General features: G+C 45.5%; 1 protein-coding gene across 1 annotated transcript; it reads right to left on the minus strand.

Moving 5' to 3' along the window:
• Positions 1-382: 382 nt before the first annotated feature.
• On the minus strand, positions 383-68,705 carry LOC144799890 (SLAM family member 8-like). Its single transcript, XM_078671497.1, has 5 exons — positions 68,599-68,705; positions 48,279-48,605; positions 46,674-46,994; positions 30,275-30,388; positions 383-2,840 (listed from the first exon to the last, which is right to left on the minus strand). The coding sequence occupies exons 1-5, from the start codon at positions 68,636-68,638 to the stop codon at positions 2,782-2,784; spliced, it is 861 nt and encodes a 286-aa protein (XP_078527623.1). The 5' UTR covers positions 68,639-68,705; the 3' UTR covers positions 383-2,781.
• Between the last annotated feature and the right edge of the window lie 75,474 nt (positions 68,706-144,179).

Raw genomic sequence — 144,179 nt, forward strand, 5'->3', positions numbered from 1 at the left:
CTCAACATTTTGTTACTTTCATTGGGATGGCGGATCGAGCGGACAGGGCTTGCATGAAAAATCGCAGTGGCCAGGGTTGACTTTGACTGGATGGGTTTGAACAATGACTTCATTTGATACGGGATTTGTAACCTATACTAGCGCGGGAGTTGGGTGGTTCTTACAAGCTCCCCCCCCCGTCTGATTTTAATCGTTGCATTGTATTATTCTGGATATGTGTATGGGTGGGTTGCTACTGGCGGGGGGTAAGGGAGACCGGGGGCCTGTTTGATATTTCCTCCTCCACACTGCTAGTGGGGATGGACAGTAGCCATTGCAGGGGTGCAGGGTGGGGGGATTGGGGAGGGGTTTATTATTTTGCCTTAGTTTAGTTCTATGGCCCTTTTTTTCTTTCCTTTTTTTTTTACGAGAGACGGGTAGTTTATCCTATATTGATTTTCTTATGTATCGGGGTGTCCGATTTGGTTTTCATTATCCTAACTATGGGTGGGTGAGCCATGCTGGCTGCTACTTTGCTGGATTGTTGATCGTACTTCTCCTTATTGATGTACCGAACTAGGTTGACATTGCATACTCCCTTGGATTGAATCTTCCACATTGACTTATTTGCTCACCTATCGCAATATTGTATTCTATGTATGACATCCGATATATGTAACTTTCTCTTGTTTTCTTCAATAAAACCCTTAAAAAAAAAAACCCCAAAAAAAACATAGACACCTCAGCTCCAGATTGGCACCTCACCTCAAAATCCCACAAGACAAGAAAAAAACATAGGTGACAAATCTTTCTCTGCTCAAGCAGACACCCTATGGAATTCATTACCCACAAACATAAGATCCACAGATAACTATCTTATCTTCAGAAGACTTCTCAAGAGTTTGCTCTTTCCTACATACCCACCATACTCAAACACAAATGTGCAGCATATCCCTGTGTATATACACATTGAATTTGTTTATGTGTGTATCTAGATATATACATTTCTTGATATAAATATGCATAATAGTATGTACCTATTTATCTATATATTAATTACTTTGCTCCTACTGTAAAACAAAAATATTGACCCTCTCCAATGCACTACCCTATATGTCACCTGATACCTCTAGCAATATATACTCTACCTCTATTCTCTTACTCATCCATAACCTCATTCTACTACTATGATCTTCAAGTTAACCCTTTCTAGGTTCTTCCCTCCTCTATCCCTCCTAGGATCACCCCAAACCTAATTTTAATACTATTATCTCCCAAACAACCCTTCTAACTTCGCCCCTCACCTATCCCTCCTTTGACTCATCCCAAAACTCATTTTACTACCATGATCTCTCTAATCCATTTCTAGAGATTCTTTCCTCCTCTATCTCTCCTTATACTCATCCCAAACCTCATCTTACTACTATGATCTCCCAATAAACACTTTCTAAACTCTTCGCTCTTCCATCCTCCCATTATCCTTTTCAATCTAACTAACAGACTCACATGTTCACCATTCAAATTAACTCAAATTTCACTATACTAAACCACCACTAATCCTTTTTGGGTTCTGGAATAGTGTGCTGCTCGGCAAAAAGCACTTCAAAGCATCATCAGGGGTAGTAAGTGCTATATAAATACAATTACAATTACCTCAACCTATGTTAGTGAATGGGTGGCCATCTTAGAATGTTTTATCACCAAGTTAACAAAAGCGATTACTAAATGGCCAATGCACATCTGCATTAATGCACATGCATGAGCGGCTCTCCTTTAATCCTTTTTGTTATAGATTAGCGTTACTTTACCATACCAATTTGCCCATAATGTTGTAAAGCACTATTTTAGTATAGCACAGGAAACACGCATTAGTTAAGCCAATAGGTCTGCAGCCAAATGGCTTACTGGTTTTAGCAAAGTTTTTCTTGTATATTATTATGACTTTAAAGCTCTGCAATAATGTTTTTTACTTTGACTACATAATGTGCAGCCTAATTCTACGTTTGTCACAACTTCTTAAAACAATTACAGAAATTCGTCCAGCATTACCAATGTCAGGTCCAGCTAAAATGCCCTGGCTTGTTGCAGCCTAATGCCCTGGGGTTCACTGTTTGAACAGTGTGCTGGCCCCAGAATGGATTGGTCAATCCACACAACATCCGATGGCCCATTCACAAATGGTACCTGTGGTGAAAGCACACAGACCATGGGCGTCAGAGAGCGGATATTGCATGCAGCGTACAATGCACATGATTGTGGTAGGCTGGTTTTCCTTCACAGTTTCTAGTAATGAATTCAATAACTGAGTTTCACTAGCAGTAATAGCTTTGATAAAAGGCTGACAGTCGTTACTGTGGGCATTGAGATGCCTTCATTTGCTTTGACTAATTCAACCTTGTATCTCTGATAAGGTCACTTGATAATTAAGAAACAAATATAATAGAGCTTCTAGATTTTTTCACAACATTTTTCTGAAGATTAACACAATGGCAGACCTTATATCCATGCTTCTTTGGAGTCATATTTCTAATGGACAAATTTGTTTCCAGTGCAAGTATCGAAGGATGCTTCAGTCTTAGCCGAATAAACTCAGCCACAGTATTTATGTCCTTGTGTCTTCTTCTCTTGTATCAGGACAGAGATACCCTTTGTTCTACAGCATTATCTGCATAGTCTCTTCTACTAGGTTTCACCAAAGGGTTTGGCTGAGCCACCACTCCATGAAGTTATCCAGCATTCTGCTTCATGTACAGCAAATTCGGTGCTGATAACGCAGTCTATAATTGCATCATGCTTTGGTTCTTATACAGCCAGCTCTTCAGCTTCTCCACCAGCGTCATCTCCTTTCTTTTTCTTTTTACCTGTCAATCAAACAAGAGCACCCGTTGTCAATCACACACAGTGATTTTCACTTTTCAGATACACATACACGGAAAAGTCACAGTTGGAGAGTCAACTACTGAATTTTAAATAGCATTGCAGATCTCCAAGATGCACCAGAAGCCCTATGCAAATGTAATTGTAAATGGTCTCCCAAAGTATGCCCAGTTGCCCATCAAGACCATCTGAATTGAGCAGCCAGGCTTACAGCGGGAGGCAAGACATCACATACATTCTCAAATAGTAACTATGGCATCACATGTTCAAAGTCATATGCACAGAACATCAAGTATGTCTTTATAATACCCTTTTTTGCTGTGGGTAATCTCTCCCGACCTTTTCTCCCAAGTCTTGGATGGTACTGGAATATTATTGTTTCTGGGGAGCATTAGCTGTGCCTAATGGTTATGCCTACTTGCTTCCATATGCATTGAGTCCAATGAACATTGGCAAATGGATCCATTATGTGTGAACATATTTTAATAAATATAGTTCATTATGAACATTCAAGAATAGTTTGGCAAAATGTATCAATATGAACACAAAAACACTTGTGGATGAAAGATTGATCATGATTACCTTCTGCATATGTTCCTGATTCCATTGACATTGAACACTGAGACAAGTGATTCACTGATTGCCATTTATATTAGAGATAAAGTACATGCAGCACAAAATAATAATATTGCAAGTTCCTGACAAGTTCCATAACCATATAGAGGAACGAGGCTGAACACAGAGTTCCTTTATACGGTTATGGAACTCCGAGGAGACTTGAAATATTCTTATCATGTATACCAGAGGGTACTTTATCCCATATAATACATGGTCACACCATCACCTCTCCCACAAACCATGAAAAACCTAGGTGCATAGCTCTTTCATATGAAATAACAAGCATGTTTGCAAACATGAAGCATTAAAATAAAATCTCTAGTGCAAAATTAAACATATCAAGAACCTGTTAGATATTTGTTATAAACAGTTATTAGAAACAGTTCAATACAAGCCAATTTTTAAAAACATCAAAAGCTTCAGTAGCTCCGAACGTGTAGAAACATGCAGAAAGATTCTAGTTTTTCTCTAAGGAGTGCAAAAAATAAAAATATAATCTCTTAGCTTGTCATTGTAAGCTATTATAATAGAGCAGAAGAAAGAAAAGCATCTGTTCTGTTTGTTGCTTTAAACAGTTGCGTTTATTAGGCTCTGTGATCTGACCTGTTGTTTACCTTGGCTGCTGGCTGTAGCAGAAGGCATTGTGACTTCAGAACCTAATTGTAATAACCTTATTATAGTTAAGCTCAGATGATTTTTCTGTATAATTAGCGACTTGGTGTTTCAGAAGTTGCCGATTATAAAGAAGTTATTGACTGCAGTCTAAGGAGGGATTACAGTATCCACCTATTGTATGAGTATTATCCTAATACTTGAAAAGCCAATCGTCAGCAGTAGCTCAAAGATCAAATAGTTACAGGACCATAATTAAGTATGGTGCCAGGAAGACCCTTTGGCGCAGTAAGTGAACAATTGTTTTCTGTATTTCTGGAATGGAACACACATATATGAGTAGAGAATAATGAGGGAATACCAATGTCTTTCTAATTCAAGTGTATGACAAGGGGGTATTCCTGCCTACCTAGAAGGCCAGTCTTGAACCGTTCACATGTATGTACTCCACTTGGGGTATATGATTAAGTTACTATGAAATCCATAACATATATAACCCAGAGTGATTGTGAAAAAATATCCACTTGACTCTAGCTTTGTAGTCACTACATATCCTGAGGGATTGACACCATAAATGAAATGTGTCAATTAATGAAAAAATGAGGCATTGTGTATTCAGCATGTTATGAGTTTAATTTCACATTACATGGGGACTGGAGTGCAAGAATAAGGACAAAACATATGGATGGCAGAACATTTTATTCACTTTTTCAGATTGAAGCTACATTTTTAATAATAACTTTGGCACATATTTTAGTGAAAGTGTGCCAGCGAACATTAAAATGGTATTTCTTGAATGTGAAAAATATGCATTTGTTATTCCAGTATCCACAGACTTGTATTTAGGAGCTGAAAAATACCAGTTTGGAGTCGTTAGTACATGCATGGACTGAATGCATGTTAATATGTGTGGCTTTTGTTTAGTTTTATAGTATGCCTTATTGAAAAATTAATCAGGAAATATAACCATATGAACAAGAACTAAGACACAGTACTTGAAAATGTAATGCAGGAAAAGTAGATACATTGTTATGAACAATCACAAAGTGATTATGATACTTATCAATTGAATATATTTGGTAATACAATGGATTGATAAAGCATAACTATGTAAAAGAATAATAAAGGCGGGATTAGAAAGGGAAAAAATGATATAACGTCTACTGATTTATGAGTTATTAATGCATAACACAATGTAAGCATTAAAGATTAGCAATATAACATCAGATTACCTTGCACGATGGTAAAAGTACAAAAAATAGAAACATTGGAGGAGGTTTTGAAACTTCTTCAGCAATATAAGTTGGTTTTTTACTTTGAGAGTTAGAGGTATTGAGAAAAGATGTTAAAGGTGACCTTAAACGTTCTCTTTAAAAAACTAGAGCAATAGGCTTAACATCCAATTGATGATTAAAACATATTGCATACCACCCTGCTTTGTTGAAAGCCTTAGTATTATCTTTTCAATTTGAGTCAATTCGATGAAATGCAACGCAATGAAAAGATCTAGTATTGTATACAGGAATGGTAAGTTATCCCAGTCAAAGGAGATACTGCTCAGAAAGATATTCGGTATAGAGAAGGAACCAGTAGCCTTGAAAATAATATCGATTTGTTTCAAGTGACAAGAAAATGTGAATGTGAGGACAAATAAAAAAGATATGCTTCAAATCAAGTCAAAGAATCTTTATTCGGCCAACATAGGCCAATGAAGCCCATAAACAACAGTAAATACTAAAACCACCATCAGTGCGTTATGGTTAAATAGAACAAACCAGCATTCCCTATATAAGTTCCAGATTAAGAATATGTTAAACAGTCTAAAACCTTCGGTAAAAGTGATTAAACGGCATTAATTATAATGCACCAAGAATGCAAATGCTGAGTTATAAAAGAAACATGTAAAGCGCAAGTAGTTATGTGCAGAGCCATTAAATACAAATATCTATGACCCATGATTAAACCATATATAGTTCCTCTCAGCATAAAACAGAAGGGGGCAAATTAATCTCTAAAACAGCTTCTTCCTCTGTCTAAGTGCTCCAGTAAAGGTGATGGCAACTCCAAATCAGTTCAAGGGTGAAGTCAGCATTTGCAGGTATATTAGGATGGGCCTCACTTGTGCAAAATTGCAATTCTTTAGCAGTTGGAGAATATATATTTTTTTGCAAATAACAGTAAAAATCACAGAAGAAAATAAAATGTAGAATGTTTTGTTTTGAAAATATGATCACAGGGGCAGGGCTGTAGGGCACCTGGCTTTGCAAAAACTTGGGGACCGCTAAGCACCAATGAATAAATTTAAATCTAAATCTAGTTAGGAGGAAACAATGGTGGGTATTATTAACATAAGACCAATAGGGTTGCCCTTAGGGCCCTGCACTTAATATTATATATTGTCTAAGCATGGGCGTAAAATCCGTTCCGCTCGTGGATTTTTCGGCTTATTCGCAATCCGCAAACTCTCGCGAATTTGCCGGAAATTCGCAAATCCACACGAGGCTGATTTTTTGCTTGGTCGCACTTGCCAAATAGAATACTATACAATTTTGCGGCGCGCAGCGTTCACTTACCGTCATTCAGCGTTTGAAGAGTTGTTTTTCTCCATGTTTGCGTGTACTGCGCCATTTTGGATCTTGCTGCAGGATCCCGCGGGAGTTTGTCGACCACTATTACGTCATCGCGGCTTGCCACCTTGCACAGCGAGAGTTTGGCAACGCGAGTACGTCATAAAGGCCCGTGATCACGCATCGCGGGAGTAAACACTTGCGAACACGTAGATGCGGCGGGCAGCGACAATCTCGCAATTGCGAAATTGCAAAATTTGCAATTTCGCACAAGAAATCCACCAGCAGTCAGCATAAACCTTCTGAAAAAGATTTTTTATCAGAATAACTCCCCAGGTTGACATTTGCCTGCACTTTTTTTTGCAAGGAGTCCATTTTGGGGGGGGGGGGTGTGGTGGGAGGAAGGAAGTGCCCCACAGTCTCCAACTTCCTGTTCCTGTCCAGCAGGCTCCTCCCAGTGCTTTGTTCATGTCCTGGTCACTTTGATTTGGATCTTGACCTGGAAGGATTACTTTTTGTGGATGCTGCTGGATATTTGGATTTGAGGCCTTTTTGACTTTCTTTGGATCACTTTTGGATTAGAAATTTCACAAGTAAGTTTGTTTGGGGCATTACAGTTGCTGCAACTACAATTTTGGAACTTTTTCAGAACATTAAATAAAATATATTGTGCAGAAAAACGATTTTTGCAAAACTGAAAGCACTCAGCAGGTGAAAACGTTCAATCTTATCATTAGTAACCATTCCCTGTAGTGCTTCCTGAGGGGCCCCTCCACAGTTCAGTTGCCTACTTGCAACTATTCTATGACCCTGCTCTGACCCTCACAGCAGGCTCAGAGAATAGCTACAAGTATGCCACAAAGGTCCTGTAAAAAAAAATTACACTGCAACAGAAAGCAATTACAGATAAGCAAGCAGGTGCCAGACTGGAAGTTCAAATTCAGTGACACATTAATCAGCCCCTAATTCATTCATGTCAGTTGAGGCAGGGCAGGTGTGCTTTTCCACCCATAATCTACAGTGATGAACCAGAGGGTGGCATGGCAGAGCCAGAGGGTGGCATGGGTGAGCCAGAGGATGGCAGTGGTGAAACAGAGGGTGGCAGTGGTGAAACAGAGGGTGCTGTGATGAACCAGACGTAGAAACAACATGGTCGCGACCGTTGCTACCCGACAAGTAAGTTCGCATACTGGTAAAAAACCCTTGCGAAATGGCAGAAACACTTGCGAACACAAAAAAAAAAAGAATCCGCAAAATTCGCGAGAGTTCACGGATTGCGAATCCGTAAATACGCAATTTCGCGGATTGCCAATTCGCAAAATCCGCCCATGCTTAATATTGTCTTATTGTAGGCTTGGTAAATTCCTTATCTTACCTTGCTCCCACCCTCTTGCTTCCAATCACATTGAGGTGCATCCCATGACCAACATTGGGCTTGCAACGTAATGCTCCATTTCAGTAGTGATATAGGAGTTATAATCCATTATGGATAAGGTAAAGTATTTGTGCAGTATTGGCGGCCCTAGAAGCCTTATGAATTTTCATCCAAATCTTATCCCAACATTGAGTTGACCAATTAACGTGTAAATCATTTTCCCATTGAAGTTCAATGTTGGACTTTGTCGTTCAACTCAGTATGCACAATTTGAATATATATCAATGAGGCTCTAGAATGTAACTGTAACATAGAAATTAGTTTGTTTTCTTGGGGACAGGAAGTAGATTCATTTTGCAAGTGGAGCATATGTTCTTGAATTTTCTGGGTATAGTATATTTATGTGAACATTTGTGTGGAATATGGTAAATTGATAGGGTATTGGGGAAAGGAATAATTGCATTGTTAATGAAAAAGTGGCTTACCAAGGAGATGCCTTTTTGTTTCCAAGATTTCAAGCATAAGATTCTGTTATTTATGTTTAGATGTTTATAATACCATAGAGAATAATTGAGAAAATGTGTTTTATGTAGAGTATTACAGGAAAATAAGTTTTTAAAAGTGACTGAGGGTGTGCAATCGAAGGTATTAAACCTGTCATCCTAAGGGTGTCTTCCCCAAACCTTTTGCCTGCTTACCTCCAATTTTTGCTATATAATTTTGTTAGCCTTAGGACGCTGAGCACTTTACCACTGCTGATCATTGATAAAGTGCATGTGCTTCTCCCCAAAACATGGTGGCATTGGCGTATACCCAAATGGCATATGTAGCTTGCCCATACGTCCCTTGTAAAGTGGTATACCATATACCCAGGGCCTGTAATCGGAATGCTGCTAGTGGGCCTGCAGCACTGGTTGTTCCACCCACTCAAGAAGCCTTTCCAACCTGTCTCAGGCCTGCAATTGTAAGGCCTGAGTGTGCAGTTTACTGCCACTTCAAACTGGAATATAAAATCCCTTGCCAAGCCTAAAACTCCACTTTTATCAGACATACGTCACCCCTAAAGTAGGCCCTAGGTAGCCGTAAGGGCAGGGTGCAGTGTAACTTGAAGGTGGACATGTACTTTTAAGTTTTACATCTCCTGGTAGTGACAAATAGCTACATTTGTTTTTCACTACTGTGAGGCCTACTTCTCTTATAGACCAGCATTGGGAATTCCTTAAAACAATTTAAAGCTATAACACTTTATTAGAAAGGAGTAGCTGCATCATGTGTCATATCTGTGGGATGGTTATGATAAATACTCTTTACAGGTGAAGTCGGATTTAACATTACTGTTTTATAAATTCCACTTTAAGAAAATGGACATTCCTCTGCTCATACTGCTCTGTGTGGCTTGCAGCCTGTCTCCAATGCACCTCTGAGATAGGTGATAGCTACACTTTGTGCATTCCCTCTAGACAGTCACAAATACAGGAAGGGTGGGTGTGACAAAGAACTAATCTGCATTAATCTACATTCTGATAGCTGTTCTTGGGCAGGAAGAGGGAGGGGGAGCTGTCACTTATACCTAAATAAGAAGTGCCCTGTGTCCCACAAAAAGGGCTGATTCCCCCCACAGATATTCTGGGAGACAGGGCTGAGATGAAAGGGGACCTGTGCAATTTAAGAGCCTGATTTGAAGTCTCTCCCACATCAAAGGCACATTTGGGTATATGTATTTGGGCACTGACCCTACCAAGACAGTACACTACTGGACCTTTGAAGAACTCTACCAGGAGTAAAGACTGCTGTGCTAAAAGGATTGCCATGTTGCCTGACTGCTGCTCTGAAGGAACTGATTTCTGCTTATCTCTGCCCTGCTGAGGACAAGGACTGGACCCATCTCACTTGAGCCCAGAATTACTCCAAGTGACCACTTGGGGGGTTCAACAGGGTTGCATTCTTGCTCCTTTACTATTTCTTTTATACATAAATGGGATTTCCAAACACCCTGCTGAAGTAGGAAAGGATACCCCTGAATAGGTATGCAACCAATTTTTATTGTATTATATGCCGTGCTAATTGCCTACACTGCAAATGGTCAACAAATCCTACTAGATCATTTTCCCTCATGTATGGAGAACCTGGATCTCAGGGTTAATTATTCTAAGGGCCTTATTACGACTTTCCCGGGCCTCCAGCGGTGGCAGCACCGCACCGTCCGCTGGAGGACCGCCAAAGCCGTAGTGGGCCTGTCTGCCAGATTAGGAGTTTAATCTTGGTCGGGCAGGCGGTGCTGTGGCGGACTCACAGAGGTGAGCTGTTAGGCTCATAGGGGAGCCTAACATGTAGCCCGCCACCGTGACCGCGCCAGCAGTACATTCCTGCATGGTGTGGCATGCATGAGGCACTGTGCAGGAACAGGGGTGCAAATCCTGGGGGGGCAACATGTGGCCCCCAGCATGCACCCCCAGGACCAGCAGCGGCACAGGAACCCTGTGAGGGCCCCCTTTGTTGCCTCTCCACCACCCTTTTCATGGCAGGCTCGTCACAATGAAAGGGGGAACGGACAGGTAACTCATAATTTGCTCATCGGTGCCCCAGCACCACCACCAGCATATTGCAGCTCCAGTACCACTGAACAACCGCCTCAAGATCCTGGATTCCCGAAAGACACAGCTGTCCTGTGGCAGTTTGATAGCCCCATTTGTAATACTGTGAGTAGGCTCACAGTGTGGCGGTGGTCAGACCGCCACCACAAGTACAGCTGTGCTATGGACCCTTGTACTCGTAATAAGGCCCTAAGTCTTTTATTATGACACGCAGGCCTCATAGCACAAAATCAAAAGCCTTCTTCATGGGTAAATTAGCCTTGGAGAAAGTGAATGATGTTAACTATTTAGGGATACTCTTCAGCTCCTCCTTTTAATGGAACTCAATTTTAACAGCCAGATTACAATAATTTAAGAGAAATATTGTATTGTATTGTATATGACACTTATGAAGCGCGGCTATCACCCTACGGGTATCTTGGCGCTATACTACGTGAAACATCAGTCCGTGGAAGAGGCCAAAGGGGTTCCCAGGGAAGGCCCTCCTAGCGATCAGATTCCTGGGAACAGCCATGTTTTGATCCTTTTCCTGGACTGTAGAAGATCTTGGAACTGCCTGATATCCAAAGGAAGGCTGTTCCAAAGTTTGGCAGCGGCAGAGCTGAACGCCCTGCTTCCTGATTTGGCTTTGCGGATTTTCGGTGCTCTCGCCAGGCAGGCCGTGGAGGAGCGAAGGCACCTTGATGGAATATAGCACCCAAATTCTCCTGAAGAGGTTTAGGTCCAGCCCCATGCAGAGGCTTGAAAACCAAGCAGAGGGCTTTAAACTGGATCCTCTGCCTTATTGGTAACCAATGAATCTCAGCAAGAGTTAAGGAACCTGATGCACCCCGCGGTTTCGCCAGTGCTAATTTGGCCACGAAGGTTTGGACTCTTTGGAGATGATCTACCAAAACTTTTGGAGCCTCCAATAGTAGGGCATTACAATAGTCCACCCTGCTGAGAATGAGACTTTCAACAATCAACGCTCTTGCTGTCTTAAGCACCAGCGGAAGAATTTTCCTCAGAGCTCTAATCAAGGAAAAACAGTTCCCCACCGCCTGATTTACATGTGTTTCCAAGGTCAAATTAGCATCAAGCATAACTCCTGAATTCCGTACTACTTTGGCTGGGAGCAAAATCGGAGCAGCAGAAGAAGGCCAAAAATTATCAGGAAAAGGGGGAGGAACATTCCCCACTGTACAGTATAAGACCTCGGTCTTGTCTGAATTGAATTGAAGCGAGTTGACTCTTAGCCACTGAGCAGTATCACGCATACAATCATGAAACGTCTCTAGGGAAATAGACTGATTCCCCTCTAAGGAGAAGAAGAGCTGAGTGTTGTCAGCATAGTTCACCAGATTCACACCATGTGCCTTGCCTTTATGATTTCAATCAAGGGTCTCATATAAATATTAAAAAGAATAGGGCTGATAGCCGATCCCTGAGGAACACCATGGCGGACATTGGAGAATTTTGACTGAAACGGCAGAAGAGAAACCGATTGACCCCTATCAGAGAGATACGAGCGGAACCATTCCAATGCCGTCCCTGACACCCCTACCTCTTCTAGTCTGGTCAGCAAGATGTCATGGTTGACCGTGTCAAAAGCGGCAGACAGGTTGAGCAGAATAAGAATGCCAGGTTGTCCCGTCTGCCCACAATCAAAGGTTGTCTAAAACGGTCACCAAAGCAGTTTCCGTTCCGTGACCAGGACGAAAACCGAACTGGACATCATCCAACCTAGATTTAGATTCCAAAAACTGAGACAGGGTTCTGCTGACTAGACGTTTGATTATTTTAATCGGATATGGTAAGAGCGAAATTGGTCTATAGTTACCAGCACAGGTCAGGTCAAGTGTCACTTTTTTTAGGAGCGGAGTAACCACCGCCCGTTTCCAACATGCTGGTACTGATCCAGAAGTTAGAGAACTGTTACAAATCTGGCGCAGAATGGGAAAGAGCTCAGGACCCAGATCCTTCAAAATTTTGTGTGGAAGAGTGTCTAACGGTGTACCTGATGACACACCCAAAGCAGTTCTGTTAAAAATCTCCTCTGAGAAAGGCTCAAAATGGTTCAGAGAGGTCAGAGAATTTAACTCGATCTCCTTTATCATATATAGAGGCAATTTTTAGATACTGCCTGGGGATGGGCCAGAAAACCATTAAAGAAATGATTAATTTATACAAAAGTAAATGTATCTCTGCAGGGTCATACAGAGCAGGTTTATGGGGGTATGCACACATGACAATTCTTCAGCAGGCAGAAAATCGCTTTCTACCAAGATTACTCATGGTTCCCCTGGCACCGCTACTTTGATCTGCCATGAAGAACTAGGTCTTGTTTATCTGGAAGACAAGCGGAGTCTTGCATCGTTTTTTATTGTGGATCAAGACCTTTCTCTTTTTAGACTCTGTATGATACATTTTAAGGTTGCTTTTCCCCTACAATGTGCATGGTCACATGATTTACCCCCATGTCCGTGCGACCGGGTAATAAAACAAAGCACTTGTCACTTTACATTGTTCTGTCCATTATATGCAGATCATAGACGTATTTTTCTGAAGCCTGTCCTACGGAAATCCAAATTGAGAACTGACAGGGAAGGCCTGACGTTCCTACAGAATCTCCATACCATAGAAATATGTTATGCTGTACTCAACTTTATCAGAAGGGCATTAGCGATTAGAAGAAGATGAGATTATTCCCTTGTGATTAAAGGATCTGACCTTGTTCCGCACTAGCAATTCCTACGGTCCTTCTATGTCTTCTAGTTGTTTATATAGATAAGGTATTCTTTAACTGATTGAAGTGTGGACTTTGTTGCCACGTCATTTTCACACTATAAAAACCTTCTACGAGTTGATGCAATGATATGTTAACAATTCTTTAATACCCTGTAGAAAAAGTATTACATATTATTTACCTTTGAATTTTATTTGCTTTTTCTATTGATATAATGATATTTTAACAATTTTATATTTTACTTGTGTAGTTTAGTTTGTTGTATTATATTATATTTTTATTGTCTTATATGGCTTATGATTTTCTTTCTATCTTGGCAAGGGCTTTCTGGCTTCCCCCCTGTTCTGAAGTCTCAGGACTATCAAAGATTTCCTACAACCATTCAACAGCACTGGGACTCTGCCATCTGTTAGTCCTGCCCTGCCAGTTGGAGCCACTCCAGTCCTAAGCCCTTGAAAGATGATCTCTGCTGTCCAGAACCATCAAATCAACGCAGTGCTGACTTTGCAGAGTTTTTTTTTTAATGTATTCATTTATTATACTTCACACAAAAAAGACTGAAATTTATCCAGGCACTGCAAAATATATGATTGTGAGTGCACCACTGTAATAGAAGCAAGGAAAATTACCAGAAAAATATAGACTTTTAATGCTTTTTGAAAGGACAAAAATTGTTTCCTTCCGGATGTGCAGTTGAAGTGCATTACAGAGTTGAAGCCCAATCACAGTGGACCTCCACTCTTACGAGACTTACACTTATTCTGAAGGCAGTTAAGAGCAAGCAGCCATCTCATAGTATGAATTTGGCAGTAGCCTGTTTTTGCTTTACAAGGAGCTATATCTTGGATACATTTATGAACCAGAGTCATGATCATAAATGTTGACCTTGTTTTTGTTTTTTGTTTTTTTAAAGACCTTTATTAAACGTAATTACAGAGGAAATAGATACATACCAGGGCCTACAACCCATCGGGCCGGCCACCTCAGACTTATTCAACATCCAAACTGTTCACTAGTACACAGCCGTAAGGACTTTGCACAGTTTGAAATCAACGTATTATCCTTCGACGCAGACTCAGGATCCTATGGACATTGCCTCGATAGACTGCAGGGCTCGACGATGACAGACAGCGCTGCTCAACGACAATGCAGTGTCTGTATCGTAAAGGGGTTCATAGACGAAGCCTTCATCGACTGCGCAGATTGGTACCGAAAATTCGCCTCCATCCAGAGGATCGATGATGACGCAGTGCCTCCTTGACTCCCCCCAACGAGTATTTAATGTCAACGCTAACTCCATCCAAGGTACTCTGTCTGTGGCACCTGCGTGAGTCCTGTAGAAGGCCTGCCCTCCATCGTAGTCGGCCTGAACTTTGGATTTACCCTGGTCTAGCGCAGCCTCAAGTAACCCCTCAGCGTTACTGACATCTAAGCTACTTATGGTTTATTCTTTACATATTCATAAATCCGGTTCTACTTGTTTAGAATGGTTGCTGTCTAGCTTTTGTTTTACTTGTATATTAAAATTGTTTTCTATTGTCCTAAACCTGTGTGGAATCTTTTTGTTGTGTTTTCATTGTGTTACTGTGTGTGTTGCACAAATACTTTCCACTTTGCCTCTTTAGATAAGACTGACTGCCCTGTGCCAAGCTACCAGAGAGTGAACACAAGTTATATTTTAGTGTGTATCTAGCTTACCCTGACTAGAGTTGTAGTTCCTGCTTGGATAGGGTACATACCTCTGCCAACCAGAAACCTCAGTTCTAACAGAAGGATAGGTAATAAAAGCCATTTTGGTTGAGAACAACAGTAATTCCTCAAAGAAAAGGGTGAAATAAAGGCTTTTTCAATGAAGAGGCATACCAGATGAGGGGTGTCACTATCAATGTTGTCTAGGAGAAACGGCTGCATAACATTTTTGAAAATTAGGGACATGAACCCCACCATACTGTTTTAGTCTTTAAAGAGCCAATTTGAGGGTTTTATCATGCCATAGAAAATGGGTAATAATAGAATACATTTTGTTTAAAAGGTGAAATGGAATAAGCACTGGAATCAAAGAATTGAGGTACATCACTTGAGGAGACATCATCATTTTAATGGTATTCAACCTACCCCACCACAACAAGAATAGAGGATTCCATTTTAAACTGAAGGTTTCCAATTTCTGGATGATAGTGTCAAAATTGCCTTTAATAGTTGCGGAGATAGAATTGGTAAACCACAAGCCCAAATATTTCATCCTGGAATGACTCCAAGCAAAACCTTAAAGGCAGCGTTATTGCTAAATTTATTAGGCAAAGTTTCTCTGATTTATCTAAAGTCACTGTATAACCAGAAACAATTGCAAACTCCTGAATTCTGTTTGAAGAGCAGGGATTGATGAATCTAAATTGGAAAGATATAAAAGAATATCATCAGCACGTGCCAATAATTTTAATTGAGAATTCCTATATGGAAAACCATAAAGGTCTTTATTTTATCTTATAAAGTAAGAATAGATAAAAGCGTGGAAAGAGGAGCCCTAACCCACTTCCTCTATGCAACACAACCTAATCACAGGTTTTTCCATTTGCAAAAATAGTCACTTTGAAGGAGGAATAGAAAAGAGAAATATGATTTAATATATTTGGTCTCAAGCAAAACCATTTCAAGGATTCAAACATAAATTGCCAACCAACACGATCAAAAGCCTTTTCTGCATTTCGTGCAATAAAAACTAATTCATGAGATAATTATGAGGCTTTACTATTAACGTTAACAAAACATCTAGTATTATCTGTGGAAAATCTACCTTTTATAAATCCAACCTGTTCTGACTAAATAGATGAGGTAAAAGGGGTTCTAGACGGAGTACCCAGATTTTGGAAAATGGTATAATCCACATTAACCAGAGAAATATATTATGTGTGGTTTTGACCAACAAATGTTGAATAGGTCAAAGTAAAATAGCCAGACTAGTGGCCCTGACTAAGGATTTTGTCAGTCTTGTCAAAAGCTAAGTGACTCATAGGGCTCAAAAGGGCAGCTGAAAGATGTAGACTTGATTGGATGGTTGACAACTAATCGACTCTATGAACCTCCACTTTTGTTTTTAACTTGCCATTGGTCCCCTTATGATAAAGTGATTAGAAAGGGATTTGCCTTCAGGCAATTTTAACTTATAAGAGGATCTTATACAAATAACATCACAATGCTCCCACCAAGAGTGGGGTTGAGCCCACCTGCTGTGTTAGACTCACAGTGTGTTGGCTTTATGATGAAGCATGCCACATGGCTCAGTGTGGGTCAGAGTACTTTTTAGAAACCAATATCACCGATCTGCTTTTTAAATGGACATAGGGATATGTGGTACTGTACATACACTCAACATTAATTTCACATCCTTTGCGATAGAGCTACCAATCTACACATTGAGTCAAGAAGGCTCAGGATGTCAAATTTCTATAAAGGCCTAATACACATTGTTCATTTAAATGGAAAGTACCTGCAATCTTACAGTGACTGAAAGGATCAGGAACCAGCAAAACACTGATTGCAGTGAGAAGATGTGGAGGCCTTCATTTTGGGGCCTGAAACTGAGCAACGTCACTGGTGAAGGTTTTGAAGAACACCAGGGTCAAAATTAATTCTGATATTTCAATGACGTCTTGTAGCACAGCAGTGAGCCCCTCTAGTCAAGTCAAAATGTAATAGCATTTTGTAAACTGGGGACGCCACAAAAACGCTATCACTGACCTGGGTGCTGTGCTGGAGGAGGACCCACGGAGAAGCCTGCCCTCCAACCTTCGGGATACCGCTGTTTACCGCTGCAGCTCGCCACACCCGCTTTGCGGGTGCCGCTTCGCGGTTGACAGAAAGGGGCGCTGATGTTTGGGCGCTTTGAGTTCCAGGGAGCAGGACTTGACGACTACAAAGGGCGTGTGCTAGCAGGGACTCGAAAGACCAGGAGTCCCTGCGCTGCTCAGGTGTGCACGGCCGCGCCCCCAGCGAGACACGCCCCCCCGCCTGGCCAAGACCAAAAGGCGTGTGTTTGCTGTTTTCTTTGGGACGCCACAAAAACGCTATCACTGACCTGGGTGCTGTGCTGGAGGAGGACCCACGGAGAAGCCTGCCCTCCAACCCTCGGGATACCGCTGTTTACCGCTGCAGCTCGCCGCTTCGCGGTTGACAGAGAGGGGTGCTGCTGCTTTGGCGCTCTGAGTTCCAGGGAGCAGGACTTGACAACTACATAGGGCGTGTGCTAGCAGGGACTCGAAAGACCAGGAGTCCCTGCGCTGCTCAGGTGTGCACGGCCGCACCCCCAGCGAGACACGCCCCCCGCCTGGCCAAGATCAAAAGGCGTGTGTTTGCTGTTTTCTTTGGGACGCCACAAAAACGCTATCACTGACCTGGGTGCTGTGCTGGAGGAGGACCCACGGAGAAGCCTGCCCTCCAACCCTCGGGATACCGCTGTTTGCCGCTTCACGGTTGACAGAGAGGGGCGCTGCTGCTTGGGCGCTCTGAGTTCCAGGGAGCAGGACTTGACAACTACAAAGGGCGTGTGCTAGCAGGGACTCGAAAGACCAGGAGTCCCTGCGCTGCTCAGGTGTGCACGGCCGCGCCCCCAGCGAGACACGCCCCACCGCCTGCAACGCCCTCTACTTTACAGCTCGCCTAACGCTTAGCGGGACGCGAGCGGGACGCCGAGCGAAGCCCGGGCAAAGGGCGGGCAGTCTGTGGCAGTCAGGGGCTGTCAAAGGCTGGGCTGGGCCACCCCCCTGTCATCTGCTACCTTTTTGAGCTAAGTTAGTTGTCTTCTGGTTGGGGGTTTAGCTGCCTTAATGTCTACCCGTTCAGGGAAAGCGCTGAGGGGCGGGGGTGAGGGGGTTACAGGGTGCACTACGATAGGCACGATGGATAAATTCATCACTAGAGTAGCTGCTGTGATAGAAAAAGAGATTGTGATGACGGAGCGCCGCCTCTCACAAGATTTCTTTCCATCAAGACGCTCCTCGCTAGGAGCGGCTGCACAGGCACTGTCTCCTACTTTCACCCATCCTACCCCCCCTCTCCCTGTGATCATGTCTGAGCAGCCACGGCTTGCTGCAATAGGGGAAAGTATTGACAGGTTGGAAAGTCTGGTAGTGCAACCACCGCCCCCTAGTCCCTGCCCTGTAGTCCCGGGACTATGTTCTTTTGTGCTGCCAAGCCCCTCCATCAGCCAGGTCTGCCAGCTACCCACCCAAGCCCTGCCCCCGGCCTTGAACCGGGCGTGCTAGGCTCATGACTCCTTGGTTCGCATTAAAAGGAAGAGGGCTGCGATTACACGGAAGGCCAGTTTTACACCGCTTCATAAGCGCCCAAGGAAGCATGCGCCGAATGGTCCCGGTTCTACAAATAGCTGTGGTTCTGCCATGCAGACCTCTGTTTTGGTGGGAGGTAATGACCCTTTGGGAGCGGGGGTTGAAGCTGAGCAGTCCCACCCCACCGCTAGTGGCTTATCAGTAGTATCACAGGAGCTGCCTCCCCTAAAGCTTTTCGAGAACCTGGTTAAGTCCCTTTTGGTCCCGCTCGTTGAGCAAGTTAGGGGTTTGGGGGAAAGGCTAGATAGGTTTGAGCAGACCACCCTAGACAACTTTTTCTCCACAAAAACCCTTATCAAACTCCAGTCTAGAGCTAGAGAAGACAGTTTGGTTGGGAATGATGGAAAGGGAGCTATAGAGGGCTCAACCCAGGCAAAACCCCCGGCAACGACTTTACCCATTGTAGCAGTAGGCAAGGCCACGACTACTGTTCTCGCAGGTCCTGCAATCGTCCAACCGGGAACTATTATTCACACTGCCCAGGTGCATGCTAGTGCCACCCAGCCACCAAAGAACTCAAAAATTAAACCAGGCCAAATGAGGTTGCCAGTAGGAGGGAACCAACCCAAGCCAAAACAACCATCTCAGTCCCCGACTGATGCTAGGGGAGCCGGCCCAGTTGCAAAGGTAAGAACAGCAACGAGCCACTTAAAAGCTCCTCCCTCAGCGGTCCCAGCTCAGAAGACGGCCCCAAAATGTCTGCCAGTAAATCTTCCCCCAGAGTGCCACCCCTACGTTGCTGTCCTCGTTAATGTCCCCATCTTGAAGGATGCCCAGTCGGAAACCCACCAGGCCCTCAAGAATAAAACCATGCACTGGCTAAAAGCCAATAAACCCCTATCCAGCGGTGTGGATGGCCTAATTCTTGGAGTGGACAGGGTAAAAAATTACGTGAAGGCGATTGCGTGGTTGTTAACTTTCAAGATACCAGAGTTGCCCGTGCAATCTGCAATTCCAACCAGGCTGTGGGCGGTCCTGGTATTGATGTGGTGGACTTGACTTATTTCTACCCGCGGCCAGTTACGAACCACCAGGGCCTATCTGATGTGGTTACCCACCAAAACAACTTTGATGGCCAATGGTACCCTGGGACGCCCCAGTTCCAGCCGCATGCAGTCTGGCCAAGGTTGAGTTGGGGTCCTATGGGGTACTGACTTGCTGATTCCCTCGGGGAGACTAGGGGGGGTCTCACATCTGACGGGGCTCCCTCTTCCTCTCGAACACTGCTTAGCCCCTCTACCACCACAGGAAAGCATGCAGTCCCTGTGGTGAGACGGGAAACAAGTAACTGGCAGGACAATAGTGGAGATGATAGTGGCCCCCCCATCCGGATCGTGGTAGACATGGGCGGTGATGTCGCGTCCAGTAGTGTTACAGCTGTGACGGACCCATTCTTTAGGGTTCTCAGTTGGAACGTGGCTGGATTAGACAGGAAGTTGGCCTTGCCCGACTGGAACAGCCTTGTGGAGGACTACTCCATCTGTGTGTTCCAGGAGACTTGGAGCAGGGAGCCCACCCATAAGGCGGGTTATTCATCCCACTCAATTCCTGCTGTTTACCCGGAATCAGGTAGGGGACGCCCCTCGGGAGGCCTCCTCATTTGGGTGGCCTCGTCCCTTAATTGTAGGGTAGAGGAGCACCAAACTAACTGTCCGGATCTCCTAAATATTACTCTAAAAAACTCCAGGGGGTGTGTTATTTTAAAATTTTTTAACATTTATGCTCGGGGCACAAAGGGAGGTAGGCAATCGCCCACTATAGCTCTCTTAGAGAGCCTACTTAGGTCGTCCCCCCATAAATCATGTACCCTGGTCGCGGGCGACTTCAACTGTACGTTGGAGCCTCTTGGCTCGGACGTCACCCTTGAACAGGAGGAGGAAGATCAGAGGAGGGGGATACCGGCCCTAAAGCTAACCCCTATTAAGAGATGGACGGAAGTTGCCCTTCAGATCAACTCTCTCACTATGGAGTTCGACCTGAGGTCCCTTAACGGCAGGACTAGATCTGATAGAGTGGGCGCCCATACGTTTAATAGGCCTAACCATACGTCAAGAATCGACTACATTCTGCTAGACGTTCACTTATGGAGCGCGGTGGAAGATATGGAAATTATATCGTCCATCGAGAGTGATCACAATCTCCTCTCCCTTGCCTTGACTCCTTGGTGGTTAGTGGGCACAGGGGGCTCCTCTCTACGCACCATCGCTCCCGGGGAAACAGTTGTTTCCAACTGTGGCAGACGGCTGAAATGGGCCAAGCTCACACTTTCGGAAGAGAAGGTGACCATCATAACGCAGCTTTTAGCCGCAGTCGTCGACCTTTTGGATCCCCTTGAGGGAGGGCCGGCGGAGGTGTCAGGTGTATTTTGTGACCTGACACTGGCCATTAGCAATCTATTTATTGTCAAATCTAGATACACGGGGGCAAAGAAACAACTAAGGAAAAGACAGGGATGGTACAATCATAAATGTAGGGATACAAAGGCAGTCCTTATTGATGCTGTGAAATCCAAGTCCCAAATAAGGACTAGAGAGGCCAGGAGGCTCTACTCCCATTGCATAAAAACCACAAAAAAAGAGTGGGAGGATAATTTTTGGCGGGATCTCCTGGTCGCTAGTCGAGGGAAGGATTTTGGAACCTGGTGGGCTCTAGGAACCGTCCCGATGACACACTGAGGACATGTACGATTCCAGCCCAGACGTGGTTTAACCACTTTAGGGCCCTATATTCAGCAGTAGAAGGGCCTCTTAATGAGCCATTTTCCCTTCCCCCATTCTCACTGGATGGTGCCACAGACCTCTTTACTGAACGAGAGGTCATGAATGTTATTAAATCCTTAGTACCCCTGAAAGCAGCTGGCCCTGATGGGCTCCCAGGGGACCTTCTCCGAGCTTACCCGAGCGAATGGGGTAAATTGGTTTCTGTGCTTTTAAACGCCATCCTGGAGGGAGGCCCTGTCCCTGAGTCTTGGAAAGGGGCAGAGGTTGTCCCAATTTTTAAAAAGGGTTGTAGGGATTACCCAGGGAACTACAGGCCGATAAGCCTGATAGACTCAACTCAGAAGGTGGCGGGTAAAGCGATCCTGGGGAGGATTCTTCACTGGGTGGACGAGAACCACATATTGTCTGACTACCAGGCAGGCTTTTGTTCTGGCACGGGAACTATTGAGCAAGTGTTCAGATTGATGCTCCTACATTGGAAGGTGGTGGAGCTAGGCAAAGGTAGTCTTTATTTGGCTTTTATCGACTTAAAGACTGCCTTTGACCTGGTTCCTAGGGAGGAACTATGGAGGGTTCTGCAGGGTCTTGGGCTGCCCCCCTACATTCTGTCGCTTCTTATCAAACTACATACTGACAACTATGCACAGGTACGGTGGGGCCAGAGTGGGGAAAAGACCGATAGGATCCGGGTCCTTAGGGGCGTCCGACAGGGATGTGTTTTAGCTCCCACACTATTTTCCTTGTACGTAAATGGTGTGGTAGAGCACCTGCTCGACGAACCGGCAGATGCACCCTCCCTGGGGGGTGTGCGGATTCCTACCCTGTTGTTTGCGGACGACACTCTCCTCATCTCTAAAACTCCCCAAGGCCTGCAGAAACTCTTGAACCGCTTCCAGGATTTTTGCTCAAAAAGAGGGCTGGTCATAAATGTGGATAAAATGAAATATCTGATCATGCACCCTCCACGGAAACTTGGTCGTCCCCCAGTCCTGAACTCTGTCCCCCTTGAGAGAGTTTCCGAATTCGATTATTTGGGAATTCGCATGAGTGATACTATGAGCTGGTCACCCCACATTAACAAAATGATCCTTAGTCACAAAAGGGTGGGGGGAGCATTGCTAAGGGAGTATCGTAACTCATCAAAACAATGTGTTGCCCCCGCAATTGACATTTACAAAGCCAGAGCTGTCACGGCATCATTATACGGGGCGGAGTTATGGGGCCTAGGAAATTTGGAGGTTCTATCTAAGGCAGAGAACAAATTTCTGAAATATATTCTGGCCATTCCCCTCAGTACTCCAACAGTCCCGGTGCTACTGGATGTGGGATGTAAATCTATCATGGACCAGGCTCGCCGTCGGCCCCTTCTTCTATGGGCACGCCTGTGGAGGGTCCCAGAACTGAAAACCTATGCGGATGGACTGTCAGAGGTAATGGGAATGGATGGTTGGCACAAAATCAAGTGGTTAAGGGACACTAAAAAACTTTTGGGGGAATTGGGTTTGGGGTCTTGTTGGAATACAAAATCTGCTCCGCCAAAGGTAACCCTAAAAAAATTATACTGGGAGTGGGTCACTGCCCAGCTGATCAGCAATCCACGTCACTGCAATTCCACCGCAGCCTATCTAAGAATTAGGGACGTGGTTGCCTTCGAGCCCTATTTGGATTTGATCGCAATTCCTGCAGATCGGGCACTTTACATCAAATTTAGAGTGGGTACTTTACCCCTAGGAGACCTACTCTCAAGATGGAACATGCCTGCGCAGGCTTCACCCTATTGCACCCTCTGCTCCACTAGGCGTGAAACGGTGGCACATTTCCTTTTTGAGTGCCCTGATTATTCCCGCCCAAGAAATCGTTGGCTTAAACCTCTTTGCAGACAACTGGGAACTCGCCAGCACATGGTGGCGCTACGCATTTTATTATCAGACACTTCTTCCCCAATAGTTTGTGGCGTTGCGAAATTTTTAAAATGGGCTTGGCTGATTCGCTTGAAGAGACTTTCCATTTCAATTTAATTCTTCTTTTAACTAATTTATTTTTTGTACTATTGGTACTTCTTTTTTAAATTGTTCTTAACTTGAATTAGTCTTTTTGTATTTACGATGTGCTGTTTTATACCCATGTGTAATGCTTTTATGATATCTGCATATCGAAATAAAGATATCAACCAAACCAAGCTATACCATAATTATGATATAACAATAAAACCGAGTGCATTGAACAATACATACTTTTTTACAGGGAGTGGATAGTTAACGAAGAGTTCTTATCGCAGCAAGTAAAATTAATAATTGTACAACCAATGAATTATGTTCCTAAGATGCGCTGAAGTACTACTTAGTCAGCTTTGGCCCCATCCCATGTAGGAAAGTCCTCCTTTTTGCCCTGATCACCCCCATTGTGTGTCTGATGCTCGTGGTTACAGCCTCTGAAAGTGCCCTGCGCTCTGCTAACCAGGTCCAGGGACACTGTTCTGTCCACTAAAGGTATGTGCCCATTGGTATAATTCTAATTGGCCAAGGCACCTGCCTATAGGTCCATAGTCAATGGTATGGAGTTTAGGTTTAGAGACCCTGGTGGACTTGATGCACTTAAGTGTGCACTGATGTGGTGTGTGGAGTTGTTTTAAAGTTAATCCTCCCTTACATGCTGGTTTTAAACTTATAATCTTTGGAATTAAAAGTTCTTCCAAAGTCAAAAATGACCTTTTTATTACGGGAAACAACCGTTACAATGCATGCATTACCCAGCATGCTTTTACCCCGCTTGCCATTAAACAATGAAACTGGCTTGCTGTATGGGGTATAGACTGGAGTTGGAATAGTAAATTATACTATTCGAAACTCCAGTGCATCCCTGACAGCAGGTCAGGGTAAAAAATTGTGTTGTAACGACATGCAGGGAAAAGCATGCGTTGTAAGGTCATACAACCTTTTATTACATATGCCTCACCCTAAGGACTGCTCTAAGTGACCCAAAGGTAGGGTGCATTGTTATAAAAAAAAAAGCAGGGACAATATAAAAGATGTTTTATATGCCCTGGTGGGGAAAAACAGCCAAAGTGATTTTTCCCTATTGTAGTGCTGCTAGACCCATAGGTTAACTTGGGAATGCTTTATTAAACTTACTAAAGTATAATTTTAGATTGAGGTTAGCTAGCAATAGGATTCAAAGTATCAAAATAATGGTTACAATACATCCAACAACTTGCCAAGATTATATTTATTATAATTATTGAAGGAAAGTAGTTTTAGAACTTACTATCCTCAAGTTAACTAAACAGCCCTGTAACAGACTCTTGTCATTGGCCAATGTGTGACAGCCTGAGCCAAGCTACTACCTGAGTGTGAGAAGTTAGCCTGGCATATGATGTCCACTAGTTCTAGCGGGCACCTTGCACCAGTCTAATCGACCCTTATTGATGGTGGTTGTAAAGTCAACCTTATAGAAAGCTATCCTAGTGGTAACATGGACCAGCAGTCATCAGGCTAAGACTTAAGAGAGCGCATTAAGCAAGTTGTTTTACCAATTATAATCCCTTGAGTACCAAATGAAAGTACACCACACAAGGTATATATCAAATATATATGTATTTATTCTAAACACAACCCCTCTGCACTCTTTATGAGGTCAGAGGTAAAAGTACAATACAAGGATCTCAATTAGCATACGATAAGTTGCACGTATACGTTTTGCCCTAGGAGCCTCACAAACCATATACTAAAATAGTGGTATAAGAACTACGTCTGAGATAGAAAGCAGGCCTAGGGCCTTGGGAATCGCTGGGGCTTCTAGGAACAACCAAGGGTTAGGAAGTAGGAGGCTCACGGGAGATGCGTGCAGTGTCTAAACACAGCCGCAGGTCCTGTAACCCCTTAAACACCTTAGGTTTCCAAACCTCATAGCTCTTTATGTCGGACTGCAGATCCGACAGCCCAAGTGTACATTAAAATCCCCACATAAAATTAGAGGGGTGGACCATGATGCCAGTTCCAGATTGAGCCCCTCTAGTACTGACACGTCATCAAAATTAGACCTATACACAGTGCATAAAGAAAAACATACCCCATAATGCATTCCATAGTGACCCATCACCCTTGATTGCTGACCAGCATTTGGCCTGATCCCTGTATTCCATGCTTGGCTAGCACCGCTACCCCTCGGTTCATTGTGGACTGTTGTGTACATGATAATACTGAATAACCTAACTCGGCTAAAATCTTCAGTTTGCCCCACAGAATATGCATTTCCTGTAGGCAAACCAAGTCGGGAGGTATCACATGTAACTCTGCAGCCACGCGTTGTCATTTACCATTATTATTTATCCCACATACATTGAAAGAGCAGATAGGAAATCCAGAATTAATCATCCTATCTCCCATCAAATGTGGCTGCCTCCCTCCACTCATTAGTTCTGTTGTATAGCCACATGTACCCGCGTTTTTCTGTCCTCAATATGTTATGGATTGATTTTACCTTCCCCCCTTCACCCACCCCCACTCCCCCACCAACCCCATGCGTCCCCCCCCACACCCAACCTTCTACCCCGTCCCGGGGATTCCACCGAGACCCCATCCCCACCCTCCCCCATCCATCTAGTAAGGCAATGGGATCAATGGTACCTGAGATGACAAGCTCTCGCTACCCGGAATATCCCTTCTGCCTGATCTCCTAAGTGTATTATAACAGAGCAAACCCCATCACCTACGCAGCACATTTCAAAAGAAAGAAGACCACCGTAGAGGGAAAAAAGGGAACAGGAAGAGACAGGAAAAAACAACACAGCATAAGATTCGCCACCCATTAGAATATCTGGAGCCTATCCCTACCTAGACACATTGTAGATATACTTTGGCCTGCACCCCTGAGGTGAAGAACCGAGTACCGAGTATGTTCATTATATATAACTTTTAGTTTGGCCGGTTTAAGCAAGAAGGCTTGTGCGCCTTTGCCTTGAAATGGGGCGATGAGCTGGCATAACTGCCACCGTTTATTCAACGTCTGGTGGCAGATGCCTAGTCTGACAAAAAATTCTACCCCTTTACCAGCCCTCTTTTTGCCTGGATTTGCAAGTTCATATACAGCATGGTGAGCCAGAAAGATATTGATTGATATTAATATTGATCTAGATCTAGGAGCAGCTTGTCCTGGTCTTGTACGTAGCGTAAACAGGAATCGATGCCCTCTTTGGATCTCCGACTGCCAGTCCCATTGCGAGAGTTCAGGTAAAGCCTCGGAGAACAAATGGATAATAAATTTGCGAGGATCCTGTTTTTCCATGCCCTCTGGGATCTCCAGAACTCTCAAGTTGTTTCTCCGAAGGCGGTTTTCCATGTCTGTCAATTTCCATTGCGTATCCTTGTTTAATGAGCGCATTGATTCAGTTGCCGCCTTCTGGGCTGCCAACTCATCTTCCAGGCAAAACATACAGGCTTCTGCTTTGTTAAATTGGTCTGTGAACTCAGAACAAGATTTCGCGATGCGACAAACAGAGTTCTGGTGTTTGCGAAAGCCACCTTGGGTCCGTTGGCTCTTCATGCACGTCTCCACCCTATGGGTCATTATACTCTGATAGATCAAAGCCAATGAGATATCTTCCAGTTTCTCTGCCACATTTTCCCTATTGTGCTCAGGTATGTGATTGCTGTCTGCCCCTAGTTCAGCTGAGAAAGAATAGTCCCATAACAGGGCATCATTGCCCAACACCCGCATGACACCCTCTCCCAAATTATGTCTCTTGCGTACTGCCCGGGGGCTGGTTTCTGAGGTGTCAGTGCCAATGTCTTCGGGGGGGGCAGCCACTTATCTCACTGTGCCCACTATCTGGGGAACCCCCCACACACACCTCCCCCCCACCAGAGCAAGATTTTGAAATTGGCTTGCCTCATTTTCAGATGAATCCAAGGGGTCTGATAGGGTAAAAAAATTATCCTTCAAATTGGTTTCTTTATTCATGATTTGGGCGGCATTATTGATTCTTGCACCTGAGTTTTCCAAATTCAGGAAGATGTCCCTCTGATCATCCCATGCAATGGTTTATGCCCGTGCACCTTTGTCACCATCCTTGGGTCCTGCATTCATTCTAAAGGGGTTGCATATGGCAGTTAAAGTTGTGCTATGAGCTTCACCTCCCCCCCCGCCCCGTCACTGACAGACTTTCACCTCCTATTGCTCTCAGGGTACAGTGTTTATCAGTTAAACCCATAGCTTGATGTGCAAGGTCCCCCTCAGTAGTTCCCTTGTTTGCAGAGATTTAAAGATTTACCAATCTCTGCTGCCTGTCCAGTAATATCGTACTAAGGTGGGGTGTGTTGAGGATTATGCGGTTGGTACCGTTTTGTTTTATTTTCCCGAAGTAAACAAAGAGGGAATAATGTGCTTACCAACACTTTCTCTTTGCGAATCCTTGCTTTTCTCCCTTACGTGTCTCCAATGCTTCTGTTCTTGCTGCCTTTGTTCACAGTTGAGAAGCTCCTTACGGCTCCAGCCGTATCCATCAGGATACGAGATTTCCCTCTCCCAGTCTTTGGAGGCATTGCCAGGTTTGCTGCGCCCCCCTCTCCTCATTAAACGCCAATACCACGGTGGTCTCCATGCGAGCCCCAGTGACTGCAGCAGCCTGACCCGTGAAGTCACCGAGATGCTCCTGTTCATACCGGACCAGGAGAGAGAGATGAGTACAGTTTCGGGAGCAGCAGCTTATGCGTCCTGCAGCATGGACACCATCTTGCCCCCTCCCCCTTTTTGAATGTTCTTAAGTAATATTCTTAGTGAATGAGGTATATTGTGCTAATTGCTCAGTACTTAAAGTTGTATTTGTATTAGTGGGCAGTATCAGCACTTATTTACGTGGACTAGGATTCCTTAGCTGCTGTCGAAAGCACAGTCCGATCCCGGAATAGAAAATTCTGCTGGGTAAGTGGCAGCCTGTCCATTGAGTTCACATGGGTTTCGCCACCCACTAGTCTCACCTGATTTGGTAAGGTATCATTTGATGACAGGTAATGCAAGGTTCCTCCTCTTACATTAGGGTCCCCGGTTACCTGCAGCAGTCATCTTTGGCAGCGATAGAGACTGGCACTATGTGCTTGGTCATGTACTCCATAGCATAGGTTAACTGTGGCTCCTGCTTAAAATGCTGACCTACTGGTGCCTATGGCTTTATTCTCTACTCCTCAGATGCCTGGGGCCTCCTCATGCAGCTGACTGGCCATCCAAAAGGCCACTCCTGGTTTCCTACAGGGAAAATCTCAGAGATCCTCGGCTCAGGGTGTCTTTGGATCATTATGTGTTGCTGAATCAGTTTGCAATCAGGTTCTCTGTAACACATTCATGTACCAGGGCAAGAGTGCATGTGCAAATGCTTTTGTGTCTGATGCAGACCTGGGAACACACAAGGGGTGGTTCTGTCTTGTTATCTAACATACTATCTGGGTCCACATATGTGTAGTTTGGGATATGAGATGTATTAGATCTGTAACTAGAGCACATGATTTTAATTACACTCATTAACTTCAATCCACATCTATCAGTACATACACTTTTTCAGTTGAAATGTCAAAGCACTCACATGTTTTTCTCCTTTTCAAATCTAGTGTGAACACAAGTGACTTAAAGAGGTTTGCAGTCATACAGTTTTTACTTCTGTGCTAAACATCCATGGACTTTGAGGGTTTGTTTGGAGGCACCCTCTTTTCAGTAAAGGGCTGGGAGAAAACCCCCTCTTTTCTTATATGTGATCTGGATGTGTGTATGGCTGTTAAAGCAATGTTGTTTTGTATTGATTGGATGACCTACTATCACTGCAAGATGGTTTTTCCAAAGAGAGTGTATAGATTGAGGCTAATGCAGTCGATTCGAAGTCCACAGGGTATTCTTGCTCCTTCCTATAATGGTTTTTTTGAGGTTTCAAAAACCCTAGGATAAATAGAGAGATCCTAGAATATGCTGCCCAAGCACAATACACTGCTACTGATGCTTCTGGAAATGTATGTGTTTCCTGGGACGCATCAATCATAGGGGTTTGCCATAGGGAGTTTGCATGCTGATCCAATTAATCATTGTGTGTTATGTGCATTATACAATAGTCTGTCCATATCAAGTTCATGGAGGCTAGTTAATCTGAGATATGCTCTTTTGTATTGGTCACATTTGTTGCTAGTGCTTGAATCATGGGGGCGAACATGACAGCCTCAATACTAACTCGCCAAATGTTAGGAACACATTTGCAAAAGCAAACCCTGATGTGGCAATGCTATGGGGGTAAAAAATGCAGTCTCTTGTTAGATCTAGCTGTACTTAAATGAAAAACTCCACTCAAGAAAATAGTAGTTTCAGAACACGTTGAGAAGAGATAGTGGTGGGGGGGGGGAGGCACACAGCCTTGATTTTATTGGGACAGTCAATCAGCCATCACATCAATAGTGTCTGCTTAAATGAACCCTTATCTAATAAGCCAAGGTGCATTGGTTAACCCTTAAATATTTTAGCAATGTCCTGTGACACCTGGGAATCTGAAGGCAACAGCCGTATTAGGCATCCAGATTGTAGCACAGCATGGTGGTGGAAGGCATTTGAGTAATCAAATGCGACAGGTCTACCTAAATGCTAGGCAGAAGATATACATTTTAGGTACTTTCTGAATTTAAGGTGGATAAGGGAACAGCCCTGATGGAATTATCCACCAAGTGACACATTTATGCAATGACCTTGAATGCTAAGCTAGAGTGTTCAGAAAAGATAGAGAAAATGGAAAAAGACACTCTTTGGCAATTTCCCATGATAAAATAAAAAAATCAGATACTAAAAACAACATAATGAGTAGCTATAAGCTGTACCCATTCAATTTATTGCTCCTACCTGTGCACTTTAGAAAGCGAGTAGTCCAGAACATGATAGCAGATACCAATACAATAAGAAGGGGAAGGACGATACACAGAAAATACTTGTTTTCATGGATAGAACCTTCAGCACCTGAAAGAAAATGTAGAGATGATGAGAACATTCATGAAGGTAAATAATGAGGTGTGATTTGGCAGCCAACTTGTCCTGACAAAATAGTGCATGTTCCATTACCAAGTAGTCTGTAGGCCAACGTATAATTCAGCTCAACACAGTGCTGGAATTAGAAAAACGTTACCCAAGGAACCCATAAATATGGGGGGTAAAAATGTGGCAACAAAAAGTGGACGGACTCAGAAGAGGGGGATTCATGAAAATGCATCTAGCATTCATGTATACATTTATGTTTATTTTAAACCCTGCCACAAAGAAACTGACAGCAAGGAGAAACGTCAAAGCAAATCTGTTCTAGCTTCATTGGTTGTAAAGGCTACATTTTAATATATCATACAGAATGAAGGCACCTGGTGATGAGAGATTTGTGCACCCAGTTAATCTCAGGAAATATTTATAATGGGAAGATAACCACTACTGGTTAACACACTTGCTGGAGAAAGCTGTGTGTGTCTACTCAAGTTTTGACTCATCAAGCAGCATAAAGGGTTAATGTGTCTCCTGCAAAACACATTGGGGCAGATTTACTACTTCTGGCGCATCTCTGCTAATCAGCAGGGATGTGCCAGAAGAGTTGCGACGCATCTGCCCACCGGTGCGCCACCACTGATGCCCACTGTGGTGCACGGATGGGCAGATGCATGTTGCATCTCCGGGGGGGAAAGGCGGCGCATTGCTGGAGTTGCGACGCAAGCACGACGCAGCTCCAGCAAGGCTCGGGGTGCCCCTATGGCTAACATGCTGCGTCAATCCTGCGTCACGCCTGCTTCCAGCAGGTGCAGGGTTTTGACGCAGCATGGCCACTTTTGCAAGGTGTTCCTGCGCCGGCTCGGCTGGCATGCCCACATGTGGCGCAGGGCTTTACAACGTGACGCATCTCTCTAGATGCGTCACGTTGTAAATATCCCACAGCATGACGCTGCCTTTGCGCTGCGTCACAAAAGTGATGCAACGGTGGGGCAAATGTGGCGTAAGGGGCTTGTAAATTTGCCCCATTGTGTTACAATTCAGATGACAGATTTTTTATATTATATAGAAAGGTAAGTGGGTTACTGCTTTTGACAGAGAGATCCTTTTATTATGTACAGTTCATAAATTGCAATCCTTTTACTATAGCACTGTGAGCTATGATTTGGCATCAAAGACCTACATGAAAATTGCAAGACATGGGTTTGGAACCTTGTTGTTTTCTCAATCTGTGCTTATTACAAGGCTGCTGAATAGGGCTTCACTGTGTAGTATTAAAGTTTTATGAGTACAGAAAACGCCAAAAATTGCATTACAATTTAATTCCTGACTTTGCATTTCTCCTGGCCATTCACTCTTTGCACGTATAAGGAAAATGTATTAAGAATTTAAGCAACGAAGTGTAGCAGAGCAAGCTGCTGTGCTTTGTTGCCTAACTGGAGAGAGATGAAAAGCGCCATTTCAACTGAGATACAACGCTCTTCAGCTCTCTCCCTGTGATGGTGCACTTGAGGCTACCTAGCAGCAATGCTGGGGCAAATTTATTATAAATTCATGCAATGCAGTGCAGCAAGGCACTGCACTGAGTTGAGTGAACTTGAGAGCCAGAAATGCGGCATATCTACTAAGAAATGACACCCTTCAGCTCTCTCCCTGTGCTGGCACACTTGAGGCCGCCTAGAAAGAACGCAGGCACAATAGTGCAAGGGTACCTGTGCTATGGCCAGGATTGTTTTTGAGCAGGAAGCGATACCTTTCTGTATAAAACAATCCTTAAAGTCATTTTCCGCTTTTTATGCATGCTACAGAATCAGCATGCATAGTTAAAGGAAGTAACAAGGAGAAATAAACATATTGCTCCTTATTACTTCTTGTTATGAGAGGCGTGGCATTTTGACGCATTTCCAGGTTTATTTGCTTTAGTAAATCGGGAATGCTCCAAAATCCATGAGTGGGTATATGGGAATGCCCAGGCTCCACCGATGGAAAACCTCCCTAACGCAAACTAATGCAAGGCAGTGCTTGTTACGCCAAGAGCTGTGGTTTGGCCCGCGACGCTTTCATCTGTTCCACCTTCTTCCACCTCTCCGGCATGCTGCGGTCACATGTGGTGGCCCACATTTCTTTTTGCAGCTTCTCGGATGCGCCGCAGTTCCAGTTTAGGGACCATAGCTCCCTGTAAGACACTCTGCTTGGGCCATAAAACCCTTACCCGGCTCCTGAGGGCGCAGGGATACTAGTCTCTCCAGCAGCCATTCTCCTACCTGGGGGCCATTTTCCTGCATGTTTTCTTCCCATGATTCCGCAGCCTTGTTCCCAGAATGCCTAGGGAGTGGTTTTCTTCCACCATTCTAAGATAGTGACATTTTCATCTCTTTTTCTCAATCCAAGATGATAATTGCTCAATTCCTGTCACATCACTTACTGTCTATGGGTATATAGGGGCTGAATCTTCCATTTCTAGTGTTGCAACAGTTCTCGCTACTTCTGGTGAATCGTCGCACCTGTTGGTGTATCTTCATTCGTGTTGGCTCATCTAGTTCCTACCTTGGAATTCCATTGGGTCTTCATTCCTGTTGACCTCTTCTCTGTTTACTGGTTTGATGTCTCCTTGCTGGTTATGTATCCTCTTCCTGGTCCTGTGCCCTGGGTATCTGTTGTCTTATTTCCATTCCTGGAGTCCCCACTTCAACCAGAGGTATTTTCAGCTTGGGGTTTTTCCTCTTGGGGACTTCTTCTGAAGGCACTGTCTACCCTGACTTTTTATTGTCAGCAGCACCCTGACTACCCGAAAGGGTCGCCTCTACCTCGACAGACCAGAAACTTGAAGACCTGAAACCGGGAAACATCTCTTTGCACTGGAGTCAGAAAAATAAGTTCCTATAAGTGCGAACCTGACGGCGCTATGCACTGCCTTGTGTTACTTTTTGGGAAAAATCCCACACAAATCTCATTTGCGTGGCTTTGTATATCACAAATAACATTTTGCAATGTGGCTGCGCTAAAAAGGAGGCGTGCACATGACAGAAAATGTTAGAAAATCTGCTTCATAAACTCAACCAGGAAAGACTATGGGCCTGATTTACGAAGGTAAACTTACACTTTTGTGAACGTTTATAATTGTCTGATATTCAAATAGGGATTTATGAGTTGTATCCTTACGAGTGCAGAGTCTCCGCACATAAAAATACCTATCTTTTTATGTGCGGAAACTGCATTCGAAATGATGCTACTCGTAAATTCCTTTGTGAATAGCAAACCGTTGTAAACTTACATGAAAGTGTATATTTACCTTTGGGAATCAGGCCCTACGAGTGACTCCTATACCTTTAAACCTTCACTGTCCGATACACCATCCAGTACATTTAAACACTTGCGTAATTTCTTGACACCAAATATTTTGAAAATTATTCGTACTATTGTAGAATTTAAATAAACAAAAAGTGAGTAAGTGCTATATAAATTGTTTTTGTGGAAATACTAATATAGATCCAAAAATGTGACATTCTTATAGGGCATGCTTTTTTAATGGCCTGAACAAAGTCAACAACCTGCCTAGAATTAGTAGTTTCTTGTGAAATTGTAAGCTGTGTGCATTTGTTTTCCCTCCATTACATTGGCGTCTATAGCTCCCAGCCAGGATTATACTCCAAAAAAGAAGGTCTGAAGGATAACCCTTCAAACTCAGCATTTGTTTTAGGCCCAGGTGGAATCTATAATAAGAAAGCCCCCTCGCTGCCTCTTGGTTGCTGCTTCCAAAAAAGAATTCAGACAATGCGAGGGTGCTGCTGAATTATGTCCCAGTGTAGGCAAATTACAACAGGACACATTTAGCATATTTCAATGGCCAGAGGTATCCCCGGTCTGCCTCAATAGTAGCTGCTGGATCCAGAATCCGTCTGGATCCTCCTTCATTCCAACATTGGCTCTGCAACATATATTTATTTTTTAGACTTTCTTGCCGCTTCCTTTGGCAAGGTTTCAACATATGATACACCACTATCACAGAATATTAATATTTAAATTATAAAAAGTTGCATTTGTGGTTTGTGTCCATTCCTGGGAGGTCCCTCTTGAAAAAGTAGGTGAACCACTACACAGTTCTATATTTGTGTATGTTCACACATAACTTGCACATAGTGTTCCATCTTGGAAACGACTTCAGATTTACTCCTGTCATGCCCATGAGTAGATGTGCTTCCAGAGTGGGAACCTTTATGCTCAATGGGAGGTGTGTATCTAAAGGAAAAATTCCTAAGGAGAAAAATAAATAAACAACACAAGTATGTGTACAGTGCACAATCATCCAGAAGGGTATCTTGGAGCTGAATAACTGATGTCTTATTGTTACCCAACTCAACGGTACACATTTCGTTGACCTCAGGAGGACAAAAGGCTGAGTGGACCTTCCTGGTTTTGAACCTGTGACCATGAGGTCAAACACAGGCAGGTACAGTGGACAGATTGGTCCACTAAGCCACCAGGGCTGGCTAATGCAATAAATGTGCACATGTGCATCTGAGATATAGTTTCATAAACAGAGTTTTCCTCATATATACATTTTAAAAATGTGAGAACTCCTGGAAAAATGTGCTTCTGGTAGTTTTTCAGAATGATTCCAGATGTTCTGTATGAATCCATAAGTCAGAACATAGCACCAAACATTAGTTTTAATCCCACAGAAGACATTTTCCAACCTCTTTCCTTTTCTTTTGTAAATTAGGCCTGTGTGCCAAGTTGTTGGTCGGTAGTACAAAGTGCAGTTATGAAGTGTATGAGTCAAAGAAAAACTTTTATCACTGAACCTTAAATATCAACTTTTGGAAATGCATGTTTCCTGCAGCCTGGCTACAGGTGAGTAGCATGGACTCAAACTTCAATTCAGTATTTTATTTATAGATCTGATGCAAGTATGTGATCTAGTATGAAAAGATCTCTAATGTATTTTATTAGTCATGGTTCTTAAACCAGAAGGGGAATATTGAAGAGAGTCTTGGAGAAATTCTTAACCAAAGCCAACTACATTCTTGGTTACAGTACATACACCCGTACATAGATCACAGTAGTCTCTGGGCAAATGATTTCCTATACTATTGGTTTTTGCATTATGCCATAGTGAAGTTTGAGTAAAATGTGACACATTCCTTAGAGATAAATCTCTTTAAGTATGGTGGACTCTCACCATAATATGTGACATACTTCATCATCACATCTACTCCTAACTATGGATATATAGCTAGAGTGAGCTTCTTACAGAATTACCTAGCATGTTGTGGGTACAACTAAAATTCCACAGTGGGTACCACTAAAACTATTACCTGCTGTGGGTATTACTAAAACTAGAAGAAAGTCTACCGCAATTATTACTCTCTGATTTAACAGCATAATCGCCATGCAACTATTGAGCTATGCGTAAAAGGAGAAACCAGTGGGAGTCTTCCAATCGAGAATAAAGCGTATCAGCAATACTTGATGATACAAGCATGTTTATTGTTACTACCACAAGTGAATAGTCAGATTATGTTAAGGTTGTAGTAATTACATGGCAAGCCTTTGTATGGAATCAATTATTTTTAGATGAAGCTGCTGATCAGAAACATGCACTGCAGAAGCATATGGAAATATTTATCACTAATGAGAGCGGTAAATAGGTTCAGGTAATAGTAACAGTGTGATGGCGACAAAGTAATTTAGAAGAAGTTTCAATGTTTAAGGAAAACTGAACACATTTTTAGATTATACCAATAAATTAGAAATTAGGATTAGGAATTTAGTAGTCATTTAGGGTGAAGGTTTGTTTGAAAGTGTATCCGGGAATATGTTTTAGAAGTTGGAACAATGGATTAGGCATGAAGGTTATCATGGAGCAAATACACTGAGTTTACTTCGAGAGAACTAGGTTTTATATATGTGTGTGTGATTTTCTACAGTGTATGGTAAAAGATGTAGACGGTGTAGAGAAAACATTTCGAGTTTTTTTTATGAACTAGACATAATATCGAGTCAAAAATATAGAATAGACATAATATCGACTAGACATAATATAGACTACCAAAATATCGACTAGAAAAATGTATTATCGAATAGAATGGACATAATATCGACTAGACATAATATAGACAACAAAAATATCGAATTTTAGGTAAGTTAATATTAATTTTTATTTTTTGTGTAATATAATTCTGTAGCGGGTTGTGGGTTTATAGGGGAATAGGGTGGGAAGTAATTTAATTATAATAATTAAATATGTTAATTTATTTATTATTTATTTAGAATTAATTGGTAATTAATTATTAATTGGTAATTAATTAAAATATAATTGGTAATTCATTTTAATTGAATAATTGATAAATATTTTAATTTTAGTAATTTATTTTCTGTAGCGGGTTGTGGGTTTATAGGGGAATAGGGTGGGAAGTAATTTAATTATAATTAATTAAATATGTTAATTAATTAATTGGTAATTATTTTGAATTAATTGGTAATTAATTTTTAATTGATAATTAATTAATTGTTAATTGATAATTTTAATTAATTGTTTAATTGACAATTATGTGAATAATATTATTTTTGTAGCGGGTTGCGGGTTTATAGGGGAATAGGGTGTGAAGTAATTTAATTATAATGAATTAAATATGTTAATTAATTAATTGGTATTTATTTTGAATAAATTGTCAATTACTTTTTAATTGGTAATTAATTAATTGTTAATTGATAATTAATTTTTATTAATTGATTTATTGATAATTATGTGAATAATATTATTATTTTTAGTAGCGGGTTGTTGGTTTATAGGGGAATAGGGTGGGAAGTAATTTAATATAATTAATTAAACATGATAATTAATTAATTGGTATTTATTTAAAATAAATTGTTAATTAATTTTTTATTGGTAATTAATTAATTCTCAATTGGTAATTAACATTTATTAATTGATTAATTTATAATTATGTGATTTATATTAATTTATTTTCACTAGAGTGGGGATATTAAAATGTACCCCTATGCTATCCAACGTTTTCCCTACTGTTGCAGTCTCTGGAGTGGGAATAGTAATTTTTACCCCTACGCTATCCAATGCTTTCCCTACTGTTGCACTCACTGGAGTGGGAATAGTAATTTTTACCCCTACGCTATCCAACGCTTTCCCTACTGTTGCACTCTCTGGAGTGGGAATAGTAATTTTTACCCCTACGCTATCCAATGCTTTCCCTACTGTTGTACTCACTGGAGTGGGAATAGTCATTATTACCCTTACGCTATCCAACGGTTTCCCTACTGTTGCATTCGCTGGAGTTGGAATAGTAATTTTTACCCCTACGCTATCCAACGCTTTCCCTACTGTTGCACTCGCTGGAGTGGGAATAGTAATTTTTACCCCTACGTTATCCAACGCTTTCCCTACTGTTGCACTCTCTGGAGTGGTAATAGTAATTTTTACCCCTACGCTATCCAACGCTTTCCCTACTGTTGCACTTACTGGAGTGGGAATAGTAATTTTTACCCCTACGCTATCCAACGCCTTCCTTACTGTTGCACTCTCTGGAGTGGGAATAGTAATTTTTAACCCTACGCTATCCAACGCTTTCCCTACTGTTGCACTCGCTGGAGTTGGAATAGTAATTTTTACCCCTACGCCATCCAACGCTTTCCCTACTGTTGCACACTCTGGAGTGGGAATAGTAAATTTTACCCCCACGCTATCCAATGCTTTCTCTACTGTTGCACTCGCTGGAGTGGGAATAGTAATTTTAACCCCTACGCTATCCTACGCTTTCCCTACTGTTGCACTCGCTGGAGTTGGAATAGTAATTTTTACCCCTACGCTATCCAGCGCTTTCCCTACTGTTGCACTCTTTGGAGTGGGAATAGTAATTTTTACCCCTACGCTATCCAACGTTTTCCCTACTGTTGCACTTGCTGGAGTTGGAATAGTAATTTTTACTCCTACGCTATCCAACGCTTTCCCTACTGTTGCACTCGCTCGAGTGGGAATAGTAATTTTTACCCCTACGGTATCCAACGCTTTCCCTACTGTTGCACTTGCTGGAGTGGGAATAGTAATTTTTACCCCTACGCTATCCAACGCTTTCCCTACTGTTGCACTCTTTGGAGTGGGAATAGTAATTTTTACCCCTACGGTATCCAACGCTTTCCCTACTGTTGCACTCGCTGGAGTGGGAATAGTAATTTTTACCCCTACGCTATCCAACACTTTCCCTACTGTTGCACTCGCTGGAGTTGGAATAGTAATTTTTACCCCTACGGGATCCAACGCTTTCCCTACTGTTGCACTCGCTGGAGTGGGAATAGTAATTTTTACCCCTACGCTATCCAACGCTTTCCCTACTGTTGCACTCTTTGGAGTGGGAATAATAATTTTTACCCATACGCTATCCAACGCTTTCCCTACTGTTGCACTCTTTGGAGTGGGAATAGTAATTTTTACCCCTACGCTATCCAACGCTTTCCCTACTGTTGCACTTGCTGGAGTGGGAATAGTAAATTTTACCCCTACGCTATCCAATGCTTTCCCTACTGTTGCACTCGCTGGAGTGGGAATAGTAAATGTTACCCCTACGCTATCCAACGCTTTCCCTACTGTTGCACTCGCTGGAGTTGGAATAGTAATTTTTACCCCTACGCTATCCAACGCTTTCCCTACTTTTGCACTCTTTGGAGTGGGAATAGTAATTTTTACCCCTACGCTATCCAACTTTTTCCGTACTGTTGCACTTGCTGGAGTTGGAATAGTAATTTTTACCCCTACGCTATCCAACGCTTTCCCTACTGTTGCACTCGCTGGAGTGGGAATAGTAATTTTTACCCCTCCGGTATCCAACGCTTTCCCTACTGTTGCACTTGCTGGAGTGGGAATAGTAATTTTTATCCCTACGCTATCCAACGCTTTCCCTACTGTTGCACTCTTTGGAGTGGGAATAGTAATTTTTACCCCTACGGTATCCAACGCTTTCCCTACTGTTGCACTCGCTGGAGTAGGAATAGTAATTTTTACCCCTACACTATCCAACACTTTCCCTACTGTTGCACTCGCTGGAGTTGGAATAGTAATTTTTACCCCTACGGGATCCAACGCTTTCCCTACTGTTGCACTCGCTGGAGTGGGAATAGTTATTTTTAACCCCTACGCTATCCAACGCTTTCCCTACTGTTGCACTCACTGGATTGGGAATAGTAAATTTAAACCTCTCACTATCCTACGGAAAAAATATTGTATATGTTTTGTTAATAATATGTATATATAGATATATAGATATATATATATTTAAACATATATATTTTTTTAAGTTACAATAATTATTTATTAATTTTAAGTTTATTTAAGTATTATAAGTATGTTTAAATTAATTATATTTCTTATTATAGTACTTTAAAATTACTTTTAAGATATTTTAAAAAATCAATATTTTGACTATCTATATTTTTTCCTATCGATATTTTGGAGTCGATATTTTTGTACTTACCTGTTTGTAGATAGGAAGTCGATATTTTGGCATTCTATATTTTTACCTCGATATTTTGGTAAGTCGATATTTTGACTGTCGATATTATGTCAGTGATCCGATGTAGACATGGTCAAGTATTCCAGAGCAGTAACTATAGAGACAACCTAATAAACAACACAGTTTGTAGAATATCACCTTGAATAATGCAGTGATGGGGTGGAAAAGAGATTATCTCAATAGTCTTTGAAAGGAGATTAGTTGTTACCAAGAACCATTGCAAAACATTATGGCTCAATGATTAGAGCTGGTCACTAACCCAAAACCTTTCAGCTTCCAAAGTCAGCAAGCAGACACCTGTAGGTGTGTTTACTGAAGAGTGTTGTTTTAAACGAGGAGTGCATGTGCATGTCTGTGTGTGTGCGCACATATATGTTTGCTTGTGAATTCAAAAGAGCATGCCGGGGGGGTCCAAAAATATAAGCAGGCAGTGAATGATTAGGGTAGCAAGAAGATTAATCAGTGTGAGCGCCTGCAAATTACAAACCTCTGAAGCAAAAGCATGTGGCAGAAAAGAAAAAGAAAAATGTCCTTGTCATCATGGTTCTGGGAAGGAAAAGTCAGAGGCAATAGTCACTCCGTAAAATTGGGTTGTACTACCATCACTGTGACCTAGCAGCCTTGTGTTCCAGGCAGCCGGATCAAGGGTTGGCGACAGTGGAGCCAGGTGAGGCCAGGCCATCGGAAGGCAGTGTTCCCTCCTCCACAAGTTCAGCTCCTGCTGCACCGGAAACTACAAACAGCTTCCAAGTTATCAGGTCAGTTTCATAATGCTGTTGATCTGGGATTCAAAACCACGTTTCTTCCCAAGGTTTGCAACTTATCTCCTAGACAACTCCATCTTTCCAAGACATTACCAACAATTGCTCACACAAATGACTATCACTGTCCAAGTTGCAAACCCTGTGTAATTTCACAGAATGATAGAATGGTTGCTAAAGAGGCACTAGCTGCTCCTAATGTCTGTAAGTTGCAAGTGCCTTTCTCTTTATAGTTACATTTCAGAATAACAGCTTTGCACTATTTCCCCAAAGAAGTCTCTCTAGTTATAACATTAACATGTATTATATAGCTCAAATGTTCATGCAACAAGAGTACTTTTGTACTTGATTGGATTAGTGAGCAAATGCTTGTTGATATAGAGTTAATAAATGTAATTATTACACCTGGTCTTTGTGGATTTTTACTTGCAAATAATTAGGACAAAGGTTGGTATTATCTCCCATCTGCGACTTTACGGGTCGGCAGCGTAAGTTCAAATGCCACAACGGCAAAGTCTTGGAATGTGTGTAGAGATGAGGTTCAAGCAAGTCTTGCCATTGGTGAAAGAAAGACGAGTTCATCCCGCTGCATGAATGTCCCAGCAGAAGCTGCATCAGAGACCCCTTGGTGAGAAACTTTAAGGCATCAGGGTCTTTATGGAGAAGTATGTAAGGGTATGAAAGTCAATGGAAAAAATGAAGGTGCCACAGACCCAGTGTCACTGCACCTTAGGATGGAGTAGAGGAAGGTCAGAGGAGCGGTGAAGGGCCTGCCGTAGGACAGTCAACAGTCAGGGGTACTAGAAATCCTCGTGTTCTACTCCAGAAGAATCCCCGCTTGGCGCAATACCTTTTCAATATTCCTTAATGTACGCTCATCCAGGAACATTCCATATGGCACTAAGCTCACAACAGTGCCATCAACAACCCTTCAAGCTGTCCTCACTATCACCCTCTACAAAAGCGGCATTGTACTGATCCAAGCCTCAACAAAAAACCTCAACAAATTCTCATATCTTTTTACCACTCTCCGAAGCCACGTGCATGACACTGGGACGCCGACCTACACATGGCCTGACCCTACTCCAAACCCCCTGCCCAATTGTGAACACCTTAATCCCCTCACTACTCCCACCAACCTCCTTAGCGCTTTGGACCAGAGACCTGTGAATTCACCCCTCCTTGCTCCCCACTCGAAATCCACGGCCTCCATCTGAGCTCACCTTAACCCCATCAGGCCTCCTACAACCACCCCGAGCGAAATAAACCATGAACCTTTGGTCTCCTCCCTCCACGCTCCCCACTCGGTCTCTAAGATCACTATGTCATCAACATCGTTCGCTGTGGCAGGTCAAGCCAGCCCCGCTAACACTCAAGCCACCCCCTCTTTGATTCCTAACTCAACCCAACCCCCCTCCTCAGCGTCTCCTCCTGTAGCAGGTCATGCCAGCCCTGCCAACACTCAAACCACCCCATCCACAACTCCTATTACAGCCCTCCCTTGCCCTCCAACCTCCCCCCCCCTCCCCAGCGACTCCTGCTGCTGCAGGTCATGCCAGCCCCGCTAACACTCAAGCCACCCCCTCCAAGATGTCTAACACAGCCCACCCTTGCCCTCTAAACGCCCCCTCCCTAGCGACTACTGCTGTTGCAGGACTCGCCAGCCCCGCCAACACTCAAGCCACCCCTTACACGACTTCTAGCACAGCCCACCCTTACCCGCCAACCCGCCCTGCCGCAGCTATCTATTCTCTGCACTCCAGAACCTCCAAAATAATTCAGAGCCTCCACTCCTCCATCCTCGATCTAACAAACCTCCTCCACCTCGCCGAACTCTCTTTCGCAAAACTCACACCTCAGGTGTCTTCCCTCCCAATCTCAGAGCTTCCCAAACGCCCACTACCAACATCTTTGAGACATCTTCGCCCCCGCAAGCACTCTAGCTACCTATCAGAGGAGGAAACCCTTGACCTCACCCTCTCCTACAACCTTTCTCTCACCCCAACTAATTCACAAGACCTCACTGAAAAGGAAATCCTGGATCTTCTTAAAGACCCTAACGCAGCCTCTACCTCTCTACCTTGGCTACCAGGCGCGAGTGCCGCACACCCCATCTGCACGGTCACTATTAACCCATACAGATCAGCCCCCCTCTGCAATAGAAGGGTGATCAGAAGCAACCTTGCATCCGTACCCTTGTCGGACCCGACCCCTGCTACCACCCCACTCCCTGCTCTGAAAGGGCTCTTAATCAACTGCCGCTCCGCAGTAAAGCATGCGGCCGACGTCGCTGCTCTCATTCTGAACAACAACACAGACCTAGCCATTCTAACAGAATCCTGTCTTAATGACGCATCATCCCCATGCCTTGAGCTCTTAATCCCCCCCAACTTTAACATTGCCAGACTAGACAGACCACACAACAAAAAAGGTGGCGGGATTGCCTGCATTCATCGCGCTAACCTCCTTGTCACAGATCTTCTAACGGATACCAATGATGCCTGTGAATATCTAGCCCTCTCAGTCTGCAGTAGCACCACCCTCCTTTGTAACCTACATATCTTTTACAACCCCCCAGGCAATAACGAATCCTTCACTGACTACATCATGGAAGTTATCACGGCTAAGAACCAAAGACATTTTCCTCAGTGACCTCAACCTGCACTGGAACAACCTTAAGGACCCTCATGTCAACGTCATTAAAGACCTCTTGACCGACCTAGCCCTGACCCAAGTGTGCCCACTCCCAACCCACTCGAAAGGGGCCACTCTAGACTGGATCATCTCCAAGGAGGCAACCGTCAAGCTCATTTCGATTGACCCCTGTGACTGGTCTGATAACCATGCCATCACCTTCCTGCTACCTGGCACCCGCAGGACAAGGACACCACAACCGGTGCTCCCTAAACGTTGGGCCAGAGACACCAAAAACCTGGACCTCAATGAACTTGAGACTCGCTGCAAATCCGACCTCCCCCCCCTCCACATCACCTCAGTCAGTGACCTAAATGATTACTACTCTGCTACAATGTCGAATATCTTGGATGACCTAGCCCCTCTTAAACTAAAAAGAACACAAGTCAAAGATAGAAACCCATGGTTCACTGGTTCACTCAACAACGAGAGGAGATCCCTCCGACAAACCGAAAGAACCTGGAGACAACACCCCTCGGCAGATCACCTAAAACTTCTTCGCCAGGCCAGAAATACTTACAACATGAATATCGTCAACTCAAAAAAGAGTTTTTCAGAGCGGAATTAGGAAACACCCAGAACAGACCACGCAAACTCTTTGAGTTGGTCAAACTCCAATCAAACAAACTGTACAAAACAGTCCTCCTCATTTTTCACAAACAAAATCAAAACCTTAGATATCGAACTCAATGCTGCCTCACTCCCCCCTCCAATCCTCGACCTTCCAACTCCTCTCTCCTTGCCGCCATGGTCTTCACTGAAGAATCAAGCACACTGGTGCGAATTCACACCTTATGATGAAGACGCTGTCACAAAAATCCTTTCCACCCTGAACCCTAATAACCATTTCAACGACCCGCTCCCCTCAAACTGTCTCGCGACCGTTGCCAAATACATCATTCCAAGCTGGACTGCGATAATCAACGCCTCTCTCCGACAGGGATCAATTCCGACCTCGCTGAAAGCTGGCCAAGTCCTCCCCATTCTGAAAAAACCATCACTGGACCCAGCGTCCCCAGACAACTTCAGACCAATTTCCAACATTCCTCTCTAGGCCAAAGTGCTGGAAAAGTGTGTACAAACACAGCTTAGCCACCACATCAACAACTTCCATCTTCTCGATGACTGCCAATCCGGCTTCCGACCGGGACACAGCACTGAAACAACCATGCTCCACATTGTCGATGACGCTCTTCAAGCCCTTGACCAAGACAAAACCTGTCTCCTAATCCTCCTTGATCTATCCTCGGCCTTCGACACTGTCAACCACGGGATGCTACTCGAACACCTCAAATTGAGGATGGGATTAGATGGCGCAGTCCTTGACTGGTTTAGTTCCTACCTCCAAAACCGTTCCCAGAGATTCCTAATTATTGGCGATCTGTCTGCTCCTTCCGTGGTCACGGTGAGAGTCCCGCAAGGATCAACGTTGTCCCCCACCCTCTTCAATCTCTATTTAGAACCCCTTGCCGAAGTCCTTCGCACTGAAAATATCTCCTTCCATATGTACGCTGATGACACTCAGATCTATATAAAAATCTCTTCTCTTGCGGAGATCCTCACCTTGAATGAGGCCCTGAAGCTGACCGTCAGATGGCTCTCCTCCAACCACCTCAAACTCAATGCCAAGAAAACTGAGTTCCTTTTAATCTCCCCGCCCAAGAGCAACCCCGAGATCCAGTCATGGATTAAAGCCATCACAGCCTTAAACTGTTCCCCAACCATTGTGGGCTCGGCTAAATCGTTGGGAATTACCTTGGACTACAACCTAAATATGCGAGACCACATCAACGCAATGGCCAAATTGGCCAGATCCCACCTGAGCTACCTATGGAAACTGAAACCCTTTCTTGACCCTCCTGACCTAAAACTAGCAGTCCAATCACTAGTTATCTCTCGACTGGAATATGGTTGCTCCACCCTCTCTGGCTTACCCAAGGTCTCGCTGGCTCCCATAAAAGCCTGCCTCAACGCAGCCACCAGACTTCTTACAGGTTCCAGAAAATTTGATCATATCATTCCTCACCTGAAAGCTTTGAAATGGCTTCCCTTCGAGGCTAGGATCCACCTCAAACTGGCATGCATCACGCACAAGACCTTACACTCTAACTCCCCGGCATATCTTGCACAGAAGCTGGTGATATCCGGTGGAAGCAGAAACCTACGATCGACCAATGCCCTCCTCCTCCGGCCTGCACGCTTTAGGAAAATAAAAACCTACAATCGGGCTTTCACCGGGACTGCGCCAAGAATATGGAACTCCCTCCCCCCTGATATCAGAAGAATCCCTACCCTGGCACGCTTCAAAAAAGAGGCTAAATCCTTCCTCATGGGTAAATTCCTTGGATAAACCTGTTCAACAGCCACCTGAGAGACTAATGCTTCATCCTGCGACCCTGTACAGGACTTGAGTGTTATCCTGCCTATTGTATGACCCTGATGTATAGTTTTCCCCTATCCTATTGTACTGTACTTATGTGATATCCTTCCTTCCCCTTGACCCATCGCTGATGTACAGGTCTTCTCCTTCTGTATTACTCTATGAATATGTAAAGCGCTCTGATACCCTCACGGGTCAAGTTCGTGCTCTATAAAACCTTAAAATAAAAAAGAATAAAATAATAAATCCAAACCAGGGCACACCCAACGCGGCATAGCTGACAGCATTTACTGTTCACCTAAGAGTAGTGTACACTCCTTGCCATTCCCTTAGCATGTCAACATTAAGGAGGGGCTGTTATGGGGAATACTGGCCGACAAAGACTAAGCCCTGTGATGCCATTAAGAGTTTCATGATGTTACTTCCTCAAGCCCTGACATTTTGCTGAATTTACATCCATGCAAACTAGATAAATTCCACGTAGTTTAGCAATAACACTGAAACGAATTTATGTTTCAATCTTAAGAAATATATAATAATTATGTGATCGTAATGTAACGGTACACACATGATGATATTCATGGCTCCTACCGCTTTTCAAAACTGTAAACAAAATGTAAAATGCCTGCATTGCTTAGTGCTTCTGGTAAGGTAACACAGTGAGTTAGCGTTTGCTATTTGTGGGTCACAGGTTTGAAACATGGCAAGGCCTACACAACCTTTCATCCTTACAGAGGTGACTGAAAACCATTAACTTGGATGATTTCAAGTGCTTGAAACTTGTAAGACAGATGCCGCGCGTGCAATGAAATATTGTGCATTATCAATAAAGAATAACGTTGATTGTATCTCTACACAACCCTACTTGGAACTCGACAATGAGCAAGGAGCAGACATTGCATGGAGTTGTGCCTCACCTGGTTTGCTGTTACAGCCGTCCCAAGGGCGTACAGAAGTAGCCTCTTGGCTCACCGGATTGAAGGCGGTGCAAGAGTACGCCATGTGCTCCTGCGAGGGATGCAGGCGCACCCTGAGAATTCTTCCGCTCTCAAAGATGGAATGTGTTGCATTGTTGAGGGTTCCATGCTCATGGTCTGTCCTTCTCCAGATGTAAGACACAGCAGTCCCTTTGTCCACGGTGCATGTCAGGAACACGTCACAGCTGGAGTTGGAGTTGGATGAGCGGTTTGCTTCAACTCTTGAAGCAAAGACTTCAACTCTTGGTTTGTTCACCATCTCTGTGTTAACATTGGAAAGATGAAAATGGCAGGTTAGGATAAGTAAGTCATCTATCCCAAGTGCCAGCATGTGGTTATGCATATGCTAAGTTCTGATAGGCCTCCACAGAATCCCCCGGTGATTTGCAAAAATAGTCTTGAAAAGTAAGACATAAGCACATTAGCCCTTATAATGCAAGGGTACAGTCACTCTCCTTCCCTGCAGCACCCTTAATGCTGTAGGGCACCATGGCCTTCCTCCAGGAGGGCAATACTCCACACAGAAAGTACATAGATAGGTGCAATCACCCATTTTTACACCCACAAGGGCAAAAAGGGATTGTCTAGTTTAACTGATAATTCCTCTCTGCCCAGATAATACCGTTTAGTGAAAATATGTTCCAAGTACATGGGTAGGCAATAGTTATTCTGTTGCATGGTACACTATACATTTTTACGTTTTAAATGAGAAAGAAACTTAAAAACTCTGGAGGTGGCTCACAAGATGTCTAATTAAGTGATTAAAATATTGATGTCGGTTCCTTTCTATGTGGCCTCTTTAATTAAATTATAGCTCCCTGAGGGGATAATTGGTTTATACCACTGTAGAGGTGTTGTATAGTGTTGTACTGTATTGCATTGTATTGAAACATTTATGCAGCGCTTTCAACCCCTGTGTTACACTGTGTAGGTTGTTTGGTTGGAAGTGTGTTGTCTTGGTTTTGATCCAGTGTGGGAAGTGTTTCCATGTTTCCAAACTATATGAACTATTTTCACCATAAAAAGTAGCAACACTGTACTTCTTGTCATGGAGACTAATAGATCATAATCCCTACATCTTGTTAATATATATAACCCAGCCCTAAAGTTAGCCCCATCCAGTGCACATTTTAATTTGCGCTGTGCTCCCCTAGTTCTGCTAGCTATGTCCTTTTGTGGTCACCATGGGTGTGGTTGCTGGCACATCTACGGGCTTGGATATTTTTCATGAGGAACTAACCAAGACAATTGGATATCCCTGTGGTAAAAGCATCATTGTGGTGCACTATTGAGATAGACAGGAGAGTAGCACTTTCGCTGTACTGGTAGCATCAGCCCTATTAGGCTGTGGCAGCCAGTAGGATAACACCATCACCGGCAGTCGCCTACAGCATAAAGGTGTCCCTGAGTTTAAATCCAGGAGTCCACAGTCTGTTGATCTCAGGCAGATCCCATGTAATCCTTATTGAAATCGGCTACTACTGGTTAGAATGCATAACTAGAGTTCCAACCTACTGATGTCTACTTTCCTTGAATTCCACTTACCATACACCGTAAGGACAACTATGTTAGTCTCAATCCGTCCGGTGGAGTCCATTAGCAATGCCTTGAATGTTCCACTGTCTCCCAATTCCAAGTTATCAATTTCCAAGGTAAAGTTAGGAAGGAGGCGAGCCCTTCCAAAGAAGCGGGATTGGTACGTTGTTTCAGCATCTCCTTTGAAAAACATGACAACCAATTTCTCTGTTGATGACAAATGCCTCCAGATGACTCCTGTGACGTTGAAATCCGAGGGTACCTTAGCTGAGATTGACACATTCTCCCCAACAACACCTTCCAGCTGTAAATAGCCCCTGACGCTTGTCAGCCGCACTAAAAGAAAGGAACATTCTTGTTTTATTAGACTACTCTATCATTTTGGGATTAGAGAGAAAACGTTGGTCCTTACCATAAACCCCCCTACAGTTGTTGAATACATAAACATGGTTTAGAGTTTGAGCTAACATCATAGTGACTCAAGAAATGTAAAATCTCTAAAAGTAAAGTCATGTAGCCATGTGGCCTAGGAGAAGTATTTAAAAAAGAAGTACCGTGTCTTTTTTTTTTTAATTGTAAAATACAACTTTGGAGTAAAGTATGAATTTTAACTAAACTTTTATTCATAGTAAAATTGAAATATCTGCATTAATATATGCATAGACATTAAAGTATACTTCGGCTTATGAATTGGGTGCCATCTTGTTCTGATTTAATTCTGGACAACCTCTTTTACTTCACGTCTCTAAAGAAAGATCCATCAGGTTACATAGCTCTCATAGTCTCAAACAGCATACAGCTAACTTTCCATAAGGGTGTACACTTCCTACAGGGTCAGACCTGTAAAAGCCAATCTATATCTGAGGTCACAAAGATCTAACCAGCTCAGCCAACTCACAAAACGATTACTCTCAGGTCATATAGTTATTATTGGACTAGGCCGATGAAAATAAAATTATGGTCAGGTTACATAGACCATAAAAGTGCAGGCATTTGGAAATAATGTTATCTTGCAAGTTACACATATCTAACTGAATGTTGACTCTCACTGCCAAGCTAATCCTTAAAGGGTCAGGACAAATATGGCAGACCTAGGCCCATATTACGACTTTGGCAGTCCTACAGCGGATGGTGCAACATGACTTCCACTGTAGGACCGCCAAAGCCGTGTTTCTGCCGCAGACCAGGTTAGGACTTCAATCCTAGTCTGGCAGGCAGTCGTGCAGCGATCTGACAATGGTGGTCTGTAAGCTCAAAGAAGAGCCTAACATACAGACCGCCGCTGTCAGAGTGCCAACTTAACCTTTCCGCATGGTGTGGCATACATGCCACACTGAGCAGGAACTGGGGGCGCAAATCCAGGGGTGCCCCCGTCATGCACCCCCAGGAGCAGCAAAGGGTACTGTTGCCTCTGCCTAACCCTTTTAATGGCAGGCTCACCACCATGAAAGGGGTGGGTGGACAGGCAACTTCTAATATACTTGGCGGTGCTTCAGCAGCACCGCCAGCATATTAGTGCTACTGACCGCTGCGCCACTGCCACACGATCCTGGATCTCCGGCGGATGCAGCGGTCCGGTGACGGTCTGACCACCACACTCCTAATACTGCTGGCAGGCCCACAGTGTGGCGGTGGTCGGACCGCAATCATAAGTATGGCAGTCCTATGGACGGCCAAACTCGTAATAAGGCAGACTCCAGCATCTGACAGCAGAACAAGACTATTTGATCAGGACTACGACAACAGATTCCTGAGATCCTACAGGCTCAGACTTCAAACACCAGAGCTGTTCATGAGGTTATAGGTATTTACAAGGCTCAGGCCACTGAGAGCTTATTTACACATCATCTTACACAAGTCTTACGGAATTAAGCTTTTGACAGAAAATCTAGTATGCAGTGTACAGAACTGTTACAGGCTAAGGTCTCAAATGAAAGAACCAGGTGATGCAGACCTTACAATCACAGGTTCCGAAAGGCAAGTCATATCTTAGAGGCTCATGAGTATGATAGCAGAGTTGTATGTCAGGTCACTAATATTAGAAAATATCTAGACTCCCAAATGTTTAAAGCATCAGTTTTACAACTGGTTTGTTGAGCCCCACTTTGAACAGCAAGATTTTAAAGGGAAAACAAGTCACAATGCATTAGATTTGTTTCCAAAATAATGCAAGAAATAGGAGTAAAAAAGAATCCGTGACCTATACGTTTCCAGTACTTTTTTTAAACCGTTTGTGTACAGCGGACACTGAGGACAGCATAGTATGAAGTGTTGAGCACTGAAAGCAGACACATAAAGACAGGAGCGTCTGTACAGAATGTCAGATTTTAAGGACACACACAGAAGATAAATGTATATACAATGGATCTCAGAGGAACTCCCTAACATAGTCAGTTGTTATCCTGGAAACTCTGGCCTAGGTCAGCCAATTTGAGACCTATGTTAGACACCCCTGCATAAAGACTAATGTCGACCTTTTAACAGTTATATCCTTAATTGACACTGTTCACATAAGTTGCAAGTTTCTCTCACGCGCAGAAAACATGAAATGAACGAGAAGCAGCTTTGTGGGAGTTGTTCAAAAATAGGAACAGGGACAGTAAGGATGCCAAGTACATCCGGTCACTCTAAGGAAAACATCCAAGCATATCATGTTTCTTTCAGGGGGGTAAATAGATTTTACTAGACCTATGATGGCAGTATCTGACTATGTCAAAACAATGACATAAAAAAAATATAAGAAGGCACCTGATAAAAGATGCCTGTACTTGGGCATGTATGGCCACAATTCTGATGTTTGAGGCTGTACTTTGGCATATGCCACTTTATCATGCTCTCTGATGGATGTTCTGATTATATGAGGCTTTACAAAGGCCTATGAAAAGTGTTCCAAGCATCTGAGCCTGTGCTTAGCCCTGTGAGACTGTATCACCACATGTAAATCTGTGCTGTTTATATGATGGCATTCGCTAGGCACATGATGGCTGCAACCAGCATATGATGGTTGTTACTGGGCACGTGGAGTTGTTCTTGGGAGTCTGATGGGTGTTTATGGCCCTATGTTAGCTGAATCTTGGGATATATGCTCATTGTGCACAATAAAATGTAGATGTGGAAGTAGCTAAGCTGGTACTTGGTTGATCATTTTGGTGCCTGATCAAATCTTGATTTTTCTTTGGTGTATGATGCAAGTAGTTGGGGCACGTCATGGCACTATGCATATTGTTGGACCTGGCACTTTTTGGCAGGTTCACCCCGAAACTTTTTGCTTTTTCCTAGCCTGTTTCTGGAACCTGGTGTTGGTGATTTTAGGCCTCTGCGCACTTTTTCACTGTGGTGCAGTGTAAAGTGCGTGAGCTCTCTGTGTGTGTGGTGAGAGTGACCTGCCCTCCCATAGGAATGAATGGGGAATATGTATGCCCATGGTAGTTACTGATGTGTGGGGAGTGCAGGGTCGAGTTTGGTATGTACGAACTCGTGAGATTGAATGCTGCGCAATGATATATGCGGCATGATTGTGTCTAGTGTGGAAGTGCCACTTCTAGAAGTTGGCATATTTGTGTAATTTGTCTCTGGCGTGTGATTGGCTGAAGCTGGCTGGAGCCTGGCTCCAGGAGTGTGCCTGGACCTGCTTGTGGATTGACAATCTGGTTTGTGGGTGACAGGGGCTGGGGAGCCCCCAGGAGGTTGTCTGAGTCAGCCCTTGGTTGAATGACTGCATCTGCAACTAGAGTGGTGGGAGGAGATAGCACCTGGGAGTGAATAGGGCTGGGTTTTCCCCACACAATGCTGGCTCCACCCCCTGTGGTGCGTCTGATGTCCCCAGCCTGGCCAGTGAAAGGAGTTCCCTATAACCAGTTGTAGCTGGTTCTCACATTGCCTAAACCCTGCTAGACAAAGGATTTTATGGTATAAAAAGGGGCTGTGTCCCCTTACAAAATGTTCTTGTTCTGACTTGAATCCTGCCAGAGGCGTGCAGATGCTTGGGCCCAGGGGAAGGCTTGCCTCCCTAGGCCCTGCCCAGCCCCTGGATACCTTATGGACTTTCCTTTTCTGGGAGCTGCTGAGCTCCACCTTATGTCCTGGACTGCTGGTGTCCTGGACTCCTGAAGGACCTGTTGCTGGACTTTTGTTCCCTTAGCACCTGGGAGCGCTTTGTGGTGCTTTTACCTATTTTCAAGCGTTTCTTCGCCCCGCATTTTGCGTGAGAGAAAGCCGGTGCCCACCCGGCATTTGCCCAGGATTGCTGACCCCAAGCGAGTGCCCACCTCGCAGTTGTGCCGCTCGAGATAGCGAGGGTGCCCGCTTTATATTTAAATTAATCTCAGGAGCCTACCCCGGATACTGCCCAGAAGAGATCGTCAGTAGGGCCGCGCTGCCATTGGCTGCCCCAGTAAGAGTTGCCGCGCAGCCATTGGCTGCCCCAGGAAGAGTTTCCACGCAGCCATTGGCTGCCCACAGGAAATAGATAGCCGCGTCATCACCGGGGCTCCGATGAGCCGAGGAGAGCCTCGGTCTGCCGGCGTGTGCCCGCACTGCCTGAGGAAGAATGAGGAGCCCCTGTGAAGGGGGGGCTCCACGACGCGGAGAAACCAAGAGACCGGAGGGCCCCATGGATCCCGGGAGGCTCTCCCAAGCCCAGACGTCCTGCCGCCACAGAGAGAGGAACGTCCCTAGGAAGCTAGCCCGGTGAGTGTCATCAGGCTGGGGGGAGCGGCGGGCAGGTTCGGAGTACCGGCAAGAGGCACAGTTGCATGTAGAGCCCCGAGGGCTCTGTGGGCCATTATCTCTTGAGTCCCCCGAGCGGGACTCCAACGTTAAGGGCATTGTTGTTATTTGAGCCCGAGAGGCTCCCCGCCCACATTTGTGTCCAGAGCCCCGAGAGGCTCAGACGCGCCTATTTATCTCGAGAGCCCAAGAGAGGCTCAAGGCGCCCCAAGTGTTCCCGGGTCCCCCGTGAGGGACCCCACCGCCCAGTGAGGCTGCATTCTTGCTGAGAGCCCCGAGAGGCTCAAGCTGCACCTTGGTTTTGCGAGTCCCGAGAGGCTCGTGGGGGCAACATCTTTTTCGAGCCCCGATGGGCTCCGGGGGCATGTTTGTTTAAGGAGCTGAATTGGCTCCCCCCACCCCCCCTTATTTTTTAGAGGAGCCAAGGTGCTCCAAGGCCACAGTGATTTTAGCGTCCCCACGAGGGACTTGGGGGACATCTTTATTTACAGAGCCCCGTGTGGCTACAGCCTGCGCATATGTGTCTTCAGAGCCAGTTGGCTCCAACAGTTGGCGCAGTTCTGTTCTAGGGTCAGTGAGGGCCCTGTCGCAGTTATGTTGTCTCCCAGCTGCCCAGCCATTAGTGGGCAGCTGCACCGTTTAGGGGCAATGGAGAGAGTCCCTGTGTGGGACAGAGATGGCACAGAGGTGCCAGGCCTTCTACAGCTGCGCAGCACTTAGTGCCAGCTGCAACGTTTAGGCCTTGTGACTGGTTCTAGCTGCCCAGCAATTAGTGGGCAGCTGCAACATTTAGGTTTGCACCGGTGGCGCACCCCTGACTGGCGCTGCATTGGCAGTGCGCCCTGACATTCTGAACACAGGGCTTTTTGAGTCCCCTTGTTGGATGGCCAGTTGGCCAGGGGGCTGGTATGTGATTTCTGCGCAATGTGATTTCTATGTTCTTGATAGCAATTGCCTAAGGTGATGTTTGCGCAATGTGACTATGAGGTTATTTTACCTATGAAGGTTTATGCTAGTGAGAGTTTATTTCACTATGTGAGTTACGCCCCTAAATGTGAGTTATGCTTAGGGGGAGAGTCTAATGTGTTTAGACTAGTGAGAGATTGCCTACTGTAGTTTTTACCGGTTAGGCCCAAATGTGAGTTATGCATAATATGCTATGCCATTATGCCTGTGACACCTCTGAATGTTTTTATACATCATGTGTCTTTCCTACACCTCTGAATATTCTATGCATCATGTGTGAAACTTCTGATTGTTATATGTTCAAAGTGCTATTTCTAACAGTATTTCTAGTTCTAAAAGTGTTGATTCTGACAGTGGCCCTGTCCTGTAAATAATCCCTTGTGAATATTGCCCGTGCCAGTTGGCACAATGTATATTGTGTGATTACTATCTGATGTGTTTTGACAATACAAAAGTTATTTTTATATAACCTTGTGTGGAGTTCCTTTTGTGGTGTGCCTAGGATATTGTTGCTGTTGTGTGCGTGCGCAAATGCTTTACACATTACCTCCGGGATAAGCCTGTCTGCTCGTGCCAAGCTACCAAGGGGGTGAGTAGGGGTTATCTTGGCGTGTGACTCCCTTGCCCTGACTAGAATGGTGGTTTCTGCCTGGCTTTGGCGTCAGCCTTAGCCATCCAGAAATCCCAGTTCTAACACATATGAAAACTTCACCTGGGTGCATGTTGACGACTGTACCTGAGCATGTGATGCTTACCTGACATTTCAGGCCCACCTGGGAATGGGAGAATGTACCTAGACGAGTGATGCTATACCTGGAAACACGAGGATCTACCTGGGATATTGTGGCACCTCCTGGCATGTACAGGTTTATGAGTGCTTTACTAAAACCTTTGAGGCTGCACTTGGATATGTGAAGCTACATACTGGCATCTGCGAATGGCTCTTCGTCATAGAGTGGCTGGGCACATTGTAAAGCATTTGGTCTACTTTGCAGTGCACTGCTTTTATATGGGTGAACCTTGGTATATGGGTTTGAACTGGCCTGACTCCTACAGGCTAGTTATTAAACTCTTTGATTGGGGTAGGTTTAGCTGTAATAGATTTACTGTATTATTTGTTGTTGGCAACGATGTAACTGGATTCTTTAAACTTTGAGATTTGTTTACTACTGGTGACTGAGCATAATTGTAGGGTTACTTATGCTTTTTTTTATATTTTTCCTTTCAAGTGACGCACCAAAACACTGATTGCTAAATGGCTTATACTGCCTCTTTTGTGCCTATAATACAGTCCAGTGGAAGTGGCATGATAGCTACAAAATGGATCCTAACAGACCTTCTTAATTTGCTGACATAAGTTTCCATTTTGTATTTTCTGGGGTAGCCAAAAAAACAGAACAAATGAAAGTAGGCTTCAAATAGAAATGTAACTGATTCTGATGATATCTCTTCCACACAATGATAGCGTCTGGTGAACGGGAATACCCTTTATACTTAATTTAAACTTTACCGGCGCATACTCCACTGAATCGTGAATAGGTGAAAATGTTCATGTAAAATATTCTAATTTTGTTTCCCAGAATGATCAGCTCTCTTTGCCTAGAATGAGCTTGGGGAGCACTCTGAACAGATATACAATATAAATCTCAGACAAATTAGCACTTTCACACAACAGCTTCGCAGATAGCCTAGATGTGTCTATGCACCATAAACGTTGGCCGTCTACGGCACTGACCAGACCACGGCTAAAATATGCATACTCTGGCAGCGGCGACTGCCACATGTTCCGACTGTAGATGAATGGTTGACAGAAATGTACAAGATGACCTATTGTGTTCTATTACTTTTTGGACAAAGTCCCACACTAAGCCATGCAAATCTTGATAGTATTCAGTCCCGAAATATACCTCCTGTGTTGCTGGAGCCTTTGGAGTCCGCAGAAGCTAAGGATCAGCAGACCGGTCAATTGCGTTATGGTGCCTGAGAATGCAGGGGAGTGACTCCTTCACCCCAAGGGAGATTCTTCAGTTGTCCTTAATGATCCAGAGGTCCTGCACAGAGCCTGTATGGTGAAAGGGCACAGAAGATGCTTTGGACGGCGAGGGAGACGAAGTCGGGCCCAGTTGATGGCCAGTGAAGTCCAGACTGTCCACACGGTCGAATGTCATTGGTGTCTTGTTTCAGAATCTTGTCCACGTAAAATCTAAAGTCATCTATCCAGGTAAGCCCTTATGTACCCACGGGAGAGGGTTGGACAGATTCAGGGGACCCTCCTAGGGGAGGTTCAGGACAGAGGGCAGGTTACTCCCATGTCCTTTGTCCAGTTTCGCACCAGAGCAGGAGCCAAGGGCTCCCAGAACTACTTTGAGCTGGACTATGCACAGGGACACCAAATGTGCCCTAGGTGCAGACTTTCAGGCACTTTGGAAGTGCACCCACCCAGCCCCAATAACCTAAATCCTGCCTGGGAGGTGGTCACGCCTCCCTGTGACAGGATGCCAATTGTGCTGTCTTCCTCTGCTCGAGCTTGGCTCAGCAGCAGGAGGACAGAAAGGGGTCTCTGGTTGGCAGCATCCATTTTGTGCTGTCTGGGTCAAGAAGGTTGGCACTGGAAAGACCAGTGACCCCATGAAGCTCGCTTCTGAAGGGTGGAATCATATCTCCCACACCGGTTACCGGTGTGGAGGTATGATTCCAAGGTGTTTGGTACCAAACATAACATGTTTTATTTCAGCCATTTTCCAGATAGCATTTACCGCGAGGTTAAATGCACCTCTACCTATATGTCTGGCTGAGTCACAGACAACCCTGGAGAATGGTCTCCGAAGGCTGCAGAAGGGCTCTGCTCATGCAGGGGCACCCTCTCACGTAAAACCCAGCACCCTGCCTTCAGGATTGTTAAGGCGTGCTATAGGGGTGACTTATAAGTTTTAAGTGTAGTGACCTATAGATTAACCCTGGGCAAAGTACTATGCTACGCTCGTGTAGTTTGCAAAGTTTGCGCTACTCACACTATCCGAATTGCACGTAGCACAGTGCAAACATGCATAGCATAGCAGTAATTTTTTACTTGCTCGCGATCCTCAACGTCAAGTTGGCGACTACGAGCAAGCAAAATGACATCCCGGCGAGACTTTTTCCTCGTTCGCGATCAGCAACATCAAGTTGCCGATCAAGAGCGTGGAAAATAAACCTCCCAGCGAGATTCTCAACGCGGGTGGGACAGGATACTCATTGTGAGTGGTCGCGTATGCTCGCGACCGCTAGCAATGAGAAAGTACCAGTCCGCGTTGAGAAAGCTGCCGCTCGAGTAGAAATGTACTCGAGCGACAGAATACGACCACTTGCAGTGTGCAAGATGCAGTTTGCACTGATTGCACAGTGCGGACAAGCATCCGGCACTGTGCAATCAGTGCGAACAGCATTTTGCACAGTGCACTACGCAGTTCGCGTAGCTACGAGTAGCTTGTGTAGTGCGAAGTGCACTTCGCGTAGCTTCGCGTAGTGCTACTCAACAAACTACACCCGGGGTTATAGATATAGTGAACCTATATCTAAAGTAAGTGGTGCAAGCACCAGCTTACACAGGCTGCAATGGCAGTTCCGTAATTCCATTTTGCATGGCCTCTCATGGGTGGCATAATACATGCTTCAACCCGTGGGAGGCCTCTGGGGTACCTATGCTCTGGGTACATGTGTACCATATACTAGGGACTTATAAGGATACCCCAGCATCCAATCGGGAGTGTACCAAAGTACATGGCATAACATTTTAAGGAGAAAGCAGATAGGCTGTGGTCCTGATTAGCAGGATCCCAGTAGGCTAGTGAAAAACCGTGTAACACCAGGCAAAAAGTGGGGATAACCATAAGAAGCAGATCCTACTTTCCTACACCCCCCCCCCCCAAAAAAAGTAAGGAGATGAGACTAACCTTGCCCAGTTGAGTCTTCATTTTCTAAGTGGAAATATCTGGAAAGGCCATCTGCATTGGCATGGTTACTCCCAGGTCTATGTTCCACTGTATAGTTCATCCCATGTAGGAAAATGGATGAACTCACCCGTTTGGGGTTTTCACCCTTCATCTGTTTTAGCCATAAGAGGGGCTTATGATCTGTCTGAACAATTAAGTGAGTGCCAAACAAGTATGGCCTCAGCTTCTTCAGAGCCCAAACCACAGCAAAGGCTTCCCTCAATAGATGACCAACGTTTCTCTCGGGGTGTCAACCTTCTGGTGATAAAAGATACTGGTTGATCCTGACCCTCTGCATTAAGTTGTGACAACACAGGCCCTACCCCCAACCCAGATGCATCTGTTTGGACAATGAATTGTTTGGAATAACCAGGAATTTTCAGAATGGGAGCAGTGCACATGGCCTGCCTGAGATCATCAACTGCCTTTTGACAGCTAACTGTCCACTGAACTTTCTTGGGCATTCTTTTAGATATGAGATCATTTAAGGGAGTCACTATGGACCTATAGCCCTTAACAAATCTTCTGTAGTACCCAGTCAGGCCCAAGAAAGCTCTGATCTGAGTCTGGGTAGTGGGAGCAACGGATCACTGAAAGAATATCGACTACCACAATATCGAGTACCCAAAATATCGAGGTGAAAATATCTACTACAAAAATATCGAGTTTGTATGTACAAACAGGTAAGTACAAAAATATCGACTACAAAATATCGTTTACAAAAATATCGTTGTAAAAAATATCGACTTTACTAAAAACAATGTTTAATTACATTAATATAAAAAATTAATTACTAAAATATAATTAACAATACTTAAAATAACTTTTAATAATTAAATATTTAATGAAAGTAAAAAAAATATATATTTTTTTAATCATATTTCTTAAAACATATATATATAGTAACAACATTTAATTAAATAATAGGCAATATTGTATATGTACCCCAAAAACCCAAAACTGACCCTGAACCCTAAAAATACCCCTTTACCCAAAAACTAAAAACTGACCCTGAACCCTAAAAATAACCCTTTACCCAAAAACTGAAAACTGACCCTGAACCCTAAAAATACCCCTTTACCCAAAAACTGAAAACTGACCCTGAACCCTAAAAATACCCCTTTACCCAAAAACTAAAAACTGACCCTGAACCCAAAAAATACCCCTTTACCCAAAAACTGAAAACTGACCCTGAACCCTAAAAATACCCCTTTACCCAAAAACTGAAAACTGACCCTGAACCCTAAAAATACCCCTTTACCCAAAAACTAAAAACTGACCCTGAACCCTAAAAATACCCCTTTACCCAAAAACTGAAAACTGACCCTGAACCCTAAAAATACCCCTTTACCCAAAAACTGAAAACTGACCCTGAACCCTAAAAATACCCCTTTACCCAAAAACTAAAAACTGACCCTGAACCCTAAAAATACCCCTTTCATTTAACATAATTAGCAATTAATCAATTAAATAAAATTAATTACCAATTACATTTTAATTAATTAACAAACATTTTTTAATTAACAATTAATTAAATATTACTACCAATTATTAAATTAACATATTTAATTAATTATAATTAAATTACTTCCCACCCTATTCCCCTATAAACCCACAACCCGCTAGAGAAAATACATTATTTTAATTGACATAATTAGCAATTAATCAATTAAATAAAATTAATTACCAATTAAATTTTAAATAATTAACATATATTATTTAATTACCAATTAATTAATTATTACTACCAATTAATAAATTTACATATTTAATTAATTATAATTAAATTACTTCCCACCCTATTCCCCTATAAACCCACAACCCGCTAGAGAAAATAAATTATTTTAATTGACATAATTAGCAATTAATCAATTAAATAAAATTAATTACCAATTAAATTTTAAATAATTAACATATATTATTTAATTACCAATTAATTAATTATTACTACCAATTAATAAATTTACATATTTAATTAATTATAATTAAATTACTTCCCACCCTATTCCCCTATAAACCCACAACCCGCTACAGAATTAAATTACACAATAATTAAAAAAATAATTAATTTAAAAAAATAATAAAATAAATTGACACTTTTCACACATATTATAACATAAACACACTATAAATAATTAAATATTATTTAAAAAACTATATTTTTTACTATCTAGATTATATACTTGGATATTTTCACTGTCTATATTATTTACAGTCGATATTACTTCACTTACCTTAAAAACGATATTTTGGCTGTCGATATTCTGTCTAGTCGATATTTTCTCCAAACGATATTTAAAACTCGATATTCTGTCCAGACGATATTTTGGAGTCGATATTATGTCTGTGCACCGGGAGCAACCCACTCCATTATGGTCTGGATTTTGCTCTGCAATGGTTGAACCTGGCCTCCACCCATAAGGTGGCCCAGGTATACAACCTTACTCTGGCACGTTGTGGCCTTGAGAGTGAGGCCTGCTTTCTGCAGAGCCTCCAAAACATCCTTCAGGTGTACCAGGTGATCCTCCCTGGGGGAGCTAAAGACAACTATATCATCAAGATATGCTGCACTATAGGCTTCCAGGCCTGTAAGGACCTTGTTCACCAACAGTTGGAATGTGGCAGGTGCATTCTTCAAACCAAAGGGCATCACAATAAATTGATATAAATAAATTGATAGTGCCCACTAGGGGTTGAAAATGCTGTTTTTGGTTTGGCACTCTCAGCTAGCCCGATTTGCCAATATCCAGCAGTGAGGTCAAATGTGGGCAAGAACTTGGCTGAGTGTCTATGAGTTCATCTGCCCTAGGAATAGGGTGAGCATCAGTCCTAGTGACTGCATTGAGCCCCCTTAGTCCACACAACCCCTAATTTCTCACGTATCAACATGGGTATGAGGTTTGGGTATCAGGACCACTGGACTAGCCCAAGGGCTATCTGAGGGTTCAATTACTCCCAATTCCAGCATCTATTGGACCTCAGTCCTGATGCAATCTCTGACATGGTCAGGCTGCCTGTAAATCTTATTTTTAACAGTTAAGCTCTCACCTGTGTCCACTTCATGGGTACACCAGGAGGTCTGATTAGGAGTCAAAGAGAACATATGCCTGTATTGATTGAGGACCTTCCTGCAATCAATCTGCTGTTGCTCAGTGAGGCTGCCTGCCAAGGTCACACCATCTACTGAGCCATCATCAGGGTTCTGTGAGAGGAGATCAGGGAGGGGGTCACTCTCTTCCTCCTGTCCATCATCAGTAGCCATGAGCAAGCCCATATCTGCCCTGTCCACATACCTCTCAAACCTCCCAAACAAGACATAGAGGACTATGTACTTGGTCTCCACTCTAGGATGGCTGAGTACATGAAGAAGGCCAGCAAAAACATTGTTGCTGCCACCATGGTAAACTATGCACTCTTCCGGAAGGGGTGAAGAGAGGGCCATTATGGCCTTCTCCACCATCTCCCTGAAAATCAGAGTTGTCCAGGTGGGAATCATCTTGATTCTCCTGGCAAGGGTTTGATTCTAGTTCATAGAAGACGTCACCTTCTGACCTGTCTTCATTCCCTGCCCCACCCACTCTTTCCTGTTCATCTGACTCAGGCATCTTCCTAAGGTCATCTAACAGTAACACCTCAATGAGACTTTGAGTGTTGGCATTTCTTCCTGTCTTCAGCTTTCTAGAGACACATGACTTTCAATTCTTGGATTGTAAACTCATTGTACCTAGAAGGCACAGAGGAACTGGTGGCTAATCCTTTAGAAGACATACTAAGTGTGGTGTGGTGTATGCACTTAACTAACCTAGTGGGAAACTAAACTCTCTTAGATTGGAGAAAGGGTGTGCTAGATCCTTGACTACCCAACACCAGGTGCAGTAGAACTTACTTACTTATTCAAAGCTGGTATTATATGTACCTAGTACTTTAGTGGTTTCGGTTAATCAATACAAAGATTTATCTGGTAAAACAATTGCAAGCTTGAATCCCAACCGCTGCACACCAATGTGAGAAGTTGGCCTGGTATATGCTGTCCACTAATTGAAGTGGGCACCTTGCACCAGTCCAAATGTTCCTTATGATGTATGAGGCCAAAGATAACCTTTAGAAAGCTATCCTAGTGGTAGCCGTGGAGAGAAGACTTCAGGCTTAATCTTGAAGGAATGTAAAGCAGAACTAGTTGCAATCTCGGGGAGCACATTAGTGACAAATCTGTTAACAAACAAAAGAACACCACCCTTCTGCGACAAATCCTGACCACTAAAATCTAAAAACACCCCCTCAAATCAGGTAAAAAAATCTGACCCACTCTTATCCTTTTTCTGACGACACGCTGTCAACTTATCCCAGTCCACTCGCTTTGTGGGATAAGGGAGGGCATGCAAGCAATAATACGCCCCGGCAAAGCCAATAGCTCTGCCTTTGGCTTCTCGCCGGGCTTGCGCTCCTTATCCCATGCTCTGATCTCATCCCATGTGCCACCCAACTCCAATACATGGTGCTGCGTATGGACCTGTCTCCATATATCTACCGGCACCAACAAACCAAAAAATAACTCTATATCAGCTAACGTAATCACTGTGGAGGAGGTCGCCTCCGTCAATTCCTTACAATATGAAGTAGGATTTTTCGGGGGTCCGGCAACTGGCTCTTTAGGGAGAGGACCTCACTCCTTTTCCAAGGAGTGTAGATCCACTGTTCTTGAAACCGAGCATTGACTCGCGGTCTGATTACAGTATCCATGGAGTCGCGCAATTCTGGTATTTCAGGATGGTAAATGGGGTGGACTTCCCTCATGGGATGCTGTGCCCCAATTGTCGGAACCTTTTGGAGTAACCTGCCTCGGTAACCCACCAATGTTGTTACTTTTCTGAAAACCTAATTCAGAGCCATATCTGTGACGTATGTCATGGATAATCTGCGGTGCAATACCCTGGAAACACTTCTCCCACAACCATACCAGCGTGGCTGACATGTGCTTAAGGGCATGCTGCTGTATGAAGGTGTCATAATCTTTCATCACACGCCACACATCTTCTATGCTATAGATTGAGTTCCGGCCCCACTGAGCCACCTGATTCGCCACCATTTGTTTCTCCTCATCACCCACAGCAGAACGCACTAACACTTTCACCATGCGATTTCAAGTTGCTGCCCAATTCGCTCCATGTATCCCAAGTCCAGGCGTTTCAGCATTCAACAGTGTTTGGGGTGTCACACTCACAGGGGAAAGAGCAGATGGAGAAACAGGTACCATCATGTAGGGAGACAGAGTTGTAAGGGTGAAAGGGGTTGTTGCGGTTGAGACAGAGCCAAGAGACAGGGCAGGGAAGGTAACGGCACCTGCCCCTGTGACCGATGGGAGTAGAGGAGACACACGTGGGGCTGGGGCTGAGGCAGTAGTACTAGAAGCAGCAGCACCAGAGAAAGCGGCACCAGAAGCCAAAGACTGGGATGTCGGGACCGTAGGGTATATCCGTTCAGGGGCATAGGGTGGTGGGGGGCAAAAATCCAAAAGCTCTTCAACCAACTAATCACCCTCTTCTCCAGCAACATAACATTTGTCCGTCTTGTTGTATAGCGTTTTAGGACCTTAGTGTAATTTTCCCGATTCATGCCCTTATATAGGTATAAAATACCGTATCCTTATATAGGCATAGAAATCATAACCATATTAAGACATAGCTCAAGTAGTCCTAATACGGCTTGGCTACTTCCACTAGTTCCGAAAATCTACAACGATTTCTTGGAAAAACCCGCCTTCAGCAGTCAGTGACTTCCCCATGCATGAATATTAAGTTATCCAAGAAATCATGGAGTTTTCAGAGAATTAAGTCTCTGATGATGTTATTATGTCCAATCTTACGTCAAACTCGGCACCTTCAAGGTATAAATATGCCCACACTTGTCCAAACAAACACACGGTGGTTTGGAGCAGTTCGACTATCTACTTGCCTTACGCGCCCTGCTACAGCCAGTGCCGAAGGAAGCCGACCCTCCAGTAGACGCACTGAGATAGACGCTGTCTTTTCTCCTGCCGAGAAATCCAGCTTCAGTGTTTCCAGGCTACCCTTGCGGATTGCTGGGAAATCAAGTCCTGAGAGAGAGATACAAGACCTCCTACATTCTAAAACCAAGGTACGGAGCTGATTAGACCCTAAGAGAATTCTTGGAATAGATTCTTGGCAAATAATACTAAAACTAGGCTACACCCTACTTACTTCTTCCCTTGTACTAGACCTAGGTTAGGTACACCGGGGTAGGCGTATTTTAGAAGCACCAGTTGAGTACTTTTGGTCCTTATTTATCACTGTATGTATTTTATGTATTTTATGCATTGTAGGTATCTTATGGCTTAGAAACCATATCATGCTTTTACAATAATATTTTATAATACTCTTCTTACTGTACGCTTTGTACTTTACCGCAAGTATTACGATCACAGCAGTTCATTTCTTATGCTTGAGAAAGAAGACTGTTCAATAAATACCCTTTTATTGAAAACGCCCGTCTCTCTATTTCTCTGCACCTCTGGTGAAACGAAGCATGCATGATCGACTGAGTGAAATAACTATCTATTGTTTCCGCTACTCTAGAGATATATTTCTTATTCTTGAGGGAACAAAGTTGTCATGTTTTAAGCGGTGTCAGAAACTAATCCCTTCTTGTTCATTCGAGAAAGTTTCTAGTGACCTCTGAGCTAGCTGGCACACACACAATTAAGTTTAGTGTATTCGGTAGAGACCTAGTTGACTTCAGTCCTACGTCTAAACTACAGGATACACTATTCCAATGCGCTGAGCCTATTGGGAATATAGGAACTACACTACGGTCTGTAGTCATAACTTCCTATCTGCGCACTCTATACCTTTCTCTATCTTTTCTCTTTCATAGGCTACTGCTTTCTGTGTAATAGTTTGTGTCTGTCTCTTTTGAGACTCTTTCTCTGCTCTCATACATGGCTGCTTTGCTTCCTTCTGCCACACTCTTAAAGAATGAAACATGGACTGCCTACTCCTTTTATCAAACAATTTGTCCTGCAGGAAATTCAATTTTTGTTCATCAAACAAGCCAGTAAGTGGCCATTGCAGCTCAGCATTGTCCCTCGTATATTTATTCCACAATGTGCTACACATAATTGGGCCAATACCATGTTTGACGTATATGTCGAAATTTGGAGTATCATCCGGAGGTGCAGGCTGGCTCTCTCCCAACCAAGCATTAGTAAAACAACATCGACATCCGAAACATCCTAACTTACTTATACAAGGCATCTTAGTATAAGAATATAAGACATATGCACTGTCCCTAATGGTCAAATATAACACCAACAACTGTAATAAAAGAAAAGGTAAAATAACCAACATTATGCACGAATCAAAACCACATGGTCCAGAAAGCACAGTCACTATTCACTCGAAAAAACCATTTCACAAGCACCACCATCAGCGTCGGTCCACAGACCTCATAGCACCCAAACACAACAATCAAACCACAAGTCAGTCCAGAGACGGTACCAGATTCTAGAAGACAGGCTCTAGCCCTAAACCTTTTAAGTGAAAGCCAATCATCATCTGGCCCGGCAGATTGTTCGCGAACAGCCCCAGACCTTTTTCAAACACGGGCCAAATTACCAGTTGGTCCAATAGACTGCTTACAAACACTCTATGCCTTTTCAAGCGTCTGCCAACCCACCAAATTCAAGACAAAACGAACCGGAGACCGTATCAAGACACAGCCCGTCGACTCGTGTCATTCAAGCAAGGCAGTTCAAAAACTACAGACAAGACAGTCTAGAGACTAAATCAAGACACAGCCCAGAGGCTCGTGCCGTTCAAGAATGGTGCCATTTTCCCAAGAACCAAATCACTCACCTGGTGCACATAGGTCGATTCAAATTATTCTCCACTGCCGACTCTTCGGACCAAATGGTCAACTCCAAGATTTTGCCTTCTCAGGAGCCCTGCTCGTGACCACTAGCTGAGGAGCCGTCCAATCAGACGGGGGGGACAGCTGCGAGAACCGAGCTCGGTCTTGTGTGGGGTACCCCGATCCACCCAACCGACCTGACACCACCCCAACCCTGCAACCCGATTACGGGTGAGAGGAGCACCGTGCGGGGTACCTGTTCGGGCACCAACTGAAGGACGGGGCCCTCTAGGGCCACGCAGGTTACTTACAACCACCTTCTATGCCTTCCCAAAAATGAAGAGTCGGTCAGACACTAGAGAATACAAACCTACTTTATTAGATCTACTCTGCAGAGGAGTCCAATCAGACCTGCGCCCTAAGATGTCTGCCGAGGGACTGACCCCCCAACACTTGGTAATACATAATAAACCTTCCTGGGAGCCTTCAACCACGCACCCTGTAGAAAGTTACTGGCCTCGGCCAGACATGAACAAAGGAGGCACAGAGGGATGAGCTACCACCTGCCAGATGGGTACGTACTTATCTATAGCTCAAGGCCACAGCGCCGAGTCTCAGTGTCTCCTAACATGAGAGCAGAGTTACACATTGAAATTGGTATGCAAGAGCAAAGTAACCTATTCATTAGTGAGTCGGGTTGCAGCCTTGGACAGAAGGAAAAATAATAACAAAGTACAGTGTTCTGCTGAGGCAAGCAATACTGAATAATGAGGCCCGTACGAGCACAGTCCAAGCAGTCTAATAAGGATTACGAAATACAAAATCGAGTCACACTGAGTAACGAAAGCTTACATGTTGCAGGGATAACTCAGTGGGTTGCATAACGTGAAGACAAATGGCGTCTATTTAGCGCCATATTGCTAACCTAACATAGCATAAAACAAGTGCATTGCAGGGAGGGGAATTTCAAACCTAACAGGGCGCACAGCATTGGGCTAGCCACTCCTCCCCTGCTTTCCATCAGACCTTCCCACCCGCTGGCCTCAAACCAAGCACTTTTGCTTTCTTGAAGTGCGAGAAGCAGAAACATAAAATGGTGGTTTTACCATTTTATGTTTCTGCTTCTCGCACTGCGAGAAAGCAGTGGGGCGACGCTCCTCTGCCCTAATGGAGGAGCCGCCCCTGCGATTAGGGGCTAGATAACCCCTTTGTACCTTTCGTAATAGCGATTACCAAACAGCAGTTCGCAAAAAAGCACTACTTGGTAATCGCTGTTACTACTGTTCGTACATCTAGCCCATTGTCTTTAGACACATTTCTGCCAAATTGTAACAGTGGGCAAAGAACCCCTCCCTATAGGGTAGAGTTAAGCTTGCTCACTTTGTGCATTTGGAGTATGGTTCATCTGTGTGAAGAGGCACTACCAAGCCACTGTATACAGACACTGCATGCAGCCACTTTGGGAGTACAAATTCACTTTGGTGCATAGGCATCTCGCGGGTGATAGTGCGCTTTACAAATACATTCAACATAGGTGATCTTGTTGCCGCAGCTATTTACATTGTTAAGCAATGCACCTGGGTAACGCAACATGCAACCATGAACGACTTATGAACACTGGAAAATATGGACATCTGAAACACAAGAGATGGAGAAAGGCAGGAAATACATATGTGTATTGTCGAGAGAAGTACATTAAAATTGGGAAAAGAAAGAAGCTGTCCAGGCAGAAATTGCTGCTACTGTGGAAAATTGCCCAGAAATCTGGATCACTTTATTTGCCTGTGTCTGTAAACAAAGTAATCACCTCTGTCCCACTGGCAGAAAGGCATGTAAACAGGACTTGTTTCAACAGTTTTAAGTCAATGCAGTACAGAAAGTAGAGAAATGCCTATTTATGGTCATTGCTCTATGTAATGACACGAAAGGGTTGAAGTGCCAAGTGATATATGTTATCCAGAATGTTACAAGTGAGAAACATTCCTGACTGTGTTTTTGTAACAGTATGTGTGATTTTAGTCAACTTAATTTATTTTACCAAAACTGCATTACATCAGATAGTATTGGTGAATAATTGTGAATAGTTACTGGCTTTCTCGAGAGTCCATATCTAACTGTCTGATCTAAGTTGCCTCTTTCGGTGGCAGAACCGACATACAGACATGCATAAAAAGTAAAGTAAGAAAAGGTTCACAGGCCACTACTTTCTGGCAGCTCGACGCCTATAGTGGTATCTGGGTACCCTTCTATACAATTCTTATGGTGTTAAAAAACGATGCGTTCCAGGCTTCCAAGTTTTTCATGTAAGCCGGGTTAACGAACACCAACGCCGTCTAATCTTGATTCAACATCACGCCTCTTACTTCGCCCGCCCTACACTTCCTGTCCCTTTAGCTGTCTCCTTTATTCATCCCTGCTTTCTGCCTCTGACTCTGGTTTCGTATCTTTCTCTTTCTCCCCCACTCACTATTTTCTTCCTTTCTCTCACACCGTGGGTCAAAGTCTGAGGATTACAAAGAAGTCCGGGTTCCCATCACACTCGGTTACACTCTCTATCTTTACCGTGCGGTTCCACAGCTCTTCCCCACTGCGAGCAGGAGACGTTTTTAACTTCTCTTTTTGCTGTTCACAAATTGAAGAGAAGTTACCACATTTTTTCTTTTAGTAAAATTATGAAAGCTCTACGAAATCAGTTCCATCACGAGACATATATCTAGTACCTCAGATTTCCACCACACGGATCACGTCGAGGCAGTAATATTCCTGTCTTGGGAGTAATACCTCTTCACGGAGCTTACCTTCGAACACCAAGAGCGCCAGAAGCAAGTGGGACCCCATGCGACCGCCTCAGGACGTTCGTGACGCTGCTGTCTTTAGTAGAAAGTGAAACCTCTGGTACACGCCCGGATGTGATGCGCAGTTCTTCTGGCAGCTCGTCATTCCTGCTAGAAAATCCCCCTTGTTTACTTACAAGTCTCGGCCTGCAAACTGCAGAGGAAATGAGAAGTGACTGAGCTATGTAGTTTAAACTCATCTTTCGTCTACTCCCAAGTCATTTACCAAGCATCCAGAGTAAAAGTCCCATAAGGCTGCAACTTAGGCACAAAAAGGAGATGGTTTCCCTTCCTGCACAAAAACAATCATCCCCTCAACACAGGCACCCTTGCATCATGGTGTAAAGGTGCCTGCGTTGGTGCATTGCAGCCTATTTTGCACCGGGGAAAAGGACACAAATGTGCCGTATCTCATAGATGCAGCACATTTCTGCCCTTTTCTTTTGCCGTCGGGCAGCGCAGCAGTATGGACTGCAAAACCTCATAAATTAGGCCCACCATTTCTAACAATGACATACCAGGAGACCTGACTAAGGGATGTGGTGGCTCAATGCAGCGAACTCTGTTCTTCGTGCTGGAGAGGGTTCACCGGGTGCCAGCTGGCCCACCTGCCCCTGGACGGCCACTTAGACCAGGGGTGGTTAAGCTGCTCATTACAAGGACAGGGGTGTGCTGTTGAAGGGGTCAAGGACTGAAGACCCGCTCCAGGTGGGGAACAGTAAGGAATCGCTGCTCCAGAACTTTACTGCTGCAGGACAATCACAAAAGAGACCCTTCTTTGCAGTGAAACGGGCGCTAAGAGAGGAGGGCCTTCAATATTTATTGCTATTCTGGGCACAGCTTATAATCTTGTTGGATGGCAAGGCTCACTTTTGTAATGACCCAGATGAAGCCTTAGCTGGAGGCCTACAAGCCAGGGGGTCGCTTGGTGGAGATTCGGACTGAGGCTCGGTCAATACCAGTACGTCCAGAAAGTGCTCCCGTAATACACCTGGCAACAGCTGCTCATGCAACCGACCAGGTACTAGACTGAACTGGAAAGAGCAGTGACGCTGCTGGCTGTAGCAGAGATCATCATGCAGAGACACGAGGACCCAGTCAGAAGTGAATCCTCTGGCAGATGCTCTTAACTGTCATATTCAGATGATTCAACACTAGGCAGTGGCGACCTCCCAGTGGTAACCGCAAACCGCTGAGGAAGTTATTTGACTACTGTAGCCTATTGGTGACTAATGTGTCTTGTGGTTATGTATGGGTTTCCTCTCCCTGAAGCCCTTTGTATGCAGTCATTTTGGCCTGGGTGTGCAGGGTGCCCTCCCCATCTGCTCCTTACACATGTGCCCTATTGCTCCTGCCCTGCTATTGCCAGCTCATCTGGCAGATGAGGACTGTTTTCTAGTCTGGAGGGCAGTGGCATCCCAGGGGCTGACACTCAGATATCTTGTGGCTGCTGCAAGGTAGTTGCGTCATGATTGCATCACAGTTGTTTGGGTATCCAGCGGTTGCTGGACTACCTTGGGAGGGGGTGTTTGGGGATGGTTGAATTGCTTTTTGTCTCAGGGTTTTCCATGAGCACTGGCTTGTGGGCTATGAGGGGAGCGGGGTTATTGGAAGTGGATTTGGGGCAGGTGATGAGATGTTTTACAAATGCATGACACGTTCCCAGGACTTAAGTTCCTGACTTGGAAAATTAGAGGAATGGCGTCTACAGCTAAGCGGCACAGCATACATAACTATGCATAGTGTCAGGGGGGTCAATGTAGCCATGCTGCAGGAAACTCATTTTGTTGGGGTGGAGGTACACTGCCTACAGCACCGTTGCAAAAAGAACAATCTATGGACAGAATGCAGAGCAATGTCATACATTCACCCCAGTACAGAGATCTGGGCCGAAATCCAGCGTTTTTTGCTCCCCATGCCATTCCAGTTTGAACCCATCCATGTGCAAATCAGTCTTGACCCTGCGCCCAATGGGAACAGTCCAGTTCGAACTACAAGGCCAGGTTCTCCCTGGACTGGAAACAAGCATCCTAGGACCGGTTTTGAGGTTTAACCCCTCATCAGCCAGGATAGCTTGACTCCAGTGGCATGGAGAGTACGGGACCCAGGTCTGGCCATACCCGTCCCACTCCATGTTACAAATGGAAAAAGAACAATTGATGTACAGAATGCTGAAATGTGTCATACACCCCAGTACAGAGATCTGGGCCTAAATCCATCATTTTTTTGCTCCCCATGCCATTCCAGTTTAAACCCAGCCATATGTGCCTGCAACAATTGAGCAGTTTGCTTCGGCCGTCCTGCTGCAGTAGATACACCTTTAGATATTCTATCTGATATGCTTTCTGAGACATGCCGTTTCTGACGCATGCTATTTATATTTATATTTATTTTTATTTTCATTCGCACAATAATTACCAACTCACCCTGTTAATACCAGCGCCCGCTGCTACACGCGTCATATGGGCTTTCAGTACATATGATTTTTAAATTCTACACTGTCTCGGAATTAAAATAATCCATTGCCTCTCAGGGGCTTTTTCAAAAACACAGGTTATCCCCAGGCATTGTACTCGATGCGTCTCACATTATGAGGCAGGGTATATCATTGTACCGTACTCCAACCCACATGGTCACATTCACTTTTTGGGTCCATAACCCATGATCCGCCCGTGTGTGGGCCCACAAGTCTAGTAACCCGGCATGAACTACCAATCCCAGACCTAGCGATACAGTCTCTGTCCGCTTTCTATTGCCATGACATGGCTATCCCAGCATTGTCGGTGAAATAACAATAACAACAACGGAGCCAGACCGCGGCGATTCATGATAGACGCCGGCGGCCTCCGTGTGAAGTGCTTGCACTGTTGAAATTGAGTAAGTACATGTTTCAATTTAGCTCTTTCCACCCGCATTACTAATGAGTAATTCCCACGCCTGTCAGTAACGCACGTGTTTTTCAAACAGCGTTTCTCCTACAGCGTGCCCTGAAAGAAAATCTACAACCCTGGTGACCCCCGGACCCAATTCCGGCTGGGACCCCCTCAGTCTGCCTACATTCAAGCTTATCGGCAGGTAGGACTCGTGCTACCAACATCCCCACCTCGTGGTTACTTTAGACAAACACTATGAACACTGACCCACAGCAATTTTTAGAAATTCACACCAGAAGCTATTATTACACTTGTTGCTCTTTTTTCCAGTACGTTGGCATTTCTCCCTTTATCCGTGAGTTGCAGCTCTACTGCTTGTAGGTCTGTCACCCTAGGCACTGGATTAAAGCTGAACCTTATTCAGCCCGCATTTCATTCTTGCTTCAAAATAATATATTTATACTCCTTGTTTTCTTCAATATTTGGTTTATTCTTCCATCATGATTATCTATTCATACGCATGTTTCATTCACATGATTTTATCTTCATCTTCCAATTACATATGTACAAATTCCAATGCATTTCGGTGCTTTCTGCACCTTCATCAGGGAACAATCTGTAATTAATGAACAATCATAAACACCTTTGGTATCTTAACTGACTTTTACATATATACAATTTTTATGCTTAACAGTAGTATCAGTTATCAGAATTATTCGTTCTCCCCTATACGATTTTACGCCTGCGCTTTTTACATGTTGTGCTCGTGAATGTATCTCTCGGGTTCTGTGTTTATGAAGTTTTCTACTATGTTTTTCTTGACCTTCCACTAGGTTCGATGGTGCAAGCTGTCTTTATGTAACTACCTCGGTTATATATATGTAAAAGTCAGTTAAGATACCAAAGGTGTTTATGATTGTTCATTAATTACAGATTGTTCCCTGATGAAGGTGCAGAAAGCACCGAAATGCATTGGAATTTGTACATATGTATTTGGAAGATGAAGATAAAATCATGTGAATGAAACATGCGTATGAATAGATAATCATGATGGAAGAATAAACCAAATATTGAAGAAAACAAGGAGTATAAATATATTATTTTGAAGCAAGAATGAAATGCGGGCTGAATAAGGTTCAGTTTTAATCCAGTGCCTAGGGTGACAGACCTACAAGCAGTAGAGCTGCAACTCACGGATTATTCATATACACTCCAGGAGGGGAGTGGTACCCTGGAAGCACGGAAAATACGGATAAACACAGGCAGTGCACAACCCACAACAACAAGCTTATTTCTCCCTTTATCCCATTATCCTAATGTTTTGGGTCGTTTCCTAGCATTGTTTTTCATTCTTTTAGTCACTCTGTTCTTTCTTTCACTGCAATTATTTCTCTTGTTATTGGATGACTGTTTAGTATCTCTTCTTTTCTCTTATTGTCGTTCTTTTTATTCGTTCTTTTCCTTTTCTTTGATTCTTAGCTTTGTTTCCTCCTTCATCTTTTATTTCATGTTAGTTTTTTCTTTTTGCTCTGTCTATCATTTTGTTCTTAAGTTTCTTTTTGGTAGTTTAATCTTTCTCGTTTTCCTTTGTTCTCTTTCCTCTTATTTTAATTTTATTTAGCCTTTTGATTATGTTTGTGCTTTGTTTCTTTTTTTCTACTTAGTTCTTTTTATTTTGTTGTATCTCGTTTTCATCATTCTCATAGTATGTTCTATTTGCTCTTTCTCTCTTTCTTCATTGCACTTCTGAACATTCTCCTGTGAACGATAGGATCGCTAATAGTATTAAGGAGGTTCACTAATCTCTATTGGAAATTTTGGATGACTCACAGATCTCTGTGAACTAATTGCAGTGCTGGAATTCCCCTGGGAATTTCGAACGTGAACTCAAAAACTTCTAAACACAATTTCTTTTGAAAGTTCCGACTTAAGACACGAATTAAAATAAAAGAAATCAAAACTCGACAAGTATTTGCAGAAAGCAAAGGCAGAAGGGAGAGCAGTGGCGGCTCTTCCTCTATGGTGGAGGAGCGACGCCCCACTGCTTTCTCGCAGCACGAGAAGAAAAAACATAAAATGGTAATAACTTTTAGTTATTACCATTCATTGTTTTTTTTTGGGCCAGTGGTCAGGTGGATGGGGCTTGTCTGCTTACGGAGCAGCAGGGCAGTGGAGGAGTGGTTCGCCCACTCCTGAGTGTGCAATGACTGTTTGGTCGGCACTCTCGGGCCGCCCAAACCAGTCATGCGCACTGCCCGGTTCTCCATGGAGAACATTCCCACCCCTCCAGCCCATGGCTGAGCACCATGGCACTGAGCTCAGATGACTCACAATGCTCCATTGGAGACTTGTGAGTGGCTTAGGGGGAACCTGGCTGCCTGCTTCCTGTTCCATTTTTTTAGGCAGCCCTTGTCCGCACTCCCCCCTTGTGCCCGCCTCCCCATGCGCGCGCCGTGCTGCCCCCCCTGAGGGAGAGATGGTGGAGGTGGGGGTATAGGAGAATAAATCCAGGCATTAGCAGCAACACAATGAGAGAATGGTCTTCACTCTGCCTTTTATCAAAGGAAATCATGAAGGAGAAGATATTTTCTGACAGGCAGTTGTTTATAAAAGGACAGTAGGATTTGGGCATAATCAGTCACATATGTTGTGTGCCTTGCTCAGCATTTCATCCTTTTAAGGCAGAGGACAGAGATGGTGAACAATTGAGAACGTATCTATGGGACAGGGACATTTAATAACACACCTTTACAGGTCTATGAGACACGTTTCGACTGTCCCATTGTCTAAAGCATGGGCAGCGTGGGATACGGGCATTGGGACCCCGCTGACTGATAGCGAATGGGCAAATGTAGCAGGGATCACACGTACAGTGTCAGGCAACGCTCGGTTCAAATTGACCCAATTTAATTTCCTTCCTAGGACCTTTAAAGCCCCCAAAACACATAGAATAAACCCCATCAGATCCAATTATTGTCCACAGTGTGGGACAGACGGAGCAGACTTCATACGTTTGCCGTGGTAGTGACAGAGGCGCACAGGATCACATGCCTCAGCATCAGCGAAACCCCACTGCCTTGCTTACTTGGCCGAATTAAAAGGCTAAAGAAGAGAAAGATGGCCTATAGATTTACACAATTGGCCCTGGTCCTCGCGCAATGAAGGGCGGCCATCACTTGGATTGGACAACGTTCCCCGACAATAGAGAGTTGGCATCTGTCGAGATGTTTTGGAATGGGCGGTGGCTGACGAGGTGCAAATGAAAATGAACAGGAGGGAGGATAAGCTGACTGAGGACTAAAGTCTTTGGAGAGAACTCAGTAGTGCTGTTACTTTACCTGTAGTGACTTCAGACATGTCTGAAGCATATGCTACGTTTGCAGGTATGGGTGAGAGTGATGGTGACTGAATGAGATTGGGCTGTATGGAGGACAATTTATGGAATTATAGTACAATAGAATAGCGGGGTCAACAAGTAAGGGAGCCACCTCGTGGTCGACACCTAGAAATATTGATCCCTGTAAAGAAAATGATGCTCTTTTAAGTTCCACTTGATAAACGCTATTACATCACAGTGTAATGTTGCCAACTGTTTTGTGAAAATGAAAAAAAAAAGTTTATAAAAAAAACTATTGAGAGGCTACTAACAAATGACACCTTTGACTGGTAGAGAGGGCTATTGCAAACTCACTCAAGGTATACTCATCATTTCTTCCTTCTGACGTTGAGGAAATGAGTTTCATTGGAGGGCCTTATGCAATGAGATGTCCTGCACGCTAAAAGCGACAAGCTCAAGGAATGCCAATAGTGTTTGTGCCGATTGTCTAAAAATATAGCACTACTGTAAAGGAGTGTGTGTGGGCATGCAAGAGTCGGGAAACAATGGGCTGCTCAAGACTGAAAACTCTGAATTCTCACTGCAGGAAGAACCACTGGGAGGGAAACAGACAGTGACCAAAAGGACAGCGTGAGCAGTAGAGGCGACAGATAAGTCAGACATTAAGGAAGCAGACAAACGATAAACAAGGACAAAAGAAACAAGAAGGCCCATTAAAGAAGAAATACAATGTTTGGAAGGGAAGGTGATTTTAGGGTGTAAATGAGAAGAGGATTGTAATTGCTATTGATACTAGAGACCGCTATTTGGGTAACATTTTAACTCCATCACTTTTATCTCTAAAGTTAACAGGGTTATTGAGAGATTTTTCATCATCTGTATTTATTAAGGGAAATTCTCCACATGGTGACTGTTGAAAGTGGCTCTTTCTGCAGTGTCATCCTCAGACTGTTTGCCTTTGCCCTCCACTTTTTTTTTAAACTATAGTTATTGGCATTTCCAAAAAATAGAAAATACAGTGCACTAAATTACAGTATATGATAGTAATCCAAAATAAAAAGGCTCTCATAGTGGGCCAGAAGTTCAGTGCATTATACATAATTCAACAACAACTTGGAAGTGCATAATGGAGAACAGATTTAATACAAACAACACCATCTTTCGAATGCACAGCCCATCCAAATAGAGTTTGGGGGAATTTGGGTCAGACTCCAGAGAACTCCTCTCCCTATCACCCCCCATGGGAGCAAACAGTCTGTCTCATATATTGCAACATAATGTAGTAAAGGCACAATCCAGCTCACCCCAACAGGGTGCGTACAAAGGTGAATAACCAACGCAGCCGGTCAAAATAGTCATCACTATGGTAGCACCGTGCGCAGTCGCAATTAAACAAGGATGCTAGAGCTGGAGGGTCGAAAAGGGGTGGAGTGGGCCGTAGAAATACAGGAGGTCAATAATCAGGAATTCACACCCTGGCTGACACCACACCCAAAGGAAGGCATTTCACAGCGCAAGCAAAAGACTGTAATGGGGGAAGGAGGCGCAGAATGATCAGTTGAGGAGAGGAGAGAAAGAAATAAAGAAATAAACAAGAGGGAGGGCAGAGGGCAGGGGGGATGTTCTGTGCTGTCACCACTCACATTGTCACCACAAACCACCACCCGATTAAGATTCCATATCCTGTGGTCCGGAGTCTACACACTAGAGGATTTGCAGGGGTTGAGGCAGTTGCTGCTTCCCTTTGAGCGGTTGTTGGATGGGATTCCTCTCTTCCAATAAAGTTACTTCTTAGTATGCGCACAAAGTGACATAAACTCCTCCCCAAAATCCTTCACCTTACCGCCCACTACGCCCAATAATTCTCAGGATCAGGGTTTGTGGTTCACGGCATAGCCTTTTATTGATATTACTTTGGGCAATTTACCAGATTATTACCAAAGAAAGATACCCTTCTTGGGTATATAAGAATTATTCACAGCATCTCACTTTAGCTGCATCACATGTCAACGGCAGTAAGGAAATTAGTTACAAGCTTACACTATAACTTTAACTCAACCGTACACAACTTGGCCGTACACTTTAACTTTTAAACTCGGCCGTACACTAGAACTTGGCCGTACATTTGAACTTGGCCGTCTCAGCCACAAATGTCCCAGTGTGCTGCGCACAATGCGCCGTCAGGCCCCAACGCGCTACAGCCAACAGTTACTTGACATCCAGGGCACCGCATACCGCACCGGCCCACCGGGGTGTCTGAACACAGGCAGCCTCCCAAGATACTACTCAGTCCATACGTTGTGGGTTAGGACAGTAGAGCCCAGGACCACCGTCAGGCCGGTCCCTCCTCCCCGCCAACCCAGTACACACGTGGAATCTAACCCCTCCTGGGGTCCATGGAATGGCTGCACCTCCATTGTTGTGCAACGCTCTTTGTTGTTAAGTGTCAGCGCTCCGCCTCCATGAAGCCACGCTCTTCTGCCAGGTGGGTGGGTGGTCAACGACGCTCCTGAAGCTCAGGCTGCAGCCTAAGGGGTCCAAGAGAATGAAACTCCCCAGGGCACAGCCTTAAATACTTGGCAAGTTTAGTTTCTCATTGGTTTCGTTTCTCCATGTCATGCCTCACATCATCACCACCAACCCCCTTTCTTTTTGTCCTGGGGCCCGGAGGAGGCTCAGCCCCGTGGTGCAACTAAGGGCGCCTGTTAGAACTGGGGGTCTCTAGTTGGCAGGGGTAGGTACCACTGTCCAAATAGGGACCCTTGATTCTAGTCAGGGTAAGGAGGAAACCCTCTGAGATAACCCCTGCTCACCCTCTAGGTAGCTTGGCATGAGCAGTCTAGGCTAACCAGAGGCAATGTGTAAAGTATTTGTACCAACACTCACAGTAACACAGTGAAAACACCACAAACTGACTCCACAACAGTTTAGAAAAATAAAGGTATTTAATCTAAACTACACAAGACCAAAACGACAAAAATCCAACATACACAGTTCAAGAATATGGTTTCAAAAGAGTTCTTAAGGTTGCGATAAAAATTCTTCAGGTTGCGATAAAATAAACCACAGATACGTGAGAAGTTCACAGTTGCGTCGCGTTTACTCACAGTACCTTTTAGTTGCGACAAAGTCCTAAAAGCAGAAGCTGGTGCGGTGGAAAACAAGTGATGCGTTGCTCCTAAGACCCTGGGGAGGCGTTTGCGACAGCCCCGCTGCAGCAGCGGGCGTGTTGCGACGAATCCGGTCTGTATGGGGAGGAAGGCCACTTGTATGGATTCGGGTGCGGAGGTTCCGTAGGAAGTTTGTTCTCGCAAAGGCATGATGCGACGATCTTTGGAGTTCCGACGATCTCCGGGGGCGACGATGCGCGAACCAGCGGTGATCTTCTCTCTCGCAGCTCCTCAACGCGATGGTTTCTGCGACGACACTCGCAGCGACGTGATGCGGTCCGCAAGCAAGCAGTGCGGCGATCTCACCCTGCGACGACAGGCTCTGCGACGACACTTGCAGCGATGTTAGACTTTCCCGCACCGGTCTGGTGCGTCCCGCAAACGAAGGATGCGACGGCTCTGGCAGCGGCAACAGGCGCTGCGACGATCTCGGCCTTCGTAGCGGCGGGAATCTCCTCGCACTGCACTCTGCAGCGGATGCGCTCTGCAGCGAGCGATGCAATAACTTTTCAATTGCAAAAGTCTCTCAAGCTTAGTTTCAAGCTTCCCAGCCCAGGTACAACTTACAGAGGCCCCACAACTGGATCAAGCACTCTAGGAAGGACAGAACTCTCTCAGCAGAGTTCAGGGAAGCTGGGGGTGAAGTACTTTTGTTCCTGGGACTTCAGAACAGGGAGCCAGCTCTTCTCAGGCCCTTGGAGATTCCTTCAAGACAGGGGACACAGTACAACAGCAAAGTCCTTCCCCTCTCCTTGGCAGCAAAGCAACAGCAGGTCAGACCAGCAGAGCAACAGCAGGACAGGCTTCCTTCTTCAGTTTCAGCTTTCTCCTTGGCAGAGGTTCCTTCTTGATTCCAGGATGATCTAATTTTCTGTTGTCAGGGGTCCTGTACGTATACCCCTAAAGGTCTTTGTTCTCTTTGTGCAAGTGGGCCCTGAGCCCGGTCTGAACCAGTTCTGGGTGATGCTTGAGCACTTTGTTTGCCTGGCTTCTCCTTTCCTTTCAGAGTGAGGGGCGGGGTCGTCAGCCGCCCAGCAGGAGGTGAAGCCAGCATTGTGGAAGGCAGGAACAGCCCTATTCAGGCCCAGGTGCTAACTCCTCCCACCACCCCAGTTGCAAATGCAGTCATTCAGCCTAGGGCTGACTCAGCCAGCCTCCTGGGGAATCCCCAGCCCCTGTCACTCTCAAACCAGACAGTCAATACACAAACAGGCCAAGGCACACAGAAGGGTCAGACAAGAGAACAGCAACTTTCTAAAAGTGCTGTTCTCAAACACAGGATTTAAAAACAACCTTTTCTAAAAGATGTGTTATTAAATTCTGAGTTCAGGGATACTAGACTCTTATGTCCTATCTTGCTCCTACTAGAAGAAATGCTGGTAGCCACTGTAGCCAGCATCCCCCATGTTAATCTATGGAGCAAGATAGCCTTACAGTTGTGAAAAACGAAAATGGCTGCTATTCACTACCAAAGCATGTTACCTGCACCAGTACATTCTCTATCTTTCACATACACTGCACCCTGCCCAGGGGGTACCTTGGGCCTTCCATAGGGGTGACTAATGTGCACAAAAAGGGATGGGTTAGGCCTGGTCAGTGTGGACACTGACCAGGAGGACATGGCAGTTCACAGACTGCATGCAGGCACTGCGGTGGCAGACCTGAGACACCATTTTAGGGCTACTCATGTGGGTGGCACAATCAGTGCTGCAGGCCCACTAGTAGCATTTCTCATCACCAGCCCTGGCACACCCAGTGCACTTTACTAGGGACTTCCTGATGATACAAATATGCCAATCATGGATAACCAATTACAATACAATTTACACAGAGAGCATATGCACTTTAGCACTGATCAGCAGTGGTAAAGTGCGCAGAGTCCTATTGCCAACAGCCACGGGTCAGGAAAAATAAGGGAGGAAGAAGCAAAAAGTTTGGGGATGACCCTGCAAGAAGGGCCAGTTCCAACAGCGCCCCTCCTCTAGGTGCGGGGGGCGCCTGTTCATTCTCGAAACCATATGGACTCCAGCTCATCCTTCGCTGTTATCTTGAGTGTTACATGGGTGAAGATGCAGGAGGTGGAACAAGGGAAGTGAAGGGGTGTAAAGCCCATTACCACTGGCGGATCAGGCACATTGCCAACAACAGTGGAGTATTGCCGCCACAAGCGTCCCTAGCATCCGGGCCCTTACAGCTGAGTGGAGCAGTGCAGCAGCAACGCACCCTGGTTTCCAATGCAACCGAGCTCATCATGAAATGTACTGTTCAACCAATGAGCCATTGATTGGAGCTGAGCCACCAGAAAATGTAATTCACATTCTTGCACTCCCAGACTGCCCACACTCGACGGGCACCGAATGGTGGACAAAGCCCCTCTGTGGCGACTATCCTCCCAAACCAACTTCAGGGGCAGGGAATCCAGATATCGGTGCCAGGCCTCAGCACATGAACTGGGATGCTCGTAAAAAAATACAGCAGCCTTGGGAGCATCACCACTTTAAAAACGGCAATCCGGGCCATAATGGGGAGCTTCAAGGAGCTCTAGAAGGGAATAGAAGTCTGCAAGGATCTGTATGCCCCACCCAGATTACTCTCCCACATGCCACCCTGACAGTGGTAAATCTGGATACCCATGTACCTAAACATCTGGGATGCCCATTCTAAGCCCAGTGGAACCTTCGTGGGTCAGTCATGCTCAGGGGACACAGGGAACAAGCATGTCTTCCCTCGGTTGACCTTCAGGCCAGAGAGGACACAAAACTCCTCCAGTAATCACATCCGATGCTCAGCATCCGAAACCCTGCTCGCTAAGTATAGCAGGAGGTCATCAGCATATAACAAGACTATGTGGTCACAGCCAGCCACTGCAAGGCCCCTAACTGCCCATTCCATTCTTAGATTTTCCAGCAATGGCTCGATTGCCAAGGTGAACTAAAGCGGGGCCAACAGGCAACCGTGACGTGTAACGCGATGGACGTCATAGTGGTGCAAGACCACGGAACCAGTCCTTACCCTGCCCATTGGGTTACTAGTGAGCAGGCATACCCATCGAATCCAAGAAGCCCCAAGGTCCATTACCTGCATGACCTCTTTCAAAAAGTCCCACCTGACCGTGTTGAATGCCTTCTCAAAGTCGGCAAACGTGCTCACTGCAGCAGAGTTAGAAAGCATTTATGGATGTACACAATGTGGGACAAGCTCCGGAGATTAAAAAAAGTATTGCAGGCCGGGATAAACCTGTTCTGGTCAGGGTAAATGAACAGTTGTATATGAGGCAACAGGTGGGTTGCTAGGATTTTACTCAGTATTTTAAACTCAATCTTGAGCGTGGAAAGAGGACAAAATCCAGCCAGTGTTGTATATGGGTTTGTAGATATAGGGAGCGGGATCACTAAAGCCTACCTGGTCGATGCAGGCAGCATCCCCCTCCATAAATCATGTAAAAGTCAGCAGGCAGGTCATTGGGCCCTGTAGTCTTGCCAGCTGCCATATATTTGAACGCCGTCCTGATCTCCTGAGGCATTAACGGACCCCCTAACAACTCGCACGTCTCCCTAGACAATACCCAGCGCAGAAAGCGGTCCAAGTATGCCCTCACCCATTCTGTCAGCACTGGGTTCAAGCATTTTTGCATCTCAAGGTAATTATCCAGAGCAGCAGGGCGAAACAGCTTTGCACCATCAGGGACCTCCAAGCTAGTAATGGGGGTGCCCTGTGACTCGGGTTTGAGAAGCCAGGCTAACAGCATCCCAGCCTTCCCCTCTTCCTCATGGACTTGGAGAATATATTCCCTGTAATTGTGGCAATGCAGATGCTCCAATGCTACCCTAGAGCACTATGTCGAAGCCCTCAACCTCGTGTGTGTATCAGGGGCTGCGCTTAATGTCTGTTCAAAAGGCTGCAGCACTTCCTCCAGTCTTCGCAGGTCCTATCAAGTTCCCGATGGTACACCCACTGATTGACCCAAGCAGTGTCCATGGATAACCACCTTAAAAGCATCCCATTCGGTCAAACAGTTAGAGGCTGTACCAAGTTAAGGTCAAAGTATCCAATGTTGCTCCTCGCAGGGAGTCTCTAAAAGGGGCAACTAGGAGGGAGCCGCATTCAGTCACCATGCAGGGATGGCCGGGCAAAAGTCTTGTGGTTGGAACCTCAATAAGAATGGGCTATGGTCCAAAAAGGTACAGCTTGAATATTCCATCTGTGTCATGTGGTGGCACAGCCTGGATAAACAAACATATTGATCTAGGTATGTGTGCAATTGATAGATGTGGGAAAAATACGAGTATACACTCACTGCACCATGCTGAATCCTCCATATACCCTCAAGCCCCCAAGCCTGTAGCCAGTCGCAGAACCCTGCCACCAACCTGTGGGTCAATGCACCAGGCTGAAGTGGAGTCGAGCAATCAAGATCATTGTGAAAGACACTATTAAAATCTCCACTAATAGCAGTGCATCAGCAACAATACTCCCTAGGGAAGTAAACGGCAATTCAAGAAACATGAGCTTGTGTTGGTCGGGGGCATATACACTCCTAGGGTCACCTGTCTGCCATATGGCTTGCCTGTGACCAACACATAGGGTCCCTTCTTGTCGATGACCATGGTCAATGTCTCAAAAGGGACCCCCGCCTAAATCAACAGGAGGGCATAAGCGGAATATATCGTAGCAAATACCTGACCCCTCCAACTCATATGGCTGGGTTCAAACTGAAATGGCATGGGGAACAAAAAAAGGATGGATTTAGGCCCAGATCTCTGTACTGGGGTGAATGACTCATTTCACCATTCTGTACATCAATTGTTCTTTTTCCATTTGTAACATAGAGTGGGACGGGTATGCCCAGACCTGGGTCCCGTACTCTCCATGCCACTGGAGTCAAGCTATCCTGGCTGATGAGGGGTGAAACCCCGAAACCAGTGGCGTCACTAGGAGGGTGCGGGGGGTGCGGACTGCACCGGGTGACCCTAACACATGGGGTCACACCAATCTGCACTGCAGCCTCGCCTCTGCTCTCACCTTTACTGTCACTCCCTGTGCAAGCTTGTTCCTCATGCTGTTCACACTCGCCAGCGTCTCGCAGGAGATCTGCAATGCTTGACTGCAATTTTCTTTGCTCACAAAGCAACTCTATAGCAGCCTAGCTCATCTGAGGGTGCATGGTTTGCTATTTTTCAGTATCTTGCACAGTCTTCAGTTTTCCAGTGAACCAGTTCCAAATTTCAGCTTGCTCTTCACTACAGTGCCACCTGTTGCTCGCACTCTTGTATATACAAATCCAGGGAAGACAGATGGAGTAAGAGAGAGAGGGAGACAGAGGGAGCTAGACGGAGTAATACAGAGAGAGGGTGCTAGAGAGAGCAAGACAGAGAGAGAGGGAGATAAAGGAGTAAGACAGAAAGAGAGAGGGAGCTAGAGGGAGTAAGACAGAGAGAGAGGGAGCTAGACAGAGAGAGGGGGCTAGACGGAGTAAGACAGAGAGAGAGGGAGACAGAGGGAGTAAGACAGAGAGAGAGGGAGACAGAGGGAGCTAGAGGGAGTAAGACAGAGAGAGAGGGAGCTAGAGGGAGCAAGACATAGAGAGAGGGAGCTAGAGGAAGTAAGACATAGATAGAGGGAGCTAGAGGGAGTAAGACAGAGAGAGGGAGCTAGCGAGAGCAAGGCAGAGAGAGAGGGAGCAAGAGGGAGTAACAAAGAGAGAGAGGGAGCTAGAGAGAGTAAGACAGAGAGAGAGAGGGAGAGGGAGCTAGAGGGAGTAAGACAGAGAGAGAGAGAGCTAGAGTGAGAAAGACAGAGAGAGAGGAAGCTAGAGTGAGAAAGACAAAGAGAGAGGGAGCTAGAGGGAGTAAGGCAGAGAGAGAGGGAGCTAGACAGAGAGAGGGAGCTAGAGGGAGTAAGATAGAGAGAAGGGGAGCTAGAGGGAGTAAGACAGAGAGAGAGGGGGCTAGAGGGAGCTAGACAGAGAGAGGGAGCAAGACAGAGAGAGAGGGAGCTAGAGGGAGTAAGAGAGAGAGAAGGAGCTAGAGTGAGTAAGAGAGAGAGCGGGAGCTAGAGGGAATAAGAGAGAGAGAGCGGGAGCTAGAGGGAGTAAGACAGAGAGAGGGGGCTAGAGGCAGTAAGACAGAGAGAGAGGAAGCTAGAGGGAGGGAGTAAGACAGAGAGAGAGGGAGCTAGAAGCAGTAAGAGAGGGAGAGAGGGAGCTAGAGGGAGCAAGACAGAGAGAGGGAGGTAGAGGGAGTAAGCCAGAGGGAGAGGGAGCTAGAGCGTGTAAGACAGAGAGAGACGGAGCTAGAGGGAGTAAGGCAGAGAGAGAGGGAGCTAGAGGGAGTAAGAGAGAGAGAGGGAGCTAGAGGGCGGAAGACAGAGAGAGAGGGAGCTAGAGGGAGTACGACAGAGAGAGAGGGAGCTAAAGGGAGTAAGACAGAGAGAGAGGAAGCTAGAAGGAGTAAGACAGAGAGAGAGGGAGACAGAGGGAGCTAGAGGGAGCAAGAGAGAGGGAGCTAGACAGAGAGAGGGAGCTAGAGGGAGTAAGACAGAGAGAGAGGGAGCTAGAGGGAGTAAGACAGAGAGAGAGGGAGCTAGAAGCAGTAAGAGAGGGAGAGAGGGAGCTAGAGGGAGCAAGACAGAGAGAGGGAGCTAGAGGGAGTAAGACAGAGGGAGAGGGAGCTAGAGGGAGTAAGACAGAGAGAGAGGGAGCTAGAGGGAGTAAGCCAGAGAGAGAGGGAGCTAGAGGGAGTAAGAGAGAGAGAGGGAGCTAGAGGGAGGAAGACAGAGAGAGAGAGGGAGCTAGAGGGAGTATGACAGAGAGAGAGGGAGCTAAAGGGAGTAAGACAGAGAGAGTAGAAGCTAGAGGGAGTAAGACAGAGAGAGAGTAAGACAGAGGGAGCTAGAGGGAGCTAGACAGAGAGGGAGCTAGAGAGAGCTAGACAGAGAGAGGGAGCTAGAGGGAGTAAGACAGAGAGAGAGGGAGCTAGAGAGAGTAAGACAGAGAGAGAGGGAGACGGATGGAGCTAGAGGGAGTAAGACAGCGAGAGATAGAGCTAGACAGAGAGAGGGAGCTAGAGGGAGTAAGACAGAGAGAGGGGGCTAGAGGGAGCTAGACAGAGAGAGGGAGCTAGAGGGAGTAAGACAGAGAGAGAGGGAGACAGAGGGAGCTAGAGGGAGTAAGAGAGAGAGAAGGAGCTAGAGTGAGTAAGAGAGAGAGCGGGAGCTAGAGGGAGTAAGAGAGAGAGAGCGGGAGCTAGAGGGAGTAAGACAGAGAGAGGGAGCTAGAGGGAGTAAGACAGAGAGAGAGGAAGCTAGAGGGAGGGAGTAAGACAGAGAGAGAGGGAGCTAGAAGCAGTAAGAGAGGGAGAGAGGGAGCTAGAGGGAGCTAGAGGGAGCAAGACAGAGAGAGGGAGCTAGAGGGAGTAAGCCAGAGGGAGAGGGAGCTAGAGGGAGTAAGACAGAGAGAGAGGGAGCTAGAGGGAGTAAGGCAGAGAGAGGGGGAGCTAGAGGGAGTAAGAGAGAGAGAGGGAGCTAGAGGGCGGAAGACAGAGAGAGAGGGAGCTAGAGGGAGTACGACAGAGAGAGAGGGAGCTAAAGGGAGTAAGACAGAGAGAGAGGAAGCTAGAGGGAGTAAGACAGAGAGAGAGGGAGACAGAGGGAGCTAGAGGGAGCAAGAGAGAGGGAGCTAGAGGGAGCTAGACAGAGAGAGGGAGCTAGAGGGAGTAAGACAGAGAGAGAGGGAGCTAGAGGGAGTAAGACAGAGAGAGAGGGAGCTAGAAGCAGTAAGAGAGGGAGAGAGGGAGCTAGAGGGAGCAAGACAGAGAGAGGGAGCTAGAGGGAGTAAGACAGAGGGAGAGGGAGCTAGAGGGAGTAAGACAGAGAGAGAGGGAGCTAGAGGGAGTAAGGCAGAGAGAGAGGGAGCTAGAGGGTGTAAGAGAGAGAGAGGGAGCTAGAGCGAGGAAGACAGAGAGAGAGAGGGAGCTAGAGGGAGTATGACAGAGAGAGAGGGAGCTAAAGGGAGTAAGACAGAGAGAGAGGAAGCTAGAGGGAGTAAGACAGAGAGAGAGGGAGACAGAGGGAGATAGACAGAGAGGGAGCTAGAGGGAGCTAGACAGAGAGAGGGAGCTAGAGGGAGGAAGACAGAGAGAGAGGGAGCTAGAGAGAGTAAGACAGAGAGAGAGGGAGACAGAGGGAGCTAGAGGGAGTAAGACAGCGAGAGAGGGAGCTAGACAGAGAGAGGGAGCTAGAGGGAGTAAGATGGAGAGAGAGGGAGCTAGAGGGAGCTAGTGCGAGCAAGACAGAGAGAGAGGGAGCTAGAGGGAGTAAGAGAGAGAGGGAGCTAGAGGGAGCAAGACAGAGAGAGGTAGCTAGAGGGAATAAGACGGAGAGAGGGGGAGCTAGAGGGAATAAGACAGAGAGATAGGGAGCTAGATGGAGCAAGACAGAGAGAGAGAGGGAGCTAGAGGGAGCAAGACAGAGAGGGAGCTAGAGGGAGTAAGAGAGAGGGAGCTAGAGGGTGCTAGAGGGAGTAAGACAGAGAGAGAGGGAGCTAGAGGGAGTAAGACAGAGAGAGGGAGCTAGAGGGAGTAAGACAGAGGGAGAGGGAGCTAGAGGGAGTAAGACAGAGAGAGAGGGAGCTAGAGGGAGTAAGGCGGAGAGAAAGGGAGCTAGAGGGAGTAAGAGAGAGAGAGGGCGCTAGAGGGAGAAAGACAGAGAGAGGGAGCTAGAGGGAGTACGACAGAGAGAGAGGGAGCTAAAGGGAGTAAGACAGAGAGAGAGGAAGCTAGAGGGAGTAAGACAGAGAGAGAGGGAGACAGAGGGAGCTAGAGGGAGCAAGAGAGAGGGAGCTAGACAGAGAGAGGGAGCTAGAGGGAATAAGACAGAGAGAGAGGGAGCTAGAGAGAGTAAGACAGAGAGAGAGGGAGACAGAGGGAGCTAGAGGGAGTAAGACAGCGAGAGAGGGAGCTAGACAGAGAGAGGGAGCTATATGGAGTAAGATGGAGAGAGAGAGGGAGCTAGAGGGAGCTAGTGCGAGAAAGACAGAGAGAAAGGGAGCTAGGGGGAGTAAGAGAGAGAGGGAGCTAGAGGGAGCAAGACAGAGAGAGGGAGCTAGAGGGACTAAGACGGAGAGAGAGGGAGCTAGAGGGAGTAAGACAGAGAGAGAGGGAGCTAGATGGAGCAAGACAGAGAGAGAGGGAGCTAGAGAGAGCAAGTCAGAGAGGGAGCTAGAGGGTGCTAGAGGGAGTAAGACAGAGAGAGAGGGAGCTAGAGGGAGTAAGACAGAGAGAGAGGGAGCTAGATGGAGTAAGACTGAGAGGGAGACAGAGGGAGCTAGAGGGAGTAAGACAGGGAGAGAGGGAGCTAGACAGAGAGAGGGAGCTAGAGGGAGCAAGACAGAGGGAGAGGGAGCTAGAGGGAGTAAGACAGAGAGAGAGGGAGCTAGAGGGAGTAAGACAGAGAGAGAGGGAGCTAGAGGGAGTAAGACAGAGAGAGGAAGGCAGAGGGAGCTTTAGGGAGCAAGACAGAAAGAGAGGGAGCTAGAGGGAGCAAGACAGAGAGAGGGAGACAGAGGGAGCTAGAGGGAGCAAGACAGAGAGAGAGGGAGCTAGACAGAGAGAGGGAGTTAGAGGGAGTAAGAAAGAGAGAGGGAGCAAGAGGGAGCAAGACAGAGTGAGAGGGAGCTAGAGGGAGTAAGACAGAGAGAGAGAGCTAGAGGGAGCAATACAGAGAGAGGGGGCTAGAGGGAGTAAGAGAGAGAGAGGGAGCTAGAGGGAGTAAGAGAGAGGGGGCTAGAGGGAGTTAGACAGAGAAAGAGGAAGCTAGAGGGAGTAAGACAGAGAGAGGGAGCTAGAGGGAGCAAGACAGAGAGAGGGAGGGAGCTAGAGTGAGTAAGAGAGAGCGGGAGCTAGAGGGAGTAGGAGAGAGAGAGCGGGAGCTAGAGGGAGTAAGACAGAGAGAGGGAGCTAGAAGGAGTAAGACAGAGAGAGAGGGAGCTAGAGGGAGTAAGACAGAGAGAGAGGGAGCTAGAAGCAGTAAGAGAGGTAGAGAGGGAGCTAGAGGGAGCAAGACAGAGAGAGGGAGCTAGAGGGAGTAAGACAGAGGGAGAGGGAGCTAGAGGGAGTAAGACAGAGAGAGAGGGGACAGAGGGAGCTAGAGGGAGTAAAACAGAGAGAGGGAGCTAGAGGGAGCTAGACAGAGAGAGGGAGCTAGACAGAGAGAGGGAGCTAGAGGGAGTAAGACAGTACCTAGCGCAGTACATTTCCGACTGAGGTGGTCCATGCGGTAAGTCGTGAGGGGGTGACACCATGAGTTACCCGCACCGGGTGACACCAACCCCAGTGACGCCACTGCCCAAAACTGGTCCTAGGATACTTGTTTCCAGTCCAGGGAGAACCTGGCCTGGTAGTTCCAGCTGGACTGTTCGCATTGGGCGCAGGGTAAAAACTGATTTGCATTTGTCTGGGTTCAAATTGGAATGGCATGTGAAGAAAAAAACTATGGACTTAGGGCAAGATCTCTGTACTGGGGTGAATGTATGACATTGCTCTGCATTCTGTCCATCAATTGTTCTTTTTGCAACGGTGCTGTAGGCAGTGTACCTCCACCACAACAAAATGTGTTTCCTGCAGCATGGCTACATTGACCCCCCTGACACTATGCACAGTTATGTATGCTGTGCCACTTAGCTGCAGACGCCATTCCTCTAATTTTCCAAGTCAGGAACTTAAGTCCTGGGAACGTGTCATCCATTGGTAAAACATCTCATCACCTGCCCCAAATCCACTTCCAATCACCCCGCCCCCTCATAGCCCACAAGCCAGTGCTCATGGAAAACCCTGAGACAAAAAGCAATTCAACCATCCCCAAACAACCCCTCCCAAGGTAGTCCAGCAACCGCTGGATACCCAAACAACTGTGATGCAATCATGACGCAACTACATTGCAACAGCCATGAGATATCTGAATGTCAGCCCCTGGGACCCCACTGCCCTTAAGACTAGAAAACAGTCCTCATCCGCCAGATGAGCTGGCAATAGCAGGGCAAGAGCAATAGGGCACGTGTGTAAGGAGCAGACGGGAGGGTACCCTGCACACCCAGGCCAAAATGACTGCATACAAAGGGCTTCAGGGGGAGGAAACCCATACACAAGCAACAAGACACATTAGTCACCAATAGGCTAGAGTAGTCAAATAACTTCCTCAGCGGTTTGCAGTGTTACCACTGGGAGGTCGCCACTGCCTAGTGATGAATCATCTGAATCTGACAGTTACGAGCATCTGCCAGAGGATTCACTTCTGACTGGGTTTTCCTGTCTGTGCATGATAATCTCTGCTACAACCAGCAGCATTGCTGCTCTTTCCAATTCAGTCTGCTGCCTGGTCGGTTGCATGAGCAGCTGTTGCCAGGTGTATTAAGGGAGCACTTCCTGGACGTACTGGTATTGACTGAGACTCAGTCCGAATCTCCACCAAGCGACCCCCTGGCTTGTAGGCCTCCAGCTAAGGCTTCATCTGGGTCATTACAAAAGTGAGCATTGCCATCCAACAAGATTATAAGCTGTCCCTGGAATAGCAATAAATATTGACGGCCCTCCTCTCGTAGCGTTCGCTTCACTGCAAAGAAGGGTGTCTTTTGTGACTGTCCTGCAGCAATAATGTTCTGGAGCAGCGATCCCTTACTGTTCCCCACCTGGAGCGGGTCTTCAGTCCTTGACCACTGCAACAGCACATCCCTATCCTTGTAATGAGCAGCTTAACCACTCCCGGTCTAAGCGGCCGTCCAGGGGCAGGAGGGCCAGCCGGCACCCGGTGCACCCTCTCCAGCGCGAAGAACAGAGTTTGCTACATTGAGCCACCCCATCCCTTAGTAAGGTCTCCTGGTATGTCAATGTTAGAAATGGTGGGCTTCATTTATGAGGTTTTGCCGTAGGGCAGCACCGCAGTCCATACTGCTGCACTGCCGTGCAGCAAAAGAAAAGGGCAGAAATGCGCTGCATCTATGAGATACGGCACATTTGTGTCCTTTTCCCCGGTGCAAAATAGGCTGGAATGCGCCAACGCAGGCACATTTACACCATGATGCAAGGGTGCCTGTTTTGAGGGGATGATTGCTTATGTGCAGGAAGGGAAACCATCTCCTCGTTGTGCCTAAGTTTTTGGCGCTGCCTCAGATTTACGATTTCTCGTAAATCTGGGCTAGTGTCAACATGCCATGAATTTTGCCGGGAACGCCGCCAGGAACACCCATTGCACGCCCCTTTAACGCAGAAAACTGCGTTAAAGGGGACAATATTTACGAGGCAGCATTAAGCCCGAAAAAGTGGCTTAGTGCTGCCTTGTAAATATGGAGCAGGCTCCTGCGCCATGGAATGTCACAAAAAGTGACGTTCCCATGGCGCAAGGGGCCTCATAAATAAGGCCCAGGGTCTCTAGTTGTACAAAAGGGGTGGTGATGGACGGAGCATCTGAACCAATCAAACACTCACACCCAGTCAACAGATCTGGGTTTAATCCATAACCGTTCTTTAGCCCACTCTGCCACCCCAGTTCTGACATGGCCATATGCAAATCAGTCTGACCCTGTGCCTCATGGGAACAGTCCAGCCCGAACTGCCAAGCCATGCCTTCCCTGGACCGGAAACAAGCTTCCGAGGATCGGTTTCTGGCATTTCAGTCGTCTTCAGCCCGGCTTGCTTGAATCCAGTGGCAAAGTGAGCAAGGGACTCATGTCTGAGCATACCCTGCCAACTTACGGCGAACAAAGTGGTACAAAAGGGGGTGTTGATGGACAGAGCATCTGAACCAATCAAACACTCCAATCAAAGACTTCCTTAGAGGTGGCTTTCCCACGAGGCTGGATGGAAGGGGGGTTCGTGCTATGTGGGAAGGGAGGGATGGGCTGGAGAGAAAAACAAGTAGGTGAAAAGCAGAATACATTGGTTGGTTTCTCTGCTGTAGATTTTTTCAAGTCTTTAGTTCTTTTTAAGATCAGAGTCAAATCTTATTCTAATGATTCATAGTTTGAAGGTAGTCACGTGCAACATCAATGGATTGCTGAATCATGGAAAAGCAGGTCCTATGTTAAATCGCCTGTCATCCTTTTCACCTCAGATTTTATTTATTCAGGAAACTCATTTTAAGTCAAAGACTCCCAAAGTGCTGTTACCAAAAAAATATACCCAAGCTTATTTCGCATCAGCGAACACAGCTGTTCATGGGATGGGTATAATTCTCTTTAGTATGCAGAATTGTGAAGTACAACAAATTAGCCAAGAACGCCAAGGCCGATGGATCTGGTTAAAGATCAAGCTGGAAAGGACAGTGGGGAATCTCTTAAATTATTATGTTCCAATATTCGATGATATTGAGGCTTTACAGCAAATTTATGATATATTAATTTCATCAGAAGGGTCCATAATATTGGGAGCGGATTTCAACTACATTCAAGACATCAGGTTGGATACCTTAAATAAAACAAAGAAACAACTAAAGCCCAAAACAACTAAATTGATAAATAGGATGAAACATGGAATGGCCATTATAGATCCATGGCGCCAAGGCCATCCAAGGCACTCCCAATGTACATGCTATTCCTATAGGTTTAAGTCGGCTTCTCGCATAGATTTTTTTCTAGCGGATAAATAGCTGGCAAGAGGGGAGTCAAAGATAATCACAAATTAATTCTCCGATCACTGAGCAGTTTCCATGATAGTCACATTGGTAGGTCTCGAGGTGAAAAACACTCGGTGCTGGCGCTTTACTCGAAGATCCAGGCTGGATCAAAGAAATGCAGCTTTTCATCCAAATTTGTTTAGAAATTAATGAGAATGCAGCTTCGGTATTCTCTGTTTGTGAAGCTTTCAAAGCAGCTTTTAGATGTCAGGTTATTGATTATAAGGCTTCAGTTAATAAACAACAAACACTAAAAATTCAAGCATTTCAGGCAGATATAGAAAAATCTAGTAATAAGGTAAATATTGCCACTTCAGAGCACCAGATAAATCCTTGCCAGCAGGATCTGGCCATAGCCAAATAAAAACTGAAAGAAGTTTTGTAAATTGAAGGAAATTATGTGCGCAAGGCCTACAAACAAAAAGTTTACAGGGAAAGCCAACATATACGGAGATATTTGGCTTGGACCACTAAAGTCCAAAATAGTAGAAATGTAATTGCTCAGATTAGGAATCCCGAAACAGGTATAGTGGAAGACACTACAGACAAGATCGCTAAGTTATTTCGTAATCATTTCAAATTATCTATGAAGATGCGCCGGATAATGATTTTGAATTGGTCTCATGATATTTTGAACTTCTGCAAATACCTCATATTTTGAATAACCAGAGAGATTCCCTAATTAAACGTATCACACAGGAGGAAGTTAGCAATACATTGAAAAGTATGGCCAATGAGAAAGCTGCAGGAAACGATGGGTTACCTGTAGAAGTCAATTTGACCATTTTTGACAACATTTTTCAATCAAATAAAAGATGGGGAGGCAATCCCTAAAAACTTAAAGGAAGCCTTTGTTGTATGTTTTTTAAAGAAAGATAAGGATCTAAGTGACCCTAATGCATTCATCCCATCAGTCAACTAAATGTAGACTATAAATTATTTATGAAACTTTGGGCAACAAGGCTGCTCCCATGTGCACGACATGCAGTCCATTTAGACCAAACAGGTTTTCCACCTCATTGATGAATGGCACCAATACCTATTTTTTTTTTTTTAATATTTTTATTGATTATAACACAAGAGGAAAAATGTACATAACGGGTGTCATTTGGTGGGACATATTACAGCGGTGAACGGGCGAAGGAATTGAGGAAATACATCACAATTATAGGCATCTGAAAAATATCAATACCAGCTTAGAGCTGAGGCAAAACAATACGATACAGATAACCATAAGCAAACCTTATCAGAGCCTGCCCACCAGGAATACAGGATACGCAAATTGAACACTCGACACCCGGATATGAGGGGCAAAAAGATCAGGAGAATATGCCACATCTCTTGTGAAGAAAGGAAAAGGGAATAGAAAGGTCATAGAACAAAATAAAGGAAAAATAAAAAACCTCCCCTCAACCCCCCACCCTGCACCCCTGCAGATGGCTACGACCTAACCCCACTAGCAGCGTGTCTGTCGCCCCCTAAACTACACCCCAAGGAAGGGAAAAGATGGAGGAGGAGATGTATTACAAGACGATACAGGCTCCCGCACTCCCCTCCCCCGCCAAAAGCAGACATCCCCTACCGTGGTATTAAGCAAGTTGTAACAGACTAATAAGCAAACCAATAGGGGAGCCACCAACAAAGAAAAGACCGTCCCGCCCAGCCCCCGACACCACAGAGGCAGCAAATCCCTGTTCGATCGCAGCAGTCACACCAAACCCAGACGATAAGAATTCCATCTGGCCCGCACTCCCACAGATACAACCCAGCAGAGCCAAAAGAAAGTCACTGTACCGAATTCAAGTCAAATTCAGCCCTGGCCCTTACGATCCATTGCACAAACCCCATCCAGGAGAACCAATATAGTAGCAAAAGAGTCAAAGCGTTGTTGAAAAAGGAGATCAATATAGCCTGAAAGAGTCAAAAAGGTTAAGTCTCGAAGTCTATCGGATACACGAAAGTCAATCCAAAAAATATTAGTGGAGGTCTCCAGAAGAGAAGGAAGAAGTAAGTCCTGTGCGGGCGATGACTTCGCCGATCTTGCTAGGTGTTCAGGGGCTCCAGTAACGTATCGCTGTAATCGTGCGGGTATAACTGGCACTAGTTTCAGAACATATTCGGGGTTCTCCTCTCGAGGTAGAGCAAGCTTCGCGGGGGTAACCGTATGTTGCAGGTCTGACACAAGGCTGGAGTCCGGTCTCAAGCAAACAGTCTCGAGGCGCGCAGTCAAATTGTGGAGAGCAGCCTCCATTTGCAGGCGAAGAGCCCCGATGGCGGCCATTACGGTCCCCAGGGTCGGTCCACACACCGTCCGATCCATCTCCGTGTGAACGATAAGAAAGCAGATCTTCAACCCCGGAGGCCGGCTACTCCGGAGGAACCAACAGGCGCGGAGTGGACGGAGCCAACTGGTGACTCACAGGCTTGGCAACCGTTACACCACTGCCGAGAGCGGGGGTCCCACCCGCGGAACCCGAGGGCTGCAGCAGGGTCCCGGGACCTGGCCCCCCACCCACCGTGGCAACCACGTCTCGTCGCCGTTCGTCCAGTATTTGCAGGGACCAAAGACCACCACCAGGATAGAGAATATGTTCCACTCCGATGAGACCGGACTCTGCCAGGCACCCACGGCCGATGTTGTTCAACTGAAACCCGGCTGGGTCAGTACTCGAGGCCCCGGCTTACACACTGGAGGAGGCCCAAAAATGAAAGACGGTGTAACTTCGTCAATAAAGGCAAGAAAAACTCCGGGATTGCCCCCCTGGGCTCAGCAACGATTCAGACACACGGGAGTCTGGCGGGAGGTCAGGATGAAGTTCAGGATAAGTCCGCCAGCGACGGAGGTCGACGGAGCCGGGAGCCTATGTGGCCATCTTGGTTGCTTGCGTAGCTCCTCCCCAATACCTATTTTTAACACAGTCAATAGACTACCTGTCAGTAAGCAAGGACAAGGCGGCTATTTTAATGCTTGATGCGGAAAAGGAGTTTGGCCTTGTTGACTGGCAGGCTTTGTTTTTATATTACAAAAATTTGGGTTTCCCTCACAGTTGGTCAAAGTGCTACGAGAGCTCTATGCAGGATCAGAGGCTAACTTCGTGATAAATAAAGAAGATACAGGAGTAGTAAGGATCAGACGTGGGACCAGGCAGGGATGCCCGTTGTCCCCTCTCTTGTTCTGATTATTTATAGAACCCCTGGCAATTAAAATTTGCAACAATTTGGAGGTTATATCTCCCTAAAATAGGATGCCCAAGATAAAAATTGTTTATAGATGATATTATCCTATATTTACAAGCAAATTTGATAAACATCCAAAATACATTTGAAGAAATACAAGCTTTTACACGGATAGGGGGCTATAGATTAAATCAAGCCAAGACTGAGATTCTGATGTTTAATGCAAATGTACAGTGCACCCCATTGTCCCTCCAACGGATATCTCCCAAACCTATTAGATAATTTGGAATATTCATAACAAATAATTATGGTCAATTGTTTGTGCCTAATTATGGTAATACATTCAAAAACAGAACAAAAGTCTTTTGGACAACTGGTCTTTGCTTTCACTGTCACTAATTGGTTGAGGTTCAATGATTAAAATGTCCATTCTACCATTCTACCATTATTTTTATTTTTGTTTATTAATCTTTCTCTCAAAATACCCAAATCTTATTTTAAGGAACTAGATGCAATAATCCGAAAATATATTTGGTCGAATAAACGGACAAGAACTCATCTTTCAATACTACAATTAGATATATCTCAGGGGATTTAGACCTCCTGAATTTCAAATTATACTATCAAGCATCATTGCCTAATGTAGTAGTCCAACTCTCAATATCACCCTCTAAATTTGCACATTTATTTTTAACATAATGCCATCTGAAAGTGCAATAACATTGCCTGTCTTTCTCCACTCTCCTACATTGCAGAAAAGAACAAGGTATAGGACAATAATGTATTTACTGTTATCATATTCAATCAATTTTTAAACTATGCACAATTCCAGCATATCATCCATTCACTGAAATATCCGATTGTGAATGCTGGGGCTACAGTTTTCGGAAGGGATCTTAGGTTTATAGAAGGAGGCAGGATTCGCAAGATTGGGCGAATTTCATAATCTATCAAATCTGATTATGTTTTTTTCCATTGTTGCCATCTACAACAATTTTGGTCAGAAGTGTTTGAAGCTATTAATCTATTGCTATAAGCACAAACTATGCCTTCTTTAAAATTGGTCCTGTTCGGGTCCTCATACGAGGTTTACCATCTGAAAAAACATCAGAAATATCTTGTTTCCTTTGCCATAGCCGTAGCTGTATCTCTGATACTCCAGAGCTGGTAATCAGATAAGATACAACGAATACAACATTGGTATGGGAAGATGGCATATGCTAAAAGGATGGGGGCGTTAACAGATTTAAAGCAACATGGTCAGGGTTTTTTTTAATGTTGGCAGCAAATGGTTGATAAATGTTCTATTCCAATCTCCCTGTCTCTTAGAAGTGCTAAAAAGATAGATGGAATGAAAGCTCACATATAGAAAATGGGTAAAATAACATGTTCTTCCCTAGTTCATCGATCGCTAATACCAGTGGGATAACCCAGTCACGTGCAGAACCTGGGGATAAGTACGTTAAACGAGTAGTGGTTCGGCCACAAAACAAAATTTAAACTATTTTTATTTTGTCCTCACAAAAGGTAGGACTCCAATTAATGATACAGTAAGTCACAACACTGATTCTTTGAAAAACAAACAGCTCCACCAAATTCAATGTGGTCATTTGTTATATTGGTAAATCATATTTGTTTAAGGATTAGTGATACAACCCAGGACATATACACAAAAACCATAACTACCAAACATAGTTTATCACAATGGTGAAACACAGGGGAAGTGAATACAATGGTGTTTGAACATATATCACAATACAATATATATATATAACCAATGATACATGTACACCATGGATAGTTAGCACAGCATTGTGTCATCAATGGCAAAACCCCTACCCAGACCTAGAATCTATCCTCTTATTTGTGATGGTCCAGTGTCTCGTGCTAGGAGTCTACTGAAGACGCTTCTTCAGTAGACTCTGAGTGCGAGACGCACACACAGACAGTGAGGTGGCAGGTCTGAGACATGTTTGCAAGGCTACTCATGTGGGTGGCACAATCAGTGCTGCAGGTCAACAAGTAGCATTTGATTTATAGGCCCTGAGCACACCTGGTGCACTGTACTAGGGACGTACTACCAAATCAAATATGCTAATCATGGAGAAATCAATTACCTTACATATTAGACACAGAGCACTTGCACTTTAGCACTGGTCAGCAGTGGTAAAGTTCCCAGAGTCCTTAAACCAGCAAAAACGAACAGTCACCATGTCTCCACCCTCAGTAGCCTCAGGAGGTCCACAATGCGGATTTTATTGGGGCGGTTGCGCCCCTCAGCATCCTCAGCCCAGCGCTCCAGCACTGGAACCCTCTCTGCCAGCCCCGTGACTTGGGCGGCCAGTTCTTGCTGTCCTGGGTGAAGCTCTTCGATGTGTGTTTCAGCCCCCTTGACTCTCTTGGCCAGTTGTCTATTTCACACTGGGCAGTGTCCTTAGTGTCCACAATAGCCTCCATTTCCTTGTCGAGCTAAGCCTGAAGAGGAGTCGTCGAAAGTACTCGCCGTCCACAGGTGAGTTGTCATTCCGGGGATGATCCATAGGAGCCGCTGGAGGCCCCTGCCCTCTGATACGGGATTTACCCATGGGAGTCTCCACAAGAAAGAGAAAAGGTCAGGTCACTCACCAGTCAAATAGTTCTGTGTCTCTCTCTAAGTACCTCCTCAAGCAGTCGCAAAGACTGCCAATCACATATGGCCAGTGCACAGCAATCACACAAATAGCCAAGGTTCACACAGTGCTGCACCACAAACCTTCACTGCAGTCTTGTAGGCCCGGCACCCACTGCATCAGTATAAACTAGGGTGCCTGCAGTCTCTGGGTCACATGACTGGATGTAGCTGACAGTGGGCTTTGTGTATTCCTCCCAGAAAGCCACACACAATGCGGAACTTAGGTGTGACTGGATGTGCCATCACTAACAGGATGGGTGGGAGGAGCTGGGCCATCCCCACTTACTCTTGAACAGGCCACGTCCTGTCTCCATACAAAGGGCTTCGTACCCCCTGTTAATATTCTGAAGCAAGGGTCAGGAAAGCAGGGCATCTGTGCACTTTAAAGGCCTAGCTCTAGAAGCTGCTCCCCATGATGCTCAGCCTGCTCTTTCTCCCACACCGACAGCCACAGTTGACGCACTCCTTGCTCCCTGCAAACCTCTCCAACACAAACTGTACCTTTAGCACAAATACTGAGGTGGTAAACCTTCAGCTGGACTAATCTGGGACTGTATCTGACCCGTGCTCCTTCGCCATCATCGTGAACTTTTGAATTTGGCCCAGTCCAGCACCACCAGATAGTCACAATTGGCGCTTTAGGCTTTTGGCCCTATTGTGCACTTCTTTTACTATTCATAACTACAGTTCTGCTGATTGGATTTTTGTTATTTTGGTCCTGTTTTACTTACTAAGGTAAGCTCTATTCTCTAACTTGGTGTGGGATCCTTTTGTGTGGTGTTTTCACTGTATTACCTGATTGAATTGTTGCACAAATACTTTACACATTGCCTCTAAGTCAAGCCTGACTGCTCTGTGCCACGCGATAATGGGGGTTGAGCCCAGGTTAATTTGGGGTTTGCTTATGCCTTACCCTGACAAGGACTGTGGTTGCTGCTTGACCAGGCCTCACACCCCAGTCAACCAACAACCCAATTTCTATCACTTACCTTCCCCAATGGATTGCTCGATCTTAGAGATGGCGACATCTGGATAGACTATTGCAATGCCATTTGAACTAGACTTTGAATCAAAAGCAACAGAACACTACAAAGGATTCAGAATCACATTGAATGTGTCATCCTGAGACTGCTGCTAAGATGCCAAACCCTCCATCCCTCCCTCTGAAAACCATGCACTGCACACCAATAATGGAGAGACCCATTAAAAAAAGTTGTGCCTTGTCTATATGACTTAGAACAGAATTGTCCATGTTCACCCATACTTGACTTTGGATGACTATCCAATGACTTGGATATTAGACACAGAGCACTTGCACTTTAGCACTGGTCAGCAGTGATAACGTTCCTTAAACCAGCAAAAACGAACAGTCACCATGTCTCCACCCTCAGTAGCCTCAGGAAGGTGCACAATGCGGATGTTATTGGGGCGGTTGCGCCCATCAGCATCCTCAGTGCAGCGCTCCAACACTGGAACCCTCTCTGCCAGCCCCGTTACTTGGGTGGCCAGTTCTTGCTGGCCTGGGAGGAGCTCCTTGATGTCTGTTTCAGCCTCCTTGACTCTCTTGGCCAGTTGTCTATTTCACACTGGGCAGTGTCCTTAGTGTCCACAATAGCCTCCATTTCCTTGTCCAGCTAAGTTCGAAGAGGAGTCGTCGAAAGTACGGGCCGTCCACAGGTAAGTTGTCATTCCGGGGATGATCCATAGGAGCCGCTGGAGGACCCTGCCCTCTGATCCGGGATTTACCCATGGGAGTCTCCACACTGCTCCACACTGCTCACCAATAAGGGAGAGACCCATTTAAAAAAATTGTGCCTTGTCTATATGACTTACAACAGAACTGTCCAGGTTCACCCATTCTTGACTTTGGATGACTACCCAATGACTTGGATAACAGCTGACCAGATTATAAAGGCTGACATCTCCAGGAAAGTGGATTATTATGTTGTGTGCTTGTGAGACCTCACCATGTAATAATGTCACAATGTCTATCAAGTCCAGTTAAGTTTCTTTAATAATATCCTTTCGCTTGGTCCTGGGTAGCTGTGGCACAGAGCAGTCAGACCTAGTCAAAGGAACAAGAATAAAGCATTTGAAGTAAAAAAAAACAACAGGTAAGTAAGAAACTCAACACAATAAACAACTAACATAAATGCATAAAAATAGAGTGTATTCTTATCTTAAATTTGATAACAAAATGATAAAAATCTATTTGGGAGGGACTGGAGATATGATTTTTAAAAAGTAAGTACATTCTTTTATGTTCCAATAAATCTTTGTAATTGGCATCGCGGATCCTGAGCCAACGGGATAGCACTACTACCAATCTACTCTTGGGTTGCCGCAATGGTGTGGGAGCCAGTGACAATGACCATTTAGATCCAGGGAGACAATTATCTGTCGGTCCAGCAGTCTCAGAGACATCACAGTAGATTCACCATGATTGCGGAACCAGCTAGTAAGTGGTCTTGATACTATGGAAGCAGGATGCAGAGGATGCTAAGATGATACTAAGGATGCTGTCATTTCTAGAGCTGTGGAAGAGATGCAGTGAGAGTTCCTTGGGCTACCACAGGGGCCAAGAACTTCAGGGGTTATTTCAAGCCTCAGGACTCAATCTCACATGATGCCCTAGTTAGGTCTAGTGCAGGTTCTGTTGATACTGAATGACTTTTCTCCGGCTACAGCGGTCTTCAATGGTTGTCCACAGGTGAGTTTGTCTTTCTTTCAGTATTACCAGGGTCTACTACCATGATGGCCACAAGTCCCACAGACATGAGGACACATCAGGCATGCCAGGGCTTGGTCTCCTAGTGCATACTTCAGCATTCAGTGGTTGCAGGTGATCTTGGGCAGCTGGGCTCTCACAAGTGTAGACTTCCTTCAGCTTCTGTGTCCCTGGTGCTGAACAGGAGCTAGCCAACTATCCCTTGGAGCCACTGCTTCTATCCTGGCACAAGTGAATCTTTTTAGGTCGAAGCCTACCAGACAGCACAGCTGTCTGGTTTGCTAACGACATCTTAGGGACATTCGGAAAGCTTCCCTGGGAATGCATTTTGCCGTTTCTGACCATTGGCTTTGTGGTTTGTAATTCAAATTTGCTTGCTTTCTATTTGCAGGCTCTATTTGTTTTAGGCTGTCAAGCTTGAGTTTGTCCCTTTCGTTGCCCAAACTTTATTTACTGTATTCTTCCACCAGTACTGGATTTGTTGTACATTCAACAACAGAGGTCAAATGTCAGGCTCTGTCTTTCAGGGAGCTTGCTGTTTACTTTTCTTTGTCTGACATCAACATAAGGCAATTTCTGTGATAATCATGCAGGTTTCAGGGGGTGTACTTGTGGAAGGCTGTTCAATGTTATTTTAATCTGAAGCACATAACAAAATGTAAATGTCTGTAAATGAACTGAGCAGATATATCAGAATATTGAACATATCAGAATTAGAAAAGCACCATGAGGCCCATTTTGTGGTAAGTCTGAAGTGTGGTGGAAGAAAATATTTTAATGCGATCAAACCAAATCTATACACTAAGTGCTGACTTTTCCACCATTGTTGTTTGTGTGCTGTATCAGTAAAACTGTATGTATGTTACTACACCATGCATACTTCACTTTACCCCACTCCACTTCACACCCCTCCACACCACTGCAGTCTACTCTGCACCACTGAACTTAACTCCATGCCACTCTACACTGTGCACCTGCGCTCTGCACTGAACATCTCCACTCTATGCCGCTCTACTCTAAACCACTGTACTCTATGCCAATGCACTATACCCCACAATACTCTACTATACACTGCTACACTCTACGCTAAATCACTCTACACCACTCCACTCTGCGCCACTTCACTATGCCACTCTATTCTGCAACACTACACTCTATGCAACTGCACTGTACACTGTACCACTCCACTCTACGTCTGTGCACTGTATGCCAATTCACTCTATGCTACTCTAATCTTCTCTGCAGTCTTTGCCATGTTACTCCACTCCACTGTACTCTACCATGCACCGCTTCACTCTACTCTAAAACAATGCACTTTCCTGTCAGTGGCGTACCAAAATCCCCCACAGACCCCGTGATGCGGGAGGGCCCCCGAACTGCGGCGGCCCACTCCAGCACTTGCAGGTCCTTGGCCTGAGAGCTGTGACTGGGTTTGGAGCGTGGTTAGCCCCCTGCATGTGCCTCAAGCTTCGTACGCAACTGGCCCTTGCGCTCAGTGTCACTACACACCACTCCATTCTGCACCACTCCATCCTGAGACCGGTGCGGATTAGAGTGTCATAGAGAGTCGTGGAATGATGTAGAGCAGAGTGGCGTGGCATAGAGGGTGTTTGTCTCACTTTTTGCTGGTCCCTGTATCTGACCCGCACTCTATCGCGGTCCGCATGAATTAGATTTGACAAGGTTCAACACGACCAGATAGCCCCGATTGGCATTTTATGCTTTTAAGCACTATATTTCAGGATAATCTTAAAACATTCATAAGTCTGGTTTTACTTTTTGGATTTTTTGTCGTTTAACTCTTGTTTTGTTCAATAAATAACACTCTATTTTTCTAACTAGATGTGGCATATTTTTGTATGGTTTTTTCACCATTTTACTGTATTTAGTGTTGCACAAATACTTTACACATTGCCTCTTAAATTAAGCCTGACTGCTCTGTGCCAAGCTATCAGAGGGTGAGCACAGGTTAATTTAGGGTGTATGTCTAACTTATCCTGACTAGTATTGTGCTTGGACAGGGGGCATAACTCTGCCATCCCCAAACCCAATTTCTATCAGCATTGTAGATTGTCATAGAGTGGAGTGGCATAGAATGGACTAGTGTAGGAGAGTGGTATGGCATAGAGTGGAGTAGAGTGTTGTGGAGTGGAGTGGCATAGAGTGTCAGAATAGAGTGGCATTGAGTGGAGTGGCATAGAGTAGTGGAGTAGAGTGGAGTACTGTGTCGTAGAATGGAGTAGAGTAAAGTGGCATCGAGTGGCATACAAGCAGTTGGGTACAACGTCGTTGAGTAGTGTAGAAGAGATGGCATAAAGTGGAGTAGAGTAGCACAGAGTGGAATAGAGTGTCAAAGAGTGGAGTGTTGTACAAAGGAGTAGAGTTACCTAGAGTGAAATGGTATAAAGCACAGTCATACAGAGTAGATTGGCATTCAGTGCAGTAGCATAGAGTGCATTGGTTTTGAGTAAAGTGGTGTAGAGTGCAATGATGTAGAGTTTAGTGGTGTAGAGTGTAGAGGCATAGATTACAGTGGCGCAGAGTAGATTGAAGTGGTGTACAGTCCTATGACAGAGTGAAGTGGCGTAGAGTGGAGTGGTGCAAGGTAGAGTGCAGAGATGTAGAGTGGCATAGAGCAGAGTGGTGTAGAGTGCAGTGGCCTGGAGTTTGGTACTGAAGAATAGATTACAGCAGTGTGGAGTGATTCCGAGTGTAATGGCATAGAGTTCATTTGCATAAATAGCAGGAAAGTGGGGTAGAGTTTAGTGGTGTAGAGTAGAGTGGTGCACATAGCAATGGCATAGAGTGCAGAGGTTCAGAGTAGAATATAGTGGTGTAGAGAGCAATGGTTTAGAGTGGCATAGCGTACAGTGGTTTAGTGTGCTGTGGCATAGAGTGAAGTGACGCAGAGTAGAGTGGCATTGAGTTCAGTGGTAGAGAGTGCAGTATTGCAAAGTAGAGTGGCATAGTGAGCAGTGGCATAGAGTAGAGTGGCACAGAGTAGAGTGATGGCGAGAGCAGTGGAGTAGAGTACAGTAGTGCAGAGTAAAATAGAGTGGATCAGAGTGTAGTGGCATAGAGTGCAATGGTGTTGAGTATAGTGGGGCAGAGTAGTGTAGTGGTGTAGAGTGCAGTGGCATAGAGTAGAGTGGCATAGAGTTCAGTGGCAGAAAGTGCAGTACTGCAGAACAAACTGTAGTAGAGTGCAGTGATGTATAGTAGAGTGGCATAGGGTGCATTGTTGTAGAGAGCAGTGGTGTAGAGTGGTACAGAATAGAGTGGCGTAGAGAACAGTGGCGTAAAGTACAGTGGTGCAGAGTAGAATAGAGTGGAGTAGAGTGCTGTGTAATAAAGTACAATGGCGTATAGTGCAGTGGCGTAAAGCGCTGCAGAGTAGAGTATAGTGCTGTGTAATAAAGTACAATGGCGTATAGTGCAGTGGCGTAAAACGCTGCAGAGTAGAGAATAGCGGCACAGAGTGCAGTGGTGCAGAGTAGATTGGCATAGAGTGCATTGGTTTTGAGTAAAGTGATGTACAGTGCATTGGTGTAGAGTGCAGTAATGAAGAGTAAAGTTCAGTGGTGCAGAGTAGAGTGAAGTGTCTCTGTGTAAAGTGAAGAGGCACAGAGTAGAGTGAAGTAGCACAGAGTGGAGTGGTGCAGAATGGAGTGGTGTGTAGTGGTGCCGAGCGCAAGGGCCAGTGCAATACGAAGCTTGAGGTACATGCAGGGGGCCCTCCATGCTCCTGACCCAGTCAGAGCTCTCAGGCCAGGTATCTGCCAGTGCCGACAGGGGCTTCAGGAGTTCGGGGGCCCTCCTGCATCACAGGGGCTGTAGTGGCTTTTAGTACGCTACTGACAGGGGGGTGCATTGTTTCAGAGTAGAGTGAAGTGGTGCATGTTAGAGTACAGTAAAGTGGCGTAGACTGCAGAGGAGATTAGAGTAGTGTAGAGTGAATTGGAATAGAGTGCAAAGATGTAGAGTGGAGTGGTACAGTGGCATAGAGTGCAGTGGCATAGAGTGGAGCTTTGCAGAGTAGAGTGGTATAGTGAAGTGGCAGAGAGTATAGTGGTGTAGAGTGCATTAGCAAAGAGTGCAACGGTGTAGAGTAGAGTGGTGCAGAGTTAGCTGGACAAGGAAATGGAGGCTATTGTGGACATTATGTGGTAAATAAATAAATAATACCTCTCTTTTTGACTAGACATATATCATAACAGATAGCTCAATAAATAAGAGTCAAGATTCGAGGTAGTAGGAGTTTTGCAGGTTTAATACAGCATAAGGACAGGAACAGGACAACCTGCATAGGAATAGGATGACAGGGCCCAGCAGCTGCTGGGGCTGGACCTGGGATGAGCGCGCTGACTTTTAATAACAATACATGAGCATATATACATAACGCAAACACATAGCATTACATTGCAGTAGGCGTAGCAGTGGGTGGAGCAGAAGGTGTGACGCGTAGCAGTCGCGAAAGATAAGGGGGAAAAGAGGTGTAACAGGGCGTATACATAGACATGTGATGCAAACGTAACAGAATATGTCATGAATGGGGCGGAAACCATGGAGGGGGCTACCTGAGGAGCCGGGACCTCTAACCTGATGGTGCGCGCAAACTGGCAATGACGTGTTACTAGGAGAAGCTGGGGGCTATGAACTCTATGCTAGGAGCAGAGACTGAAGTCTGGAGAGTCAGGGCGACATGTACCTAAACAGTATCTAGTATCTGATGTTTAGAGAACATGTTGATATAAACTAGAAGTTAGGAGAGGAAACGCTAACTTGATTCTAAGACTGGACCATGCATTATTCTACATGTAGTGCGTGATGAATAATATTAAATGACCATTAAATGCACTATTTCTCTAACGTCGAGACGTGAATGCTAGACAATGACGGAAACTATTGATGCAGTTCAGTAGCTTAGGAATGCAGAGAAGGAGGACTGAACTGATAACAGGAACTATAACATACTTTTGGCAGACTCAGAGGCAGAGCCAGGCAGGACCGGGCACTGCGAGGCAGGAAGTAAGTGAAGGGTCGAGGATACAGGTGGGGGCTGTATCGCTCCTCAGCGAGGTTTCAGGAGACAGGAGCTGAATCTGGTGTCCAGGCCCTTTTGAGGCCTAGAAACGGGAACTTTACAGTGAAATAACGTGCACACTGAGAAACGTGGCAACGTAACTTTACATAGGCCTGATATTCGTAGTATTCACGAGGACTGGAAACTGGCATACTAGAGGTGGACACAACTATAATTGCGTCATTAATCAAACATGGGGAGTACATATGCATATTTAATCATGCACACATAACATATGATGGATGAGGCGTAGGGACACAGAACATGGCAAAATTTACTTTTCCACATTCCCTCCTTGTCACTACGTTTCCATCAGGAAACATCAATATTCATGATACCATCTATCATTTCATACAGTATCATTTGCTCGTCTCGAATTATCCTGGAACGGGATTTAGAACGGGGCTTGGGACTAGGAATACAAGAGGTAGCACAAATGCCGCAAATCGCAGGGCCACATTGTATACAGAGACAGCAGCTGAATATGATCGCTACTGCAATACCTAGGAAGGACAATATTTTCCATCCCCATGCGGAAATTATATTCCAGAACCAACCGGACCATGTCCAGGTGCCTGGATCTTGGTGTATCAGATGGGCAATTTTATGGAGTCTGGTTATAGCTGAATAAACAGACGGCGCGTTATTTGGAATGAAAATGCAGCAACTAGATCCGATGACTCCACAGGCCCCGCCCCTATCGGCCAGTATGACGTCAAGGACGAGACGATTCTGTAAAACGACAAATCTCATAGCAGATTGCTCTTCGGTTAAGTTACCTAGAGCAGAAGCAGTCTCATTTATTACAGCTTCAAGGGTTCTGGTTAACCTACGTATTAGCTTACTATTCTGGATAGGTCCTATAAAGAAAAAGAAACCTCTATTGAAATCTGTATACTGTTCTAGAGCAGTTTCAGTATAATCGACAATGGGGGACTCAATCTCCCTTCTATGTCTAATGTGTACTAGATGTGTGTTTCTATGATAATCAGGTGGGGCTAGAAAAACTGGTGGCAGTAGGAAGGCAATGTAACAGGTTCCCTCCCAATCGAGGGGCAGACGAACATATGCAGTTTGACCACAAATAAAATAAGAATGACGTGAAGCTTTGAAAATAGATTTCCCACTGTCACTATACTTGACAATAGTAGTACAATCACTATGTCCTACATGTACGGAACCATAATTTCGGACACATAATTCGCCTTTGACTGGTAGTACTGAAATAGCAGGTAAGTCTGGAGTAGTATCAGACTGAACATTCAGGACCATGAAATTCGACGAATAATTACCTAAATTATACACTTCATTTTCTAGATCTAAACCTGTTCTGTGGGGAAGACCTTGCTTGTCTGGAAAACATGTACTGTTAAGAAAAGACATATCTGTTGAGGATGACGTTAACGTGGACCATGCTCCACACGAACCATTATGTGAGAATGGATAAGGAAAAAGTGGCAGAACTCCCTTCGGTGTCTGGAAAGGGGGGAGTCGACCACACACCCAACAATTAGTGGTATTGCTGGACTGGTGTGAGTAATGTAACATGCGGATAAAAGTATTATTTCGCATAGCGAGGCGGTAAGAGAGTTCATGAGGAGGCAGATCACTAAACGTGTGCTCTACTGTAGCATTAGCAGACTTATTTACATGAAGAACTGGGAAATACAGGAAAAATGCATAACTGGTGCAGGAAATCATAAGGCTGAAAAATAATATGAAACATAGAAAAACGATACATCGGATTGAGTTTTGACTAACTCTCTCACTATGGGGGTCTATTTTATACATGTCAGAAACAGTCTAACCGTTTCACCTAGGGGAGGACTTAGACAATCAAACTGACTGACTTATTTTACTAGACCGGAGTTTTAGCTTGTACTCCTGCTGCGGAGTTTTCTCTAACAGGGGAGGGGTTGTAGCAATGTCTTTTGCGGGACAGTCCTTGAGAACAATATTTTGGCAATCCTTCAAATCCTGGGAAATGTTCTTTAAGACGGGTTTCAGTCCATTAAAAAGTTTAATATGAGAAAGGTGCACCCAGCCTTTGCGTCCTTCCAACTTCACGGCTGTACGGGTGGTGAGGAGGACCTGTCGGGGCTCTTTCCAACGAGGCTCCAGCGGACTTGATCTGTCAAAGTTGCGGACCATCACCATGGATCCTGGAACGATTTCATGCGGTGCCACCTCGGTATTGTCTGGAAATGCGGCGGCAACCTGTGAACGACATGAGTTGAGGGCAGACATCAAGGAAGCTAGGTAATCTGTCAACATATTACTTGAAACATCGGTAATACTTCGGGGTCTAGGAGTACCCCACATATTTGGGGGGCGGCCGAAAACGACCTCATACGGGGACAGACCTGATCTGGAATGTGCGACCATGCGCATATAAAATAAAGCGACTGGTAGAGCTACTAGCCAGTCCACACCTTTTTCTTTACACACTTTTGCAATACGGATTTTTAGAGTCTGGTTATGTCTCTCTACAAGACCGGCTGCTTCAGGATGGCGTACACAATGAAACTTCCACTGGTACCCTAACAGAAGGGAAACATGCTTCATGAGTTCGGATGAGAATGGCTGGCCGTTGTCAGAATATACGACTCTAGGGAGTCCATAACGAGGGAAGAACTCACGAACCAACTGCTTGGCAGTGGTCGCGGCTGTGTAATCTGGGACTGGATATGCTTCTGTCCACCTGGACAAAGCGCATACAACTACAAGGACATACTTGAAACCTCGACATCGCTCCATCTGAATATAATCCATCTGGAGGACTTCAAAAGGGTGGTCAGGGGGCTGGAATCCACCTTGTTCCACCGGGACACCTTTACCTGGATTAAACTGACAACATATCATACAGGTACGGACTTTCTGCTTGGCTGCAGCTCGTAAATGCTTGTTGAACCAAATGTTCTGGATACTGTCTAACATAGCTTTTTCTCCTAAATGTGCTGGATTATGTGCGGTATTAATAATGACTTGAACCATAGAGTCGGGGAGAAACCATGTGGCTCTACCCTTCGTTAACCATCCTTGATCTGTCTGGACCCCTCCTTGTTCGGACCATTTCTTGATTTCTTCGGGAGTAGCATGTAACTGGATATCTATGACATCTTGTGTAGGGTCCTTAACTGTCATACATGTAATCGGATCTGGAGTGTGTGTCATGTTAACTGGAATGTCTGGAGTCTGTGCTGTAAGCTTGGCTGTGTGATCTGCTAGATCATTACCTTGGGAAATAATGTCAGTAACTTTCGTATGTGCTTTACATTTCATGATAGCAATAGATGTCGGTAAATGTATGGCATCTAACAGAGCTTGAATAAGGAGACCATGCTGAATCTTGGTTCCATGAGAAGTCATGAAACCTCTCTCCTGCCAGAGCACTCCGAAGTCGTGTACAACTCCAAATGCGTAACGTGAATCTGTGTAAACATTAACTTTCAAGTTCTTGGCGTGTATGCAGGCTTGTGTCAGAGCAACTAGCTCTGCTGCTTGAGCGGACAGGGTATCAATACGGTGTGTTTCAATAACTTCAGTGTCAGTAGTCACTCCATACGCGGCGACTAGTTCTCCTGTACTAGTTCTCATACATGAACCATCCACATAAAGTGTCAGGTCGGGGTCTGGTAACGGAATATCTGTCAGATCTTGTCTTGGCTTTGTCGTAATGTTAACTACTTCCACACAGTCATGTGTGGCAGAATTCGGAGTAACTGATGGTAACAGTGTAGCAGGATTCAGGATGTTGCAGCGTCTGATTTCTATGTGTGGCTGGAACAGTGTCAATTCATAACCTGTTAAACGTGCAATTGTCAAGTGCTGAGTCTGTGTTCGGTTTAGAAGAACTTCCACAGAGTGTGGAACTTGTACTGTCAAGGAGTGTCCTAAGACTATGGAATCACTTTGTCTGATAGCTAGTGCTGTGGCTGCAACTGACTTGAGGCACGCAGGCAGAGCCTGGGCTACAGGATCTAATGTGCTCGAAAAATAAGCACAGGGCTTGTATTGTCCTGCTTGATCTTGTGTGAGAACAGATAATGCTGTACCTTCGCGTTCAGTAACGAAAAGTGTAAAAGGCTTACTGTAGTTCGGTGTCGCTAGAACTGGAGCTTGGCATAGGGCTTTCTTTAACTCATTGAAACTAAGTGTATGTTCAGATGTCCAAGGGAGAACAGTCGATACGGCTGCCTCCTGTGTCGTTAACTGTATCAGTGGTTTAGCTAGAAATGCATACTGAGGAATCCATTGTCTGCAGTAAGAAGTGAGGCCGATAAAAGCACGTACCTCCTTCTGGGTCTTGGGCTGAGGAAGACTCGCTATTAACTGGATACGGTCTGGTGTCAACTGCCTACCCCTCTTGGACAGCAAGTGTCCTAAGTATACCACTTGCTGGACACAGAATTGAAGCTTAGAAGGGGACACCTTGTGCCCCATCTCGGCCAGGAAATACAAGACTGTAAGGGATGCTCGCTCGCAAGCACGTTCAGAACGGGCTGTGATCAGAAGATCATCGACATACTGGAGCAGGGCAGTGTCAGTTGGCATGTGAATGTTGTCTAGTTGTCTCTTAAGTGCTTGACTGTAAATACTAGGACTTTCTGTGAAACCTTGAGGAGCTCGTGTAAACATATAGCTCCTTCCATTTAAACAAAATCCGAAAAGGAACTGGCTGTCTGGATGAATAGGAACACTAAAAAATGCGTTCTTGAGGTCTATGACAGTAAAGAACGTGGCTTCGGAATCAATGGCCGTTAATAGGGAAGAGATGTCTGGGACAACTGGGTACTGAGGAATAATACATTTATTAAGCTCTCGTAGGTCAATCACTAATCGATATACTGGGAGTGCATTAGGATCAGTACGTTTCATGACTGGAATGATCGGAGAATTGCATACATTGGAGTCAGTTTCTACAACCACTCCTTGAGCCATGAGCTCGTCAATAATTTTGGATAAGGCTGCTACAGCCTCAGATGGCAATCTGTACTGTCTGATTCGTGGTAACACTACACCTGGCTTGAGAGTCACACGATAGGGTGTGATTTGCATATAACCTACATCAGTTGGACCTTGCGCCCATAAGTGCTGCGGAACATTAGACAGTCTTGAATCAAAATCTCGTAATACATAGTGACCCTTAAAGTCACGTAGGAACAATCGTATTCCCTCTGGGGAACAGCATATAACTGCACCTAACTCTTTCAGTGTTTTAATGCCTAATAGATTTTCTGGACATGACTTAGTAAGTAACAGATCAGTAGTACGGGACAATGGACCTACTTCTAGAGTAACTGGCTTTGAAATCTCATTTACGATAGGTTTTCCTGAAAATCCAAGGGAAATATTTCTTGAGCCTGAGAGCGGAGCCCCTGGAACTTCGGCGTGACTAATTGTGGTCCTACTTGCCCCTGTATCAATCAAAAACTTTCTGTCTTTCCCTAATACTTGACTGTGAACATAGGGACCTTCTTGATCTACAGGTATCTCGATGAGAGGCAAGCCTACCTCCCTCTCTAGGCTGTTTCATGAATACTGCTGGTACTCTGGATACTCAGACTGTGCATACTGGTACATCTGCGATGTAACGTGCTGTGTTGCAGCGATGGGCTGCGGTGCTGTAACTGTCTGTGGTGCATTCTGTGACTGAGGAGTCTGTGAAACTTGTTCTTGTCTAGGCGGACGTGGTCTTTCTTTAGTCTTACCAGTAGCTATGTTGTGTTTCAGAACTGCACACTCATTTATAAAATGACCTGGCTGTTTACAATAATTGCAATTCCCTTTAACGGGAGCTGCAGGATGACTGGCTTGATTCGGACCCCTCTTCTGACTGTCTTGAGGAACAGATTGTGCAACTAGTACTTTCATTTTCGTGTCTTTCATACGTTTTCTCTCGTGTTCTTGCTCTTCTCTGATTCTATTCTGGTGGTATTGGAGCATTTGCAACATCTGGGACGGGGTATTAGCTTGCCAGGTACTTTCGACTTTCAGAACTCGATTTTTAATTGATGGACTTTAATTCTCGACTAATTTAGTAACAAAAAGGTGAGGGTATGACTCACTACTTGTCTTGAGGCCACTGTTGATACTGAAACATTTTTCAAATCTAGAATAAAAATCACTAATATCCTCGTCTTGCTTCTGTTTACAGGCTGAGATTGCATCCCAGTCTTCTTTTCTAGTTGTCAATAATCTGGGTAAAACTTGTATTAATAATTCCGGTAATTCTTTACATTTATCTCCAAGACCGGTACCTGGTACTCGTGCCTTGTCTTCAGCTTCTAGAACTGCCCAATCGATCTTTTTCTCTCCCACCTCCCATTCTTTTTCCTTGAGCTTTTCATACACCCCTGCGGGCAGCAGAACCTTTAACATTTTAATTATATCTGGATACGTGTATTCTCCCATACGGAGCATGTCTTTTAATTCTCTATGGAACCCTGCTGGATCTTTGTCATGACAGGGAATTAATTTCTTCATTTCAAGAAGTTCCATCTTTGTAATTGGAGTGTATACAAACACTCGCTGCATTTCGCCACCCGTTCCTTTAACTGGGTGGACTTCTCGTAACGGATTCTGTCTCTCCATGTAAAATGGTTTACTTTCTGGGGGTGAGACATGAACAAAATGCGGGTTCAGAAACGTTCTATATTTGTGACGCTGTTCTAGAATGACACTAATTAAATCGGTACCTAAACCTTTCCATCTATACTGGAGTAACTCGTTCAGGACATCATGTAACGGACCTGGATCAGAGTGCTGACCCTCATACAATGTAATGAGGTGTTGAATCATATACATACCCGCCAGTCGTTGTTCGGCTGGGGGCATTTTCAGAAACATTTGTGCCACTATTTCGTCTGGAAAAGTGGTAGAATCAGTAATCCATCGGACTGCTGATCGGGCTATTTCTTGTTCATGCATAGTACTTAACTCACTGTAACCGATTCGTGATTTCAGAATGTGATCGGTAGCTTGAAACACTTGTTCTAGAGAACCTTGTTCTGGTGCTGGATGATGGAAAGTAGACTTGTGTTCTAGGCGTAAATGGCGATCTGGAAATCTAGGTTTTCCTACATACGCTATTCTGTCGGGATTCTCGTCTTCTACCTCTTCAGTATCAGAGTTACTTTCTTTCTCACTTACTTGTGCTGCTTTACGTTGTTCGTGTATCTTTATTATTTCTCTACGGATTTTCTTGTACATACTCTCCACAGCACCGACGGTCTTGTGCTTACCCTCGGCTATATTATCACTCCACCTTGTCAGGGTTCTCATTTCAGCTTGATCTTTAGACGGGTAATCTTGTTCTCTTATTAGACAATTGATCAGAAACTTTAATATCATGAGCTGGATCTCGGCTTTCCTTTGAGACATGGCCTCGTTAATGCTTTCTGGATCATCCCCTGTACGGATGAAACGATATATTCTGTCTAGATCTTCTTTCATATTCGGTAAGGTGACTAGATACTCGGCTACCTTTCTTACACGGAATGAATATAAAACCATATTATCCTCGCCTAGGACTGGATCATAGCCGCATTCGGCAAGGGATTTTCTTATTTCTGCTACAGTCTGATGTCTGGGCGTACGCTGTGACGCTTGTGCATGTAATTCGGCTGTCGTTAAACGCTTACGTGGCGGCGGGGTTTGAGGAGTACCTCCCCCTGCGGCCCCTAAACTGGAGTCGTCTACTGAGGCTCTTCGTCCTGGCAGAGTGGGAAATGGAAATGCAGGCTGGACTTGTATGGCGGGCTGGACCGGGGGTACCGTAACAGGTACTCCGGTGTCTGGAGGAGCGGGAAGTGCCTGATTTACAGGGACGGGCGGAGCGCGAACAGGATTTGCATATTCTGGGACTGTGTCGTCCAAATAGGATGAAATAAAAATATCAGCTGCGGTCTGTTTGTGACGTAACTTGGTCGGAACTAATGGTGGCGGGAAATTACTGGATGCCTCTGGGGTCGCTTTTGGCAAGCCCTCGGCAAGAAGAGGATACATACCCCTAATAAGGGCATGCCTCTGTCTGTCTGACTGTTCGGCTTTGACTTGTTCACCTATCTCGATTAATTCTTTTTCTTGTGCTCGTTCTAAGGATTCTCTACTTAATTCTGACTTTCTGATTTCTTTTTCGGTTCTTCTATGGGCTTCTTTACGCCATAACTCGATGGCATCTTTCTGTGACTGTCTGGCTTTCTTTTTCCATAATGCTTCTTCTACTCGCATGATGCACTCGGCATCCCATGTACCCGATACGGGCCATCTATACTTTTCTTCTAACTGTTTGGTATACTCTACCCATAAATCTAGATATAATATGGCGCTTATGCCATGCTTCTGATACATAAAATGACCTGGACTGTCCCTAGGCGGAACTGGAACTGCTGCTTCCAGCAGACCCTTTCTAGTTTTTAACTGACGTAACTTCGAAAAGAGTGGCCTGACTGGACTGTAATCTAGACACAATACAATACACAATGAACACAATACTTATTCCCCATTCATACCACGACATTAAAATACATGAAAAACATTTAGAAATAACAGTTCGAACAGAATACTACCTGGAATACTGAGAACAGAAACACAAGAATTTCTCGAGAACGGAACAGACTAGAGTTACTGGATGCACTGCTGAAACAGTACGGAACATACCGGTCCCATAAAGGGACGCATCAAGACCCGTATCCACCTAGGTGAACACTTCGTTTGTGAGTCTGTGTACCACCAACCCACGGACCAGAGTCAATTTAGATTGACCCTGTCTAGATACTACCCCAGTAATGGTACTCACCGGGCAGCAAGAACGGAAGGCCTCGGATCGGACTGGACTGCTATGACGACGGACGACGAACTTCGGACTTCAGTTACGGGTGGACCTCCGGATACCTCGGACCTTGGACTCTTGGCTTGGGCTCTGGTCGGGACTCGCCGCGTTCCTCCACCGTCTCGTTTGGATGCTGGACCGCCTCCTCCGTCTCCTCCGTGGGCCTGAGGGATACTTGAAGCAGAAATATCTGCCGGTGCACGGTATGGTTCCGTCACGGCTGCAGAGGGTCAGGGGGCCGGCGTGGCTTCACCGACGCGTGGGGAAAGGGCAAGTTCGAAGAGGAGTCGTCGAAAGTACGGGCCGTCCACAGGTAAGTTGTCATTCCGGGGATGATCCATAGGAGCCGCTGGAGGACCCTGCCCTCTGATCCGGGATTTACCCATGGGAGTCTCCACACTGCTCCACACTGCTCACCAATAAGGGAGAGACCCATTTAAAAAAATTGTGCCTTGTCTATATGACTTACAACAGAACTGTCCAGGTTCACCCATTCTTGACTTTGGATGACTACCCAATGACTTGGATAACAGCTGACCAGATTATAAAGGCTGACATCTCCAGGAAAGTGGATTATTATGTTGTGTGCTTGTGAGACCTCACCATGTAATAATGTCACAATGTCTATCAAGTCCAGTTAAGTTTCTTTAATAATATCCTTTCGCTTGGTCCTGGGTAGCTGTGGCACAGAGCAGTCAGACCTAGTCAAAGGAACAAGAATAAAGCATTTGAAGTAAAAAAAAACAACAGGTAAGTAAGAAACTCAACACAATAAACAACTAACAAATGCATAAAAATAGAGTGTATTCTTATCTTAAATTTGATAACAAAATGATAAAAATCTATTTGGGAGGGACTGGAGATATGATTTTTAAAAAGTAAGTAAATTCTTTTATGTTCCAATAAATCTTTGTAATTGGCATCGCGGATCCTGAGCCAACGGGATAGCACTACTACCAATCTACTCTTGGGTTGCCGCAATGGTGTGGGAGCCAGTGACAATGACCATTTAGATCCAGGGAGACAATTATCTGTCGGTCCAGCAGTCTCAGAGACATCACAGTAGATTCACCATGATTGCGGAACCAGCTAGTAAGTGGTCTTGATACTATGGAAGCAGGATGCAGAGGATGCTAAGATGATACTAAGGATGCTGTCATTTCTAGAGCTGTGGAAGAGATGCAGTGAGAGTTCCTTGGGCTACCACAGGGGCCAAGAACTTCAGGGGTTATTTCAAGCCTCAGGACTCAATCTCACATGATGCCCTAGTTAGGTCTAGTGCAGGTTCTGTTGATACTGAATGACTTTTCTCCGGCTACAGCGGTCTTCAATGGTTGTCCACAGGTGAGTTTGTCTTTCTTTCAGTATTACCAGGGTCTACTACCATGATGGCCACAAGTCCCACAGACATGAGGACACATCAGGCATGCCAGGGCTTGGTCTCCTAGTGCATACTTCAGCATTCAGTGGTTGCAGGTGATCTTGGGCAGCTGGGCTCTCACAAGTGTAGACTTCCTTCAGCTTCTGTGTCCCTGGTGCTGAACAGGAGCTAGCCAACTATCCCTTGGAGCCACTGCTTCTATCCTGGCACAAGTGAATCTTTTTAGGTCGAAGCCTACCAGACAGCACAGCTGTCTGGTTTGCTAACGACATCTTAGGGACATTCGGAAAGCTTCCCTGGGAATGCATTTTGCCGTTTCTGACCATTGGCTTTGTGGTTTGTAATTCAAATTTGCTTGCTTTCTATTTGCAGGCTCTATTTGTTTTAGGCTGTCAAGCTTGAGTTTGTCCCTTTCGTTGCCCAAACTTTATTTACTGTATTCTTCCACCAGTACTGGATTTGTTGTACATTCAACAACAGAGGTCAAATGTCAGGCTCTGTCTTTCAGGGAGCTTGCTGTTTACTTTTCTTTGTCTGACATCAACATAAGGCAATTTCTGTGATAATCATGCAGGTTTCAGGGGGTGTACTTGTGGAAGGCTGTTCAATGTTATTTTAATCTGAAGCACATAACAAAATGTAAATGTCTGTAAATGAACTGAGCAGATATATCAGAATATTGAACATATCAGAATTAGAAAAGCACCATGAGGCCCATTTTGTGGTAAGTCTGAAGTGTGGTGGAAGAAAATATTTTAATGCGATCAAACCAAATCTATACACTAAGTGCTGACTTTTCCACCATTGTTGTTTGTGTGCTGTATCAGTAAAACTGTATGTATGTTACTACACCATGCATACTTCACTTTACCCCACTCCACTTCACACCCCTCCACACCACTGCAGTCTACTCTGCACCACTGAACTTAACTCCATGCCACTCTACACTGTGCACCTGCGCTCTGCACTGAACATCTCCACTCTATGCCGCTCTACTCTAAACCACTGTACTCTATGCCAATGCACTATACCCCACAATACTCTACTATACACTGCTACACTCTACGCTAAATCACTCTACACCACTCCACTCTGCGCCACTTCACTATGCCACTCTATTCTGCAACACTACACTCTATGCAACTGCACTGTACACTGTACCACTCCACTCTACGTCTGTGCACTGTATGCCAATTCACTCTATGCTACTCTAATCTTCTCTGCAGTCTTTGCCATGTTACTCCACTCCACTGTACTCTACCATGCACCGCTTCACTCTACTCTAAAACAATGCACTTTCCTGTCAGTGGCGTACCAAAATCCCCCACAGACCCCGTGATGCGGGAGGGCCCCCGAACTGCGGCGGCCCACTCCAGCACTTGCAGGTCCTTGGCCTGAGAGCTGTGACTGGGTTTGGAGCGTGGTTAGCCCCCTGCATGTGCCTCAAGCTTCGTACGCAACTGGCCCTTGCGCTCAGTGTCACTACACACCACTCCATTCTGCACCACTCCATCCTGAGACCGGTGTGGATTAGAGTGTCATAGAGAGTCGTGGAATGATGTAGAGCAGAGTGGCGTGGCATAGAGGGTGTTTGTCTCACTTTTTGCTGGTCCCTGTATCTGACCCGCACTCTATCGCGGTCCGCATGAATTAGATTTGACAAGGTTCAACACGACCAGATAGCCCCGATTGGCATTTTATGCTTTTAAGCACTATATTTCAGGATAATCTTAAAACATTCATAAGTCTGGTTTTACTTTTTGGATTTTTTGTCGTTTAACTCTTGTTTTGTTCAATAAATAACACTCTATTTTTCTAACTAGATGTGGCATATTTTTGTATGGTTTTTTCACCATTTTACTGTATTTAGTGTTGCACAAATACTTTACACATTGCCTCTTAAATTAAGCCTGACTGCTCTGTGCCAAGCTATCAGAGGGTGAGCACAGGTTAATTTAGGGTGTATGTCTAACTTATCCTGACTAGTATTGTGCTTGGACAGGGGGCATAACTCTGCCATCCCCAAACCCAATTTCTATCAGCATTGTAGATTGTCATAGAGTGGAGTGGCATAGAATGGACTAGTGTAGGAGAGTGGTATGGCATAGAGTGGAGTAGAGTGTTGTGGAGTGGAGTGGCATAGAGTGTCAGAATAGAGTGGCATTGAGTGGAGTGGCATAGAGTAGTGGAGTAGAGTGGAGTACTGTGTCGTAGAATGGGGTAGAGTAAAGTGGCATCGAGTGGCATACAAGCAGTTGGGTACAACGTCGTTGAGTAGTGTAGAAGAGATGGCATAAAGTGGAGTAGAGTAGCACAGAGTGGAATAGAGTGTCAAAGAGTGGAGTGTTGTACAAAGGAGTAGAGTTACCTAGAGTGAAATGGTATAAAGCACAGTCATACAGAGTAGATTGGCATTCAGTGCAGTAGCATAGAGTGCATTGGTTTTGAGTAAAGTGGTGTAGAGTGCAATGATGTAGAGTTTAGTGGTGTAGAGTGCAGAGGCATAGATTACAGTGGCGCAGAGTAGATTGAAGTGGTGTACAGTCCTATGACAGAGTGAAGTGGCGTAGAGTGGAGTGGTGCAAGGTAGAGTGCAGAGATGTAGAGTGGCATAGAGCAGAGTGGTGTAGAGTGCAGTGGCCTGGAGTTTGGTACTGAAGAATAGATTACAGCAGTGTGGAGTGATTCCGAGTGTAATGGCATAGAGTTCATTTGCATAAATAGCAGGAAAGTGGGGTAGAGTTTAGTGGTGCAGAGTAGAGTGGTGCACATAGCAATGGCATAGAGTGCAGAGGTTCAGAGTAGAATATAGTGGTGTAGAGAGCAATGGTTTAGAGTGGCATAGCGTACAGTGGTTTAGTGTGCTGTGGCATAGAGTGAAGTGACGCAGAGTAGAGTGGCATTGAGTTCAGTGGTAGAGAGTGCAGTATTGCAAAGTAGAGTGGCATAGTGAGCAGTGGCATAGAGTAGAGTGGCACAGAGTAGAGTGATGGCGAGAGCAGTGGAGTAGAGTACAGTAGTGCAGAGTAAAATAGAGTGGATCAGAGTGTAGTGGCATAGAGTGCAATGGTGTTGAGTATAGTGGGGCAGAGTAGTGTAGTGGTGTAGAGTGCAGTGGCATAGAGTAGAGTGGCATAGAGTTCAGTGGCAGAAAGTGCAGTACTGCAGAACAAACTGTAGTAGAGTGCAGTGATGTATAGTAGAGTGGCATAGGGTGCATTGTTGTAGAGAGCAGTGGTGTAGAGTGGTACAGAATAGAGTGGCGTAGAGAACAGTGGCGTAAAGTACAGTGGTGCAGAGTAGAATAGAGTGGAGTAGAGTGCTGTGTAATAAAGTACAATGGCGTATAGTGCAGTGGCGTAAAGCGCTGCAGAGTAGAGTATAGTGCTGTGTAATAAAGTACAATGGCGTATAGTGCAGTGGCGTAAAACGCTGCAGAGTAGAGAATAGCGGCACAGAGTGCAGTGGTGCAGAGTAGATTGGCATAGAGTGCATTGGTTTTGAGTAAAGTGATGTACAGTGCATTGGTGTAGAGTGCAGTAATGAAGAGTAAAGTTCAGTGGTGCAGAGTAGAGTGAAGTGTCTCTGTGTAAAGTGAAGAGGCACAGAGTAGAGTGAAGTAGCACAGAGTGGAGTGGTGCAGAATGGAGTGGTGTGTAGTGGTGCCGAGCGCAAGGGCCAGTGCAATACGAAGCTTGAGGTACATGCAGGGGGCCCTCCATGCTCCTGACCCAGTCAGAGCTCTCAGGCCAGGTATCTGCCAGTGCCGACAGGGGCTTCAGGAGTTCGGGGGCCCTCCTGCATCACAGGGGCTGTAGTGGCTTTTAGTACGCTACTGACAGGGGGGTGCATTGTTTCAGAGTAGAGTGAAGTGGTGCATGTTAGAGTACAGTAAAGTGGCGTAGACTGCAGAGGAGATTAGAGTAGTGTAGAGTGAATTGGAATAGAGTGCAAAGATGTAGAGTGGAGTGGTACAGTGGCATAGAGTGCAGTGGCATAGAGTGGAGCTTTGCAGAGTAGAGTGGTATAGTGAAGTGGCAGAGAGTATAGTGGTGTAGAGTGCATTAGCAAAGAGTGCAACGGTGTAGAGTAGAGTGGTGCAGAGTAGTGTAGTGGTATAGAGTGCAGTGGCATAGAGTAGAATGGCATAGAGTTCAGTGGCAGAAATTGCAATGCTGCAGAACAAACTGTCGTAGAGTGCAGTGATGTATAGTAGAGTGGCATAGAGTGTATTGCTGTGGAGTGCATTGGTGTAGACTGTTCCGACTCCACTCAATTAAGAAATTCCAAAATCTCACTGTACGGGGACTACATGTTCTTGCCAAATCTACTTTTGATGTCGTGTAAAGTGAAGACAACCACTCTGCATGAGTGGGTGGGTTGATGTTGACCCAATTTTTGCAGATTTGTCTTCTTGCTAATAGTATGGCGTAGTATAGGAACTCTCTTTCTAATCCTTTGATGTTATCACTCAGTCCAAATATTACTAGGGAGCAGGAAAGGGGAATAGAGATTTTAAGGATTGACTCAAGCAATGTCTTTACTTCCTGCCAAAAGTTAGTAACGTTCGGGCATTCCCAGAACATATGCAGATCTGAGGCAGCTGGCAGGAAACATTTATTACAGCATTTCCCCGGTTGAAACTTAGAAAGTCTTTTAGGGGAATAATACACCCGGTGTAATGTGAACAGTTGATTGCGCCTCAGCCAGGCTGGTTTTATGATCTTATAGAGGAGCGTAAAGGACTCTATCCATTTCCCTTCTGCCTGGGGTTCGCCCTCTCCACCCCATAGCTTTGTCGGAAGATTAAACTCCTCCTCCCTTTCTTCCAAAATGCTCCAGTAATGTGCAGCAACCTCCTTTCCCTTGTATGGTTTTTCAATTAGGTTCCTCTCTAAGGAGCTGTCTCCTCCAAATTTGATCTTTTTAATTGTTTGAGAGCGCAGCCAGCTAGAAAGCTGACTATAAACAAACCAAGATAATGGTGAGGTTACCCTGTCTGAAAACATTTCCCAATCGATGAGAGAGCCATCTTCTACTAGTTCTCCCCATCGTACGATTCCTGCTTCTTGTAGGACTGTTTTGACCGTCTGTGTAAAATGCGGTGAAAGCCCAGGAAAGTCCCAGATCGGCGCGTAATTAGAAAAATATGCAATCCCCGCCTTGGATTTAATTTGAGACCATTCTTTTATGGGGCAGTGTAGTGTCTTCAGTCTGACTTTTTTTAAAAACCTCTGATGCCCGAATTTAAATAGGAATCCGTCCGATGGAAGGTCTGAGCCCAGTAGCATGGCTTTAAACATATGGCCGTTAGAGTTGTCTAGTGGGGACTTTAATAACATCCTGGAGTGGGTCAGGTGGAAGGCCCACGCATAGTATTCCAGGTCTGGCAAAGCAAGGCCTCTTTTTTCTCTTCTCCTTCTCAGTTTCTTCCACGCCAGCCTGGATGATTTATAACACCAAACAAATGAATTTATGATTTGTAGGGATTTTTTTAAATGGATCGTGTCAAATAATAAAGGAATTGTGTTAAAGAGAAATGTATATTTCGGTAGAATGGACATTTTTACTAAACTGGTCCTTCCGTAGATGGTAAGAGGTAGAAAAGACCAAGACTTCATTAATGTTTTTGCTTCGCGTGAGATGCGATCTAGATTATTCTGGGCCAAAAGGTTGGGGTCTTTGGTAATTCTTATGCCCAGGTAACGCATTGAAATTCTTAATGGAAGCTGAATATTGGTGATGTTCCAAACCATTATCTCTGTCTTCCCTGCGTTTATTTCATAACCTGAGTGTTTTCCACATTCCTCTGCGCTTTTGATTACGATGGGGAAGGCCTGTGTCAGGTCTGTAGTGTAAATAAGAATATCATCTGCATACATCCCGACTTTTTTATCCCACCCTGAAAACAAAAAGGGGGGAATATTGGGGTCTTCTCTTATGGAGTGAGCAAATGGTTCTAGATAAATGTTAAATAATAGGGGGGAAAGAGGGCACCCCTGTCTTGTTCCTCTAGAAATTTCAAAGGGATTTGTGCGTGTACCGTTAATTAGCAAACTTGCCTTAGGGTTTTTATATAATAAGCCTATCGTTCTGCGGAATTTAGGACCTATTTTAAACTTTACCATTGCGGCGTTTAAGTAAGACCAGTTTACTCTATCGAATGCTTTTGTTGCATCGAGAGTCATGACTGCAAGAGGTAGAGCAAATGTTGAGGCAATGTCTATAGCTCCGACTAGGTTGCATGTTAAGTCAGCAAGTTGTCGGCCACTTATAAACCCCTTTTGATCCTGGTGTATGATATCTCCAATCTCGCTTCCCAAACGAGCGGCCAAAATTGACGAGAAGATCTTATAATCGTTGTTGAGAAGCGAGATTGGGCGATATGAACCACAGTCCGTTGGGTCTTTATCTGGTTTTAGGATTAAGGCTATGTTTGCTTCTCCCCAAGAGCTAGGCGGTGTCTCTCCTTTTAATAATATGTCATTAAATAGCTTCGTTAGTGTTGGGGTAAGTGTGGAATTAAGGACCCGATATAATTCACCCGGAATCCCATCCGGTCCTGCGGCTTTCCCCTGTTTTAGCCTCATGATGACACTTTCGACTTCCCCCTGGTATATCTCCTTATCTAGGTTCTTGCTCTGATGCTCTTTTAGCTCAGGAAGGTTAATCTTTTCCAGCCATTTATTCCTTTCCTCGATATTATCAATATTATCAGTTATTTCATCAGTATAGATGTTATGGAAAAAGGCGCTGAAAGCTTCAACAATCTCTGTATCGGTTTTCCTGCTATTTGACTCACCATCTACTCTCACTTCTTTTATATGTTTCCTAACCTGGTCTGCTTTTATTTTCCAGGCTAGTAGCTTTCCTGCAGACTCGCCATATTCAAAGTGGGAGAGTTTACTGGCCTGCCAACGTTTGTTTAGTCTCTCCTGTAATAGTGTTTCTAATTTATCTTTTAGATCTCTTTTCTTATCTAAGTTGGTAGAGGGTGCTTGATCTACTAAATCCAACCTCGCCAAATCTTGCTCAATTGACAGTAGTTCCTCTCTATATTTCTTTTTCCTGTAAGACACCCTATTGGTGATACAACCCCTAATATACGCTTTCCACTCTCCCACACACTAACCAAAGGGGCAGAATCTAAATTCAGCTCTAAGAAAGCAGTGGTCTCGGATATAAGATATTCTCTTTCCGATTCCTCTAATAATAGAGTACGGTCAAAAGACCATGAGGCAAAGTTATGTTCGCGGTCTACTGTTAGCGAAAAAATAATGGCAGAGTGGTCGGATAAGTGCGGTGGTAAGTATGTAATGTTCCCTATCAAATCTTTTAGAGAGAAGCTAAATAAGGCGTAATCGATTCGGGATTTATGCTTATACTTGTAGTTGTGGTAAGAGCCCCCAATGTTTTCCCGGCTCTCTGTCTCCAGAAGTCTTCAATCCCAAATTGGACATACAGCACAATAGTGCATCTCTTGATTTGTTATGGATTATTGCCCTAGAGCTAGGGGATTTATCCAGTTTAGGATCTACTACTAGGTTAAAATCTCCCGACCATATTATTGGGTTGGGGATAGTTATCAAATGATTTTGTATTGTATTTATGTAAGAGGGGTCATCTTGGTTAGGTCCATAATAGACTACTAGGGTAAATCTCCTTATATCTATCTGGACATTAGCTATTAGCCATCTCCCATTTGGATCTGCCTTCAGATCGTCAATCTGAGCTCTAGTACCTTTTTTAAATATGATAGCTAATCCACGGATGCTAGCATTGTGGTCCGTGGTAACGAATTTATCAACCCATCTTAATTTTTTAAATATATCTGTAATCTCTTTTTTGTTTAGGTGTGTCTCATGGATCATTATGATCTGCGCGGGCGAATCTCTGAGATACTGCATGATTTTATTCCTTCTCCCTCGTACGCGCAGACCATTTACGTTCCAGGAGAGAAGTTTAATCTATCCATCCCTTGCCCCTCTTTGTCCCTTCTACCTTTAGTAATTTTGGTTTTCTCTTTACTCGACCTTCTAGTATGAATCCTTTATTGGTTTGGGTATTGACCACTCTTATACTACAGACCCTGGAATCGATGAATTTTCTATTTTTAAAATTTTGGTTATGAGGACTTTTTTGTGCTTTGACCCCCTCTCCCTCCCCCCTCCCTCCCCTGGAAAACCCCTCCCTACTTACTCTGGCCGGATGACTGGCCAGGTTGTCGCCCCCGACGTACTCCTACCTGGGGCCCCATTTATCTAATCTATCGATCGATCAATTGGTCATATTGGAACATATTAGGGAGTAAGAGGAGAAAGAGGGAGAAGATCCTTTCTTTTTCCTACTCTTCACATCGTTTTTTTTCCCCCTTTTTTGTGATTATCTAACTTCCTTTTGTTTTCTTTTTTTTTTTGTTAGACAGATACATATATTATGTGCTCATCTGAGTGCCACCCCTTTTTTTTGGCTGTTGTGCATATTCTTTTTCTGTATGTATATACATCTATATATATATATCTATACTACTATTATAAAGAGAGAACTTTGAACCTTTGAGGCGGGTAAACTCAGGAACCACAGCACCAATCCAAACACCCGATACATCGTTGTAATTGTCAGGGTCTGCAGATGGACATAGGCTATATAAAAAAATAAAATATACGTTCTTTAAAATATTTACGATTAAAAAAAAAGTAGTCCCTTGGAAGTAGCGCCGGCCGCGACGTGCGTGCTGACATCAGGAGCGCGGGGAGGAGCGGCGTACAGGAGCGCGAGGAGGAGCAGCGGACATGAGAGCGGGGAGGAGCGGCGGACAGGCGGGGAGGAGAGGTGAGGAGCGGCGGACAGGCGGTGAAGAGCGGCAGACAGGCGGGGAGGAGCGGCGGCTGAGGTAGGTGAAGCGGCCCATGTGCGGCTCATTGGGGGCCTTGAAAGTGGCGGGTGCGCTCCGGGGGACCCACGGACAACGTCGGGGCGGGCGGGGGCCCTGAAGCCTGAGACAACGTCGGGGCGGGCGGGGGCCCAGAAGCCTGATTGCTTCCGGACAACGTCGGGACGGGCTGCTAGTATATATATATATATATATATATATATATATATTTATTTTTTTTAATTTAATTTAATTTTATTTTTTTATTTTATTTTATTTTTTATTTTTTTTATTTTTTTTATGCGGGGAACACCATTACTATTTATTTAAGTGAGCCTCTTTGTTATCTAGGAGTGTGGGAAAGTTCACTGATGGAGACTAATAATTCGTCCGCCTCAAGAGGTGTCTTGACATTATACATTTTGTTGTTAAACATAATTTTCAGGAAGGCAGGGAATCGCATCTGCGCAGTCGCTCCCAAGGCTCTAAATTTTTCTATACGTTGACCCAGCTCCCACTGCCTGTCTAGAGTCGTTTTAGATAGGTCTGATCTTACTTCAAAGGAAAAGTCTGAGGTCTTCAGAGTTATGGCTTTAAGTGCTAGGGTAAGAATCATTTCCTTGGTTGTATAAGTCAAGAAATTTACTAGGATCTTCCTAGGTTTAGACCTGCTTGGGTTTAAGCGAAAGGGGTCGCGGTGCACTCTTTGTATGTCAGTTTCCAGATCTGATTCTGACATCTCTAGTTTCAGCGTGTCCTTAAGCAAGGTCACCACGTATTTTTTCAGCTCACTTCCCTCTTTTCCTTCTGGGATTTTTAAAATCCTGATGTTATTCCTTCTTGAGTAATTCTCTAAGGACTCAACTCTATCCTTTACTGCTTCTCCCTCCCTTCTCATAGTCACAATTTTCCTTTCAGCGTGGTCTAACTTTGCTTTGAGCTCTCCCACCGTTGTCTCTAAGCACCCTGTCCTTTCAAAAAGTCCATCCACTTTGGTCTCCAGATTCTCACACATGGCCCGGATCTCCGATTGGTTTTGCCTGGATTCCGCAAAACACACTTTTGACTCTTCAAAACCAGATTTAATCTCCTTGCTCATGTTGAGAAGTATGCGCTGTATTGTAACATCACTATCCTCCTTCTGACTACCTAGATTTTGGTCCGGGGTTCTTTGTATGTCCGTCGTTTGCATACCTGCTGAGTTTGCAACCGAGGGCTCTGCCCCCGGCATCTTGATACTATTCAGCTTTCTGGCGTCGTCGCCCAGATCTGAAGTTTCTGTCTGCTCCACGGTCTCTATCAATGCCCCCGTACTAGGTATGACTGGTGAGGCAGGGTTTTTTGCTGTGGTAGACATGGCTGGTGTTGTGGTCCGGGGCAATTGTTCCTGGTTGAGGCTTAAGATCTGGGGTAAAACTTTAAAGTAGGATTTCAGAGAAGGTGTAACTCTTGTAAGCTTGGCTTTTCTAGAACTAGCTTCTCCCTGGGCTAACTCCTTCTGGCTCTTTGATTGCCCTGCTGTTATTTTATTAGTATAAGTGGACGAAAGCCTCCCCTTGCCCCCCAGAATCTTGTTGTCTGATAGTTGTAATGGGTCTGCTTCCGACCCTATTTCTGATTCTAACTCTGTCTCGGATCCAACTTCTTTTTCAAAGCTTCCTTCAGACACTTTCTCTGAGTTTAAAGCCAACTGGCAACTATTATCAACTTTTCCTAGGTCAGAGTCCTTCTGCCTACCTTTCCCCTTTCCCTTTGCCTTCCGCTTCCCCAGGTTGTCGATGACAGAGCCTTTATTCTTGACTTCTACCTTCTTCTGTTTGGGTTGTGTTTTTCTGGTGTTCTGACGAGAGACTGCGCTGGAGAGGGCTCGCAATTTGTTCTTAACAGTATTTATGTCGGGGTCAGGAGAAAAACCTCTTATCGGGGACCCCCATGACTAACTGTTTGATTTTGTATTTCAGTGTTTGGGGCCCGGCTATCAGGTGATTCAGCTCCTGCGGGTTTAGTTTTAATTTTTAAGGCGCTAACAGAGTTAGAGTTAGTGCTTCTAGCCCAAAGGGGTGGATTACTAACCCCCGTCTGCAACTCTATTGCAGCACCCTCCGCCAAAAAGTCCCGCTTACCGCACCTTGTTGCTGTAGATGAGGCTGAGGTTGAGGCTGCTCCTTTCGTGTTATGGTTATAGAGAGCCGCCCTCCTGCTCCTTCGCAGCTCCACGGCTGCCTCACTCCAGCCAGAGGGAGCCGGAGAAGAGAACCCCCCCAACACATCGGCCGTTCTACTATTCTTGGCGGCTACTCCTTGGCGTCTATAGCTGTCGCTCCAAATCCGAACCAGCCTGAAACAGAAGGCGTGCAGGCATGCCAGTATACAAACGCCTGAGAATTCGAAAAAAAAAATTCCTCCGAGGTTCTCCCCGAGCCGCGCCACAACGCCGACGGCAACCACAGATGGGAGGGGCGGTGCCGAGTGCTCGTGGGTGTGCTCGGAGTCAGATCGGGTCGGATCGGCAGCCGCGGATGGGGAAGCTGAGCGCCGAGTATTCTGCGTGTGTTTTCGGGGGACAATGGCTCAGACCAGCTCAACACGCTCCATCAGGTACGACCTCCTGGAAAAGCGTCATGATCGACCACTTTGAGGCTTCTAAGGGCACCTACAGGGCATCTAGGCAGGAGCCTTCGTCGGGACGTGCGGTCCGCGTTAACAAGCGGCGCCATGTTTTCCGCTACCCAACATGCAAAGGCATGTAGTTACTGTTAATCCCGGTTAAAGGAGCAGAGCCTCAGCATCACAAAATGGATGCTGCTGCCACAGTCACAAGTCTGACCTCCTGCAGCTGGGAGCAACCCGAGCGAGGGAGGCCTGGACAATAGTTTCCTGTCAGGGGAGGTGCTAGCACCTCCCCAGACAGCCTGTAGTGTATTGGGGCAGGGTGGGCTGAAAGAAATGATGCAATTCCAGACACTGCCTGGGGCATACAAGGTGCTCCATGCATAGCCCGGTTAAAACCAGTTTCTGTAACCAACCCCTTCCCAGGTCCCACCCAGAGGAGGGACCTAGCAGGTAATCCAGCCCCTTAGATTCGTATAAAGCTAGGAGCTGTGTCTAGAGACATTAGGTTATCCTGAACTGAAACTCTGAAACAAAACTCTGGACCTTCGACGTTCTACTCGACTAGAAGACTGAAGGAATCTCCCTTGTGGCCAAGGAGTGACCACCCTGTGCAAACAGGCACCAACAGTAACTTGCTGGTTTGCTTTGTCCCTGCTCCTGATGGACCACGACGGCTCAGCTACTCAGGCCTGGACTTCCAGACTTCTCTGACTCCGATCAACATCCACAGCAGAGCTGAGACCCGTGGTAGACACGAGAGACGTGGGACCGGACACCCTGGGCATCCTGCATTTTGCTAACAGTGCAACTTCTGAGGCATCCTCGAAGTTTTGCATTGGGATTTCAGAAGCCCCAGACCCAAGCGCCATTTGCACTCAAGCTCAGCCCTCCACACTCCATGAGTGCCACGTGGGGCCTGCTCCTGCATTTCAGCTTGACGCGTCTTCCCGGTTACTAGCCTGTTGGCTAGCTGGCCCCCTGAAGATCATCCTTTGAAACTACACCACTGGCCTGGTTGCTCCAGGCTTGCTCCAGCTTCACTACGAAGGAGAAGCTCCACAGACCTTGCTGGTCTGACCCGAGGCCAATCTTTGATTCCTGTGTGGGTTGCATTTGCCAAGGCTTGTTGGGTCCAATCCGGATGCCAACACTGCAGTCAAGTAGATCAATTGTGGGACAGCTCGAATCCAGCTCCTGGTCATCGTCGACGCCTCCTGGACCTCGTGGCTGCAGAGACAAGCTTCACATCCTTACCTAAAATCACTCGACATCGCCTGGTTCCTTCCTGGTCACTGGCTAGTGACCCAGACTCTGTCCCCTCTGCTTTCAGGTACTCTTCATCCTCGATCCACCCTTGGATCCAACCGGAGACTTTTTCCCTGGTCGCCTGCAGCACTTCTTTGCAGCTCTCCATAGGAAACAGCAAGGAAACCCGACACGAAAAGGCACCTATGCACCCGGCTTCCCTGGGTGAAGTAACGCGAGTACTCCGGTGCTCCTGTGGGTATTGACTATCCAAGTGTCCTAATTTAATGTGGTTTTATCGTAGTCCAATCGAAGTGTCCTAAATCAACTAGTTTGTAACTTTTACGTTCCCATCATATCTCTATGGTAACTCGTGTGTGTGTTTAGACACTGCACACGGTTCCCGTGGGTCTCCTACTTCCTAACCTGTGGTCGGGTAGTGTAGCCCCAGCGATTCCCTAGGCCCTAGGCCTACTCCCTATTTCTGAAGTGGTTCTTATACCACTTACTTAGTATATGTTAAGTTAATAATATACTTTATTTGATTTGTGAAAATCATAAAAGGGTGGGTCTTACCACCATGAGATAAACCTTAACATCTTTGAATCAGCATAAAAACAACATAAAATCACATAGGAAAATAATGCAATAAAATAACACAAAGCTAGCAGATTACTCAAATATGCGGTCACTGTGTGAAGTTAAAAGGAAAGAAACGAGTGTAACTGGGCAAGGGGTAACTATCTCATTAAAGCTTCAAAGCAACAACTAGGTGATCTGAAAAGGGATACAAAATACTTGGGGGATTAAATGGGTCTTAAAGGATATAAAACATTGTTGACTCAGTATAAAGTTTTTAAGCTGGAAAAGTGAAAATAAAGGGTAACCATTAGGGAATTAAGGGGGAGTCCGAGGCCAGCCGTGGGGAGACCAATAGGCCCAGGTCGTCTTTAGTTGTTTCCTTGTTTTCCAGCTCTTGGGCAGCGTGAGCCAGGAATTTTATAGTTTTGCAGGAAAGTTGTATCCAAGACCCGCTAAGGCATTTTATCACAGCCGCCCTGCAGGTTTTTACTTACGCTTCTCTTAGAAGTGGTAACAAAAGCATCTTCCTTGAATTTTGGAGTACCGGGCATATACATAATATGTGCAATAATGACTCTACGCCCTTGCCGCAAAGGCGGCAGTTTGAAATTGTCCAAGTCCGCAGCCATTTGGGGGTGAGGTCTTTACTTGAGAACCAACCCAACCTCAGAAGGCTTAATTTCCTCTTATAGTGATCCCTAAAACTATCTTGCAAATATGGCTGATGTTTCAGATGGTTATATGTTGGCAACACAATCCAGGCATGGCTTTTGCCAGCCACTGCGCCTTTGTCCATTAGCAGCGATGCTTGTTTGATAGCTTTATTATTAATCTGTTTAAAAGCGTTGTAGGGAGGGGCGTGGCTAGCAGCCGATCATGGCGGCAGCCTAGAGGACGAGCTCCGTGGTTAGAGCGGCCTCTCCACAAATCCATACACACATCCGATCTTTAGCAGACCTCTGGCGTAGGGACCCGACGCCCGAGACCGGGCGGCATCGCCGGCAGTGATTCCGATTCCATTTGCATGCCGGGTGACCGAGTTACCGCCGAAGGGTTGAGCGGCCTACAAGGACAGAGAAATCCGGGGACTGCAGTTCCAGATCGACCTGACCGGAAGTACTAGCATCTGGGGGAAAGACCGACCGGAAGTGCTCGAGCGCCAGAGGGCGAGCCGCGGGGCTCGGACTACGGCGCAAGGAGTGTGCTGGGTCGCTTGCTGAATACGACCATGCCAAAGGGGGGGTCGTGAATGAAGGGCGGACGGCGGGACACCAACGCAACCACCGCGACCGACCCGAACCGCCATCTTCGACGACAACGCTCCGCAAGGAGCCCATGACGGAGTCCCCGTGCGAGGTGGAATGGTAGCACGGACACATCGAGGGTGAGACACGGCGACTGGACACGTCGGCATCGGCCGGGGGACAAACTCCTGTGCCTGGCTTGGCCAGACTGAGAGTCACTGGGATCGCTACGGCCCTCCGTACAGGAGAGACAGAGCGGGAGCCACCTATGCCAGGCCGCACCGCAGTGCAGACACCGGCTGGACCCACATGAAGGGCCTCGGCGGGCAGCGTGCCGGTACCTGTGGCCTACCAGGGTGCCCCCCCCCAGTGCAACCTTTTCACCACATCGGCCGATGTCCGGCCTGGCCCCACTGCTGCTTCAATAATGACCGTTGCATACAGAGTCGATCGAAAGTGCCTCCGTAGGTAGCCTGGGACAGCCAGCCCGCCGACACCCAGTCCCGATCCTCGGACACTCTGAACGGACAGCTACGGAGGGTGGTTGATCGACATCCGGCCACATCGGGGGAACAGGCAGATCGGACACCACAGTGCACCCCACTACGCGCCAGGATGGCGGGACGAGGCCCCAAGGGTGGCGCGGCACAAGCGCGCTTGAAAAAATTTACCTATGAAAAAGGCGCATCCTCCCCGCCAGAGGGACGACCGCCCAGCGGTAAATCAACAGACGGAGCGGGAGGGAAGAAGGCGACGCTGGACGATGTTATGCGAGCATTGACTCAGGTGCAAGCTACTGTGGGCTCCATCTCCACCGAGATCACTCTCCTGCGGGCTGATCTCCATAAGATGTCAGAGAAGGTGGGCTCGCTTGAGGTAGTCACCAAATCGTTAGTAGAAGATGTCTCGAAGCTCCAATCGGCAATGGAACATGTGATGGCCAAAAATAAAACGCTGAAAGAAAAGCTTGATGACCAAGAAGGACGCTCCAGGCGGAACAACATCAGGATCCTTGGAGTTCCGGAATCGGAGGGTACAGGAGCGACGGATCTTTTTGTGGAGGACTTGTGGAGGACTTAATCAAGACGAAACTGCAGCCCAAAGGCGCATAGAGTGCCGGGCGGCCGGCCTAAACAAGGTGTAGCCCCGAGACCTATTATAACGCGCCTTTTCAACTATCGTGACAGGGATGTCATCCTACAGGCTGCGAGAAAGTCTCCTCCGGTTCAGGTACAAAATGCGACACTGGCCTTCTTCCCGGACTACACGGCGGAAGTCGCCAGGCGCAGGCGGACGTTCCTAGAGGTCAAAAAAGAGTTGAGAACACGAGAACTGCCATATTCCATGCTCTTTCCGGCCAGACTGCGAGTAGAGGCAGAAAATAAGACCTGTTTTTTTGACACACCTGAAATGGACAGAGAATGGCTGGACGGATGGCGTCCCGCCACGCAGCCGCGCCGATCGAACAGGACTCAGGGAAACCGACGTGCAAGGAGTCGCGAGGGCTCACTGACCTCAGAACATGGAGACAAGGAACAGTCCTCGATGGGAGATGGATTGGAGGATGAGGCCACCTCGGAACAATGACCACCCGGCGGAAGATGAACAATTATTCCTACAGTTAGCTGCCTGGGAGGCTGCCATAGGACACTGGGCGGAGGGCCTCCGGAGAGCGTAACGAGAGGCCGCCGACTGTGGGGTGTTCCTCACCTCAACGAGCAAGTATTTCTTACGTGGGTAGGGTTAAGCACTCTGCTAAGTTGGGGAGGCAGGCGGTTGTAGGTCCGTGTAGCAAGAGGGCAGGGAGGGGGGTAGTTTGGGAGGGGGCAGTTGTTAAAGTTCACACCTCTGGACAGGAGGTATTGTTTGGTTACGATTCGACTTGATGTAGACGGACATACGATGTGGGTGTTGAACACCTGCTGACAATGACACTGAAAAGGCCGCACGGGTATTCCCCCCATGATACCCATAGAGACCCTATCACATACCACCCATGACACAAGGCGCCCCTATTGATACCCCGCAGGGAGAACTTCAGACGACACCCGTGGCACCACTACACTTCATGTCGTGGAATGTAAGGGGCCTGGGCGATAAGATCAAACGAGGACTAGTCATGCAGGGCATTAGGAGGGCGAACCCGTCCCTGGTCCTACTTCAAGAGACACATTTAGTGGGCACTGCGAGTAAGGCTTTAAACAGGAGGGGCTACCACATGATAGTGCATTCCGAGTTCACTTTTGGGTCACGTGGGACAGGTATATTGGTGCGTAAGTCGGCCCCGTTTATACTCCTGACTACCAAAACGGACGACCAAGGCCGATTCGCGGCAGCACACGGGCAGAGGGAGGGTAAACCTTTGACCGTGGTTTCAGTTTACATCCCACCGGCGCTGCATGCCATAGCATTTCCTGCTTTTGGGAAGTTCCTCTTGGAGCTCCCGGAGGGTGACCTAATCATTGGGGGGGACTTCAATGCGGTTGCACATAACACACGGGATAGGTTCCCGATCAGGACACACACCCCTGGTCCCTCTCGCTTCAGCGATTTTCTGGAAGCACAAGGACTGGTAGACATATGGCGAAAACTACACCCCGCTGAGCAGCAGTGCACATATTATTCAGCGACGCATAACAGTATGTCCCGCATTGATTACTTCCTCACCTTGGGCGGCGGACTCCTTACCATAGACGAAGTGCAAATTAAACCCAGGGGAATATCAGACCACTCACCACTAACATTAACTCTGTCATGTACGGAAAGGGCCCGTAAGCGGATGTACCAGAAACGCCCAGGGTATCTTGTGATACCGGCTGTGAGAAAGGAGTTGAAAAAGACGACTCTGTACTACTTTGCGGAGAATCGGGCCTCGGTGGAGTCCCCCACGGTCTTATGGGAAGCATACAAAGCGGTTCTAAGGGGACAGGCTATTTCCACGATAGCGGGTTACAAACGCTAGAAGGGGAGGGAACTCCTACAGTTGGAACTCGACCTAGCCGAGGCAAACACTGCACACACGGTGGATCCTACACCGGATACACTACACTCCTTTCAACTCTGCCAACAATTACATGGCGACCACTTGAAACAGCGCGCAGTAGAGTCCATGGCAGCGACCGTGCATAGAATATACGATGTGGGGGATAAGGCGATTAAACTCTTGGCCTGGTTGGCGAAGAAGGAGGGAGGTAATAGGAACATACTACAGATAGTGGATGGAGACGGGCGAGTGCACATGAACCCAGCGGCAATAGTTGAGACGTTAGCGGATCACTTTCAAGGGGTTTATACCCCCGAATTCGAAGTCACGACCGAGATGGCAGTGGCGGCGCTCACTGAGGTGCCGACGCCTACTCTGTCACAGGACGCAGTAAACGAGCTCGACGCAGCCCTCACAGTGGAGGAGGTGCAAGCGGCCATCAATATGATACATTCCGGGAAGGCATTGGGCCCTAACGGCATACCTATCGAATGGTACAAGTCAATGGCGGATACTTTGAGCCCGCCTTTACTGGCCATGTATGTGGATAGTCTGGATCGAGAGATCATGCCCCTTGACCAACGGCAGGCTACCATTGTGGCGATTCCAAAGCCGGGCAAACCAACCACTGACTGCGGGTCGTACCGCCCCATCTCGCTCATTAATGCTGAGGCCAAAATCTTGGCGAAACTGTTAGCCACACGGTTGCAACCTCACCTCGCTCAGCTGATTCACCCGGACCAATCGGGCTTTATGCCCCACAGAAGCACGGCATTGAACCTCCGCAGGGTGCACGGAGCTGGGGCGCGGGCGCCCTTGCTTACGGAACCGGCGGCCATACTCTCTCTTGACGCCAGAATGGCGTTTGATATGGTGGAGTGGAGTTATCTTTTTGCGGTGCTAGCCCATATGGGATTTGGTCCCAACTTCATCGCCTCGATCAGACTTCTGTATCATGCTCCGGTGGCACGGGTAACAGCGAACGGGCATATCTCTCGTGAGATCCCGTTGCATAGAGGGACGAGGCAGGGATGCCCGCTTTCCCCGTTATTATTTGCTATAGTCTTGGAACCTTTAGCCGCGATCCTTAGAACCACCCCACTGCTCAGAGGAATCAAGTGGAGGGAAGACTGGGAGGACAGAGAGTCCCTCTACGCCGACGATATGTTGATTTATCTGACAGACCCGGGAAGGGGCATCCCAGAACTCCTCACGCTGTGTGAGAAACACGGACGAGCGTCTGGCTATAGGATCAACTGGGCAAAATCAGTGCTATATGAGCTGCGGGGACCCCCACCGATTATACCAAGCGAATGCCAACTGGAGATAGCAGACACCTCATTTAAATATCTGGGAATACATATAACGCGTAACGCTGCTGATTTCTACGACAGGAATCTACTGCCACCCGTAACCAGGCTGAGGAAGGATGTCGGTCATTGGATGACCCTCCCTCTGACACTGCTGGGGAGGGCAGCTTTATATAAAATGATGACACTTCCCCGACTCTTATACGTGCTTGAGAATGCACTGAGTTTGGTGCCGCCGCGCTATCTGCAGAGCATCGCAGCGGTGGTGAATAGCTTGCTATGGGGGCAACGCCCGGCGCGCATAGCACATCTGAAACTTAACAGGAGCTGGTACGATGGAGGGATAGCGTTGCCCAACATTCAATTATATTACTGGGCGTCACAACTTAAAGTTCTTAACCACTGGCTACACGCCCCACAAGACGACCCGGCCTACCTGGCAGACAGAATACAGCTGGGCACACACAGCCTACTGGCTCCACTGTACCACAAAGGACTAATGGGGAAACTAATAGGTCCGACCAAACACACGGTCGCTCTGTGGCACAGGGCACAGAAGAGGCTTCAATGGGAGGGAGTTATGACAAAAATGACACCTTTGTGGGACACCAGGGCGTTGGGCCACCTGCGACGTACTAAAGGCTTCACCCAATGGGATATTATAGGCCTATCTACGGTGGGAGACCTATGGTCGAGTGAGGGAGTGGTGCCATTCACGCAACTTCAGCTGGCCTACCACCTGAGTCCTAACGAAAACATACAGATATCTCCAGATTAGGCATGCACTGCAAGCGGCGATACCAGCCGGAACACAGATCGCAGAGTCGTCTCCACTAGAAGATCGCTTGCTCACTGATTTTATGCAAACACACGCCACCTCCCTGACATATCCTAAACTCCTGAATAACTTGCCAGACCCCCTGGATAAACTAAGGGAGACCTGGGTGGGTGAACTAGGAGACATGAGTGAATTGGACTGGAATATGGCTCAGGCATCGCCGAGGGAGGCGGGCATTTCATCAAGGTTCAGATTGGTGCAGCTTAAGGTCCTGCATAGGGTCTACTTCACTAGAACACTCCTGCATAGATTACACAGGGCAGTACACCCGTTCTGTTTGAGGGGTTGTAATGAGGAAGGTTCCTTCAAACATACACTCTGGGACTGCTCGATTATTACCTCGTACTGGCGTCAGATCTTTCGCACCATAACTCAGGTATTGGGCAAAACGCTGCTACCCGACCGCCGCACATGCCTTCTGCACATCTGGGGCCCTACAGACTTGACGCGACAGGATCAACAATGGGTCATTATAGGCCTAATGGTAGCCAAGAGAGACATATCGCAGAGATGGGGGGCGGTGGAGGCCCCGGCATTGGCCCTGTGGTGCAGAAATATGGACATGCTGATGATGACTGAAAGAGCGGTTTATAAACTAAGAGCTAACCCGCGCAAGTGGAATAAAATCTGGACACCCTGGAATAAATACCGGGGCGACCTGTGTGAAACCCTGTCAGAGGACGAAGAGGACAGTTCAGACGAGGACGAAGGATAGGGGGGTGGGCTAGTACCTGGAGACTCACTCCACAATCTCGCAGATAGAACAACGACCGAGCCAGACACAGTCGGGAGGATGGCGGAGTCCCCGATAGAGAGTGGGAAGTAAGGGATACCTAAAAGGGCCTTAAACAGTAACATGTGTATTGAAAGTACCATTGCGTATAAGTTTCATTCTACAGAGTCGAAAGTTATGTTAAGTTTTGTTAAAAAATATGAAAGTGAGTTACATGATGAAAATGTGTTGTAAGCCACTATATTCATACGATCACTTTGCTTGATTTGCTGCCGGACCTCAGGTTGTCGACTGAATAGCTGTGTACCCTACATATAGTACATGCTTATACGATAAGGCAGCCAGCCTCAGGGTTGTAGGCTTACAACTTTGTACTGTTTGAAATTCTGAATAAAGATCTCACGAACCCCCCCCAAATTTTTTTTTTTTAAAAAGCGTTGTAGGACACGGGTGAGAGCCAGGCTTCTTCCAGCTTTAACGACTGAAGAGCTTGCCTAAGGGACTTATATGTTGAGTTAATGGACCCAGCCTGTTTTTCGACTTCTAGCCAGCAGAAGTGGGCAAGTGAGTTGTCTTCGGCGTCCCTCATACGCCAGTAATATTTGGCCAGGGCTCCTTGTCTTGCCGGAGTCTGGTTAGTTAGTCCATATTCCAGACGTATTTGTGCTTGTGAAATGTGTCGCAGGATCGAAAAAAGGTTTTTAAACAGTTTGGATTGAGCGAGATTTAGCACTGTTGAGTCCCTAGATGCCATCGTTTCCGAGCCATATGTAAGCGATGGCAAGAATTTAGCAGCTACGATTTTTAACATGTGGCCCGTTGAGCTTCCACTTAAATGTTTTTGAATGGTTTTGAAAGCGAATTTGAGTTGTTTAGCTTTTGATTTCCCCTGTTCTAAGTGGTGTTTGTTCTTTAGTTGTTGGTCAAGTAAGATGCCCTATTATTTATATTTATCAACCTGTGTTAATATAGAAGAATGTATCCTCCAGACAAATTTAGGTTGTTTCTTTCTGGAGCTGGAGAAGCATAAGATATTTGATTTTTTTAAATTTATTATAAGTTGTGCTTTAGAGATGTACAACGCAAGTTTGGAAATCAAGCGTTGTAGGCCAAGCGGGGTTTGGGAGAGGAGCACGATGTTGTCTGCATATTGTAGACTCGCTATAGGTGTTTGGCCCAATTTCGGTGGGTCTCCCTGAATTGAGCGCAAGTCACTTTCTAGGTCTGCGGTGTAGATGTTGAAAAGGCTGGGCACCAACACACAACCTTGCTTTAGTCCGTTGAGAGTTTGAAATTTCTTTGTTAGACATCGGCCATCTCCTTTTTTATTTGGACCCAGGTGTGCGAGTATAGTTCTATGATTGCCCCCAACAGCTTTGGTGGAGCACCCCAGGCTTTCATTTTGGCCCAAAGTTTGGATCTAGGCACTTTATCGAAGGCCGCTTTTAGGTCTAAAAAACAAGTGTATAGCTTGGTGGAGTTATCAATTGCCTTTTTAGCAAGGAGGGTTAGCGCAGATAAGTTTGTAAGGGTACCCATTCCGGCCCTGAAGCCTGTTTGTGTCAATGGGATTAGCTCTTTACTGCTGACCCAAGACTCCAGTTCTACCAATAGATTTGATGCGTAGATCTTGGCCTCCACGTCTATTAAGGCTATTAGCCTATAATTATTGGGGTCTGAACGGGACCCTGATTTGTATATGGGGTGTAGAATGCTGCCCCTCCAGGAGTCAGGAATATTCCCGGTCCTTAAGCTGTGACAGAACAAGGGGGATAATTGACTAGCCCAAAAGTTGGGTCCTGCCTAAATAGGGCGTTGGGAAGGCCATTTGGTCCAGGGGCTCCATCAGCTCTTAAAAGATTTATGGTGCTTGAAACCTGCGTTGGTGTGATCTGGTCAATTTCTCCGGTGAGGACCAATGGCGGTTGCTTGCAGGTATCTTTGGATTGTGGAAGCTTAGCTTCTGCCGTTGATCTCAGGCTTGATGTTGGGGTGGGCTCGGATGAGGTTGCGATTATGTTGTCTAAGGATGTATCGAACGTAAAGTTGTACAGTAGGTCAATGTGGGAGCCCCAGAGCTGGTCGGTCAACTCCGAATTGAACTGTCGGTGTTTGCCGTTAAGCATAACATTTATTTTTGCCCAGAAGTCTTTGGAATTTCATAATTTGCTAGCATGGAGTATAGTACATTTGAGTTTTTCCTTGTACTTTTGCTTGGCTGATTTGGTCTCACGTTTGAACTCTTTTTTTAAGGATTCAATTTTTTTCAGGGTTAGTTGTGATAGTTGGGGGTCCTTTTTACGTTGATCCCTGAGATATAAATTAAGTTGCTTTTTTAATGAACGCAATTTTGGAGTATACCATTTCCCTCCTCCGTTTCTTATTGTTTTGTGTCCTCTGTGGTTGGTTTGATATTTTTTGTTTATGTTCACTACAAAGGACTCCCAGCTCTTTACTATATCTTTTGAAAAGTCTGGTAATGAGAGCAGTGAGTGGCATGTCTCCATTAAATTGGAAATGTTGTCTTCTTTCCAGTTTAGTCTTTGCAGGTTGAAAAGTTGGGTATTCAGTGGTAAAGGCTGCGCTGGCTGTGGACTTATTTAGTAGAATTAGTAATGTAAAAGTCTGGGGATAATGGTCACTTTCGCCCCGTTCCAGAATATGGAAGTCTTTGATATGAGGGAATAGGTCGGGGTCAGCCAGGGTATAGTCTATTGTTGAACCTGAGTTCCTGGTGACCCTCGTTAGGGCGGCTGGTCTGTCAAGGTGACCCCTTCCGTTTAATGTGTACAAGTGGAGGGCTTCTAGTTCTGCAGCGCATTTCCTCCCCATTGCGCTTAGTCTACTTTAGTTACCCTGTCGTGGATCAATGTGGGTGGGAAGAGTGCCCTCCTGACCTTGAATTAAGTTCATGTTGAAATCTCCTGTTATTAACATGTTGTTGCTTGGGTAGGTGGATATCCATGAGTTAATTGCTGTAATTAGATGTTTTATCCTCTTCCCTTTATGTTTTTCACCGGGGTGCATGTATAAGTTTACAATCAGTAGTCCAATAGTAGGCGAAATATCAATTTTGATGCATTGCATCCATGTGAAGTACTTAGTATATGGTTTGTGAGGCCCCTAGGGCATTACTGTATTTTGTGCAACTTATTGTTTGATAATTAAGTAACTTGTTATGTGCTTCGGCCTCTGACCTCATAAAGAGTTCAGAGGGGTTGTGTTAGTAATAAATACATATATATTTTATACATACCTTGTGTGGTGTCCTTTCATCTGGTATTCAAGGGGTTACATATGGTAAAACAGTTGGCTTCACATGCTCTCTGAAGTTAAAGCCTAAGACTGCTTTGTCCATGCTACCACTAGGATAGCTGGTCTATAAGGTTGACTTTACAACCATCACCATAAGGGTTGGTTGGACTGGTGCAAGGTGCTCACTAGAATAGTGAACATCATATACCAGGCCAACTTCTCACAACTACTGCCGAAAAACAGGAAAGGCAACCGAAGATTTGGACAACAAAGTCACCTTTCTATTAAAAGTTACCTTAAATATGATCTCAGCAAGGAGTTGGGTTTAATGTAACGATTAGTTTGATACCTTAGAGTAATATGTTTGGTGGTATCAAATGGAAGTTAGTATTTAGCGTGGTGGCTAGGAAAACTCCATGTTAGCTAATGAAACCATCAGCCTTGTCACTGTGACAAGGATGCCAGATACCCAGTGGCAGTGGGTTCGAGGCTGCTGCGGTCGTGTGTGGGCTCGGCTTGCGAAATTTTATTCTCACTATTTTTAAAATTGTATTTTTATCTCACCTTATTGCTGTCTGCCCCCTTGCTCTTTCCCGCTCCCCTAGCCCCGGTCCGGCACGGCTGAGTGCCGATTGTTCCGGAGGGCTGACGGGGTAGCGGGCGCCATATTAGGAGAGACAGTGGTGTCTTCAGGGCAGCGCCCAGTCATCGCGCCATCAGCCCTTCAAAAGCAACGCCCCATGCGAACGCGCAGCGGACGCGCCGGGGCGTGCCAAAGGCAAGCCCGTCTGCGCCCGTCTGCACCCATCCGCGGCCGACCGGGGCTAGAGGCCCTCCACCCTGCCCATTTTTATTCGTACTCCGCTGCACAATTACTTGCGCTTCAGGTCCATTGGCCCCTTCAAACGGCTACTTGCGCACGGATTACCGAACTCGGCCTGGCCCGTCCACCCCCCTCCCCCACCTTCCCTGCCATAGTGCCTCCCCCCCCTCCCTTTCCCCAGTCCCCCCCAGACCCCCTCCTACTCCTCATCCGTCACCCGTGTCATCACATTTATCAGCTTTCCTACTTAATACTAGGTCGGCCGTCAAACATCAGTTAGAACTGTTTGACTTTCTGGATTCCGTCAAGCCGGACCTACTATTCTTGACAGAGACCTGGTTCCGCACTGACTCTCTCCCCAGCGTGTTAGCAGCTCTCCCCACCCCCCTATGTTGTCCTCAGGGCCGATGGTGAGGTGGGGTTGCTCTGATCGCCCGTGCGGGCCTTCATTTCCAAGTGCTTCCCTCCCCCCCTTACCAACGGCGGATTGCCTGGTCATACGTTCTTCCTCCTCTCAGGTTCCCTTACCGTGTGTTCTTGTTTATCGTCCTCCCCAGCCTTGCCCACATTTTCTCCCCGCCATTTCGGACCTCCTGGGAACCCTTGCAATTAATAATTCTTCGGTCTTGCTCCTTGGGGATTTTAACTTCTGGCCCAATGATCCAGCCGAAGATGCCGTATCTCGCAATTTTACCGAGCTCCTCCTTAGCTTGAACTTTGTTTCTCGTGTTCACTCTCCCACTCATATTCACGGTCACACCCTAGATCAAATCTGGACCCTCAATACCCCCGTTTTGGCCCCCATTGTCCAGCCTTGTACATGGTCGGACCACTTTTTGATCTCTTTTTTTCTGGATCTTAGTGTTGACACCAATTCTTCATTCTCAAAACACACCTGGGCGAGAAATTGGAGCAGAGTGGACATTCCTGCCCTCTGCTCCTCTTTATCAGCTTCTGACCCGGACCTGGTTGGCCTTGCATCATCTAGGCAACTGGATGCCTTGAACAGCTGGCTCCTGAGGGCCTGTGATCAAATAGCCCCTCTGAAGTGCGTCACGGTCAAATACGCCCATGATGCAAATAAATGGTTCTCTCCCGCCCTCAAGGCAAAAAAACTGGCAGTGCGTCAAGCAGAGAGAGCTTGGAGGCGTGCCTACTGCCCTCTCTCGAAACTACGCTACACCTCCATCCTCAACGAATATAAAAGGGATATCCTTCTCGCCAAGACAGCCTATTTTTCAGGGAGAATCCTCGTAGCAGAGAACCAGTCTAAAGAAATATTTGCTATAGTTCGTGAGTTGGCTTCTTCTGATAGGGCCTCCCCCAAAATTCCCCCATCCCAACTTCTGTGAAACTCTCTCAATGACTTTTTTATTGAGAAAGTTGCACTTATCAAGGCAAAGATTCCGCCACCCTCCCCTACCTTCTGTGATCCCCAGCCTCCCTCCACCACGTCCAGCCTGACTCATTTACCCCTCCTGACAAGAGAAACCTTTCTCTCCCTATTGACCCGTGTCAAAGCTGGATCCCCTGCGGACATCGCCCCGGCTCATGTCCTTCGCAAGATTTTTATTAATTGCTATCTTCCCCCTCTCACTTTTCTGAATGATTCTCTTGAACAGGGTGATGTACCGGTCCCTCATAAAGGGGCTATCATTATCCCCATTTAAAAAAAAATCTGGGGCTGACCCCGCTTCCCCCTCTAACTATCGTCCCATTTCCCTTCTCCCTTTTCTGGCCAAAGCCCTTGAGGCTCATGTCACCCAGGTTCTTGGCGCCTTTGTGGAGGAGAGTGGGGGATTTGCTTCCCGCCAGGCTGGCTTTCCACCCCGGCACTCCACTGAAAAGGTTGTCATCTCCGTGATGGACGAGCTTAGAGAGGGGTTAGATACCAACACTCCCCAGGCCCTCGTTCTTTTAGATCTTTCCGGCGCCTTTGACACGGTTGATCATTCCATCCTTCTCACCCGTGTCAAGGCGGCGGGCATCGGGGGCCCAGCTCTGACCTGGATCAGCTCCTTTCTAAGAGATCGTACCCAGGCCGTTCATTTTGCTGAGTTTTCTGCCCCCCCTCACCCGGTTCAGTGTGGTGTCCCTCAAGGTTCTTCTCTTTCTCCTTTATTATTTAATCTGTATATTTTTCCACTCATTTTTGCACTTCAGCAAATGGAGGTCACCGTGTATAACTATGCCGATGACCTTCAACCTATTTTCCATCTTTCACACTCCCCAGTCAGTATCTTCAACTTCCAATCCGTCATGCTGTTCATCAGTGATTGGATGAACTGCAACCATCTTAAATTAAATCTGGACAAGACTGAACTTGTCGTCACTGGTAGCACCCCCAGCCCTTGGTCCCCCAACTTTTGGCCTTCCTCCCTGGGCACTCCCCCCATGCCCTCCTCTGCAGTCAAAACACTAGGGATCTCACTTAATAAATACCTCACCCACCATTCCCAGATCAGCTCAGTCGTCTCTTCCTGTTTTTTTGCCCTCCGCACTATACGGAAAATCTCCCAGTTCTTTTCTCTTCCTGCCCTAACATTGATTCTGATGGCAATGGTCCTTTCCCGGCTGGATTACGGGAATATCGTGTACAATGGCGCCCCTGCATATGCCTTTCACCGCCTCCAGTTAGTCCAAAATCAGGCCGCCCGCCTAATTTATGGGCTGCCCAGATTTCATCACATTACTCCCCTACTTAAGTCCCTACATTGGCTGCCTATTAAAGAACGGGCTCTCTTTAAGCTGGGCTGTACCACCTTTCAGGCCATGGCGGGTGAAGTACCGAAAATTCTCTACCACCTCCCATTATAGTTACAGTAAACCCAGTTACCAATAATTAGTCAGTTGGCAGTGTAGAAGGTCCAAGCATTTATTATGACAAACAAAACTCTGCCAGAGGAGCTTCCTGCGACCTAACCCCACGAGGTCCGCCAAGAAGACTGCTGGCACACTGTCAGTACATCACATATATACAGTTGCATTGGCATCATCATATCCCAACATGGAAAAGTACAAATTGGTACAAGCTGGCACAGACAAAAAGGAAAGCCCATATATGGCACACAATGCTCTCCTGGTTTGGCTCATCCTAGATTTAGCAAGGTCGAACGGGTGACTCCCTTCTGCCGTCTCCGAGACAGTCCGCCCTGCACCCCTCCCGGAATGTGCTTATCGGTCCTTCTTCTTCTACTTATAACCTTGACAGGCCTAACAAGCTGAAACAGCAGTTTTAGCAACAGTTGGGTTATTTCTCAGGAGGATAGCTCTGGCGTATTTATTTATTTATTTATGGGATTTTTAATGCGCAACTAATACCCTAGGGTGTCTAGGCGCAATGAGATGCTCTAAGATACACAAAATTCAGAACAGGAACTTATTGATTAAATAACCAAGTTTTCAGGGCCTTACGGAAGGCAATGAGTGTTGGTGCTGTTTTAATATACAAGGGGAGTGTGTTCCACAGTATGGGGGTCGCTACCAGGAAGCGTCTATCTCCCCATGTGGCCGTTCTTGTTCGGGGAACATGCAATAGGTGGCTTGCTGCTGATCTTAGATTCTTTCCAGGTATGTACACCTGAAAAGCTTCCTGTAAGAACTTTGGTCCAGTCTGATGAATGGCCTTATAGGCGATGCAGAGAGCCTTGAATTTGATTCTGCTCTCCACTCTTAGCCAATGTAGATGGCGTATGGCTGCTGAAGTAGAGTGTCGCCAAGGAATATTAAACAGAATCCGTGCTGCCATATTTTGCACGGACTGTAGTTTGTTCAAGATGTATTTGTGAGTGCCAAGGAAGAGGGCGTTTCCATAATCCAGCTTCGAAAACACTAAGGTGGTGAATGAATGGGGTTTGTTAATGCGATGCTTTCAGCAAGGCCACAATATGGTGTTAGAGCGTGAAGTGGTGCAAAGCTATAACGTGTAAGGCTAATGTGTACGTACATAAGCGAAAGTATTTAGTGACATCATGCTAATCATAACATATCGATCATAAGTATTGCTGATCATAACATATCGATTATATGTATTGCTTAATGTGAGATCGATTCCGGTTCCTCAAACCCTCCTTTTAGCGTGGTGTAGCTAAATACAAAGTCAAGTAGTCAATCTTCAAAAATCTCTTCATTA

Source organism: Lissotriton helveticus, chromosome 12 (assembly GCF_964261635.1).
Source record: "Lissotriton helveticus chromosome 12, aLisHel1.1, whole genome shotgun sequence".
In the NCBI taxonomy this organism is placed as follows: domain Eukaryota; kingdom Metazoa; phylum Chordata; class Amphibia; order Caudata; family Salamandridae; genus Lissotriton; species Lissotriton helveticus.

Bases quoted from the DNA above. Each gene is read 5' to 3' on its own strand.
- LOC144799890 (XM_078671497.1), bottom strand. From the start codon at position 68,638: ATGGGGTCCCACTTGCTTCTGGCGCTCTTGGTGTTCGAAG. The intron at 48,606-68,598 runs GTAAGCTCCGTG...CCTTTCTTTTAG, and splicing joins GGCGCTCTTGGTGTTCGAAG to TGCGGCTGACAAGCGTCAGG. The intron at 46,995-48,278 runs GTAAGTGGAATT...ATGTTAACACAG, and splicing joins AGTTGTCCTTACGGTGTATG to AGATGGTGAACAAACCAAGA.